We start from the raw sequence: 144,179 nt of genomic DNA, 5'->3' as shown, positions 1-144,179 counted from the left end.
TGACAATTATTATGAATAATCCAAGTATGTAATAAATACTCGTGGTAAATAATATAGGTGTAGGACGCTTTGAAATTTTAAAATTACAGCTATATTAGATTGTTGTTTTTTGTGTTTTTAATAAATCCATGAATTTTTAATACCAGTATTATTTTTAATACCTTCTCGTTACGAGCTGTCTTAATATGAGATGAAACAACGCTTAATGCCAGGCCTCTTGCCTGTTTTTCCTATGTCTTTAAATAATTTTTTTTTAAATATGTTCAATGAAAAATTTAAAGTATTTCTGGAGTATTGCTATCCCCAGTCTAACACTATCCTAGACAGAAAAGTTTATTCTGCGGTTGAAACCCCGTACTTAATTGTATCAGGATGGCAGATATAGCAAGTTCATTTCGGAGATACGTCTAAATGAGGACACAATTTATTGCATCTGTGTGACACAATGGCATCAAATTTACTAAAACTTTTTAAAGACAATAAGACAATTACTTATTCAGTTAGTAATCAAGGACCATGTAAGTCAAACGACGACTCTACCCCTAAAAGCCTATTATCTTTTCCAAATTGTTCTCGACTTCAGATTGAATCAAAAATATCACAAAGGGTTAACTTTTAATTTTACTTCAAAGGGAAAACTTTTTGAATTCGAGATATGTCTAAGGATGTTGTAATCAACATGTTTTAGCTTCTGATAAATCATTATCTATATTCAGTATTGTACGCAATCTACACTTCTATATAAAGGAGAAAGATATGTATTTGTTTTTAACGTTGTTATTCGTTTTTAAAAATATACTCAAAATTAATGGGCCGATTGCAATAATTTTTCATTATAGTACATTATTCTTGAGTGGCATAGGCTACTCGTATAATAATAATAATAATAATAATAAGCCTTTTTATTTCCTGTTTTACAATAGTTGGTAGTTGTTATATTAAAGTAACCAAAAATATTGATTTTGTTAGTAGGGGTAGGGTGTTCAATACCACCGCACTTTTTTGACGATACTAATTATTTAGGAGTCTCGGAGGACCTTCATTGGAATACCTCCAAGTGAGTTTTGCTACGGAAACGCGTCTAAATATTTTTACAAAAATATTTAGACGTTATAGTTATAAGAGATGTGACGTTCACTTTAAAAAATCGTGTTTTTAATTTATCGATTGTTAATAATCGTTTTTTTTATTTTTCGATTATTTCCTCATTTTTGAAATTTAAAGTTATAGAATAATCAACATTGAAATTAACCTAATTTCGTGTTGATAGATTATAGGGTTCCGAAATTTTTTGAAATAATCTATACCTACTCGTCTGTATTTCCTAATTAGTACTTGTATTTCATTGTTTGCAACTTTCTATATTATTAAATTTTTACTAGAATACAGTGTTTACTTTAATATCCAAAAAGTACCCAAAACCGAATCAGAGCACCCCACTATCCACGTGGTCTTGTCTGTCTTACCCCTAGAGTGTATATAAATAATCGGAGGCGCGGAGGAAGAGCAGCCTCCGCAACCTCGGCTTTTTGGTCGCCTTCGGCTTTCATAATGCCTGTGCTTTGTTACGCAAGGGTGGAGGGGCTGCATTTTCCGTAGCGCCGGAGCTGTCCAAAAAACAAATATTATTTAGATCGGTTAGGTTAGGTTAGTATATGAATATACCAAGAAGCCGGGTTGGGGAGGATTGAATTAACAATTATTATTTAGATCGGAGCTGTCTATCTGTCTGTCTGTGTCTGTCTGTCTGTAAGGGGGCCATCGCATTTTACGACCTTGATCCCCACACTTCCCGCGCCAATCACACTTGCCCAGGCGCGGGGGCCCGTAATCGGGTTTCCCCAGGTGAAAAAAAAAAATTTTTTTTAATATTTAGACGCGTTTCCGTAGCAAAACTCACTTGGAGGTGTTCCAATGAAGGTCCCCCGAGACTCCTAAATAATTAGTATCGTCAAAAAAGTGCGGTGGTATTCAACACTATTACCCTAAAACTAGTTTGTTTATTTATAAATATAAAATAAAGTGTACTTTTTCAATCGTTTAAAAATGGAATAGGTCAATCCAGCAATCCTCTGATGATCTCCTATGATGAAACTTAGCAGCAAGTAATCCGAACAACTTCACTGAACACCCTCCATGGTAAATGCGGTAGAAGATGCAAAGAGATCCCATATCTCTAGGCAACGCCAAGCCGCTTAAGCCGCTCGACAAGTGTGAATCGCTCTTCGTTGAACACGATCAAGTGGAAGGAGCTGGTACTGGGGAGGTTCCGCCCAGAGGTGAATATAGTATTCCTATGTGGAGCCGAATCTGGGCTTTTTAGAGTTACAAGCGGAGTGAAGTACCGTCTCGCCTTGCTGACCACACCAAGCTTCTTAGAGGCCTTCCAAATGACCGTAAAACCGAACGTCATTCGATATGTAAACAGACCGTATCGCGATGCTTGCTAAAGCTTTAAGGAGAATGTCTTTGACGAGAGGATGTGGTAGCTGAAGCGCGATGGAGCTTGTAGGTCTCTTTCTTACAAATATATATACAAGACTTGTTACATAATGAAAAAAAAAATATATTAGAATAATTGTTACAATATAATATATAAAAATTATAAGTCTTGTAGATAAAGACTTGTAGACTTGTAGACTTGTAGATGTAGACTTTCGACTGTGAATAAAAGGCGCCAATTATGAAAGGCCTTATACGGAATTCTTCAATCTCTTCAGTAAGCAATAAATGTGAAGACATTTCACAATTTCAATATATCTGAGAATTGATCACATGTCGATGTAGATTATTCATATATGGGATTCCATCCATCCAGAGATCAAAACTCATAAATTAATAGTAGAAGTTAAATTGAACTAGTTTTAGACTAGATGTGAATTGTTTCCTTAATTTCCGATGTTTCTGAGGCCTCAGATTTCTGTGTCTGTTTCATGATCATTTGTAAATCTAATAAACAAATAGGTGATCAGCTTCCTGTGCCTGACACAAGCCGATTTCCTTAAGGAAACCCTTCACCGTTTGAGTCAATGTTAAATGCGCACATAGAAAGAAAATCCAATGGTGCACAAACGGGGAATGAACCTACGACCTCAGGGATGAGAGGAGCACGCTGAAGCCACCAGGCCAACACTGCTCTATAAGTTTAAGTATATTATTCTAAAACATTTGTACTATTTAACTATTTATTTATTATGCCAACGCAATTTTTTTTTACTGACACATTTACTGCACAGACAGCATCTCAATCTGTAAATACACAGATATTATTTTATTATACTCGTCGTATTTTCAATATAGAAGTGTTACTGTCATATTGCAACGAAGTTAAATTTTTAACTAATTAGACTACTTAACACTGTTTAAACTAGCGCAAGATACCCGGCAATTCAAGTTGTTAACAGCCAAAGAATGGGTGACAGAATTAATTTAATTTAGTTTTTCAAATGAATAAATAAGGTCAATTTTCGTGTTTCACACAAGTTTCTCGAGTATAATTTTATTATAAAATGTTACCCCAACTACTAAGGACCGTCTTTGGTTCGAATTCGAAAATAGTCTAAGGAATCTTCTCAGTTTAGTTTATAGACCAGAGGTCCTTGCATAATTTATATGATTTTTAAACGATTGTGTATTATTTTATAAATGATTTGGAATATAATATCCCTAACGATAGGTAGGATAAGCAAATAAGAACAAAAAGTATACAGCATATACGTAGTATAATTGTCAATAATTTACTTTGACGTATAAATAGTTCAAATTTAAGCGTTTGCCTGGATCCAACTTGTGTAACGGGACACGAGTGCATTAACACCTGGGTATCTTGGGTGGGCGCACTCCATGTGACCCCAAGAGCAGACACCAACAACGGCGTTGTTATGGAGGAGGGGCCCACCAGAGTCACCACCACACTGGTCGCGGCCACCGACGTCCAAGATACCAACACATAACATGTTAGCGTTTACCACGTTGTTGATTTCTCTGTAGCGGTTGATGCAAGTCTGAAGATTCACGGTGTACAGTTGTACCTCTCGGAGTTGGATTGATGCGGGTCCGTTCGACTAAAAATACACAATAATAGATGAAACTTACCTTATAATAAGAGAATTATGCATCATACAATAAATTTATACCAATGCAAACACAGTAGTTGTAATAAACTTACGGAAGTCCATCCCCAGCCGATAGCCCATACAGGTGCGTTGTCAGGAAGCCAGTAGTTGGAGCTGGCAATAGATCCTCTAGCCACATTAGCATTGAAGTTGAAAGCTGAGTTGGTACGAATAACTGCTACGTCATTGTCAAGGATCCTACTATTGTATTGAGGATGGATTATGATGGCGTTGGTGTTGTGCACTACACCACCACTGTTACTGTTAGTTGAACCAACACGCATACGCCATTGCCGTATAGTATTTCCGCTGCAAAAAAGTTATTTTAATAATACTTCTGGAAGAGATCACTTGTAAGGGAATCTTGGACAGACCATGATTATTGGTTCATGAACGCCTCCTACATATGATGCTGATAAAGATGGACACTACTTACATGAAGCAATGGGCAGCGGATAACACAGATCGGTTGTTTATGATGGTTCCACCACAGTTCAGGTAGAATGTACCACTGCCGGATCGCGAATACAACATTGCGACTGCATATGGGTATTTGCTAATGGTTGTCACCGAGCCACCCACGATCCTTTGGAAACGCGGCTGCACGGCTGTAAAGGAATTAAAATATTTACTTCTGGTTCTGGTATTGCTGATACGTTGTACTTGATACAGTATATCTCAATACAAGTATGTATTATATGTGTTACTTTGATAGTCATTGGCGACTAAATCACGACTGACTAAATGCTAGTTTGCTCTTTTAACGTGACAACGTCTAATAAATCGATGAACGCCGGCTCCAAGCACGTAAACGCATGACTCATTGTCCCGTTACGCACACTGTCCCGTTACGCTCATTGCACGCTTGCGCCGCATCTATCTCTCTTCCACTCGATGCCTATGCGTCCGAGGATTCAGTCCTTTTAGTATTCATACAAAATAGTGATAATTCAATTTTATTCATAAAAGTATACAATAATTTCATCAGTGTTTTATTATGACGTTGTCCCGTAAACTATCATTAGAATTAAAGATGTTTACTATTTTAACGAAGTGTTTTTGAACTTGTTATGCACATTAAGGAGTGGTATAACCTAAAAGACAAATCCGAAGCAGTCGAAGTCCCCAAAAAATAATGTCCTGATTTCCTTGCAATATGGTAGAAGTGTTATATGGTAGAAGGTCACGTTTTGGTAAACGACTTTGGTCTAGAATCTTTGTATCCTGCCTTAGAATCAGGGTCTCGAAGCGTGTAAGCGCAAGTTGCCGTGTAGTTTTTTAAGGCGCCAAATTTTGATTTATTTATTAAAAAAACGGGAATGAGGCTCACCTGATCTTAAGTGATACCCGCCCTTAGACACTGAAATTGCCAGAAGGCTCGCAAGTGCGTTGTCTGCCTTATGTCTTACAATTAATAAAAATTACAATAATAATAATACTAAGGCAACTCAAATCTATTCAAACGCATGATCACCAATAACTTTGTAATATTATGGTTGTCTATATATAAAGCACGTAATATTAGTAAATTGAATACTATAACACAATTTATTAATTAATGAAAACTCAGAGAAAAGCAAAGAATGCAGAAACAAGTCTGCTTGTCAAGCCAGTAAGTAGTCATTTGATTCATAGATAGGTAGATTGTAGACCGTGAAGCCAACTTTAATTGAGGCCGATAATATTATACATTATACAATGATGATACTGAATCTATACACTAAAATATACTTCCACAAGTTGTCAAACCATTGTTTGATACGTAATTTTACATATATAAATAAGAATATAAGCTTTAAATTTGTGATTAAAATGCTTATATTACAAATATCTAATACAATTGTTAAAACTTTAATTTATAGTTGATTCATTGAAAGAAAATCTCTGATTATTTAACCCTGTTATCAGAGTAATTATAATTAAAATTTAATAGGAATAACTAATAACTTACCAGACACCGCGACCACGGCGAGGCTCAAAAGAATTAGAATCTTCATATTGTGTTACCAATTGTGTTAATAAAAATAACATTGGTCGCACTTTTATATAAAGATGGGCTTACTGATATCTAAAAGGAATTAGATCGGCTGGATTAATACAGATACGGGGTATACAAATTCCCAGAACTATTAAACGCGGTCAAGCGTGAGTTGTTTTAATTTAATTGTATTAGAGATTTTTAATTTTTCCGTGCTATGCACCACCACTTTGTGGAACTACCTGCCTAGAGGTATTTTCGAACCAATTCGACTTAAAACCCTCAATAAACAGCGTAACCTTCCTTTAAAGAGTAAATATAATAATTTGCGCACTGTCTTAAAAAATGTATCAAGTACAAATCAAATTTAAAACTCCTTAGAGTATAGTTCTTGTGTGCATTTGAAATATTTTTTGACATTGGCTTTCATCTATCGTCATTATAATTAAGGCCCATTTAGATGGAGAGAGTTTCTCGTCTCGAAGGGACGATTATCGAAAGAATATAAGAAGTTTCTTCGTCTAAACATTCACACCTCTTGCTCTTCCTCTTTGGCCACAATTGCCTCGCAAAGGAAAATTTATTATTTCCGTGTAAACAGAATTCCAAAAGCAATAATCGTATTTCGAGGTTTTGTGCCAGTTGCTACCATGAATGCAGTGCGATAGGGTATATTCATTATATCTGCTCTTCTAAGAAAATAATTAATGAAACGCAAACGGAAAAAAGATTAGAAGCTAGGTCAAAAAATGGATAGCTAGGAGAAACAATTTTGGAGCATCTTTTGGAGCATCATCATCATCACACATAGTGCTTGAATTGCAATTTAGGTACGTAAATATTTTCAGCCCCAGCTCCAAGTCCCCAAAGATGATTTTACTTTCTTTCTTGTAAATACTGACTTCTTATATTTTTAATTTTTGCACTAATTTCTTTGGGGCCAAATACCTCAACACACAATTCCCTCGTAAATGAATTAAGAGCTGCATTTCTCGCATCACGGTTTTTATAATTTTCATTTTCCGTGTTCCACAAACACGCATAACTTCTGTAAAGTTCAATGAACTTAATATTATCGGCAGCGCCAAAATTAAAGGATTTTTGTGTCCCCAATAACACCCTTGTAATCACCAAATTCGAATGAAAAATCTCGCACTCATTTAGTACGATACTCGTATGCCCATAAAAAAATGTCATACGAGGTCGTACTATACTAGCCGAGATTCTCGTAGTAAGAATCTTCTTACTAAAATTTCGATGTGTAGACACAGGAAATTATCGCCTAGTGATAAATCACTGGCAAATCTCGTATGACATAATCGTAGGTGAGAATTCTAGTCTAAAGATTTCTTGCCTGTATGGAAACATTTTGATACGATAATGCTTTGGCGATTATTGCTGGTGATAGTCGTGTACGATTTCTCGCACCAAAACGAAATCTCTCTCCATCGAAATGGGCCTTTAGGGTAATACATTATCAATTTAAATTGTGTCGTTGCAGCGTCACCACTGCGACGTTTCTCATACCTATTATTTTTTATACATGCCCAATTACCGGATGAAAGCAGGGGGGGAGGGTGATCACTTTTTCTTAATGCTATCAGCCTTGCGATTCTGTAACTCACTTTTCGAACTCACACAGCGGTTTTCGCATCGGCGGTCGCTCTCAAATCAGTCGTGAGGCAGTCATTTTATGATTTGGCATTCTGATAAACAATGAACTACAAGCTCCCACCTTTTCTCTCTTGCGTCGCGACGTCGTGCGTCGACGCAACGCAGATTTGTCGTTACGATGTCACGATGCGACGCAACGCAGTAGTAGGGCCTCGCCCTTTACTGTAACAGTGATTATTTTAATTAAAAAAAGGAGAGTTGCCTCCTTTATATGTAGTGAAAATTCTAATATGGTATAAACCTCTGAATTCAATACAATTATTATAAATTAAATGTAATTTTATTCCCTAAAAGGGTGACTAGGAAGTGTACTTAAGTTTTATGTTTACATTTACGAAGGATCATGTGTTATTTTTTTAATATCACTTTTTTTCATTTCAATAGAATTTCACAAAAATTGACCAACATGATAAGAATAATAACTCTATTATCTGTTTTAATGTAAGTGATAGCAATAGATAAAGGATCAACGCTTAGGGAAGTAATAAAATAAAGTATTTTCCTAGAAACGCTTTAACAGGAAAAAATTGTTACAAAATCCTTTAGACATAAATTTTATCTCATTGCAATAAATCGATAAACTACCAACGAATTGATAATTTAACTAAATGATTAAAGTATTAGTTTCTGCTCAAAGCGAAAATTATTTCTTGACACATCAGTTCAGTTTCCGTGATCAAGAAGAGTCGGGTAGGTGGTGTCCAAAATACATATATAAAAACACCAATAAATGAAAAAGGGTGTAAAATTTGATTGAAAAATCTTCTTAGTAACAATTTCTTTGATACTTGGAACACCTCCAAGCTTTATGATCACATTAAGCTGTCTCTACTACTTGCTTGCTTGCTTAACCCATAGATGGGGCAGAGGGCGTCCACAGTGAGTCGCGTTCGGTCAAACTGTCGATACTACGCCTGTTAGTAATCATCGTATTACTACCGGAGAGTAGCATCGGACTTCCGAACCATCTCTATCTCGTTGTCAGGCGAAGCAAACCCGGCGGGGATCGAACCTACGAACTCACAGAGTCGCACGCTGAAGCCACTAGGCCAACACTGCTCTTAGTGTGTTTTAAGGTTTTCATAATAACTAAGGGGATGCTGTCATCAATGCAAGAAGTGACGCTCTCCAAGGAACAGTTTAGTAAGTACATAATATATGTTTTATCGAACTTTTTATATAAAAACCATTTTAATTTCCCTTTCAAATACGCATTGTACAACTTTACAAAGCATTATACAACAAAACCCTTAAAATAGAAGTACAAAAAGTTAGAATAAAGATGATATTGTGTTTTTTTTCCTATGGAATTCTCATTCAGCATTCGCTGAAACAGGTCAGGACAAGCAATACGCCCAGCATGAGTTTTCAGCAACCCCATTAAAGAGACAGGCCGGCATACATGTTCCTATGAAAAACATTGAGTTGATTAAAAACAGTTATTTCAATGCTAACCTTTACAAATATTCAATTGAATTCATTACAAAAACTTAAAAATAATGGTGTAACTTCACGTACTAATACTTAATAGGAATAACTTTCCGCACTATACGATATATCCGACTGTTCTTATCTTTTAATATGTCGTGAACGAAAGTAATTAAAATATATAAAGCACATTGGTGTGTGTATATACCTAAAGATACATTAAAACCTCTAGTTCCAGAGTTGTTGTGTTAACTAGAAATAATTAAAACATTACCGTATCCATTAAACCTAATTAGAATAAGCTTGTTAGTACAAACTACGAACTATTATGTTCGCGCCGAGCGCCTAATTACTGTAGGAAAGGTTCTATATGAAACTCAAGATATGCCCCGACATCGCACGTTTCTTTATCTTCTTTAGAATCTAATTATATATTAATAATGCTATTAATATATAATTAAATCCTATACAATTGTAATTAATTTATAAGATAAAAGAAATATAAACATGTTTTAAGAATTTTTATTGTATAGATACGAATTTACGTTGATCATCCACCCGAAGTGGAATGGCTGAGCCTAAGTAGGAAATAGAATATAAAAAAGTGTGGCACATGCGCACAAACACAATGCACACGCGGCATTGCCAATTCAGACTCAAAATTGCTTTCACCGGGGAAGGTGAGGTCATTTGCCGCTCACTCCAGTGAGCTTCCTTACTGGCCTTCAGGCGATTAACCACCTCACCACCAACACACCACAGCCATGGTCCGAGTCTCGCAGGAAAACAGCGCGAGCTGAGCTGTCAAGGTCCTTAAGGCCAACTTAAATTCTATAACAAAAAAAGAGCACAGGCACTTTTATACCTATATTATTCATCTGACATAATTAATACACACAACTGACTTATATACCCAACGCACGACCCCAGGTTGGAAGTCTTACGGTTACACCACTGAGCCACTGGTCGTACGTGCAGTGTTTGTAAATATTTTTATTTTATAAATATTGTTCAACCAGCACGGTTTTTTAAAACGGGTGATTGCAAAATAATTGCATTACGTTTTGAACCACTTTGGTTTTGATATTAGCACTTGAAATTGTTTCGATATTTACTATTTTTTTAATAACGCCGTTAATAATTTACTCGTAAGTGTTTTGTAAACTATTTGTTTGTACTTTAATGCAAAGTATTTGTTTTATTATGAATCTTACCTCTCCCATTGTTCCTATATAAGAGAAAATATAATACATTATACCTACTTCAACGGTTACTCAAAGATTTGACGTTGGCTTAAATAATATCGACATAATTGATGCTCAAATTCCGACGAAATCCATACACGCCCGAATATCGACGCGGAATACATTACAACCTATTCAATAGAGGGTTCAAATTGATTGAAAGCGTGTTTGTTTTAAGTGAAAAATAGATTCTTATTTTAATATCATATAGACCCTTGTAGTAACTTAAAAACTAATTTAGGAAAAAGAGTTTCGTTTATCTTATCTCACTATAAACTTAATATTCAAAGTCAAAATATTTTTATTAATGGATTGCCCCTACTCTGCCAGTAGCGCTGTTGTCACAACCTTGGATTAACTGTCGCTGAATCAAGCAGATTTTAACATACACACACAAATACACACCTTACAAGCATCCATAAATGGATTTAAAAAATTATTTTGTATTATTTTTAGTAAGCTGTAACATTATCTAAATAAATCCTGCGGGAGATCAGAGACAAGGATCGGGATAATTGGTAAAGGGCTCGGTCACATATAAACTTATAAAAAAATTACATTTTATACTGGAGAGACAAATTTGCTTATATTTTGTTTATACCAGATTCTCGATTTATATTATATAAAATAAATTACTTTTAAAAGTGAAACGTTGTTTTATTTTTGGTTTAAGTAAAGGTAATTTTGTGAATTAAAAAATATGACATACGAATGTATCGATTTTTCCATATTTTTGAAGTTATACTTCTTTAGGCGCGTTATGAAAAATTGATTAGAGTGAAATTTTACGATGCGCGCGCACCGTGACTCAAAATTAACAGAATGAAGTTGCCCACGGATCATGCTACGGCATTGGACATAATTTAAAAACAACATTCGAATAATAATAGAATTTATGTTACACTTAATGTTTTAAATAAATAAATAATAAATATTTATTTATTTAATTTTTCAAATGTAAACTGAACTTTATTGACTATAATGACTCCTTTTCCAGTCTTTGATTATTTAATTGTAATTAATTATTTGCATGCAATCAAAAACTATTTTTAATAATGCCAGAAAAGTATTACTTCTTACGCGCGTACATATAAGTACACGCACCTTTTTTTTAGATCATTTGTAGGTTGCACTTGAAACAAAGAGAAGTTTTCTCCATGAACATAATGACCTACACGGATGCAACCACAGTTCTTAGCTGTATAACCTTAGTTCCTGTAGCCTAAGCAAGAAATGTGTGCGTCCTGTAACATAAATTATTCTACAAAATTTAAAACAGGAAACTTCATGAATATTTTTCAAGATTTACGACTTGTAAATGTACGGTTGCTTAAACTTATCTTTCAAACTTGGTACCTATTACGAAAGTAGGAAAAATAAATAGTTATGTAATAGTTGAGCATAGAACCACGCTCTATATGATTAAAAAGTCTCAACTTAATAAAACTTTGTGAGCAAAGGCAGCCTAGTGGCTTCAGCGTGCAAGTCTTATCCCTGAGGTCGTAAGTTTGAACCCAGGCTGTGCAATGGATTTTTTATGCCGCTCGTACGCTGAAGGAAACCATCTTGAGGTAATTGGCATGCCTAATTTAATTGCTCTAGAGCAGTCGGTCTCGACTGCAACATGCGGGTCCGTCTATGGCCAGCGTAACTCAAAAAGTCGACAGTGTGTGTCGCGCACGCGCACACCTGTTTAATCTCTTAAAAAAACAAATGATCATGAAACAGATACAGAAATCTGAGTTAGAGATATATTTATATACTAGCTGACCTGGCTAACTTCGTTCCGCCCTACAACCTTATAATATCGTTGTTACTTTAATTTAACTTATTTTAGGATTTCATTAATGTTAAGTATTACATTAATACAACTTTTTTGCAAATACAGAAATGTTTTATTGCTTGCCATTGCGAAAGAAGAATGGCAGTTTTACACATTAGGCATCTTCTCTCTAGCGTCAATATGGCGGTACTGCATGTTAAGCACTTTCTGATATCCAACATCTTTTGATCAGGATCAAAGCATGGTTATGCATCTCCTCATTCACCTCAAGATCGGAATTTCTTGAACTGACACGAATTCGACGTAAAATGATGCGTAGTTTTGTCAACAGATGGCACCATATAGTTTTTGCATTCGTAAAATTAATTAATTTATTTATTGTTATTCGATAACTTATCCGATATTTTATTCTTATTTTATGCTTATTCTGCTATTCGGGACGGAAACAAATCCAACAAATCAAAAACCATGGCAATCGGTCCAGCCGTTCTCGAGTTATAAGTGTTGTAACAAACACGACTTTCTTTTATATATATATAGATTTATAGCCTTATCAGAATACAAAATATACATATTATAGTTATTGTTTTTCTTAATAAAGCCTCCCCCATTGTCCTCCATTTTTCCTTATTGTATACCAATCTCGTCCGGGTCTTAGTCTTTCCAGCCATTTCCATGATTTCATCGGCCCACCTTTCACATTGCCCACCTCTGTTTCTTTTATGGCCTCTTGGTTGCAACAGTGTTACAATTTTGCTCCATTTATCTGCTCCTCTTATGGTATGTCCAGCCCATTTCCATTTTAGTTGTTTTTTTTTATATGTAACGTCACCCCCCCCTAATTTTTTATGGTTATTAAAAAACAGGTCTTATTTCTATTAACCTTCAAATATATTTATATCTAGACTATATTCGTTCTCAATTTTTTTTGTAGTGACACGGTCTACAATCTGCGCATACATATCATTGTGATAACGGAAAACCCTGAAACGCATTAACGAAGTTATTCCGGCCACTAAAGATGTACACCATTTCTCGACCCCAGCCACTTGGTCCTTCGGGCCAGTCAGTGGTTAGACCGATCGAGGATCCTCCCATTAGGTCGGATGAACTGTTTACCACCCTTCAACACTCCTCCATAGTTTATTTGAAACATAATAAACTCCTCTAGACTATACAGAGCATTTGTGGTAGCACTTACATTTTTTTAAGACATAATTTGAACGAAACACACACATAAAAACACACAAAATAATAATAAAAAATAACAATGCTTTTTTCTTTTAAATAACTAGGTACGTTTTAAATGTGTAATTTGTGTGTGTTGTGGTTGTAACTGGCCCTGGCTCAGCTTTATGCTAAGGAGCAGACTGTTTCACAGCGCTAGTCATTCTGCCAGAGACCACATATGCTAGTTAGCCTCAGTAGCAAAAAAGAAAAAGAGTGTAATAATAATAATACTTAGTAGAAAAAATAATTATAGTAAAAAATTGCAATGTGAGTAAAGAAGTCTTGTGTAAAAGTATATAGTAAATAAAAAAAATAAACATAAGAATTTTTACTACATATTTGTCAAAGTCTGTTTTTTATTGTTGAAGCGGTTTGACATCTACAAATCCCATATATAAAAAATATGAGCTCTTAAACATTTTGTTATTAGATAAATTAATGTAAGAGTTAATTCGACTTGTAATTTATTATTATTTTTTATATACTGCATAAACGTAGATGTAATATAGAGTAATTTATACATAATCCAATGTCTAAGTGTGACTAAAGTTAGGTGATATTTCCTAATATCGGATACAAGATATACAGAGGACAGACAAAAGGTTGTCTTCAAAGTAATAAAACACACGTTATGTAGCAATGTAATAAACGTGAAAACAACACTTTCCCGAAATTAACAGACTTCTGAAGGCTCATTTTATTTTGGGGATAAAACTTTTAGAATCTCAACTCTGATATATGACGTCATCTTGGATAACCATTCTACTGATTACATATCACAGGAAAATGCACTTTAAGCGATGGGCTCAGGGCGGATTTTTCAATAAGATAGATTTTATAATAGAATCAAAGTTTTAGTATTCGAGAGAGTTACGGTATAAAACTGTCTAGAAGATTTCATAACGTTTGTTATTGTTTCGAAACCGATATTAAAGACAAACAAAAAGTGAATTTCCCTAAGTATGTTAGTATAAATGGAATTATTAATATTATGTAACCTCGCTGTTCCAAATATATTTTCCGCGCTTCTGTTTACCTACAAACCTTTATTAACCTTAGATATTTTGTAACTTCATTTCTTATGAAAAATAAAGCTTTATAGGTACGCAGTGGGATTCGTACATAAGGAATTCATAGTTCACACTCAGTCTTGACTTTGTAGCGACATGTACATTGTACAAGCTACTGCTGTGACGTCATACCTTGAAAGGTAAGGAAGCCTTTCGATTCTGCTAAGGATATAAACAACTTCTCATCTTTAGCCCCTGGGAACTTCAGGCCAGTCAGTGGTGAGCCGAGGATCCTTCCTTTACTGTTCACAGCTTTGAACACATAGCTACTTGTTTCTTAATTTTAATTTTTAGAGACTCTTAGGCCGTGGGATTCAAGTGCACCGATAGATAATACCGGTGACGCCAGAGCTCCGACTCAACAAATAAGTATCGTAATATAGCGAAGAAGTGCTGCCAGCATTAAAGGGACACTGCCACGGGGACCAAACTTTTTAGATTTGTTTTAATTTACTATTTATTAATATTATTATTAAATAGGTGAATTTTGTAAATATAATCGAATTGTTAGAAGTTTTAGCTAATTAATATAAATTAATTAGTTAAGTATAATATATGTCGAAAAAACCTTTGCAGAACATCAAACAACGGAACGGGACACGTGTTGCGCCATGACCACTACAACCTCCTTCAATTAATTATAATGGGTAAAATCCAGGGTAAACGGCGTGTTGGTAGAAGGAAGAACTCATGGCTTCGCAACGTTGGAGAATGGACGGGTATTGCAACTGCGGAAGAGTTGCTGCATCTGGCACAGGACAAGACACGCTTCAAGATACTGACAGCCTCCAGTAATGGAGAGGCACTAAAAGAAGAAGAATATACACTTTTGTGAAGGCTAATTCATCATAGTAATGGTTATTAAAACCGTAACCCCGAGCGGTATTCTCTTAAGGAAAAGCATCAGATCGTCAGTGTAACTTTGTAAGTTTCAAGTTTTATTAATTTGACCCACTTTTCGTGGAATTTTCCTAATATTTCATTCAATAAAGGCTCACGTTTTGCTGAATATTTTAAATTCGATTTGCTCTCTTATTTTTGGGTTGTGAAGTATTAAAATGTAAATTGGGCCAGACAGAATTCTGGAAACTTTGCTTTGTTTCAAATAATATGTTTAACTAACTTAACTACTACCACTGCTGGTAATTAGTTGTACAGGTAGGGCTTTCAAGTCTGACAGCCAACATCCAGTAACAGAGAGATGGAGATACCAGAAGAAAACTAACGAAAACCCGTAAGTGATTTACTATTTGATTAGCACATGTTCTAATATTTTCTCTAAGCTATTGAGATGAAGGAGGGCTATAAAAACGAACAATGATGAGCTACTCCAGCTCCATACATGATACTTAAATGAGGCCTTAGGACACAATTTCAGACATTGTTTAGTACCAGGCAACCCTGCCTATGTTGGTTAAGACTTCAATATGTTCTCTGGGTTTTAAACATGATAGTTATATATTTTGTTGTACGAATATCAGAGCTTTCATACTAGCTGAAAGTAGATTTGTAATAGTTGTATCATAAGTAAATAAAGTTACTTCTTTCTTTTAAGAGATTTTGACCGATTTTTATTTCACCGTATTAAATATAGATCGTGATGAGACTATAAGAATGAATGGCATTTGATCACAGAGTTCTGACCTAAAAGATTGTAGCGCCTATATATATGGACTGTTGCAGTGTTGAAAAAATACATCTAATTAATATAACAAAAACAAAATCATTTACGTATTAATAAAACCTTTTCTGGAAAATGTCGTCTTTCGGCTATATCTTGTGTCTTGTACCACAGTTAATAGCTGCCATCATAGGTATTCGGGATCCAAGTTTACGGTGTATCTTAATAGGGTACTATGCTGTATCTAATGATATGGTTTGATTTAATAAGAAAGCTTCTTAGAATCATTTCCTTGAGCTAAATACACGATTTTCTTTGTTTTATATAGATAGATTGATAGATAGATATGATATGGAATTTAACAAAGTATTATACGCCAATGTTAGACGGAGGTTCTTGTATATTGTCATTTGTGTTACTTGTTATTGTTGAATTGCTAACATACTTTGACTGTTCGTTGGATATACTTACTATTCCTGCAGTTATCAGGCCAAGAAGGAGGGCTAAATACGGCCTTAATTCGGCGGCCAAGCCACATTTTAGGTAGCAGAGCCTGTGCAGTTTATTTATTTACACTTCGTTACATTTATTGAAAAACAAAATATAATACATACAAATTATAAGGGATGCAACGGTAGGCCTTATCGCTAACAAGCGATCTCTTCCAGGCAACCCTAGTAAGGAAAGAAAACTAAAAAAAAAAATATGATGGGTTAAGTGCAAGAAGTGCATAGCCAAATCTTATAAAAAATGTAGAATCACCAACCCTAACCTAAAATAATACAAATTTAATAAAATAAACTAAAATCTAAAAGGCTAATCTCACGGATTAATGAACCATGAATGATTTAGTGAGTCTGTGTGTAAGAGAGTGTGTCCCAGTCAGTAGTGGCAAGTTGAGAAAAATCCAAAGGTAATTCGAATGCACGCCCTCAAAGTGATTCACACGCTTAAGCCACCAGGTCAATACTGCTATTTCCTGCTAAGACTAGTTCGTTAATATAAGTAATTTTAATTATAATATTACTATAACAATGCGAATGCTCTGACAGAAATCTATACGTATAATCTGAATTTTTATTCCCGTAGTAAGTCTAGAACAGCTTTTGTGAGAGAGATAGAGATCTCTATGGTACTATTAAATACCAATAGCTTGAGACTAAGCTGCAGAGTTAGGGTGAGCATACATTAGATTTTATAAAACATTTCTTGTATACAAGAAATCTTATCTTTCTTTCTTTCAATTGTGTACATGAAATTCTTTGAAAACAATAATCGTAAAAGTAAAAATTATTACATTTCCATAATTATTTTAGTATTGGTAGCATTTTAAATTAAATATATCGATTTAACTTATTTGGAACAATTAATATTACATTATTTAAAAATTACAAGTCCAAACAACACTTGTACTGATGACTGAAGTTTTGCCAGTTCACTCAACGGAGAATGAAAGAGGTCCGTTAACCTATGCAGTTCATTAACTAAACCAATACACCTTAATTAGTCCACTCTTTTACTAATAGAAAGAAATAAATAAAAAAGAAATATTTTATTACAAAAAGGATGTACAGTAAAATGAGAAAGTTAGCTCCAACACTTGGAATCTCTGAGTCGTGGGCAGCTAATCTCTTCCAATAGACATACATGAGACATGATTTTAGGTACTTGACGTAATCAATCCTACATAACCTTTGCACAAGAAGCATAGTTCCTAAAGATTGTTAGTGAATGTATAATGATTTGAAGCGATAGTGAACATTTTGTTTATGGGAAAGTGGTTAAAAAAAATAATATTACTATATATATACTGTCTTTTGATAAAGCATATTTTATATATTATAACATTGAATAATTATTTAACAACAACAATCAAATGCTACTTGTGTGGACACGGGAGGAGGTCCCTCGGACGAGAAAAATGCTGGGGCGGCCGCAAAGCAGGCGGAAAATAATAAACGGCTCAAATATAAGAGTCTTTCCTCCAACTTCGATTTTGTTCCCGTTGGAGTAGAGACTCTTGGACCGTGGGGTACAAGTGCACAGGCGCTGATTAAAGATTTAAGTTCGCGCCTGGTAGATAGTATCGCTCAACGAATAAGTATCGCAATACAGCGAGAAAATGCTGCCAGCGTTAAAGGTACACTGCCACAGGGACCAAACTTTTAAAATTATGTTTTAATTTTCTTTTTATTCATTTTTAATTATTTTCATTATTACTATGTAGGTTGAGAAAATTGTAATTACTATACATTGAACAATTATATATTACTTTAACATTTACAATCCATTTAAAATCACCAATAGATTGTTTAAATAAATCATGGTGACATTACACTCGCTGTAATAAAGTGCGCATATTTGACTGAATTTGCATTTTCGTACATTTCACACCTAATGCACTTTTAATGGCCTTTTATTATTTATACCGGAATTGTATTTATTGCTGTTTATTCTTTATTACTAATTCTACTTGTTTGACAAGAAAACTAAGAGAAAAACTCGTGGAATTGAATTCTATCGAGATTAGGTATAGTCCAGCCCCATCTAGTGTATATGTCACCGTAAAATTGTAAATACCGTTAGATTGTAATCTATCTCGCGAGATTATAAACTGTCGAAAGATTGTGAACCTCAACGAACTGCTTACAATTTAACGTATTATTATTCGGTAGTTACATGAAATTATTGGAAAGTAAAATTAATCTGTAATTGACCAAAGAAGTTTGAATGATAACTAAGTTAGTGTAGTACAATCTACCGAATAATAATACGTTAAATTGTAAGCAGTAAGCTGAGGTTCACAATCTTTCGACAGTTTATAATCTCGCGAGATAGATTACAATCTAACGGTGTTTACAATTTTACGTTAACATATATAATATATATATAATATATTATATATGACATAGAAACAGATTGTATAAGCCAACTGAAAATCAGCATTGCCGATGTTAAATTAAACTGTTTGGTGTAAATATTTGTATGTTTAAAAGTGTGTGATAAATAACATAACAAGTTGTATAGTTATTTTAATTAAATTAATAGAACGGAATGGACGCTTGGCTGATTCACTTGAGTTCAAAGAGTAATATTGCGGTTTCAATTGTTTAAGTTTTGATTATCTTATTATACAACTGTCAGCTAAGTGGTTAAGGGTGCGATTCGTGAAAAGGAAACACGGTTTCTTATATACATATAGGCATTCGCTGGACTTTAACTTGTGAAAAATTATGTGTATCGACACCGCAGTGTAATCGGTGGTTTCACATCAGTTTGATGACGTCATACCCTGTGCTAATGGAGGTGCTTGTCACCTCAGCCTCTGGGGCCTTCGGACTAGTCAGTGGTTAGACTGGTCAGTTTAAGATCAGTGCACAGTATCCTTCGTTGAAAAGAGACAGTTATTTTGTTTGATTGGCAGAGTTGCTTTATACAGCCCCATCGTACCCTCCTCAGGCGGAAGAATAGACTCTCGGGCCGAGAAATACAAGTGCCCAGGCGCTAATCAAAGATTTCCATGGGAGCCTGGTAGATGGTATCGGTGACCCCAGAGATGGCTGGCACCTTCCTCGCTCTACGAATATATCCAGTAAAGATAAACAAGGATTAAAAAAACCGTTTTCTATTTCCATTTTTAATTATAATTACTATGAAGGTTAAAAATATAGTACATACATTTAGATATTAAAACATTGTTGTTTTTTGTAAAGAAGATAGCCGAAGCCGAAGACCGTGGGACACTTTAGCATGAGTTACTAAGAATTTAGATATAACTAGCAAACTCGGCGAACTCCGTTTCGCCATCAGATGGCTTCTTTCTGATGTAACATTTCCTTTAGAGATCCCGCTTTTCTGTTGAAATTTTTCCTGAATTTTCTTTGCTATAAACCTCACGGAGCCCGAGACCTTTCCAACGAATGCAAAACCGTGGAAATCGGTTTGTGTGTTCTGGAGTTATAGCGTCAGGAAGGAAAACCCGACTTATTTTTATATATGTAGTAGATTTAGACATGGAAGAAAGCAAACGTGTGCAGCATCGAGCTGCAACACTTTGTTATTAAATTATAAGTTTTATTTTAATTAAATTAGTTTATAGAACTTGATTTAATTACATTATATTACAAAGATTCATATATTATGGTTAATCCAATTTATATCACTATCTATTCCCTTTAAGCGCTCATAAAGGTGAATGAAGATATCCATTTAGTATGTCGATCGTGCCGACGCGTAATGCGGAAAAAATGAAATATGTCGGGTGTGAGATTAAATTAAGATCACGTCGGATTCCGAACTGTGAGAGGAATTTCTAATTCACTAAGGAATAATTGTACTGTGTGGATTGTGAACAGTTGAGCTGTCATGAAGCCAGTCTGGGGATTTGACGTCTATTATCTATAGTGGGATATAACTATGAACTTGTGTGTGTGTGTCTGAAATACTCTGTCTCTCTCTCTATAGTCGGTAGCTCATGTCTGTCGTGGTCAGCAAGGAAACATCTGGAGCTGACTATCTGCTTCCACCGGCTTCTATCCAACGTCTCTCTTATTACAGAGTACTGTTTTGATGACGAGTCTTTCAATTATCGCTACATCTGGTTGGTGATCTTTGACCTTCTGTAGTCTGTAACCACCATTACTCTCTCATGTCGCTCTGTCTTCTTTCAAAGAAGTATAACAATATTTACACGACAATTTCAGTAGCTTGCTTGCTTATTCATCTTTTCGAGTATTTTATGGTTTTTCTTTATTTATTAATTTAATTAACGATTTGATAGTAATTTAAACTATCGACGGTAAAATGATCGTAGAAAAAAAACATCGTAAGGAAATCGATTTACTTTAAGAGGTTTGATAGCAAGATATACAATAAAACAAAAGCCAATTTAACATATAAAAAACCACTGTATAATTTACGCGAGTTAACCGTGAAATGTACCTTGAATTTTAGATGCTCCCTAGTAGGGCCGGCGTGTTAATTTGCATTCATCTCTCTCTTGATGGTGATACGTGACAGAGAGAGTCATATATTAATCATGAGCTCCAAATGAAATGTCACCTGCATATCTCTCGATCTACAGTAGCCGATTCTCGACCGTGCGACACTTGTATTTTATTCAGACAATACAAGAATTCATAGGGTATTTTCCACCTATTAAAAAAATGGAAGCCTATTTCACAATAACTGCAAAAAGTTTCGAAGATATTAATGAGGCAATTTAAAGGCATAAAATTATTACTTTACCGATAATTACGAATTCTTAAAAAAAAATCAGTGGCGCTACAACTTCTTTCAGGTCTTGGCCTCAGATTTCTCAAGCTGTTCCATGATCATTTTTAAATCTAATAGGCAAGTAGGTGATCAGCCTCCAGTGCCTGACACACGCCATCGACTTTTTGGATCTAAGACATGTCGGTTTCCTCACGATGTTTTCCATCACCGTTCGAGCAAGTCTTAAATGCGCACATAGAAAGAAAGTCCATTGGTGCACAGCCGGGGATCGAACCTAGGACCTCAGGTATGAGAGTCGCACGCTGAAGCCACTAGGCAAACACTGCTCTTTCTCTACTTATTATTTAAACCTTACAAATATAATTATTACAAAAATATTTTTTATTCTCCGGAGTCGGTCTGGGTGACGCGATGAACCACAACTCACTAAAAAAAATGGTTTCCAATAAAACTGTCATGAAAAATTATTCAGTGGACATATTACATGGAGAATATATGCCGAAACGTTTTAGCAACCTCATACATAAATTATTTACTATTATTATTAGTTTTCTTTCACTTTGTTATATTCCTACTTGCTATTTATGAATTGTTTTTTGTATATTCGCGGAAGTAATCTTCGATACAAAATGTCTGCTCAGGATTTATGGACTACTCGATTGCGAGATAGTCTATCTAATTAGCGCTGTGCCAGATTATTATATTATGATTTATTACGTACAGTCAAAACCGTTTACGACGACATCGTTTAGAACAACATACCGGTTATATTGACCCAAAATCAAAGGTCCCGGCTGAATTCTATTGTATTAGGTTCTTAATAACGTCAACGTCAACGTCATCGGCTGTTACGACTACCGGTTTTTACGACCAAATATGAGTAGCCCCTCCGATGCCGTTATAACAGATTTTGACCGTCCTTGTTTAAACATGCGTCACTATAAAAATTTACATTGGCAGAAAAACATCATCACTATACAGAAACAGAAATCTGAGGTCAAGTACGAGTTGTACCTCCACCCTTTTCTTTTCGAAATTGTTTACCTAACGATTACAGATTCCCTCTTAACGGTTAACCATACGTTACCCGCGTACATGAAAAATATATCAAACCTCCATTGTTTGGGATAAAAGCTTTCACCGTCCAAATATTAAATTGTTACACGGAGAGAGCAAAAATTCATCAAAACACGAAAATAACAAAGGGGCCGCTATTAACATCTTTTACGTAATAAATTTAAGTAATTTTTCACAATAAATAGCCAACCATTATCTGGCGAAAAAATTATTTCTCGCGACACAATGGTGTTTTCGGAGCGCTTTCTACTCAATTTGCTCCAAACGAATATTGTCTATTATTCATTATTTACTTATGAATAGGGCTACCATGTTATAAAATATATTTGGGACTGGCTGTAGAATATCAATATGGGCTTGGGAATGCATATCTCATCCCTGAGCTTGTACGAACCCAGATTGTGCACTTGCTATGAAAAGAAACAATTGATCATGAAACAGCATCTGCGGCCTAGATCTAAAAAGTTGTAGCGCTACTCGTTTATTTTATATATATGCCAATGTTCAATTCATCAAATGATTAGCCGAGAACAAATATTTAAATACATTTATTTTATTTAATACATTTGTATTTACTAAGACTGGAAAATTACGATCTAGCCTAACTAAGACTAATAAGTAATCAAAGTCTAACTTAATTTCTTTATTCACTTACCGTTTAGCACTTAAGACTAACGCACACTAACACAAGTTGAAATGGTTTTCAGTCTTCTCACTAGGTCCGTGGTGTCAAGGAGTTGCAGTCTTTTTTATTTTTGTGGTGACGTCCTCTATATTAAGGTTCAGATGGAGGTCGTTATTGCGAATGTACCAGGGAGCATAGACTATTCCCCTGAGCACTTTGATTTGGAATCGTTTTATTATTTGGATGTGGCTATTACTGGTACAGCCATGTCATATGTCCATACATGTGTCAGGACTTGTTCATAGATCAATAATTTATTTTGTACTTCGGTCATGGTTATAAAAATATTACTTAACTATACAATTCCTAGTAAGTCCTTGCTTCTAATTATATCAACGCAGCTGTTTATCATATCATCCTACAAAATATAAAATATCACTTTATCGTGAGAAACTAAAATTATAAACTCTTTATAGTAAGTGACATGCATGTTGTAAGGTTGTTAAAAGACTCTTCATTAGGGTTTATTTATGTCCATTTATCACATATCATTTGAATACAAAAATATAAATAATCTAAACAATATAATATCAATGTTTTTACCGGAGATCTTTAATGCTTTGATACCATTTGTTTCTACTCCAAGCATGTGATTTAATATAATTCGTAGTTTAAAGTTATATTTGTTAAGTTAGATAAATTATTTCTCTGTTTCGATTACATACATCTGCTTTGTCTGGAAGAAACCGCTTTTAACAATAAGAATTAAGATAATTGTTTTCTGTTATTTTTTCTCTTATGTTGGCGATTTAAATCAAATTTAATTATCTATAGTATGAGATGGTTTGAAAAGACATCGCGGTAACAGCGGAAAATTCATAGTTCCAGTTTTAAAGCAACTTTTTTATCTGAAACAGTCTATCAATTTTATTTAAGTAATATATGGCAGTTAAAAACCATTTTCCAAATAATATTCCCAAAAAATTACGGGTGTAATAAATTAATCACGTCCCCGCTAATTTCCTAAGCCATTAACGTAAAGGTCATATTGTTAAATTTATCGCGTCATCGTCTTTATTATGGGAACGAGTCTATTATGGTTCTAAATTTTAGATTAATAATAACATTACGTGAACCCCGTGGTCACTTTGTTGCTATTCATTTTCACGGAAACTCATTTTGCCGGTCAAAACACAGTTTATTAATGATCACTTTAGTCTTAAATAGAAGAGCAGTGTTGGCCTAGTGGCTTTAGCATGCGACTCTGATCTGTGAGGTCGTAGGTTCGATCCCCGGCTTTGCAACAATGGACTTTCTTTTTATGTGCGCATTTAACATTTGCTCGAACGGTGAATGAAAACATCGCGAGGAAACCGGCTTGCCTTAGACACAAAAAATTCGGGGGCGTGTGTCAAGCGCAGGAGGCTAATCACAATTGCCTATAGTATTCATAAATGATCATGAAATTGTTGCGCCACTGATTTATTGAAGTTATACTTCTTTAGGCGCGTTATGAAAAATTGAAGAGAGTGAAATTTTACGATGCGCGCGCACCGTGACACAAAATTTACAGAATGAAGTTGCCCACGGAAGATGCTACGGCATTGGACATAATTTGAAATCAACATTCGAATAATAATAATAGTATTTATGTTACACTTAATGTAAGATAATAATAATAAATATTTATTTATTTAATTTTTCAAATGTAAACTGAATTTTATTGACTATAATGACTCCTTTCCAGTCTTTGATTATTTAATTGTAATTAATTATTTGCATGCAATCAAAACTATTTTTAATAATGCCAAAGTAGTATAACTTCTTACGCGCGTGCATCAGTACACGCACCCTTTTTTTATTTTATTTTTAAAAGCACAGTTTAACACCCCTGAATAACGTTACATTTTTGTTTTATTTAGTGAGCAGGTGAGTTACGGTGACCATAAAGTGTGAAGAGATGGATATTGGCCTTTAGGATCGAAACTGCACTACAGCCGTGCAAAATGGGAAAAGATTCAGCGGATTTGTAGTGTAGGATGTCTGTGAATTCATTTATATTCCGTATAAAATTAAAACAATCAAATATTATGCCAAACTATTTATAACTAACCAAAATGTATCATGAGTCTACTGTCTATTATATATTTCTTAACAGGAAAATATATACCTTTCTACCGATGTTCTATGTTCAAATGATTTTTTCTTGTGTAAACCCCGAACCAACACAATGCAATTAGCACAAATTCAAGACTTTCAATTCAGATCATTGGTTGTTTTATAATAACAACTTTTTATAACACTTATTCAATCATCAAATCTAACAGCTCGATAAATAAAATAATAATTATAATATATAATAAAATAGAAATTATAATAATAAGTGTATAGTAATCTATTTTATTTTTTTACTAATAACATTTCTATGATACTTACGAAAAGTGGCGACAAAAAAGCCTAGAATGAGTTCGTAAAACTTTCGGTATATTTCTGCGCATTCTTTGCACTTGTAAATGGCCAGTTTGAATATAAAAATCATACTAAAATTAAAAACGAGTATATTGTCAAAAAAATTGTCACCCACAAAATATCATCCGCGCATCGTGACAGAAAGATGGCGTGATTCTAAAACCTATTGCCTGAATATTCGCTGAATGCACGCTGAAATGTAGCCTGGTTGACGATGTGTTGCCGAAATTGAAAACAGGGGCCGATTTCAATTTAGAACGCGTTTTAGTTGTACCATATATGGACTTTTGTGCTTAAAAGCTAGGCTTTGACTGAATCTATCCCTCACAATATTGAAAAGGTATATACATCCAGCAGCGATAACTAACCCATTATATATGGGTACATAGGTAATATTCATAAATTTTACATATTTTAATTTAATTACGCCTTCATGTGTCATATGTCAAAAATGGGTTTTATGGCTCCGAGGATCCTCAAACAATATTAATTGTAATACATGTCTAAGTGACTACTTTAAAGGTAGCAGTCTAATATCAGTTGCCTATGTGAAGATCAAGGGTTCATTTATAAAAAAAAAAACAAAAAAAAATAGTATCTTTATCTTAAAGGAATGACATAGAAATGTTTCTCACTCGAAGAGTATTCACAATCGAATGATCATTAGTTAGCTAAATTCAATACAACAATAACATTGTTCTACCTCTGTGCCTAATGTTCTAACAATATATTTCTTCCCTATTATATTAAACCATTTTTTATTGGATTTATACCCTATATAGGTCTTTGTGATCATTTTTATTTCATAGACATAGATGAGTCGATTTTATATTTGAGTTTTCTAACGATGTTTTCCTTCACCATACAAGCGGGTGAAGGAAAACATATACATACACATACATAGACAGCCCATTGCTGGAAATCGAACCATGTCATGGATGAGAGTTATACGTTGAATCCGTTAACCAACGCTTATTTATTAGATTATTAAACGTATAATAAACTAAATTAATATAATATAAACACAATTTAAAATTAGAAAATATTAGTCCCTGTGGTAGGTAAAATACAGCGTAACAGTAATGTTTTATTTATTTTATAAAACACTTTATTTAAATAAAACAATATTTAAAATTTGTATTCAAAATTTCTTAGCCATTACGTGGATTTAAATGTTTATTTATGCAAAACTCGTTAAGTCAATTGTTTCGCCGACAACGGCGCTGACTGCAATAAAACGAGAACAAATAAAATCACGAGTCTAAAACACAACACTTGAACAGATTAAATTAAACAAATTTTATTTAAAAGGCTCACAAACAAACTGTTAACTTTACTTTTTTTTAAAGAACAGCAGGGAACAAGGGGTTCACCAGATGTTAAGTGTTAAGCCCACGGACAGTCATAATGCTAGAGGGCTCGCGAGTGCGTTGCCGGCCTTGTAAGAATTGGTACGCTCTTTTCTTGAAGGTGGTTCTACACTGGTGGTGCGCGGCAAAAACTGCCTTAAATAACGTTCAGTTGTGGAAGGACTGCCTCGACGTCGGATGATGAAACTTAGCTGCAGGTAATCCGAACAACCCCTCTGAACTATCTCCGTGGTAAATGCGGTAGAAGAGGTAGAGACCTCATCTCTACGCCACGCCAAGGGATCAAGCCGCACGGAAAGGGATTGGTATTTTATTTTATTTTATTCCTGTGTCATCTGGGTGCTTTAAATAATAGAGGATTTTATTTTTAATCTATATTAACCACTCTTGAACAACAATAGAATATAAGCGAAATAAAAAAATGTTAATTGCTATGTAACGTCTGAATGCAATGTAGTTGAAGAGAGTGCATACGTTCGTGCTATACTCTCGGGGCGTAACTCCGCTGATTTAGGAAATCGCTACTAAAACTAAGAAAGCCTGAATGAGCAAAATGAACGAGCCTTGGCTCGTACACATAAAATTGGGATGTTTGTTACCATGAGACAGACTTAAGTACAGTTGTATCTAACATTTAAATAATCCTTACCGTACTTTTTTTTTAAATTATTTGGATAAAATACATTTTACGATAACTCATATAAATGTCGCCGTCTTTACTACACCAATACAGCATGGCCAGAAGAGTGGACGGAAAGTAATTTTTGACATTGTTACCTATAAACATTACAAAAGGAACTTTTTTTAAAACAATTTTGTAAATTAATTGGTCATATGTTTGTATATTGGTTTCATATATATGTCAGGGAATGCTGGGATTATTAGGAAATGTTTACCTACTTACCGCTTGCGCATACCTCGTTAGTTTTTCGAAGGTCGTCATGTCAGGTAGAGAAGCCTTATCATGTACTTTCATATAAAGAAAAATAAGCAATGAGGCAAACCAAAAAAAAATAATATTTGTAGCGAAGTTTTCCTTAGATTATTAAGTACCATTTTGTATTACTTAATACTTCTTTTTCAAAGTATATGCCGCGCTGCATAACTTTAAGTTGATGTTCAGTTCAATCAAAGTTAATAACACGAAGTTATGAAGTTATCGTTTGCTAGTTACATTGACAAGTTAGAAAGTTTTCTAGCAAATAGGTAATGTTCCAATACTAGAAATAACAGGTGTATAGATTCTTAACAACTTTATTTCAAAAGCATTTTATTTCGTAATTTAATCAAAGTAGTCCATTATATTTTGTTAAATATGCGAACTGAAATATAATGATTTTATAGACCATTTAAGCTTTAGAGCCCAGTTCATTAGACCAATGAAACTGCTATATATCACTATTTGTTTTTAGCTCATTAGCTAAAACATCTGAGATTAGCGTATCAAATTCAAAATCATTTATTGATTTAGGTAAGACAAAGTACACTTATGAACGTCAATAAAGAAATACACATTAAACGCTTCTAATTTTACATTTACAAAAGGGCGTAGAACGGACGACAAGAACTGGCAATAAACTCTCCGCCACTCTTTTTAATCGCCAAGTTTTTTGTTGCACAATATGTTTGTAAGAAGCTGCAACTATTACACTATTCCACATGACATCTTAAGTAATTAATAATAAAAATAAAAATATGTGTCCTATATGAGCAGTAGACACGAAATAGCACGCACTTACATTCTCGTGGGAACAACACGCAAATTAGCAAATCTCTGTCTACTTCAACAAATATATATATATACAAATGAAATATTCACCTGTAGTTCATTCGTATATAGAATCATACATAACGTTTTCATAAACAGCGCATTTGGTTAAGGGGCCTTAGGGAGCTAAGGCGAGCTTTAGAAACGAGTGCTAGTGCGAATCACTTTTCGTATGTCGAAATCCAATACATTTTTGACGTGCAGATGTCAGAGCGCTGTCTGGTTTCTAAAACTTACCCTAATGCCCGGGATACACGAGGCTAGTTTTTCAAGCTAGGATAGCAAGCTAGTACTGTCCTGGCTTGGAACTTGCTAGTTCTGTCTAGGATTATTTTAAGGTACTATTGCAGTGACTGAGGTGACCACACGTCCAAAATGAGATGCATTCGAAAAAAAAACACTATGCGACTGAATGAGCTACTTCGAAAACTGTGACAATTCGCACTAGACGAACTAGATGAAGAGTTATAAAAACGGGTGTGGACAAGACCGTGCATTTTAAGAAGAGATACGGTACAGTTGTACAAACTGTAAATTATTATCCATACTTAGTTTGGGCATCTTATAATCTCAAAAACACGTCGCTGTGACAAAAATAAATAAAACGCGTGGTTCCTGCTTATTAGCCAACTGAAAACTAGCTTCGCCGACCACATGAAGCTAGTACACAAGCCAAGATAGTAAAATCAGTGGAGGGGGGCGCTACTATCCTACAAAAAAAAAACTCCATCCTATTAAAAACTATCCTGGCTTGTAAACTAGATTACTAGCTTACTAGGTCAGAAATGAAGCTAGTTTTGTCTACACGAAGCCAGAAGCTTGCTAGCTTACTGACACTAGCTTGCTATCCTAGCTTTAAAAACTAGCCTCGTGTAACTCGGGCATAAGTCTCGAATCTGAATCTGAGGGCGACACAAAAATACTTTGCGACAAGATCATTTATCGCAATTAGAAAAGCAGGGGAATATGATCAAAATGAAAGGAAAAATAAATTACGGTCGATCTGAGGTCGGGAAGGGGTGGGGGAAAACACGAAAAAACACCCTAATTTTCAATCGAAAATTCTGACGTCAAAATTTCAGCTTTTTTCAAAAAGTTGAATGAATCTTCTTTAAATTATAATTAGATGCCTATTTATTACTATTTTAAGATAACTTATATATACCTGAGTAACCTAAAAAAAAATTTTAGCCTTTAGATGGGCTAAAATTTTCGTATTTCATAGAGAAGTAGGGAAGGGGATGACACCCGTCATGGGCGTTACTGCATACGATTTTTTGCATTTTCTGAGAAGATTTACTATGGTAATATATATATATATTTTTACCATAAGAAAGTACGGATTTCAACGAACTGAAAGCACACCAACTTTTTGAAAAAAGCTGAAATTTTGACGTCAGAATTTTCGATTGAAAATTAGGGTGTTTTTTCGATATTAATTCAAAATAAGGTGAAAAAATAACTATTTTTAATCAAATAAATTACAGTATATTTGGGACATAATAAGGTAAGTTTTCACCAAATTTCATTTAAAAAAATAAATTTTTGTAAAAGATAAAAATAAAAAACCAAAAACTTGGTTTTTTTAATTTTTCACATAAATTTTGAGGTTATGTGAAAAATATGTGAATACAAAAGTTTTAGATCTTATTATTACCTACAACTTTGCCATTTAACTTTCTTCGATAGGACTTTTAGTTTAGCCGGAAATCGAGATAAACCGTTTTTTACCCTTAAAACTCCCCCCCCTACCCCTTCCCGACCTCAGATCGCCCGTAAATTATTTTTCCTTTAATTTTTATAATATTATCCACCCTTTCCAATAGGTTTCAATCCTACTATTATTTTTTTCACTTTTTATTTTTTTTAAAGGCTATCTGCACTGGTCTATTAGGGTAGGTTAGGTTTGGAATAAATTTCTTTTGGAAAAAATCCTTCTCCTCCACCCAAGTTTTTGCCAGAAAAACTATACCATAGACCATTGCATTAAGATTAAATAACATTAGAACTTATATAACATGAAAATGCATTAAATAGACTACTACAGAATTAGGTACGCCTCAGGTGGTGAACATCAGATGTGGGAAAGTTTACCTTCCTTGTTAGAAATAGTTTGAGCTAATATCTAAGTTTACAGCTTTTCCATTAGATAATAAACATTAGGAAGCACTATAGATCAAGGCACTAGTCTAATTATAAACAGAGCAATCATAATGAACAGAGAAACAATGTTATTGACGTAAAATTCTTATATGTCAAACCATATTGGATTTTGACTTTGACAGATGTCACTGAACCTATGTGTTCTAGTTAAATAAAACAAAATGCCTTTATTACAAAATGATAAGAGAGCAACAAATATACTTTAAGAAAAAAAAATACATCATTATATTTTTATATAAAACACGTATGACACATTTTTTATTCACAATTGAATACTTTCTATATAACGTCTTTTGTGGACCAAATCGAGTAATTTCCTTTTATTTATTCTTAGAAATCTGAGGAAGGTTTATATTGAGAAGAAATAATAAAAACATTTATATGTTATTATTCCGGAAAAGCGAACAGTCCCTTTGGAGTAGCATAGCCAAATGTTCCATAGTTATGTAGCTACTAAATAGGTAGGCTAAGTAAAAAATAATATTACGGCGAAACGAAATGGGGGCAGATATATTATTTTGTTTATTTGGAACGAGCTTTGGTGTGGGATGCTACTTAAGTGGATACATTAGCCCCGTCTCATCGGACAAGGCAAAAAAGCTGACGCGGCCGCAGAGCAGGCGAAAAATTATAAACGGCTCAAATATAAGAGTCTTTCCTCCAACTTTGATTTTGTACCCTTTGGAGTAGACTCTTGGGTTGTGGAGTTCAAGTTGTACCGTGTAGGTTAAGAAAATTGTAAGTACTGTCGTGTGTTGACAATTAATACTTTAATTTTTGTTTTTTTTTTCATATGAAAGCGGCTGCCCATAGATTTAAATAGGCCACAAAATCTATTCATTAATCTGATAAATGTACCAAGCAACCACGATTCATAACCGCCTATTTAAATTTTGTTGGTACAACAGCGTAGTGATATAATCTATTAAGCCTATATTTCGACCGCTGAAATGGTTTTAGCAAATATTACCGACCGCTGTGGACTGACGAATTGGTATAATGGATAGCACTTTGCTAAAAATATTGCCTTTGTTTTACGAGAAGTGTTTGTAGTTTTAGAACCAATATATCTCTATATATATTGACGACTCATTGGTCTAGTGGTTAGTACCCCTGACTGCGAATCCATGGGTCCCGGGTTCGATCCCCGGCTGAGACGAACATCGATGTGATGAGCATTTGGTGTTGTGCTTAGGTCTTGGGTGTTTAAATATATATTTATATGTCTATCTATCTATAATATGTATGTATATCCGTTGCCTAGTACCCATAACACAAGCTTCACCAGCTTAGCATGGGACTAGGTCAATTGGTGTCAATTGTCTTAAAAAAAAAAAATTTTTTCCTTCACCACACGAGAGAGTGTTAATTGAGCGCACATTGGTGCATAGGGGTTTGAACCTTCAGGGATGAGAGTCTTACTAGAAGTGCTCCTTCTAGAAGAAAAATATGGCTAAAAGTCAAAAATCATTTATTCATGTAGGTAATAATGTACACTTATGAACGTCAGAAAAGAAATAAACATTAAATGCTTATAATTTTACATTTACTGCCAGTTCTCAAATCAAGGGCGTAGAACTGAAGAGAAGAACTGGCAATAAACTCTCCGCCACTCTTTTTAATGTCCAAGTTTTTTGTTTTACACAACATTTGTAAGGAGCTGCAACCATTACACCATTCCACATGACATCTTAAGTTAAGCTAAATTGTCTAACCAAAAGGTATCACCTATAAATAAAAGAAAAAATACATATGATATAAGATTTGTAATACACATCCACACAGCGTAAATACGACCAAGCATAATGGATAATCAAATATTATTGGTGTATTGTAATGTTTGCAATGGTCCAGTTATATGGGAAATTATATGTAACGAGGAAGTAAACAATGAGATAACGATATGTATATTGTTTAATAATAAATGTATATTGCTGTTAATAAGCTTAATACAACGATGCGTTTTCGCTTTATGTGTATCACGAGTAATGTAGCTAGTAGATTTTTCCTACATTTTGTTTATGAACTAAATTGTCAATAAATACATGAACTTTCGTAGAGGACCAACTGTTCTTTATTTTTTAAGACCTTATAAATAGTGTTTGTAAAAGTTTCGTTATTTACATCATGCTACAATGTAGTTAGTTTGTTAAAACATCGTTCTTCTTGTCCGTTCTACGCCCTTGATTTGAGAATTGGCAGTAATTGTAAATTTAGAAACATTATTTTTATTTTACAACATACTATAGCCCCAAGTTTAATTAGTTAATTTTGTTCAAAAATAATCAAAACTGCCAGTTCTTCTTGTCCGTTCTACGCCCTTTATTTGAGAACTGGCAATAATTGTAAATTTAGAACCATTAATTTTTTTATTGACGTTCAAAAGTCTACATTTTAAATAATATTTTAATTTTGACATATTATATGTTGAAATAGGGCAAATATTTTTAAGGCATTTAATTCTTTTCACCAACTGCAACTGTTACTGACTTATTATTATATTTCTAATAGTATGATGGGGTTGGAATAAATGTACTTGGGCTCCAATAACTCTTACTGGACATCACTAGTAAGCTCACACAAGGCTACCTACAACAGTAGTCCCTAAAAACTACTAATTTAAATGTGTTTTAAAATTAAATTAATAATAAAGATACAACGTTTTAATAGCGTGTCCTTTACAGCCTACATAAGCGAGTGTTTATAACAACTATGAAATAATTATATAATTACAATTATTAAACGTTTTTTTTATAAGACAAAAATATTATTTAAACTCTACTAATAGCAATATGAAATGTACTTCAAACAAAATCCAAACCGTTCTACTCGAAATTATAGGGTGCTAAATTTACGTTTGCTAAAAACGCAAGAGTGTCGGTAGCTGATTGTCAAGCTCAAAGGAAGTTCGTACAGAGAAAGATATAATTGTATAAAGCACGAAAAAATTCAAATGGTCTTGACTGTTCAATTAATAAAACATAGTGAACAATAACAAATAATGTCAAATTAATTTGTAATACAAATAGGTTTTTTCGATTTTTTCTTGGTAGGACGCCCTTGATATAGTTACTTCATGTGCTCACAGCTACGACTAACCTTCTGAAAAGGGCACATGTGATTCCGTGTATAACTTTAGTTAACGAATTACATAGGTTAACGGACCTTTTTTATTGTCCGTTGAGTGAACTAAGTAATTTCTTATGCTTGTTTTTTGTTTCGTGTGTAAAGTTTTTTTTTAATTTGTTGTGCATTCTTGTTGATTTAGAGTCTCCTGTTAGAACAGGATTGTGTTTTTTATAAATAAATAAAATTTATATACGACTCCCTTATCTCAACAGCTCATTGGATTTTGACAAATATTGCTAGTTCGCGCTAAGTCGCGACTCTGAAGCCCCTAAGAAGTATTTATGTGAATTCGTAAGTTACTTTGCTTTTATATAGTACATAGTCAAAACATTAAACGTATTTGTAGACGTAGATAGATCGCTAAGTTTACTCTACTGTTATTACATCGGGTGACACAACCAGGCCAAGATAATGTGTATCCAGTGTCGCTGTCAATCGGTCTGTCATTGTGTTTGCATAGATCACAGTTAAGATTCGGTCATAGATTAATGTATTATTTTTATTGCACAGAACACTACCAGAACCTTTATTTAGGGGCTCGATACAATTACTTTTAGGAGTTTTATTACAAGTTCGCGTTTTTCACTAAGAATTTTTATTTGTATATTTATTTTGTAATCCTACAGCTAACAAAAATTATAAATATACAAACAATTACACTAAAAATGTACCCAGATGGAATACATAGTATTTACCTACAAAGAGGTTGAAAAATGTACAAAACGGAACGAACAATATAAAATATTCAATACATTTAACTAAGAGATACCTAATTTGGCTGTGTTGTGTGATGGTGTAAAAGTGAGGGTGTGTATGTGGGGTATGCTCATGCGCAGGTTTAGGTGATTTAATTTATTTTATTATTTTTTATTACTTAAGATGTCATGTGGAACATGGTGTAATGGTTGCAGCTCCTTACAAACGTTGTGTAAAACAAAAAACTTGGCGATTAAAAAGAGTGGCGGAGAGTCCTTCTCTTCCGTTCTACGCCCTTGATTTGAGAACTGGCAGTAAATGTAAAATTAGAAGCATTTAATGTGTATTTCTTTTTTGACGTTCATTACTGTATATTGTGTTACCTCCATGTTAATGATTTTTGACTTTATTATAGATATTCTATAAATGTATCCGTATCATAGTCTGTTAATATGTTTATATATAATTTTTTTAATATACACAATAATAAATTAGTTTAGCAAATTTAAATTAAACCAATTACACCTAAGGTTCTGATTTGTGTTAATCGTCGTTATAACGTCTAAAGCCGGTTCGCGGTTCAAGAATCGCGTAACTCCATTTACACGTCTTGTTACTAGCTCTTACTCAGTCTCTATATGTTTGCATTTTAAGTAAGGACAGCGCAATTGGTATGGAGATACTAATGTAAATAAGATTTATGCTTCAAAGGTCTATTTTATATTTAGATATCTCAGTAAGTAGGGTAAAAATGTCGCATTTATAGAATGTGGTGCGTATAGGATTTCTGATCTCTTTCTCGCGAATAGAAAATATCTGTTGAGAATAATAAAAAAACAACAATTTATTATTTAGCTTAACTTTAATATTATTTCAAGAATCTATAAGGGGGAGAAGGATGGGTATTTGTTTTTTTATTATTTTTTATACAATAATACATTAAATCATGAAATGTTATATTAGAAAACCACTGTTTGTATAAATGTAACCAGAAGTCTTGTTTACGAGCACATAAAAAAATTGTAATTAAAAAAAAAATACTGTGAATTAATTAAATTATTTTAGTTACAAGTGCTCTACGGCAAGCGTGATCAGCAATAGACTTCTAACTTGTTTGCTACAGACTCAAATACACAAGCTGTAACGGGATTTCAAATAAAACTAAATTAACGACATCTCCCTTTGTCGTTGTTTGCAAAGGTGCTAATTAAAAATACTATTTCTAACTTTTTTCAATATTCCGAGATAAAATCTTTTTTGCTTTTAAATTCATATCTCGAACTATATTTTATTCCGTTTTTTAATTAAAATCCGCGTGTATTATTAGTTGTACAATGCTTTGACAGAAGAACATCTAAATACGTATAGGTAATTTTAATACAAAAACATGTATGGGACTTATTAGACGTTAGAAGTTATACTTCTTTGGCGTAACAAGATAAAAATCTTTTTAAATGTGTTATTTATTACTTATATTTCGCCTTATTCTATGTTTATTTGTATGTAGAAAGAAGGTATTTAATACATTGAAAGTTTTATTATAACGCATTATCTAGTTAAACAAAATTTATTTCAATATCACAAAAAAATACATAATTAAAGAAATGGACATTTTTTTAAATGTGACTATGCTAACTTAAGGGTGTCGGTTTTTTGTGACGGTGTGCGCGCGCATCGTAAAAATTTAGTATCATCAGTTTTCCCTAACGCGCCAAAAGAAGTATAGCATCAATAATCGTATAAAATCAACACATTCCGCCTTCGTACTCGTAGCTTAGTTTGGGGGTTTTTGGTTACATTCTTGACAAACATTTGCTTTAGATTGAAATTATAACTAATTTTTATAGTATATATAGATTTATGCCACTTTGTAAGACTTGGCTTAAGTGACTTTAAAGTATATTTTATGTTATTTATGACCTCAAACATACCACATTTTGAAAGAAAGACAATCAAACAATTATGAAATATGTAAAAATTAAGATATACACGTGTAAAATCGGGGTCTTATCCCTGAACACAGTATATCTTTCCTGTCTTTTACGAATATATTTCGCCCTTTATATTTTGTATCCAATCCCATCTCGCTTTTTCACGCTCCTTCGAGCAACCGAATTAAAAAATCAATGTCACAATATACATTTATTTAAATGTCTTCCTAATATTCAACAGGATAAAGGTGATTTTTCTATATTGAAAACAACAGTAGGACTTAGATAATTGATTGATTCCCGTTTTGTGATAGACGTCTTGACCTGGTTTACAAAAATACCTGTAAATTCTGAAATACTGTTTTTTGGAACCTTTTAACTGTATAACAATTGTACAAAATATAATAATATTGAGGAAATAAAATAATAGAACTTAAAAATGTTGTGTCAATTTTGGAAGGCAAGGAATTTAATCGAGCTTTTGTATTCGTTTTAAGCCTTGTAAACTTTAAAGAATCTAAGTATTTTTTTCAGATCTTGCGCGGAAAATACAATAAATGCGCCATTTCGATGTTTCCATTCGTTTACAATGGTTGCCATCATTGAGTTATGAAGTTGGTAGTGTGAACACCCTCATGATAAGATTATGAGAAGAGCGTACTACTTACTTACTTACCTTAAGCCCGGCAACGCACTTGCAAACCTGCTGGTGTTGCTGCGGGTGTCCTTAGGGGGCGGTAACTAGTTAATTTTAAGTGACCCGCCTACACGTTTGCCTCCTATTATTATTAAGTAAGAATAGTTAATAGTTAAAAAAAAATCAGTGGCGCTACAAACTTATAGGTTTCGTCTCAGATTTCTGAATCTGTTTCATGATCATTTTTAACCCTAGATCACTAAACTTTTTTTTTTCAAACTCTGTCACTAAACATTAGTCCTACAAACTAACAAAATAAAACCGCAATATTTATCAAAACTAGAGTATTTATTTAGAAAAAGTCTACTTAAAATATGGAATGTCTTTTAAATTACCACATAATAAAACAAAAGGTTAAAAAAAATTATTCTTGGCAGTCGGCACACCCTGGAACCGTATGTTCCCCGCAAATCGCCGTCTTGCAGCGGCTGCAAACATATTTAGTCATCCTGTGTTTTTTGTAAGGACAAAAAGAACATATTTTACGCTTATTTTGTTGCGCTTGAGAGGTACTAGGAGTAGCATCTTCAATTTTTAAAATATCTTTAATACTAGCTTTTATATCCCTCCTCAAAGTGACAGTGTTATACCGCTCTCGTAACCATGGCTCTATGAGCTTATCGGCTAAACTTTGGACGAAACTCCTACGTCTCATTGGTTTTTGCCGTTCTCTGACCATGTTCGACACATAGATGACATATGAATTAATTAGGCACAGGTTCAAGACATTATAAAACACGCATTGAGGCCATCTATTGGTTTTGCGATTGACACATATAGCTGAGCACATTTGGTCGACAGTGTCGACAGCACCTTTGGTACTATTATAAAAATGTATAATTTCAGGCTTTTTCGAAGTGGAGTTAATGTCTGGCTGACTGTGTACTGTCGAAAGAAGAAATACTGTCTTGTTAGATTTTGGTTTATACGAGACCAGAGTCTTCTCACCATCAAATGCAAACATCGAAGTATGAATCTTTCTTGATTTTTTGTTTTTCATCTCAGGTGGAATCTCTCGCTTATTACTACGTATTGTCCCAACAAGTGTGAGTTTATACGGGTCCTGAAGTAATTCTGAAGCAAGTGGCACTGAAGTGAACCAGTTGTCCATCGTAATATTTCTGTTTGTCCCATAGACAGGCTCACAGAGTTGTTTCACAAAATGTGTGGCAAGAGGCATATTATCGCAATTGGTTCCTTTACCCAAATAAGGCGTAGCATTGTATACGTACTTTGAATTAGAATCTGCAACCATTACAATTTTTATGCCGTACTTGTTAGGCTTATTGGGTATATAAATTCGAAATGGGCAGCGCCCTCTGAACCCAACTAATTGCTCATCGATTGTCAGATAGGAACTTGGCTTGTACCATTGTTTGCAATGACCAATGAATTTCTCCCAGAATTCTCTTATAGGTGCAAATTTATCGGATGCTCTTCTGTCTTGTCTGGTAGCTTTGTCATCAAATCGAAGGCATTTAAGCAAGAAATCAAATCTCTCAGCGCTCATGCAGGCTTTGAAAATGTTACCACTCCTTCTGTCATCAAACAATATTCTCGTGGGTAAATGATTACTTTTTATAGCAGCTGATTGCATAAGAAGACCCAGTAAAGCTTTTAGTTCAATAGCTGAAGTTGGAGAAATAGTATGAGTGAGTTCCTTGTACTTCACCTTTTTTATTTCAATCTCTGCATTTGTGTAAATAACAAGTTGGTCAATCATTTCATCAGATAAATACAAATGAAATATTGGAAGTGGTTCTACCAAATCTCTTGCATCACTGTTAGGTCCGGGTACAAAATGAATAATGTTTCGAGCCGATGCACGAGTGTTTGAAGAGCGTGGAGTAGTTGCCCACTTATGTTTGTTTTTTCCATAAATGTATGGTCTCTCAGGTTGTATTACCAGATCCTGGTGAGAAGCTATGGGTGGACAAGGCTGCAAACACTCCAAAGAATCATCATCAGAATCTAGGATTCTGTTTCTGTTACGGCTTCTCCGGGAAACATTTAGATCTTCATCAGAAGAACTCGACGAATCATCTTCAATTTCGTCGGTATCCTCGACTAAGTCCTCCTCTAAGTTGTCATCAGGTTCGGAGTCCGAAGGCACACCAGATGGTCCAAAAAATGGTGAATCGTCATCGTCATTATCTGACTCGTTCAAAATCTGCAATATTTTATCTTGATCTCGTATCAAATCCATCTGTAACAGAAAATACTGCTAAAACAAAATGTTCAAAATCTCATAAAAAAATAAAAAATGATAATAAGTTCATAAAATAAATATTGCTCGTAGTATCACACATATTTATTATTCATTTACATTAATCAGTAATTAGTTATTATAGATAAAATCGTAAATAAAAAGAAATATTTCATAACTTACCTTTCTTCACTTTTGTGGCGCAATTACTAAACATTAGCCTGAGAGACTACTATTGCGTAATATCTCCGGAAGTAGGAAGCGTGCGTACGCAATGCGAGTTCACGGGTCACTGATTGGCCGAATTAGGAAGGTACTGAGCGGCTGAGGGGGGTGCGGTAACGGGAACATACATAAACAGCGAATGCGTCAGAGTCGTGTAGCCTGTGAGACTAATGTTTAGTGATCTAGGGTTAAATGTAATAGGCAAGTAGGTGATCAGCCTCCAGTGCCTGACACACGCCGTCGACTTTTTGTCCTGTGTTTCCTCACGATGTTTTCCTTCACCGTTCGAGCAAATGTTAAATGCGCACATAGAAAGAAAGTCCATTGGTGCACAGCCAGGGGTCATACCTACGACCTCAGGTATGAGAGTCGCACGCTGAAGCCACTAGGCAAACACTGCTCTGATAAAATAATAATAGTAATGGATAGAGAGAGGATAATAATAGTTAATTAGATTTAAAATCAGTGTAGTTCATTAAAAAGAAACCTTCACAAAACCTGAGTTGTCTAGGAAAAATCTATTCATCAAATAACAAAAAACAAAGGTTGGGGAAATTACATTATGTCGCAGTCCGCTTCCAGAGTTATTGGTATTCAATCAGAGAACGGAAAATAAAAATGAAAATGAAAACTGTTATTGTAAACTAAGGTTTTTACTCAAATAAACAGCTGCGACTTTTTATCAGTATAGCGTTTTGGCGACAAGGAAATTCAATTTGTATCTTCTGTCGCTTCCATTTGATTCATATTGTTGATTATTTATTTCGGAATGAATAGGAAAGCAATTAGATACACCTCTGCAAACGGAAAAATTGATTAAATAAGTTTTTAATTGAACCTAAAAAGTGTAACTGCCAAAAAGAAAGTTGCCATTTAATTAATGCTGGCCGATTTCCTTTGTTAATTTAAAATCGAGGCAAGAGGGTGTATTTCAAAGAAATTAATTGAATTAAAAAAAGAAATTAGTGTTCTAGTAATCAAATCTTAAAGTCAGTAATGAAATCAATACCCATTTTCTATGTTTAGGCTTCGCCACCGAAAGTAAAACAAACACAATAATATCAGTTTTTAATCAGTCTTTTAAACAGTGTTGGCCTAGTGGCTTCGGCATGCTACTCTGACCCCTGAGGTCGTAGGGTCGAACCCCGGCTGTGCACCAATGCACTTTCTATCTATGTGCATTTAACATTCACTCGAAAGGTGAAAGAAACATCGTGAGGAAACCGGCTTGCCTTAGACCCCAAAACGTCGATGGTGGCAGGAGGCTGATCAGTGATCACCTACTTGCCTATAAGATTGACAAGTGATCATGAAACAGATACAGAAATCTAAGGCCCAGACATAAAAAGGTTGTAGCGCCACTGATTTTTGAAGTTATACTTCTTTAGGCGCGTTATGAAAAATTGATGAGAGTGAAATTTTACGATGCGCGCGCACCGTGACACAAAATTAACAGAATGAAGTTAGTGGCGCATGTTGGCACGCACGCCGCCTCTGTTCACTGTGTATTTATATTTATAATATTTATCCACATGCTTTGAGTTTCTACATTTAAAACACGTGTTTTCATTATACAAGTGCGAATTTTATATGTGCGTCTGAATTATAATCAAAAGTGATTAAAATTGAATATTTAAAACAATACTAATTAGTATTATAAAATAATAATAAATATAAATAAAATATTAATAAATATTTATTTATTTAATTTTTCAAATGTAAACTGAACTTTATTGACTATAATGACTCCTTTTCCAGTCTTTGATTATTTATTTGTAATTAATTATTTGCAAGCAATCAAAAACTATTTTTAATAATGCCAAAGAAGTATAACTTCTTACGCGCGTACATAATACACGCACCCTTTTTTATTTATATATCTTTTGAATAATGAATTTACACGTAAAGGTGGGGTTTACTGATAATGTTTCATCAATATCGAACATATTAATGTTAGTGCGCTACTGTCGACTTCCGAATTAGTAAGCCAAATTTTGAATTCAGTTTTGACATTTATTTGAAAGACATCCCTAAAATTAAAGTAAAGACGTCATTAGTAATATATAATTTAAAGTAGTAATCCAATTCCCCTAAGAAACAATGTTTTATCGCAATAAAACTGTCTTCACAAAATGTTAACTATTCATAAGTTCATTATACATGAATTTGCAATCCAAGTTAGAGTTATCGCTATAATAAAATATTTTTATGTCGGTCCGTATGAAAAATTGTAGGTATTCCCTTATAGCGTAATAATATTATGAGATTGGGGATTTTATCGTGTAAGGATTTCTGTTTTGGTATTATATATGTTCATAATCACAGGAGAGTATTAATAAGCTTATAAGTACATATTATCGAATATAAAAGGTAAAATTGTTGTCACGTGTATTTTATACCAGTCTGAACTGATAACACTGATTATAAACTTTTCTTCTACTTTTTTCTTCATTATAGTTACGTAAGGTTAGCTTTCATATAAATAATCAGTATTAAGGATTTCATGCCCGATTGAGCTTCGTTAGGTACTACTAGAAGCACACTAATGATTTAAACATTCTTTATAAAGAATACAAGTGATATAGATGTAAAACCTTTTCGAAAGTCAACACAACAACCCAAATTCAAACAAAGGATTTCAGATTGCGTATCATTTTTTTAAAGAAAAGACAAAAAAATTCAGTCATACCGTTGTCCATGGGAACTTAGCTTAAACTAACTAAACCTAAGACCGAGCACACACTCCCAAAAAACTGATTTTTAAACCTCTCCGTTGTAACCCTCTAGCTGAACTATAAAAATAAAAAAAGCAATAAACGAAAACAGGATTGTGAAAGTTTCATTCCATTTGAACATTTTGAATTCATTAAGTTGGCCTTTTTAATTTGGTTGGCCTGTATTCCCCTGTTGTCTACCACTGGATTACAGCTCGATTGCCTTTTTTATGTATTATTTATTTATGGTTGCGTAGAAATACTGACATTATTGGTTTTAAAACATTGATATACAAAAAACCCAAGATGCACACTCAACGTCAAAAAAACGTCCTCAAAAAATGAGCGCAACATTCTAAATTGTGCGCTCATTTCAAATAGTCTCGCGTCTACAAGTGGAGTCGATGTTATTTATTTGTGTTTTTTTTTATAAATAAATTTATGTACTCTTGAACTTTTTTGTGTGTAGTTTTTAACAAATATATTTACGCTATATAAAGTGTGGGTCAGGAGGTAGCCAATTTAACATTTTTTTTTAATTTAAAGAAAAAACTTTTTAACCGGATTAAAGTTATGTATTATTATAAATTTACAACTATTTAACATCCAACACCTTTTGTCTTCAGTCACCGTGACCACTCACGCTGTAAAGCACCCGAAAAGTCGGATAAATTTAAAATTATGTTAAATAGTTGTAAATAAAAAAGTCATGTTCGACTCCACTCAATACCTTGTCCTACCGACCACGGTAGGTCGTAAAATTTTATTGCTTTAAGTACGTATACACTGCGGTGTAATAACAACTTTAAGCAATTCGCGTAAGGTTGATTTTGCAATAATATATGCTTGTAACATATACTGTTATGGACAGAAATAGTGTTTCGGGACACTTTCGAGCGTTACTTTTATATGAGACTGTGCATCTTGGGTTTTTTGTATATCAATGTTTTAAAATGATTTTTTCAGAAGAGTAAGTTAAACAAAATTGAATTCGTAAATTGAAAAATTCTGCTAATTTAAATTAATCCAGGCCATTATACACCTAATCCAGGGTAATTCCACATTCGCACTTTACTGTTTGGGTTTCGAATAAATTCTGAAATGACCTTATAGAAATATTGCGCCTGAAAAATAAGTTCGAGCAATATATTTTTATTCGCAAACTTAGGTATTAAATTTACGTAATTAAACAGTTGCAAGCTGAAGTTTTAATAACAATGTTTTTATCTTATATATTTAAAAAATAATTAAGCCTTCTATTTTTAACTAATAAACGCCAAATCAATCACCGATATACCGTACTTTGGCCCAGTTTCAAACATATTCAATTAGACCTTAAACTGGTAATAAAGTTGTATCTTTTCATTAAATTTGAGGCAAATACGTCCAACCAACAATTCTAATTTTCCCTTCATCCGATACAATTATTACTTGGCTGGAATTCGCCTTCCAGGTAATGTAGTCTAACTATACTATTTAAACTTACTTATATACTATTTTTTAAAGGCTTATGTTTAACTTACCACCAGGTATAGTAACATATAACAGACAAAAATAGTAAATGATTACCAAAATTAAACCCGCATTTTAATGTAAAATTACAACCTAAGTTTTAACATCTCGCTATCCTATTTAAGCAAACTGGCTCCAAAAAACTCATTGTTAGCCCAAAAATAGTTAATGAAAACCAAATTATTAACCATATTTTAATTTAAAATGAAATGCAAAAAAATAAAATCTCGTTATCCGATTAAAGTAAATTACCCTCGGCAAAAAAAATATTTTGCCAAACACAGTAAAGTAAATTTACTCCTAACCTTTTTGTCTCCAAATTGATTAACCACTACAAAAAAAAATGGGGTTAAATATAATGATCACCATAAAATGCTTTGATACCCTTAGTTCTTTTACCAAAAATATATACTTAACACCAGATAAATAACGTCTAAAATTACAATAGTACTAGCTATTTTAGTCACGACTGCACTTCAAATTGTATTCGAACACCAAATGTAGTAAATGATCACCAAATCTTAGCGAGCAAATTAATGCGCTATTTCTGCCTAAATAAACCACTATGATTGACATAAAATGTAGGCTTATTACCAAATGAAGCATTATGATGCCATATTAAGTTATGTCTGCGGCTTACGATCCTCTCCCACCACACTGGGACATCTCGTTGGATTGGCGATTCGGCTTAAGCACGTCCAGCCACCTTCAGAGGCCAGAGCTATTCCGATTGGCATGAAGCGCAAAAGAGGACGACCAGCCAAAGCTAAGAAAGCATTAATTGTGCAGTGAATTAATACAGAAGACTGATTCTTCTTAAGATTTTTTAAATGCTTATTATTAGTTTAGTTTTAAGATCTTTGAACTGTTTATTATTAGTTTTAAGAGGACTATCTTTTTAATGATTGTTTCAATAATTAAAAAAGGGATTATTGAAATTGTAAGAGTTTTATTTTTTATTTTAGGTATAGCATTTGGTTGTAAACGAAACGCTCAAGATAATTTTTTTTTGTAGTGGTTAATCAATTTGGAGACAAAAAGGTTAGGAGTAAATTTACTTTACTGTGTTTGGCAAAATATTTTTTTTGCCGAGGGTAATTTACTTTAATCGGATAACGAGATTTTATTTTTTTGCATTTCATTTTAAATTAAAATATGGTTAATAATTTGGTTTTCATTAACTATTTTTGGGCTAACAATGAGTTTTTTGGAGCCAGTTTGCTTAAATAGGATAGCGAGATGTTAAAACTTAGGTTGTAATTTTACATTAAAATGCGGGTTTAATTTTGGTAATCATTTACTATTTTTGTCTGTTATATGTTACTATACCTGGTGGTAAGTTAAACATAAGCCAAAAAAAATTATCTTGAGCGTTTCGTTTACAACCAAATGCTATACCTAAAATAAAAAATAAAACTCTTACAATTTCAATAATCCCTTTTTTAATTATTGAAACAATCATTAAAAAGATAGTCCTCTTAAAACTAATAATAAACAGTTCAAAGATCTTAAAACTAAACTAATAATAAGCATTTAAAAAATCTTAAGAAGAATCAGTCTTCTGTATTAATTCACTGCACAATTAATGCTTTCTTAGCTTTGGCTGGTCGTCCTCTTTTGCGCTTCATGCCAATCGGAATAGCTCTGGCCTCTGAAGGTGGCTGGACGTGCTTAAGCCGAATCGCCAATCCAACGAGATGTCCCAGTGTGGTGGGAGAGGATCGTAAGCCGCAGACATAACTTAATATGGCATCATAATGCTTCATTTGGTAATAAGCCTACATTTTATGTCAATCATAGTGGTTTATTTAGGCAGAAATAGCGCATTAATTTGCTCGCTAAGATTTGGTGATCATTTACTACATTTGGTGTTCGAATACAATTTGAAGTGCAGTCGTGACTAAAATAGCTAGTACTATTGTAATTTTAGACGTTATTTATCTGGTGTTAAGTATATATTTTTGGTAAAAGAACTAAGGGTATCAAAGCATTTTATGGTGATCATTATATTTAACCCCTTTTTTAAACTTAATTTTTTGTTAGTTATAAATGTTTGTCTTTTTCTAATTTAAAAAGAAGGAAATAATAAAATAATATTTCGTTCGTATACTTTTAATTTATTTAAAACTATTTACATACTACATCACAGTTTTCTACTAAATATGTTTACATTATTATGGTTATTTATTTACGATATAACTTATTGTTTGGTCTGTAAGGCTAGGTAGGTTTCTATCTGCAAGCCCCATTTTGTTGTCTAGCTACAGAGGCATGGGTACCCACTTTCCCGTTCGACCAGTCAACATTAGACATTCATAAGAGAATATTGTCTCGCCGTCAGCGATCAACCCCTGCGTTCTGTATCGCCCATGACAATTAAAGACGATGAAACGAATTGGATTGACCGTAGTAGTTCGCCAATGACTATGTTTGGCTAGACCCCAGGTTAGGGGTTATTTCTGGGTGAATTGGTTAAATATCTAATTTTAGCCAGAGCCGATATTTCCGTTTATTCAAAAACCAATTTCAATATGTGTTTCATACAGTCCACAAAGATCGATACGCATAATTAGATTCTATTAGCAAATAAATAAATAACGTGAATGAATGTTGATTGAAGTCTAATTACAATATTTAATTTATTTCCGACATTAAACAATCATCAAAAATACTATGTATACAGCTGTTATTACATAGTCTTAATAAAGCCATATTAACATTTTACTTTATGTTTCCACGGGGGGAGTCCTCGTACTCAGAGTTGTCAATCAATTATTTCTAAAAATATGATACATAATTAAGTCAAACGAATGATACCAACTCTCGGTCACTGGGATATTGTATTGTGGGTGACCAGACTCTTCCGAGGTACAATAATATATATGTCGTAGCCGATCAATTAACAGCCTAACCATTTAACTAAACATCGCTGTTTAACTAGTGGCCTGAAAGATATTCAGCCGTAGCGTTTGTAACAACATTTAATAAACTAACTAGCAAATGCTTAGGCCATTTGTACGATAGAGTGATCATGTGGCAGCAATAAAAGAGATGAGACATCTGACATTAAAAAGAATTATATTGCTTGAGTCAGCCGCAGCTAAAAAAAAACATCAATGGTTTGCCGACGCAATTTTGACAGTTTAAAGAGTTTCATTTCGACTTTAAGAGTGGCAGAAATTGGAACTGAATTTTAATTAATACTCAACAAAACGGCAAATGGCAAAACTCAATTAAAGGCAATAAAACGTCATCGATCCAAGTCAGTCTAGCTGTTTGATGAACTGGCTGAATGTCTTTCAGGCCTCTAGTTAAACGGCGCTGTTTAATTAAAAGGCTAGGTTGTTAATTGAACGGCTTATTAAGCTAGTTGGCTCCAATATATATACCATGTTAAAGCACTATATAATCAATGTGTTAATTAGACGGAGTTCTATCAGTGCTAAATGATTTCTTTAATAAGACAGCATGGTTACAAAGCAATGGTTGTCCAGCAACCAGTAAAAGTAATGATGTTGATTGCACAAATTACTACTTATCTATCCGTTCTTACGCCATAAAATCATCATCCGCATTGATATTCCTACTAACTGTTGTATATATCTCGTTTTCTTCTTTAAGACCTTTCTTTCCCATGTAGTATGGGAACTCATTATCGGTTGGTAAATAATAAATACCAGGCTTATCAAAGTCTGTTTCGAGACCTGCATAATTCAATTCTGTGTTATTGTAGCATTTCGCTGATCTTGCATCTTGAATGGAGTCACACTTCAAGGCTATAAATTTCTTTGGGTTGTCCAACGCTATCCACCAATAAAGCAAAGATCGTATGTGACTACATATAACCAGACATGGTACATATGGAATGTCTCCCGGTTGATACTCTCCTCCGTTTGCATAGAAGTCCACATGCCCTAGACGTTCTGCTATACCAAATCCATCTATGTTTGTATGAATTACGTCCACGTGTTCCGCATCAGTTGGGGCGACCTTTTCCTCAGCTGGTAAACCCCTGAAGCATGGCCCAGCAGGATCCAAGCCAGTGAGTCTGAACGGCTTCTTTCCTGTCACAGATTGGTAGTACTTAGCAGCGTGACTTACAATGTGGGCGCCGAGGCTGGTGCCGACCAGTTCCAAGTTCTCAGGACGGAGGCCTGCCTGGGTTAGTTTGACAAATAACTTGCCAAATTGTTGTCCGATTACGCGGCTAAGACGGACGGACCTGAAATATTTAATAAACTTAAAATACCTTGACAAAATTAATCATTCAGTGAACATTTAAAATTTAGTTTACTACGTACTGTTATAACTGAACTTGAATTAGGCTTTTTAAAAAAACAAATTTTGAATTCGGAGCAACCGTCTTGAATTAGGAGTAGGAAACAACTAACTGGGTTTGAGCGGGATGTTTATTATATAGGAAGCAAAGTGTTTACGTAGTTGGAAAGAGGGAATGAAGTCAGCTCTAAGGCTAACAGAATAAAGGTGTAACATCTCCTGGGGTAAGACTAAACTTCGGGGTTAAGATTCGAAGTTTAGGAAAAATATATTTTATAAGTGTCTTCTGATACTAGGTGCTGGGATTTGATTAATTTCAGGATTAGAGTGATGGGTTTTTATAGATTCCTGAGATGTGGAAGAGGTAACAGGGATACCTTGAGTAGTGGGGAGTTCAACAGGATTTGATTGAGAGGATCTGAATGGGAAACGGTTGCATTTCTTTATTATAATAAAAATTCTAAAGATACAGTACAAAAATATAATTCCTAATACTACATAGAATATAATTGAATAATGAGTCTCGTATTTTAAAACTGAATGTTGATTAATTATTTCATCAGCGGTAGCTGATATTATTTTTGATTTTGATCTTAGCTCATTAGCGTAAGTATCTAGATTTATACTTAATAATCTCGAAGGAGCCTCATTATTTAATTTCTTATTTAACTTATCTAAGTTACAACATGTATCGTTTATTATGTTAAAGTCAGATTGAATATGATAGGTTGTGGTATTAAGAGAATAGACTTTTAATTTGGGAATTAATTTTGTACTTTTACTATGTGCTTTACAATTATTAGGGATATTGACAATTCCAATGCCATGTAGGTTCTTTTCGATTACATTTTGATTTACGCATTCTATGAATAATTTATTAACATGTGATTGTATATAAAGCCAGTTGTTATTAGTAAGAGTTTTCCATATGTCAATTGTACCATGTATGAATTCTGATTTACATTGGTCTGGGAGTTTATTAATTAAGTTTAATAGTATTTCTGTTTCACAACTCGGGTTTTCAGTAGCTGAAAAGGTGTTCATAACATCACAAATATAGTTGTTAATATTGACAGGTTTACAATTATCAAGAGTATCTAAATGACAGTATTCGGACTTGTCTTTGGTCACTGCGATATATTTAAAACTTGGAACAATAAAACTAAAAGCGGTTGGATTTACATTGCTATAGGGCGTTGGTAATGCTATTGTTTCATATAAATTAAAACTATTTGTAGATATTAACGGAACTCTTAGAATAAACATAATTTTGTTATTAAAACTATAACATGTTACACCGGATACATTCATTAAAGGGTACATGTTGTTTAATTCTAATTCTACTGGGAACCTATAATCTACAGGTAAATGTTTATAATAGTCAACGAGTTCTAAGTACAATTGTTTCGGCGATAAGACGGCCGGATGAAGGATGTTTTGGTTACTAAGAATGATTGCGTATACAATGTCGGAGAGTTGAAATGACAATGTTAACATGGAAGCTTCTAAGCTGTTAAGTATAGAATTAATTTTAGATTTTACTAATATTTGATCGGAAATTACGCTTAAATTTTTTATATGTACTGAAAATTCGTTGATAGCATTATTAAGATTGGCTTCATTAATTTTAATTTTATATAAGGTTTCATTAACTTTAAACATAGTGGAACTAGTAACTAATATGTTTTCTTTTATTAAGGAGGCCAACCTTTTTTCATTATTTTCACTGTTACGTATTGCGTTATCATATTTGATAGCATCGTCTTCATCTAAGGTGCCAAAAACAATTTTAGCAAGGGATCCGATGCCACCAAGCCAAGGTGATCTCTTACGTCTGTTACTGTCCGTTAAATGGGAAATGGATGAAAACTCATTAACTAGGTCGTTGTATCTGACTGTTAAGGGTTCTAATATGTTTTGACACTCTAAGTTGTCTATTGTTTCTAATTGGAGTTGTCGACAGATGTATTTAACGGTCACTAGAATTGAATTTATATTTCCTAAGTGTGGTTCTATGTGTGATATATCGAAAGGTGAAACAATGTCTAAATAACCAGTGTTTATGTTTAGTTTCCCAATTGGATCAAAATACAGTCCAGGGCTATGAGTGATTGGGTGTATGAATTCTCCGTAGGCCAATACGCTGTAATGAAAATATTATCTTAATATATGTATTTTACATTGTTAAAGAAATAAGAATAATAAAATAAAATTAGTAATAGGTACTTAAGTTATTAATTAAAATTATAATAATATGTTACCTATGTTAGTCATGTGAAACATTAGCGAGTTTCACTTCGTCAAAATGATGTGTGACGTGACGCCTATTAATAAGTAGAGTGAGATTATTTCTACCATTTATTTTTATTATTTTATAGGGGCCTTTCCATATAGGAGAAAGTGCTTTCCTGAGTCGTAAATGATTTTTTATATAGACGTAGTCGCCTACTTTGTATGTTATTGGTCTTGTATGGGAATCGTAGTATTGTTTTGATTTTTCCTTTGCTTTAGTGATATTTTCGAGGGCTTTTTGTCTTGAATGTTTTAACCTATGCGTTAGCATTTTGAGATATTCAGGGTATGTGTTATCGGGTTCTGTATTATAAATTGAGTCAGGTATAAAAGGTTTCTGTCCGAACAAAAGTTCGTAAGGGGTGTAATTAGTTGTACAATGAACGGATGTGTTATAAGTCATTATGGCAGTGTACACATATCTAGGCCAATTATCTTGGTCTTGGTTGACGAATGATTTTAGGTATTCTTTTAAGGTGGAATGGCTACGTTCTAGGGCGCCTTGTGTCTGTGGGTGATAAGGACTTGACCAAAGTTGTTTGATTTTCATGAAATCACACGTTTTCTTGAAAAGGTTTGATGTAAAATTAGTACCTTGATCTGTAAGAATACTTTTAGGTATACCGAAGAGAGTAATGAAATGTATAAAACAGTCACTTGTTTCTTCGGCGGTTGTAGAACGGATTGGGTATGCAATGGAGAATTTTGTTAGGTCATCTTGTAGGGTTAATATAAATTTTACTTTTGCGGTTCCTGATTCAGGTAAGGGACCTACTATGTCCATTGCGATGCGTTGAAAAGGGATAGTAGAAGACGTAGTAATTTGCATCGGTGCTCTATTTAGTTTTCTCAAGGCTTTATTTTCTTGACATGACTTACAGGATTTTACATAGTTTTCTATGTCACTACGCATACCTTTCCAGTGATATTTTTCCTGGATGCGTTTGACCATGCGAATAGTGCCTAAATGGCCTGCAATGGGTATGTCATGGTTTTCCTTTAGGATTTTCTTTATTTCGGAAAGTGATGGAAAAATGAGGCTATCTTTGTGGATAGTGATGAAGATATTTGTATTATGAAATAGAATTAAAATTATATTATACAGTTTTGTGTATATATGGGATTCGAAAGGATCTTTAAAATTTGTAATACTAATTTGTTGGAAAGATTTAGAAATAATTTCATCACGTAAAGTTTTTAAACTAATATAAATATCTTCATATGACGAATTGTCAAAGTGATGAACTTTTGTAAATAGTAAATATATTATTTTATCGCGGAGATTTAATGGGATGAATGAATAAAGGGTTCTTTCTTTATTTAGGAATTCCTCTTTATTGGGTAATTCCGAAAGTAATTCTTCGACATAGGGATTGCTTTCGTCTAGGTCGATTGAGGTCGGGATGATAATAACTTTGTCGGAGCTTTTAAGTATAGACGTATTAGACTCTATGATTTTAGCGTTAGACTCAAAAGTTTTAGATTTTGTTAACTTAGAAAATTGCGAATAGTTTCCATTAAATAGTTCTTGAATTAAGGGTTCAGTTCGGTCTGAATCCTGTGTGATAGGAGAATCGATGTTAGGAATTTCAGGGAATTCAGGAATGGTTGGGATATCTGTATCTGGTGGAGATTCCAGATTCAGGAATTCGTCTAAGACTCTTTGAGGGTCAATAGGGGAATCAGGTACGTTTTCGCTTTGGATTTCAGGGTGTGATGTGGTTTCCACAGGAATAGGTGATATGAAAGCGTCATCTGGATTAAATGATGGTGGAGTAACGAGGAGATCCATCAGGCCTGAATCTAATGTGGCTTCTTGTGGATTTGGAATGCTAATAGGATTTTCTATTGGAAATATGGGATTTACAGGATATCGAGATAAGGCGTCGGCGGCGGAATTTAACTTTCCTTTTTTATATACGATCTCGTAGTCGTATTCCTCGAGCTTGAGGCGCCACCGTTGCAGCTTACTTGAAGGGTCTTTGTGGTTAAATAGCCACTTAAGTGGTCTATGGTCTGTGACTATCTGGAATCTTTGTCCATATAAATATGGTCTGAATGTTTTACAGCCAAATATTATAGCTAACAATTCTTTTTCAGTTGTGCTATAATTTGATTCGCTTTTGTTAAGTGTACGGGATGCGAAGGCGATAGGTCTTTCCTGACCTGTTGGGCCTTGTGAGAGGACTACTCCGAGAGCATGATTAGATGCATCCGTTGTAAGAATAAAAGGTTTTGTGAAATCAGGATAGCTTAAGACTGGTGCTGAAGTGAGTTTTTCTTTAAGGAGTTCGAAAGCTAGTTGTTGTTGATTTTCCCATGAAAAGATTTGATCTTTTTTGAGGAGAGAAGTAAGGGGTTTTGCAATGTTAGAAAAGTCTGGGATAAATCTTCGATAATATGAAACAAGGCCGAGAAAAGATTTTATATCTTTAGGATTTTTAGGAATCGGGAATTTAATTACGGCTTTGACCTTGTCTGGATTTGGTTTGACGCCGTCTTCGGAAATAATATGCCCTAAATAACCGGCTTCGCGACGTAGAAATTCGCATTTGTCGGGTTGTAGTTTAAGATTGAACTCGCGCATTCTCTGGAAGATAGATTCTAGGTTTTTTATATGTATGTTAAGATCAGGAGAGTAGCAGACTACGTCATCTAAATAAACAAAGCATCTGTCTCCTTGGAGTCCAGACAATACCGAATTCATCAACCTTTGGAAGGTTGCTGGGGCATTTTTCAATCCGAATGGCATTCTACAGAATTGGAAATGACCTTCAGGTACTGTGAAGGCTGTTTTGGGTTTATCTTCTTCTCTAAGCTGGAGTTGGTGAAATCCTGATGCTAGATCTAACGTGGAGAAGTATTTGCTACATCCGAGTTGGTCAAGGATTTCTGCAATCTGAGGAATAGGATACGTGTCGCCTATTGAGATATCATTCAACTTACGGTAGTCGATAACGACACGCCATTTTTGAACGTTAGATGCATCTAGTTTCTTGGGTACCACCCAAATTGGTGAGGACCAAGGTGAATTTGAAGGTTCAATTATGTTTTGTTTTAACATTTTGTCGATTTGATTACGAACTTCGACTTTATGGATCTCTGGAAAACGATATGTTTTAGTGTGAATTGGGACGTCAGTGGTCGTCCTTATCTCATGTCTTATAGCATTAGTATAAGTGAGATTTTCATTAGGAAGATGGAATATATCTGAATAACTAGAACATAATTGAAGTAGAGCTTCTTTTTCTTCGCTATTTAAATGTGAAATGCGTAGTTGATTTAAGACTTCTTTAGTCCTTTGAATAGTACACTTAGTTGTACTTATATGATTAATAAATACCGTAGGATTATCGGGTTTATAAGTGTCTATGGGAATTAAGTTAAGATTAAAGTTCGATTTCAGGTTTATAGGTTCTTCAGAAATGTTTAAGACTGATACATTTATTCTTTTATTTTCCTTTACAGTGACTATGCAGTTAGCCACCAATAGGTTAGGGGAAATCTTTTGATCTAGAATTAATCCTTCTTTTAATTCAGGATTGGAGATAGAACATTCGACTATGGTTTCAGATCTTGGCGGAATTAAATATACAGGCTCATTGAAGAATAATTTGGTCGTAATTTTACCTATGTGAAGTAAGTCTTTAGTGTAATCTATCTTACAACCAAGGGCGTTAAGCATGTCGGAACCTATAATACCATCGTAGGGTAAATTGATATTGTTTACAATATGAAATTTATGAATTAATGTGGAATTTAGAATTTTTAATTTTAATTGAAAATGACCGATTGTATTAATCGCTTCGTCTGAGGAATCAATTCCTTTTATTTGAATAGACTCTTTAATGATTCGAGGCCGTTTAAGAATTGATATGTTTTTCAGAAGGCTTATCGATGATCCCGAGTCTACTAAAAGGGATAATGGAATATCAGATATTGACGAGTCGATCAAGACATGGGGTAAGAGTGTTTTTGAAGGGTCACTGAGTATTTCATAGGATCTGGTAGGCTTTGACAGGTTAGTTATGCACTCCTGCGCGGATACAGAGGATTTAGAAGTCGGCAGGTCAGAGGTTTTACTCTGCTGCGCGGATACAGAGGATTTAGAAGTCGGCAGGTCAGAGGTTTTACTCTGCTGCACGGATACAGAGGATTTAGTAATTGGCAGGTCAGAGGTTTTACTCTGCTGCACGGATACAGAGGATTTAGTAATTGGCAGGTCAGAGGTTTTACTCTGCTGCACGGATATAGAGGATTTAGTAATTGGCAGGTCAGAGGTTTTACTCTGCTGCACGGATACAGAGGATTTAGTAATTGGCAGGTCAGAGGTTTTACTCTGCTGCACGGATACAGAGGATTTAGTAATTGGCAGGTCAGAGGTTTTACTCTGCTGCACGGATACAGAGGATTTAGTAATTGAAATTGAGGGTGTCGATTTTTGAATTGAATGTCCCGTACGACACTGGGACGAGACGGTTACTCGTTTTTTGAATCTGAATCGTAATCGACAGTGTCGTAACCCTCGTTTGAGTCTGAGTTTGAGTTGTCCTGTTGAATAAGATGATGGACACGCTGAGGTGTCCTAGAATTTTGAGATTTGAGTTTATTATTATGTTCTCTTTTTCTGCAGTTTTCTAGAGTGTGCCCTGAGTTTTTACAGTATCTGCAGAAGAGACTTGATTTAGAATTCGAAGAGGTAGGAGGATCGGATTTATGAGTTGAGACTTTTGTAAATTTTTCTTTATGAGGATTTGTTTTGAATAGGAATTGTTGAATTTTTTCTTCGGAAATAGCGATATTAATAGCTTCGTTGAGCGACTTCGGAGATTTACATCTAACGATGTTGGAGATTCTAGGGGATAATCCCAATTGGAAATGATGGAGGGCTAATTCCTCCATTGCCGCGGTTCTGCCATACATTTCCCTATTCTTGTGCCCATGGTTAATCGATATCTCGGTTAATAATTGTGATAGGTAAGTTTCTATCCTAAGTGCATATTGGCTGACGGGTTCATTAGTTAATTGTTTACATTCTTGTAAGTCTGTGAGTAAATGTGTATAGTGTTTTCTTTCACTAAATTGTGTTTTAAGAAATTCTTTAAGTTGGGGCCAGGTTGAAAATTCTTTAATAGAACACGCTGTTTCTGCTTTTCCCTCTAATTGACATAATATGAATTTAAATAAAATTTCTTTTTGGTTTTCTGACGCTAAATCGTAAGCATTATTGCAGTTTGATAAGAATGAATTTAATTTATTTCTAGAACCATCGAATGGTTTAATGAATTTAAGAAGAATTGATAACTCTAATTCGGGTTTATTTTGTAAAGTTGTAGGTTTCTTTTTTGATCTGGTGATAGGCCCAGAAGGAGGAAGAAGAGCGTTTTCGTCTTCTGTGTCAGTTATGCAGACTTCGGGTTTGGTACCACCCGGGCTTAGTGTTCGGCTTTCCATGTCTTACGTTATATATTACTACAGGTATACACAAAATATAATAAACACAGAACTTACAAAAAATAAAAATAGAAAAATAACAATTTAAAATAAATGTGACCAAAGACTTACAGAGTATTTAATAGCTTGAAGATGGATAATATAAACATCCCGTCGTGGTTGTTGCTGTAGCTAATTGTCGGCTCTCGATGTTGATGAGATGAGTTGATATCGATATAATATGGTTGTTGTAGATTTCAAGGGCACTTGAATACGGTTGAGTTGTTTGCAGATATATATTTATTATTTATATATTCCTTTTCTTAGGATTTAATTTTTTTGATACCTCCAGGGTTTGAGTATATAATACCTCTTCTTGCGTGTTTGAATGATGAAGTGGTGTTTGCTTTTTATAATACTGGGCACTTGCACTTTTTCCACTTTCTTTTAAAACTTTTCACACGCGTAACTTTAGAGACGAACCGAGGATTATTTAAAATCCCACCGCTGCCACCAATTGTTATAACTGAACTTGAATTAGGCTTTTTAAAAAAACAAATTTTGAATTCGGAGCAACCGTCTTGAATTAGGAGTAGGAAACAACTAACTGGGTTTGAGCGGGATGTTTATTATATAGGAAGCAAAGTGTTTACGTAGTTGGAAAGAGGGAATGAAGTCAGCTCTAAGGCTAACAGAATAAAGGTGTAACAGTACGAAAAGTCATACTAAATTTATATTAATACAAAGGGGAAAATGACTGAAGTGTATGAAGCAAGCTTGAAAATAGAAAATCTGTTAAATCAATATGTGAGAAGTGGTCATACAGTTAAATTCATTTAATTTATCGCTGTACTATGTGCATCACCGCACACTGGGAACTTAGATTGCTTAAACTATCGAGAATAACCACATATTTTTACAAGCAAGCATTTCAATGATATTGTTATTAACAATAAATAATTGTTATATACTTTCCCTTCCTGTATACAAATAATTTATATTTTCCACCTAACAATTTTGTAATAACTTACAATACAAATAGTTTTCAAAATTAAATTTAGCAAATTATAATAAAAATCAGTTGTGGTAAATTATTTTGCCGTGATTAAGAGGAGACCTTTGTATTTTAGAAAAAAATACAGTTGCACTACAACCTTCTAGCTCTTGGCCATACATTTCTGTATCTGATTTCATGATTTTTTTTTAATAGACAAGTAAGCCCCTACTTGCCCTCTGTGTCTGACACACCGACTTTTAGGTGAACAGAATGTTTCCTTCACTATTTATTATAAGCGAGTGTTAAATGCGTAGACAGGAAGTCTATTGCACAGCTGGGGATCAAACCTACAACCCCAGATATGAACTGCAAGCTGAAGCCACTAGGTCAACTACTAGGTATTTTAATTATTCATACAGTTAAAATACCTAGTGTACGGCGTCACATAAAACACCAGTTTAACTACTTTGCTAAATGGTCATAAAATACGATGTTGACAGCATTGGCCGTAATGTTCTATGACATATTTTGTTACTATAGTTGATTAAAATACATAATTTTATCGTGACTTCTTATATTCTCAAAAAGTCATGTTGAACAAAGCGAAGCAGATCCAAGGTCAAAATGGCAGTCCTTTTGAAAATGTTTAGGCTTTTGTTGGTTTAGCTTAACTTTCTACATTCTACATAACATTACACCCACCTTGTAATAAACCCAATAACGACAGTTAAAATTAATTTTTAAGTTGCCGAAATTAGTTAAAACTGCGGAACTGTGTACGTTCTTTAGTCGCTTTATCGTCTTAGCTCGTAATAAAGACGACTGTCGGCATCTTACGTCCCGAACTTTTGAAGAAATCTTTTGTTTACAAACTGGGATTGCTGGCACGTGCTTTATCAAAGATGCATCAGTATAGCAAGATATGAATAAACAAGTATAAAAATAAAACATAATTACTGGTGCAGCAAAAGACGTCTGGAGACAATAATACAGAATATACGCAATAACGTTCAAATAAGAATTGTTTTTTATGTAATTACTAACACTATAAATCGACTGAAATAAACTTTTTGTTTTTCTAATACACATTTTTCTTTTTTACACGTTTTATATTAGCTTCACCTGTATGTATGTATGTATGTAACCGACTCCTTCGGACTAGATTTTGACCCACTTTAAACGGACAGATTTTATTCAAATTTTGCGCACCTGTCAAAGATCGATGACAATGCAATAATCAGAAAAAAAATTAACTAAACAATAAATAATAGTTTAAAAAAACTAAAAATCACGCTTTTAAAGCACATCAAACTAAAAAGTGAAAAATAATTCCTAATTTAGGTAATGAACAAAAAATACTGGTATTATTGTGAAAAAGCGTGGGTTCTATAAAGCTCTATAGACGAAAAATATGGCACAGATTATATAGGAATTATTATTACTTTTTAGTTTGATGTGCTTTAAAAGCGTGTTTTTTAGTTTTTTTAAACTATTATTTATTCTATTTAACGACAAGTCTTTGTAACGTTAAAATATCCCGCATAGTCCCTAGAGTCACGAACGAAGAAGTTCTACGGCGCGCCAAACGATCCCGAGAACTCACGTTGAACATTAAAAAGAAGAAGATAAGTTACTTGGGACATATGTTTCGACACGAACGGTACCGACTTCTTCAAGTAATCATGATGGGCAAGGTCGAGGGGAAAAGACGCGCTGGCAGAAGGAGGAAGTCGTGGCTCCGCAATATTAGAGAATGGACGGGAGTAGCCAGCGTAGAGCAGCTGATGCGCTTGGCGAAACATAAGATGTATGACGAGCTGACCGCCAACCTCCAGTAGTGGAGAGGCACTTCAAGAAGAAGAACAGTCCCTTGAGAGTCATTATTATAGTTTACACAGTACAAAAAAAATCATATGTATATTTTGGTTTGTCTATACTCTATGTGTAAAAATGGAACGGGTCCTATGAATCTCGCTATTTATCAGAACCTACATACATTATGCAATGCCCATAACTGGTATACAACAGTGATCTGTTTATTGGTGATAAACAAGCAGTAACAATAAGCCTGTAACAATGGAACCCGTTCAATGGAATTTCCACCATTTGCGTTTTGTTTTTCCTTTCATTCCAATATTTATTCAACCGGTAAAAACAATTATTTTCTTAATAGATACTTGAAATATTCTAATAAAATGTATAGTGCACGCGTTCTAGCGAAAATATAGTTTTGGCGTTTCGAAACTGTGTGTTATAAATTCGTATACCAATATTTTTTTATAGAATTTGATTTAATTAATAATTCGTGAGCCTTACAACGATTATAGCGGTCATACAATTTTATCTCAAAATAGGCTTCAGTTTCGGCGTTTACCTCATCATCAGCGCAAAATTTCTGTCCAGCGAGCATTCTATTTATAAATACACAATGTAACAAATATTTAATTTTCTACGTTTAATTAACTTTCGATGTGTTTTGGGTGATTTTATTCCAAGTTTTAAATAAAATGATATTTCATTTACAATTGAGTGCTATCCAAACCCTACTACAACAAAATAATGGAGCTTTAAATGTTTATAAAAAAAGTTCTGTTTGGGAACACCTACTGACATTGATATATCTTAATGATTTATTTATTTATTTATTAACACTTCTTTGCATTCAGAAATATAATAAAATTGACACAGTTAAATGATAAGGAGGGCAACTGGCGGCCTTATCGCTTTCTAGCGATCTTTTCCAGGCAATCAATGTCAGAAAAAAATTGATTTATTTGCAAAGAAAGCATTCAGATTGATTAATTATAAAAATAACACAATCAGACCTATTAAAATAGATATGCACATGTAATTAATAATCATAATGTCACAAAAATTATAACTGTTATGATCTAAAAACTCTCTAACTTTACAAAGGCACCTTCTCTTTAAAAATCTAATCACTTTGAAGGCACTTGTTCAATTAAATTTTTGTTTACAATGTTTGGAATATAGCACCATTACAGCTTATATACCTCATATGGACATAAACAATTAGCGTTCACCTTAATTAGTACCAACAATGCATACTGCTAATATTTATTTCATTACCCTAGTGCATTATACGATTGTTTATTTACTGTACCCCAGCTCCCTAGGTATTCTAAGTTAAATATACAAAACGTCACTTGTATAAACTTTAAGCATTCTGTTTGTATTATTGTAAATGACCAGTTGTTTTCGAGATTATAACACAATAAGATTCGTAACAACACTTATATTTACGTTTTAACAACTCTATATTAGTGAAAGTATTAGTATATTATTTTTTATTTTTTTTTGACATTTCACACCAATTGACCTAGTCCCATGCTAAGCTGGTGAAGCTTGTGTTATGGGTACTAGGCAACGGATATACATACATATTATAGATAGATAAACATATAAATACATATTTAAACACCCAAGACCTAAGGACAACACCAAATGCTCATCACATAGATGTTTGTCTCAGCCGGGGATCGAACCCGGGACCCATGGATTCGCAGTCAGGGGTACTAACCACTAGACCAATGAGCCTTAATTATATTAGTATATATAGTCCTTCATTATTATAATTGTTATTAATTGTCTGTGTAAATGAATTTTTACGGAAGTAACCAATGGCAGAGCGAATGAATGTTAGCCAGGAAATAATACCGAGCACAGTGTCAATTAGTTTTCCCATGTAATTCTGACAGATTACGAGTAAGTTCACGCAATTCTGCGCGTTGTCTCTGGCCAGCTTATTCGATGGGAACGATACAAGATGAGAGAGATGAGATGGTTGAAAATGTAGGAATTGTTTGAAAACACTTTTGTATGGTATTCAAGATCTGTAATAATTTACAAAATACATTCAAAGATTTCCTGCTAGAGCTTTTAAAAATCGAATTAATACATGTATTTAGTACGTATGTATGTGTAGGAGATGGAAAAAAAATTAAATACTATTAACGATTATTTGAGTTATCATTAAACTGATAATGTATATATAACTAGTGGACCCGACAGACGTTGTCCTGCATGATATTTCAAGCGATTAGTAAAGCAAAGTATGAAAGTACCGACTGCAGCGCCATCTGGCGGGCTGATTTGTGAATCTAAACCATTCCCAGATCCCCTTGAACACACACAAAAAATTTCATCAAAATCGGTCCAGTCGTTTGAGAGAAGTTCAGTGACATACACACTCACAGAAGAATTATATATATAAAGATATATATTAATAATGTTATGACGTAATGGTAAACGACGTTCTGAAAAGGACCCCTATAATTCTCTGTATTACCAAATATTTTTTTATTATTACAGTCAACAAATTACCATTTCTAGTGTTTGTTGAGTGAACTGACAAAAGTTCTATTAAATAGTATAGTATAGTATAGTAGTTACTCCATTTTTTTTATTATGTACCTACTTATTTAGTTTTTCCTAATTAATTTATTATGTTTGTTTTTTGTTTCGTGTGTGATTTATTTATTGGTTATGCATTCTTCTCGATTAAAGGTCACTAGTTAGGACAGGACTGTGTTTTTTGTTAATATAAAAAAAATACTAATTGACTGATGTAATATATGATCTAAAATATACTTTGAAACTAAACGAATTTGCACGCCATTATGTGTGGCAGAATATGCGAAACTTAAATTGTACCTACACCATATTCTTGCAAATAAATTATTATTATTATAAATTATTAAAAGTAAAGCAATTGTCTCAGTATATCTCTGCTTATAAAACGGTATGCTTTTTAGTAAGAAAAATAATTTCGTTTCAACTAACGACTCTGGCGTAATTTGCTTGGAACTGCCTTGCGATTCTGTAACTCACACAGCGGTTTTCGCAGCCGCGGCGGTCGCGCTCAAGTCAGTCGTGAAGCAGTCATTTTACCATTTGGCATTCTGATCCCTACTAATATTATAAATGCGAAAGTAACTCTGTCTGTCTGTCTGTCTGTTACCTTTTCACGCCTAAACCGCTGAACCGATTTTGATGAATTTTGGTATAGAGATAGATGGAACCTTGGGAAAGGACATAGGGTACTTTTTATCCAGATCCCGATCCCGATCCCGGAATTATACGGGTGGAAACGCAGAGTGCAGTTGTGTATCGTATATCCCTACTAAATGAATTTTGGTATAGAGATAGATGGAACCTTGGAAAAGGACAAAGGCAACCTTTTATCCCGATCCCGATCCCGATCCCGTAATTATGCGAGTGATAGATAACGCAGGGTGCAGTTATGTATCGTATATGCCTACTAGATGAATTTTGGTATAGAGATAGATGGAACCTTGGGGAAAGACATAGACAGTCTGTCTGTTTCGTTTTCACGCCTAAACCGCTGAACCGATTTTGATGAATTTTGGTATAGAGATAGATGGAACCTTGGGAAAGGACATCTTTACTTTTTATCCCGATCCCGATCCCGGAATTATGCGGGTGAAAACGCGGGGTGCAGTTATGTATCGCATAATTCAAATACTCCTAGCCAGCTTTTAGAATACTTTCTGCCTGACATGTCCATCAGGCCCATCGGCCTATACACTATGAATGTGTGAGTGTGACGATGCATGGTGTGGTGTGGCGGGGCTGGCGGGCGCGGGCGCGCTGCGCGGCGCGGCGGCAAAGACGTGCGGGGGACGCGGATGGCTCGGTGGGAGGAGTGTAGATCACAAAGTATGCTTACCCGAACGGGCAGACACGTGAGGGCAGACGTCGTTGGCGGACGCATGCGATATCTACAATTTTGAGCTGCAACGTATTCGCTTTCTTTACGTTTTCATTGGTGTTTAGGGTTTCTTGGATAAGCATTTTGTGTTATTTACTTAGTTGTTTTGGTTGTTATTATTAGTTTAGCATAAGTTAGTAGTAGGTAGAATTATAGTTAATAGGTAAAATAAATACTTTAATTCATTTTTTAGGATAGGTATAAAATTGTAGTAGATTAGTAGGCAGGTTTTTTTAAGTTTTTTCACATTTAGTAAGTAGTTACGGTACCTAAGAAGGTCAGCATAGTTTTTATTGAGTATTAATAGGTAAGTAATGTTGTTTTGTGAATAAAATAGTTCCAGTAGTTTCGCATATAATTTTATCGATTCATTTTGTTTTTATTCCATGTGGATAGTATATTTTTTTTAACATTTAGTTTTAGTTTAGCAATTCGTTTTGTTTTTGTTTTATTTCATGTGTATAAGTACCTACCTTAAGTATAGTTTCGTACTCAGTACCTTTAACTAAATTTTTTTGTCAGCTAAAGAATTTTTTTTTGCATAAGTACTTACCTGTTTTTATTACTTTAGGTAGGTAACTGGTTAAGTAATATGCCTCGCAAGCGTAAATCTAATTTAGCGCGTAGCTCTAAAAGAGCTCGAACTGCGCAAGTAGCTAGATCCCAAGAATCTGAGGAGCAGACTCAGGCCCGGCAGATTTTAGATGCTGAGCGACACGCAACGCAAAGAGCTGCCGAGACCTATGAACAAACTCAGGCCCGGCATATTTTAGATGCTGAGCGACACGCAACGCAAAGAGCTGCCGAGACCTATGAACAAACTCAGGCCCGGCAGATTTTAGATGCTGAGCGACACGCAACGCAAAGAGCTGCCGAGACCTATGAACAGACTCAGGCCCGGCAGATTTTAGATGCTGAGCGACACGCAACGCAAAGAGCTGCCGAAACCTATGAACAGACTCAGGCCCGGCAGATTATAGATGCTGAGCGACACGCAACGCAAAGAGCTGCCGAGACCTATGAACAGACTCAGGCCCGGCAGATTTTAGATGCTGAGCGACACGCATCATTGATAGCTGCAGAGATGCCAGAAGAATCCCAAAGACGACGTGTGTTAAATGCTGAACGGCAGTCAGAAAGGAGAAATGCGTTTACAATGTATACATGGGGAGCATTCCACAATGCTGCTTTTGATTATGACCCATCGATTGAGTATAATAACCATCGATTACTTCTCATAGGTAGAATGGATAAAAAATGTATACATTGTGAAGCACTCAAGTGGAAAGAAGAAACTCCGGGTATGTGTTGTTCTGGTGGCAAGGATTCAATTCCAATACTTGGAGAACCAGAGGAACCATTGAAGTCTTTACTTTTAGGTGATAACAACGAATCGCGGCGTTTTTTAATCAAAATAAGGAAATATAATTCATGCTTTCAAATGACGTCATTTGGTGTAGAAAATGAGGTGGTTATGCCTGGGTTTTCATCTACTTTTACAATCCAAGGTCAAATCTATCATAGGATTGGTTCTTTGCTTCCTACAAATAATGAGCAACCAAAATTTTTACAGATTTATTTTATGGGAAATGAAAACGACGAGGTTGACCGCAGGTGTCAAAACATTTAATTAGTAGAAAAGGATATTGTCTTAAAGATTCAGAGAATGTTGCATGAACATAACCGCCTAATAAACACTTTCACAACAGCCTTAGAAAGAATGCCGGGAGATGATTATAAGTTGGTGATTCACCCAGATCGTACACCAAGTGGGGAACACGAAAGACGATATAATGCACCTTTAATAAATGAAGTCGCAGCCATGGTTTGTGGTGAACAGTTTGCTTCCCGTGATATAGTTTTACATGCCCGTGATAACACACTAACTAGGGTGCCGGATACACATAAATTTTACGATGCGTTACAATATCCGCTAATATTTAGCAAAGGGCAAGAAGGGTATCACTTTCAAATTCCACAAGTCGATCCTGTAACTGGCCTGCCCTTGCCTAACAAAAAGGTATCATGTATGGACTTTTATGCCTTTCATATCATGATTAGAGAAAATGATTTTAATATTATATCACGATGCAGGCAACTGGCCAATCAGTTTTATGTTGATATGTACGTTAAGGTAGAAAGTGAACGATTACGATACATAACATTAAATCAAACTAAATTAAGAGCAGAAAATTATATCCACCTTCAAGACGCAGTAGCGAATGACGCTAATCTAAATCCAAATGATATTGGTAGAATGATAATTTTACCGTCTTCATTTGTAAATAGTCCGAGGTACTTACACGAATATACTCAGGATGCGTTTGCTTATGTACGTACATATGGTCGCCCTGACTTATTCGTTACGTTTACTTGCAACCCAGCATGGCCGGAAATAGTAAATGAATTAATGCCGGGTCAAAGCGCGATTGATAGGCATGATGTAGTCGCAAGAGTTTTTAGGTTGAAAGTTAAAAAACTTATGTCTGTTATTTCCAAAGGCAGAATATTTGGAGAAGTGATCTGCTTTATGTACTCCATAGAGTGGCAGAAGCGTGGCCTACCACATGTCCACATATTATTGTGGTTAAAAGACAAGTTGAGACCCGATCAAATTGATAATATTATCAGCGCAGAAATACCCGATCCAAGCACTGACAAGACACTTCATGATATTATAGTTAAAAACATGATTCATGGTCCATGTGGACCTGAAAATCCTCAGTGCCCTTGCATGAAAGATGGAAAATGCACAAAGAAATTTCCTCGCAAATTACACAAAGACACTGTCCACAGTGAAAACGGATACCCACTCTATCGTAGAAGAGCACCAGCAGACGGAGGTCGAACGGCATCTGTGAAACTACGAAATGGGAGTTACGTCACTATTGATAATAGTTGGGTGGTCCCTTATTCCGCTATTCTATTAAAAATATTTAACGCCCATATAAATGTTGAGGCTTGCAGTTGAGTGCGCGCTATCAAATATATCTGCAAATATATTAACAAAGGCAGTGACCAAGCTATTTTCAATTTTAGGAGCACAGAGCTTGCAAATCGCGTAAATGAAGTACATACATATCAATCTGGTCGTTATGTTAGCAGCAACGAAGCCGTGTGGCGGTTATTAGGGTTCCCGTTGCACGAAAGGCACCCCACCGTTACACATCTAAGTGTACACTTAGAGAACGGTGAACGAGTTTATTTTACAGAAGATAATTTTCACGAGCGACTATCTACTCGACCAAAAACCACCCTTACAGCTTTTTTTGAACTTTGCATAAGAGATGAGTTTGCAAGAACTCTTATGTATGCTGAGGTACCGAGATATTACACATGGGACGCAACCAGAAAACCTTGGAAACGCCGAATTCAAGGAACTTCGGTTCAGAACTGGCCTGGTGTCAAATCTGGAGATGCCTTAGGACGGGTTTACACAGTCCATGTTACTAACATGGAATGTTTTTGTTTAAGGATGCTTCTACACCATGTGCGTGGGCCAACCTCTTTCAATGATCTCAAAAAATACAACAATCAAGAATTTTCAACATTTCGAGAGGCATGTGAGGCAAGAGGATTATTGGAGGATGACAATCATTGGAATATAACACTGGAAGAGGCTGCACAATGTAGATCAGCGGCCAAGGTGAGAATGCTTTTTGCTATACTAATAGCGACATGTGGGCTTTCAAACCCTCAACAACTGTGGGAAAGGTACAAAATTCAAATGGCCGACGATATTTTACACAGAGTACAACATCATAATCCAAACGTTACATACAATGATTTCATTTTTAATGAAGCCCTAACAAAGATAGAAGACCAAGTCATAACTATAACTGGGAAAGATTTGTCAGATTTTGGGTTGAGCAGGCCGCAAAGAACTGGGGAAGTTTGCAGTGATATAATAAGAGAATTGAGTTACGATGCTGCTTCTTTACAACAACAAATAACTGAGTCTGTTCCGCGTCTAAACCCAGAACAAAGATTAGTTTTTGAGAATGTTGTGCAAAAAATCGAAAGTGGCGAAGGTGGTTTATTCTTTTTGGATGCGCCAGGAGGCACGGGTAAAACATTTCTTTTAAATTTACTTTTAGCCCAAATTCGTAAAGATAAAGGAGTTGCTGTTGCTGTAGCTTCTTCTGGAATAGCAGCTACGTTACTTAATGGTGGCCGAACGGCACATTCAGTACTTAAACTGCCATTGAACTTAGCTCATGAGGAAATGCCAGTTTGTAACATTACTAAAAATAGTGACCGTGGACGAATGTTACAGCAATGTAAGCTGTTGGTTTGGGATGAATGTACCATGTCCCACAAAAGAGCGATAGAAGCACTAGATCGGACCATAAAAGATATTAAGAGTAACCAAAGTATCATGGGTGGTATGGTGGTACTTTTAGCTGGCGATTTTAGACAGACTCTGCCGGTAATTACTAGAGGCACGCCGGCAGATGAAATAAATGCATGTTTAAAAGCGTCTCCATTATGGGTGCATGTAAAAAATTTTTGTCTGACTACAAATATGCGAGTACAACTGCACAGTGATACACAATTGGTGCAATATGCGGATGCTCTTCTGAAAATCGGAGAAGACCGTATGGAAACAAATAGTGACGGAATGATTACATTGAATCGTGAATTTTGTAATGTTGTCTGTAACATGGATGACTTAAAGAACAACGTCTATCCCGATCTTGCAACCAATATGAAGAACAGACAATGGCTGTGCGAAAGGGCAATTTTAGCACCGACAAACGAAGTAGTGGGGCAGATCAACGAACAAATCATGTCAGATGTGGAAGGTGATTTTGTTGAGTATCTGTCCGTAGACAATGTCATGGACACTGAGCAAGTGACATCGTTCCCTGTAGAATTTCTTAACTCCTTAGAATTATCGGGGGTGCCTTCCCATAAGTTGAGGCTAAAAGTAGGTGTCCCGGTCCTGTTGATGCGAAATCTTGACGCACCAAGAATGTGTAATGGCACACGTCTACAAATTACACACCTGGGACGCAATATTGTGAGAGCAATAATTATGACAGGAACAGCAAAGGGAGAAGAAGTGTTAATTCCCCGTATTCCAATAATCCCTACCGATTTGCCATTCCAATTCAAAAGAGTACAATTTCCCCTGAAAGCAGCATTCGCTATGACGATAAACAAAGCTCAAGGACAGACACTCAAAGTAGCTGGTGTTCATTTAGAAAAAAACTGTTTCTCCCATGGGCAACTGTATGTGGCGTGCTCACGAGTATCGAGTCCACAAAACCTACATGTTTTGACCAAAGAAGGAAAAACAAAAAATGTCGTATACAAAAACGTATTAAACTAAGTTAAGTCAGGGATCAGGGTCAGGAAAAGTCTACCTATGTTAATCTCAATAATTCAATGTGCCGGCTTCATTAGAATCGTTTCATTATAGTTTCAGAGCCTATTCAGTCCAAACAAATTTACACGAAGTAGTAGTTCTACGCAGACGAAGTCGCGGGTAACAGCTAGTAAACAATAAACTACAAGCTCCCTCCTTATCTGTGAAAACCGCTGTGTGAGTTCGAAAAGTGAGTTCCAGAATCGCAAGGCTGTAGTGAAAATCCTTTACTTTTTAACTTACTTGGGATAAATATAAGTGAGGAAGTGAAATGTTTCCGACATTAGTACATTGTAGCCTCTCTTAGAATAACCATTAGCCATGGCCAGGCTGTGGGGAAATACTGAGCTGTCCCAAAAGCCCACAGCATAAAAAACCGTCTTCTTGCTGAGATCTGAAAGACAAATTTGAATTATATTTTTTCTAGATTATTCTTTAGTTGATAAACATGTTTTTATGTAAAACAAGCAATTAAATTTGATTACGATCAAAACATTTGAATATTGTTAATTTTGTCATGTCACGCATGAAATTGTTTTTAGCTTCCGCTTGACCACTTATCAAATGAAATAATCATAATGTTATTTCTGTATAGTAATAAATCAACACAACCTTTTTTAAAAGCGGGTATAAAATAGTACCTTTGTGAATACATGGCAAACGCACTTGGTGTTTAAACAGGAGGTACCTACTTTAGGCGTAATTGTTCTTCAAAATCTTACATTAACTGAAAGCTTTTTAATCTTATCTTATCTTAAATGTTTTGTATTGTTAGATGTATGTATGAACTACGGAATAGTAGCTGGTCATCCAAAACACAGTGATGTCCCAAGAGGACAGCGTCTGTATGATGAACTTGTGTAGTATGTATCATTTTGTGGCATATAAAACAATATATATGTAGAAAAACACTTTTTTAACGGATTTGAAGTTATGTTTTATTATAAATTGAGCCATTTCTGCCAAAACCCTCCATCTTTTAGTCGATACCAACTCCGGGGAAATAAATATATAACACAATTTTTTCTACAGCTGTGATACTTTTTGACATTCAACACCTTTTGTCTTCAGTCACCGTGACCACGCACGCTGTAAAGCACGCGAAACGTCGGTTAAATTTAAAATTATGTAAAATAATTGTAAATTTATAATAAAACATAACTTCAAAACCGTTAAAAAAGTTTTTTTCTATGTCTAAAAGTTATGTCAATAAAAGACAATACTATGTACAATATATAAATTTTTTCTAGCAACTATTAACCGTGAGTTCGTGCGTTTATGTGCGCAAAACACTTGCTCCTACGATGACAAAAAACATCGTGAGGCAAGTTTAAATCCCAAACATCATACATTAAAAATCACTAGTCTATGAAAGCATAAAATATTCAAAGAATTTAAGGCCAAGACATAGATTGTAGCGGCGGAACAATTTTTTATTGACTTCATATCTTACCAAATTTCTTATCGCTTAATATAGCTTTATATGCCGATTTGATAGGTATACTACGTCTGTAAACCCCTGTATCAGTCAAACGTTGTATAATCACTTGCAAAAGTGGCATTGATGAATCTGCAATTGTTGCATTCTTTGCTGCGCCGGGACCTGGAGATAAAAATATAATACGCTATTATTATTGTTTTATGTGAAGGGAGGAGTGATATCAGGTGAAGTCAGGGTCGATCGCCTACACGTTGGTCTTACCATATTAAGGCACGACCTTTATCAATGAAGACTATGCTGAAGAAGAAGAATGCGAACGAAGACAAAAGAGCAGATTCATTTAAAATTAAGGGCTAACATCAATAGGCTTGCAAGATGTCGGCGGTTAAGCGGCTTTTCTCTTAAAGGTCCCTAACCCATAACTGTATACTAGTCAACATTTATAACATCTGATTTTTAACTTTAAATACTCTTTGATGCTTTTAATTTTCCATAGAATTTACCAATTCGGTTTAGGGTTATTCAAGAAAATAACATGCCAGACTAGGAGTGAAAATAAGAAACGCGCAAATTATGAAATCCTCATGTCAAAATCCAATATATTTTGCAGTCTAAGGCCTAGTTAAGACATGGCGGGAACCACGCGGTTTGAAAATCACACGGGAACCGCGCGGATCTTATTTACTTAGGTGTTTATATAATCGTCCACGCATAATCGCGCGGTTACCGCCTCTCAACCGCCAGAAAATAGAATCATGCGGCACCCGCGCGGTTCAATTACTATGAACTCAGCGTTCATTAGCATTGCGGGCACCGCGCGATTAAGCACAAGAGCACGCGTGAGCTCGCTATCGCTTCGACACTGAGTTATTTATTGATGAAGTGGAGAGTCATTCTTCTGGTAATACGCTTGCTCTCATATGTGTTTCAGAGCTTGAAATATCTTCCCTGATTAGTTCAATGAGTTCATCAAAAGATTTTATTGACATTCTCAAATAGTCAAAAAAAATTATCTCAAACATTCTTAAATTGGGATATATACGTAGTGTTACAAATTTACCATGTGTCAGTCAATCCTCTCTGAATCTGCCTTTTCTTTATTTTCTGTATCAACCACAGACACGCTAGTTACTCTTTGACTTCCATCTTGAAACTGATCACTAACCGCCAATGTTTGAACAGTCGACATTTTTGCGGTTCAAACCGCACGATTTGACAATCGCGCGGTTTTCTCTGTGTCTGAAGGAGCACTAAAGGACGTATTTAAGAATGTCAATCAAACTTAAATCTAGTTTCAAGTTTGTATGAAATTTTATATATTTGACCGCGCTAAGACGGGTTTGTGACTCGAGATACGAATTAGAATGTGGACCTAAGTATGACTATGTAAGCATGGTTTTTGTCTATGGTTTGTAACACTCATAGTGTTATTGTTTTAAATTCTACGGTAATCCAAAACAGGGAATTCTTCTTGTAGACATCTTTATATTAAGCAACAAATTATCTTATCTATAACTATAATTAAGCTAATGTAAACAAAAAATTATTTAAAGGTCAGTTACTTTTTTGTATAAAATAATCTCAAAGCTGAAATAAAGTTAAATGTCATTGGAAGATATTTGTTTTAGTTTCCTTTTCGATGCTTTTTATACTTTAACCTTGTTTGAAACAAAATTATAGACAACAATGTTGATAGAGTAATTGCTTTAATCAATGTATAAAAGACAAACAATAATTATCCCGGAACATTATGAATGCAATAAGATTGTATGACAATTATAAGTATGAACCGGTTTTAAATACAAATATATACCTAACCATTAACATATAATTAAACATTACATTTATATTAAATTCTAGCGGAGAAAATAATATTGTTCTAATGAGTTGTCATATTCTGTTTTAACAATCAATACACAATCTGTGGCGGCATAATAAAATCAAGTTAATACTTGCCTTGTTTGTTACCATGGTTACCATGGTAACAAATAATAAAGTCCAATGATATTATAATATATACTAGCAAACTCGGCGAACTCCGTTTCGCCACCAGATGGCTTCGTTTTATGTAACATTTCGTTTGGTGATCCCGCTTTTCTGTTGAAATTTTTCTTTGCTATAAACCTCACGGAGCCCGAGACCTTTCCAACGAATGCAAAACCGTGGAAATCGGTTCGTGCGTTCTGGAGTTATAGCGTCAGGAAGGAAAACCCGACTTATTTTTATATAGTAGAAGATTAATAGTAAATTATTTAATTTTACTTCTCATTAACATTGCGACATTTATAAAACTATAAATACTTACGAAGACGACCTATGTTTTATTTATTTTGTTCAGAGATGAACAAAATAAATTACCATACAAATAATATGGAGTCTGCAATTAATATTAAGTGTATGCATTTAATGAATAATTAATCGTATGTGCAGAGTTTTATAAAATTTGTATCTTATGTTTATTCTATTTTCCGTGAAATAGATCTATTAATATATTTTGTCGATATCAAAAACAATACATACTATTATACCATATGTATTGTTTGAAATATAGCTAAAACTATATAATTTGTTGTAATAATAATGTCCTATTTATACTTATTTCAGTGAGTATCAAGCATTAAGTGCCGTTTTTAAAATAGTTTAAAAATACAATATTAAAATTATGTTTTTGAAGTGAAACTTCTTTATCGGGGTTGGAAAAAAATTTAGTGTAACATTTTTGCGTTACGCGTCACATTTTTCCGTTACGCGCCATCTTTTGAAGTGAAACTTCTTTATCGACGTATGGGAGAAATTTTGTAGCAGGTTACGCGCCATGTTGCTTTTTGAAGTCAAACTTCTTTATCGGCGTTGGAAAAAAATTTACACACATTTGTCACATTTTTCGGTTACGCGCCATCTTTTTCTTGTCCCTACCACGGTTGATCCGAAGAGATTCGAAGCCATTAGTAACAAAAATATATAATAACGATAACAATGATAGTAATACTAATAATTCTATTACAATTAATGAAATTCTGTAATAATCTTAGTACTACATAGTAGTACAGTAATAAGTTAAAATGAAATAATTGTATTTGTATTCATGTCAATGATAATAAAAGCCTTTTGTTAAACTTTATCTAATTTAACTTTATTTAACCAATTTCTGTAAAGTTGAATATAGTAGATCATTTTTCGAAAAATAAGGTCATAAAGAAGTTTCACTTCTTACGTGTGTACACGTAGTACACGCACACATTTTTTTTTCGTATTTTTTCAGGTATTCAGGTGTTTGCGTTTCAATTTTCAATTTTCTTTTGTTTGCTTCATGCTTTTGCACTTTATTTCTGTGGATTTAAAATGCCTTAACGATAATTGCCTTATCCACTATCAAATGACAATGTCGGTTAGATATTTAATTTGTAATATTCTTCTATCGTAACTAGTTACGAAACTCAGCTTAAATGACGGGATAATGCGCAATGGAAAAAAACTAGATATTATTTAGTAAATCATATTTACTACAATTCTAGCTCAGCTGCATTTTTATTTTGTGTAAATCTGGAATCTGAAAGGTCGATAAAAAGTCTCATAGTATATATAATATATATAGTACTAGCTGGCCTGGCGAACATCGTACCGCCTAACAGTCGATTCTTTATTTTTTTTAAATACTTATTCTGCTATTCGGGACACCGGTCTAGCTAAGATAAAAAAAGAAAGTTGATAAGACAACAAATACATTATGTCAAAAAATAAAAATTTACCTTCCCGGAACCCCTCCACTAACACTTGAACTTTATGCTATGGTATTAAAGTTCAAATTGACTTTTAAGTATTATTACGAATATTTTGTATGGGAATATAGAAAAGTGTTGTTTTTAGACTTTTTCACTCAATTTTTTTAAATTTTCTCTCTGTAAGAACCATCCTCGTACTTCAAAGAATATTATAAAAAAAGAACTGGCCAAATCGGTCAAGCCGTTTTCATGTCGTGACAACGGAAAACGGGTTTCATTTTTATATATATAGATGAGACTTAAGACTAATATAGTAGCAAAAACAATTATGTAGCATAATGCCCGAATATAATTAGTTATAAATGATCATATTATCAGCAATTACTCAGTGTGTCTGTTTCATATCTTCATAATAGTTCATTAAATCCAAGATCTTCCTCACTGTCTCGGGTTACACTTGTATTTGACGTTGATAGAGTATTATAAGAACTATATTCATCAATGGAAATCATTATAATATTTTGAGCATAGTTGTGAATCCAAAGACAATTTAATTATCTGTGTAAAAATTTGACGTTTGCTTGAATTTAATTATTTTCTTTTTTTTTGACGTGGGATTTTGACACTTGGAGAGGAAGCATACCGGAGTAGAGTAGTAGGTAGTAGCAATATCAAAAAATGTAAGAGTGTTACAATTTTCTTTTGTAATTAAAATTTTTAATATGTTTACATTTTTTGTTTCCGTGTGTACCATGATTTGATTTGCTAGTGTAATTTGATATCATAAAAGTATCACCCCAGAGACTGTTCGGTTATCAGGAATGAAATTTTTTTAAGTTTTTCTGTATAAACCTCAGAGTTCAAGTTATATGTTCTTAACTAACAAATAAAAAATAAGGCTTGATCGTAGGGGGTAGATGAAAATCAAGGGCTGCATGTATTTATGTATGCTGTATCATAAAAAAATAAAAACACAAAATTTTTTTGGGGTGGACATCCCTTATCACTTAGAGGTTTGTAATATAGATAGTAGCCGATTTTCAGACTTACTGAATATGCATAAAAAATTCATAAGAATCGGTCGAGGCGTTTCGGAGGAATATGGGAACGAACATTGTGACACGAGAATTTTAAATATATATAGATTAGATTATATTATACTTGTTAAAAAAATATGATGAGTGAATCAATTCATACTTATCAGATTCAAAAGTAATATTCGCAATAACTCAAGAAAGATTTCGTTATATTGCCAAGCGTTGACAAAGAATGTTAAGAGTAAAATTTCAACATTAGATGACGGTGCACAAAATTTAAAAACATAATCGTGCGTATTATAAAGCGTGGTTAGTACCGCGGTTTCAATAATATCCTTGTGAAAATAATAATAATCTTTATTAATTATCAGTTATATACTATTATAAATAAATAATTGTCTTACTTCTGTTTATGGAAAATGCTATTTTGTGTGAGACTGATGCCTGCTAATGGTAAGAGTACCTGTGTTACAGGTCATCAGGCCTCCACCACTTCGGATCGACAGAAGGTCTTATATAGTAGATAAAAATCTAGTGAGATTTGTGAGTGAATAATGGAACCCATGATAAAAAGCTTAATACTAACATTAAGGCCAAAAGTTTTCATGAAGCACTATGGGTAAATTAAATTTAATACGATTGAAAAAAGGGCAATCAAAACAGTTTACTAAAAAAGGTACTCACAGTGGGGCAGGAGTCCTGAGGGAACACCAATGTCGGGTTTAGGCTCGAAGCAGTTGACCGAAGCCAATGAGAGAGTCAGGATTAGCCACAGCATGTTAAACCTAAAAAAATATATTAAAGTAATATTTCAAATGACACAAACTCTTTGTCTACTTTTAAACGACAAGTCGTTCCATCAATTTATCGTGTATTTTATTATTACAGTTTTCGAGATAATTTTGGTGATGATAATTAAATATACCTACACTTTTATTATGCACAGTATGTAGGATTGAAGATGATACGAACAATTACCATTAAAATTCTGACTTCTGAATAAAGTGGTAGTAAAAATTAATTAAAATAAACCGAAAGTCATCCGTACATTCGCGGAAATTATTAAATATTTGTCTATTAATTGCCTAAATTGAAATTGACGATATAAAATTTGCATAAAATTTAATTTTTAAGTACAATATCCAAAAAATGTATTCAACTTAAACCTGGACATAATATGGTTAACATACGCACGTGTTACTATTGTGAATATCACTCAAAAACTAAATTATCTTATAAAAATCGATTCGTACTTTAGTACGTAGTAATAACGAATGCTGTCAAATTACATACAGTAATTGAATGCTTTGATTTTCTTCCTAGGCTTTCACGTAATTACGCAATTACACATTGACTATATATTCTGAAATCGAATTTAATTTCCAACACAAATATACAGTATTTAAAATATTCTTAACCGACATAGCAATAATAATAATTTATAATTGATAAACAGAAAATAAGATTTTAATTAAAACGTTCGTATATTATTTATATTAATAATGTGAGTAACTCCGTAATGATGATTAATATTGTAATTGTGTTAAGAGAAGTGGCTTGTGACTAGCATGTGACTCTCATCCCTGAGGTCGTAGGTTCGAAGCGTTGTACACCAATGGACTTTTCTATGTGCGTATATAACACTCGCTCGTACGGTGAAAAATATATCATGAGGTATCCGGCAAGTATTAGAAGTCCCAAAAAGGCGAATGTGTCAGGCACAGAAGGCTAATTACCTTCTTTAAGTCGTGTAGTTGGTGGTTTATAAATAAAGTATATGACCGCAAACGCATTTCTGCCTTTATTGATCAATCAAAATGGGGTAGACTATGCCTTCCAACTCTAAATAATATGGAGCGCCATTTAAGCCGAAAACAAGGGTTTTACGCTTCATGCGTTACTTCCAAAGGTTCTTAACCGCTGTCAAACTATATTTTCGTTGGACAATTTTAATAGTTCTCAAAAAAAATTCTTGAGATTTGAAGTTGAATACGGAAGTGTATATAATTTTGGTTATAATATATAAGGTATAAACTGAGGCGAATAAAAACAATTGAATGCTTCCCACACTTCATCTTTGAAAATGACGAGGTTCACAGTTTCTTGCTTTCGTATCTATGCATTAACTGTCGGCGCTTGAATAGCCATTGTTTAGGCGATATAATTATGAACTAGTAATATTTGATATAAATATGTAGATAACTATATAAGCTAACTAAGTGTTCTTACACCGGAAATAAGCGTTGTTCATTATACGTTAATACTTTGACCTTTGGTGAAACGAAATTGATTAATTTAATATAATAATAATGCTTTATTAAATTTAAATACATAAAATTTTGTTGGAGGTTTTGTGGTTTTTTAACTTTGTGCGTATGGAATGTGATTTGTATTTTTTGTGGAATAAGTCATGATGATAATTTTTTTAAAGTAATTTTATTTTATTGTAGAAGTTGGAACGGAACTCTAAGTATTTTTTGCGAACAGAGATAAACTTATCGTAAAAAAAGCCTAAATAATTTCAGATAATAAGTAAATTGAAGATTAAGTTGGCGAACCTAAAATAAATTTAAAAAAACGTGTATGTACTTATGTGTCTACACTCGTTAGAAGTTATAATTCTTTGGCGTTAGAAGATAAAAAATCTTTCAAAAATGTTATTCTACGTTTGTAGAAAAAACGTCACTACCAATAGAAAAAACTAAAATGTTGACTATAGCTAACTTCTGGATGTCGGTTTTTATGCCGGTGTGCCGGTGTGCCGCGCGCATTGTAAAAATTTACTCTCATCATTTTTCCCTAACGCACCAAAAGAAGTATAACTTCTTTTGAACATATGAATAAAGTTTTGTGTCTATTATATTGTTCATGGTTTATCATAGTGCGTTCATCATTACGATATGCGATAGACATTAGACATCTTCAGTTGGCCTTTGAAACCAAAATACTGTATTATAATATTCTGCATTATAATTTAAAACATACCAGAGGCCAGAAGGATGATTTGTATGTAAAACGAACCTTGGCTGTAATCTTCACATCCTGACGCGATAACTCTACATAATTTAAGTTCTTCGTGCAAAGTTTATTCGAATGACCGATGACGACGATACTTCGAAATTTCATCCATCTTTTTGTATGTATACGTATAATTATTATGACTGGTGGGACTTGAATTCGTGTAGGCTGTGATGTTTGTTATTTCGACTATTTTATTGTTCCCACGAGAACGTAAGTTCGTGCTCCTATTTCACCAAGCCTCCTGCTGATAGAGGACAATTTTTTTTTTAATTTAATGGTGCAGCTCCTTACAAACATTGTGTAAAAAAAAAAAACATGGCGAATAAAAAGAGTGGCGGAGAGTTTATTGCCAGTTCTTCTTTTCCGTTCTACGCCCTTGATTTCAGAACTGGCAGTAAATGTAAAATTAGAAGCATTTAAGGTTTATTTCTTTTTTGACGTTTATAAGTGTACATTGTGTTACCTATATGAATAAATGATTTTGATTTGATTACTAAAGTAACATACGATGTATTTATAAATAAATTAGTTAAGTCACGCGGTCGCTGTTTTAACTTAATCTAGAATCTAGATAACCGTGAATCACGTTTTAGTACCATTTTTACAGCAAATTAAAATCGCAAGGTGAATTAGTTTCCGTAATATTTTTCTCGCATGCAACTTTTATTAAAGAGCGCATAGTCGCGAACTCTAATAATGATTTTAAATTTTAGTAGAATAATGCGTGCGTACTTGTATGCTTATTACACATTCCTTTGGAGGATATTGTGACAAATTGACGTTTCGTTTGATTTTTACTTTCTTAGTGACTGCAATTGCTGTATAGCACTCGAAAGTCGAAACTATAAAAAAATACACCTATATTCTTCAGAAAGACCCTGGCACATCTCTTTCTACCTGTCCACTCTCACGCTTATTGAAGTAGACCTACCAACCCCAAGCACTGACACTGGCCTTATATATTCAACTAGATTATAATATTTTATTATATGAAAACACCTTGTTTTGTTTCATACCACTAAATTATCAAGGACACTAATTCGGCAGTGTGCTTTAGCTCGAATGTGCCGGCGAAATCCTCCGCCGTCTCTTGTAGTGCCTTTTGAAAACGGCACATATGATTCGCTGTATTACATTAGTTAACGAATATGAATCTTTTTATTGTCCGTTGAGTGAACTGACAAGAGTTCTATTATTTATTAGTGATTATAGTAGTTAGTATTTTTTTTTGTTATGTTATTCTTTAACTTTTTTTTCCCCAATTAATTTCTTGTTGTAGGTAGTTTTGTTTCGTGTGTGATGACAGAATTTTGTTTTTTGTAAATAAATTTATAATTTTTCTACCTAAAATGAATCTAAGGTATTTTTTATCCTACCTAGTTAGACCTACTTTATTTCAATATCAAACTAATTACACAGGTCATGCGATGTGTTTAATGACTTTATTTCTACACGATTGTAGATTTAAAAATATATATTTTTACAATAAGATTCAGTGTCAATGAATTAATAAGAGTGACGAGAAACAAAAAACATTATTCAATGATTTTTTACTGCTAATTTGTTACGGGGGATTGCAACTTTTTTAGGCACAACTTATAAACTAATTATTGTATACAGATTCCACAAAACCGTCAAATCACTGTTTAAGCTTAATAAAGAGCTTTGAAAAAGCATAGAAATTATACAACTAGTTAGTATCTATACCTTGTTAATGGCAGATTTATACACAGATTAAAAAATAAAATCTCTTCTCATTAATAATAGCCAAAAAATACGTTATTAAGGATATTTTTTTGACTGTGAAAATATAAAAATTGTTTTTCAAAATCCTAATCTCCTAATCCATTGTAATCCACAATTAATTGAATTACATAATTCAAATTAAAATATCTAGTAAATTTGGAGTGTAGCCTTTTATCAAAATAATGCTCAACATACTTTACTATAAAACTTACCTATGTATAATAATTCCAATTAAAACGTCACACTTAATTATTTATAATATATCTTACGATTACATCACAATTATTAAAAAAAAAATATACAGCATTAGATACGAGTGTTGTAACGAAAAGACGACGCAAGTTTAAGGACAAGGATACAGCAACGGTATGCGTATGCGCAGGTTGGCAGTATGCAACACAAAGATATATTTGTTATTATTATTTTTTTTAGTTAAGATGTACTGAATCGTTAATTAAAACATTAAAATAAAATATACAGTGTTCTTATTCGTTGAGCGAGAAAACCACCAGCTCTGGGGTCACCAATACTATCTACCAGGCGCCAATTTTAATTTTTAATAAGCGCCTGTGCACTTGAACCCCACGGCTCAAGAGTCTCCAAAGGGAACAAAATCGAAGTTGAAGGAAAGACTTATATTTGAGCCGTTTATTATTTTCCGCCGGCTCTGCAGCCGCCAGATTTTTTGCTTGACCGAGGGAGGTGAGACGGGACTAACAAGTAGCATTCCATCTTCCAATGGATCAACGACATCCCATCGGGCCGCTATACTATAGTCTCTAGTGATGCCAAATAACATTAATTACTATTAATGTTTTTTTTTTTCTGTTTTTTTTATCTATAAAAGATTAAATATAAAAAAATACATATTTAATGTATAGTAATTATTATACGCAATACGTGTTTGTGTGTCTATCTGCAATAGAGGAATAGATATTGTTTACGACACGTTTAAGTGTCTATTTAAAAAAAAACATTGTTTTACCTTTAATTACGCATCCTATTTATAGGATATACCGTAAATTATTTTAAAAACCGAGATCAATATTTCAATGGTTAAACGTCCTTTACTTTTGAATACTCATTTAATTTACTTACTATGACCGTTTACAATAATATCACAGGATATATCAAAACAATATTTAAATGAGCCTAATGTTTGGGATTGATTTGTTCCAGTTCAAACAATTTGTATGACTCAAAACTTAGCGATTGAAAAGATTCTTGCCAGTTCTTCTTGCCCGCTCTACGCCCTTGACTTGCGAACTGGTAGTATATGTAAATTTAGTATTAATTTAACTTCTTTTCTGACGGTCATAAGTGTACTTGTTTACCTATTTGAATAAAGTTATTTTGAGTTTGAATAAGTAAGTAGTACTAATTAAGATCTTTGAAGTCGGACCTGTCAAATTCCTTATACACAATCAATAACATTTGGTAAAATGTTTTGAAATCAATGTAACACACAAGCGAATGCTTTTAAAACCGATTATCATTGACCCAGGCATTTTACAAGGTTAAATATACGATTGATTATAAATTTTAACCGATTGAATATATAATAATTCCTTTTAGGCATTTGAATAAAAAAGGCTACTAATGATAACTGTAACACTAAATGATATTGTATACCTTATAGTTCATATTTATCACTGAAAGCACTATCTTGTACGACCTTAAATAAATATATTTAAAAAAAAGGCCACAAACTTTAAATTCAGAAATAAATATTATAAAATATTGTAATAATAATAATGTACGATCATAGTTTTAACCAAATTTCTTATTATACAACAACCAAACTACAGAATATAAAAGTAATACTTAATAACCTTAAAAATATTATTAAAAGGAGTCCCTTTAGGCAAGATAAAATATTATATTAACTTTTATTTATATTTAATTTCTTAATAAATTTAAATAAAAGTTACATAGCAAGGTCGTTGGTTATGTTATTTAATTAAATATGATTAAGAGACCATTTCAATTTTAATAATAAACATCTCATGAAGTTTATTATGAGAAAAAGTTGTGAATATTTAAAACTATTGTTGTCATGGATACCTACAGTTGCAAGCTCTGTTGATTTTCTCTTGCTTTGTCAGATATATTCGATTTCTTTGATAAAAATTTATGTGCTCTTAAATTATTGATTATTACTTAATACAGTATATATAAAATATTATCTTTTATTACTATTGCATACCGCTGTCCATCGCAATAATTCCCATAAATCCTTGATATGCTACGCTCTATGAATTACACATTTATATGAAACGTGAGTGCAGATGTATTATATAACTTCGATAATGATATTTTGAACATAATTTCATCTGTTCCGTCAAAATGTGAAATGTTTTAATTAAAAATACTATTTGAAAAAACTTTTCAATGCATGTTTTATTCTTAAATACTCTATGAAATTATTGAAAGTATCCATTTGGTACCGAATATAAGCTGTTAATTGAAGTTCAAATTAATAATTAATGATTCAAATTAAAAAAAAACTCATAATTAAATTATCAGCTGATGTTATTGTGCATTTTATTTCTAGTTTCTTGTGATTTCTGTACACAAATAAATCAAAATTATTCAGAGAACTAGACATTACAAAAAATATGATTATTCTCTATATATATCTCATGAAGTTCTTGCGACTTACTTAATTATTTTATTCCTTTTTTCTAATCAACAAGTCTTCTGCTAACCTAGGTGTTTGACACCCCACGAACAAACAGTTACATCCATTTTTAATTCACTAAAACTGTCACACTCGTAATATAATTTTGGACTTATGTATTACACAAGTGCAAAGCCGGCCCAGGGCTGTATAACTGGCTGAATTCACGTTTTTTGCGTTCAATTTTAAGATTGCGGATTTATACGATACTGAGAGTTTTTATGTACTCTTACTCTTAATATTTAACACGCTATTATTTCATCAATTGGCTTTGAAGTGTTAATTATGAGTCTCAAGAAAAGTAAAGCCTAACGTTTAGATTTTGTACTATTATTGTGTAAATGTAAGTAATTTTTTTTTAATATTTATGCAGATATTTTAAATATTAAACCACTATTATAGTAAAACTTACGAAGCCATACAGGACAAAGTACATTTCCCCTACCTTATACGGCATTACTACTTTTTAAAATAAATGTACATTTGATTTAAAAATTAACTTAAATTTAACTTAATGAAAAAGGCAGGCCCTTAATGCTGGCAGAATTTTTATTCTGTAACAAAAATATTGCACTTAGATCCTTCGTTCTAAGGGATCAAATTAAACTAGCTTAATATAAAATAAAAAACCTAAAACTTGTTTAGCCACTAAAATGCATCTAAGAATTTAAGGGCTAAGGCACACTGATTTTGAAAATCATGGCCTGGATCAGAAACGCATTTCAAACACTTTAAGTAGCATCTATTTCATATTTCGAGTTACACATTAAAAAATCATTTGGCAGATTTTTTCATTCCCGTCTTATCCAAACGGCTATAATGAATTCAAATATAGTCTTTGTGTTTGTCAAAACTTGCGATTTGAGAGTTGACAGTATCAAATAACAATATGTCAATGTCACACGCGTTCAAGTATGCTTTGGTTGGTAGCGATCAAGATAAATAATTACGTAAAAACAGAAAACCCGCTCTCGCTTGGCTCTACGCTCCCGCTATCAAAGAGGTCCCTTACTAAAGCGAAGGTCCTGTTTTGGATGCAGTATTTACTTTAAGGTCATTTACTCAAGCTGGTTTTGAGCGACCTTATAAAGTTTGCATTTTTTACAACTTAAATATTCTACGACATTAATGTTTGGTATTCACGTAGAAATAGGTGAACAGCCTTCTGTCCCTGACACCCGATCTTTAAGTTTCACTTCATTATCATGTCAGTCACAACCAAAAACAATCAAAATGAATGAAGAGTCTTATTTTTGTCAAATACCTTTTAAGGAAAAAATTACAGTATGTTATTGCAAGGAAAACTATTCATTGTTCTCACATAGAATTATGTTCTACAATTTTAAGTATGGCTATTCCAATTAATTAAACCTCGTGTCTTGTACTTGAAAAACTTGTATTGACAAGTAATATGTAATAATGTTATACCTCTGTAATTATATAAAATGATTAGGATGGAATATCAAGGTAAACAAGTGTGATCACCTCTGGCAAATTGTGACCACTTTTTCACCTCGTGTATGAAGGACTCCAATGGATACAATCCTTTGAGTTTCAAACGCATTTATATATTCATTTTATAATATAATATATCGAACCCTTTTGGAACTCTTACGCAAAGGCGTGATAAAAAAATCTGTTCATTATTATTTACAAATAAATCAAACATTTCCATAATATTCAACCCTAATCAGAACTATTTGGGCATATATTTACCTGTTGCATACATACAGCCATAAAAACTATATTGAACCAATCTATATACTGCATCCATTTTATATCTAGAATTAAAAACCTTATCATTATATAAGGCTCACAATTTAATAAGAATAACCTACACTGTCACCTTGGATATGATTCCATAACAACACAAGATCAATAGTCGCAGAAACTTGTCATATCCAATTGCAATTAAATAACATTAACATACAAAACGCCTCGATGCCCGTAAAATAAACAATGATATAATTTTAATACCATTTTCGTTGAGGAAAATTCTCTCCATCTTTACCGCGATATAAATACGTGATGTTACTTAAGAATCAGATATTAAAACATGGTACAACTGTGAACGAATTGACTAGAAATATTATAACTGAAAATCAAATATCATACTGTTTTGGAATTTATTTAAAATTCGCAACACGTATAACGTTGCCCAGAATGCGAATGGCGGGAAAATAAGTTAACGAAGAGAAGCTTCGTACATCAATCAATAGGTACACAGTTTTCTTATTATCTTTATCGTTCAGATAACATGTGTATATTCATTAATGGTATGTAGTTCTATTTATTTATTTAACAATTTTAATTAAATCATAACTTCAAAGTAAAGGAATAATTTACGAAAATTTTCAACATCAAATTCAAAATTCAAAATCATTTGTTAATTTAGGTAACACAATGTACACTTATGAACGTCAATAAATAAATACATATTAAATGCTTATAATGTTACATTCACTGCCAGTTCTCCAATCAAGGTCGTATAACGGAAGAGAAGAACTGGCAATAAACTCTTACTGTTTTTAATCGCCAAGTTTTTTGTTTGACAAAATGTTTGTAAGGAGCTGCAACCATTACACCACATTCCACATGACATGTTTATATAATTAACTATAATAATTTTAAAATAATATCTGTATCTAAACGAGAACAAAAAAAATATTTGTCCTCTATCAGCAGTAGGCATGGTGAAATTACTACGCAATTACATTCTCGTGGGAACAACACGCAAATGTTTAGATAGTAATAGATTTTGTGCTTTTGGCAACTTAAAGTATACCTGAAAAATAAACATCCCTGATTTTCTTTTTCCATATATGATTAAAAAAAATAATTCCGTACACGTCCAAGCATACCTTTTTAGATTAAATTAAGGTTCATAAATATGTAACTTTTAAGGTTGTTTACCCGATCAATGAAATATTACAATACTAAGTAGAGAGGGCAGGGCTGCTTACAAATACCTCTTAAAAGAGTTTCTTGGATTTTTACTTTATTTTATCTATAAAAATAAATAAAAAATCCAATGAAAAATTCTATATAACTAGTGAACTTTTAAGTAAGGTCGGTATAATTAACACTGTATCGAAAAACTTGAAGACGGCTGGACCAATTCGAGTAATTTTTATTTATTCCTTGAACTCTCAAAAAAATGATAAGCTTAGTTTTATTTAGTACTTAGGTTTTTATTCCGGAAACAGTCTCCACTGGGTAACAAAGCAAAATGTTCCATATGTAGCTTCTAAAAAGGAAAGTAAAGAAATCATATTAAGGCGAAAGGAAGTTCGCAGGTATATTAATAGATTTGTATTTCTATAATTGCAATTAGATCTGGCTGGCGCGATGAAGAATAACAATGTGATGAAACTGTCTTGCGGTAAAACGATAAGATACAGAGTCGACACCTATACTAAATTTAATGGTGATATTCGGACAGTCAAACAGCCCTGCGATTCTGTAACTCACTTTTCGAACTCACACAGCGGTTTTCGCATCGGCAGTCGCTCTCAAATCAGTCGTGAAGCAGTCATTTTATGATTTGGCATTCTGAAAAGGTGGGAGCTTGTAGTTTATTGTTTATCACGTATATACGTTAATAATATTATCTTACGTTTGGAAAATCTTTTTCTTTAAATCGTATAAAATGCAAGCAATTGAGTCACACTAAATAATTTCATTATCACTAGTACTATAGATTCTTATTACGTTATACGACACTAATCCGTGAGAAACAAATAATATTATTCATTTGATCAATCCTGCTTATAAAATGTATATAGTGTAATTCTATGCTTATACATGTAAGGCTTTAGTTTTGTGTAAATGCGCTTACTTTTTACTGGTTTTGTTTACAAATATATGCAGATAACACATTATGTTATATTCAACAGTAGATAAGCAATTATACATAAACAATAGGTATTATTAGCGAGTTGCATGATAATTGAAACAGTTAAAAGAACATCGTTTTACAATCAAGACGTGTTCTCGAATCGTGAAATAAATTTAAAATGTCGGAAAAAGTTGCTATAGTGACTGGAGCGAACAAAGGTATAGGCCTCGCTGTTGTAAAAGGCCTTTGTAAACGATTCAGGGGTGCAGTTTACTTAACGTCTAGAGATGAGGAAAGAGGTTTAAAAGCTGTTCAAACTCTTCAAGAATTAGGATTAACGCCCACATTCCACAAACTTGACGTAAGCGACGAATACAGTGTTAAAGAATTCTCAGATTTTATTAAAAATAAACATGGCGGCTTTGATGTTCTTATCAATAATGCGGCTATTCTTGAGTGGGAACAAGTATATCCATCGTACGAGGCCGCGAAACGTAATATTGATGTAAATTATCGCAGCTTACTGTTAATTGAGCAATACTTATATCCTCTGCTAAGAGATGGCGCTAGAGTCGTTAACGTTTCAAGTGCTTGTGGACATCTATCAAATTTAAAAAATAAAAAATGGTTGGATATCTTCACTCGTCAGGATTTCACTACAGAAGACATTAATAGATTTGTTGACGAATATTTAATAAGTGTGCGAAACGGAACGTTCAACCGAGACGATTTTGCTGATGGCGGAAAACATGCTGAACATCGTGTATCAAAGATCGCTGTTACTGCATTAACTATGGTACAACAGAGAAAATATCCTAACGTTTCTATTAATGCCGTACATCCAGGTCACGTGAAAACCGACATGGCCTTTGGTAAAGGCGACATCGAACCGGATGATGCAGCCAAAACAATTCTGTATCTTATTTTTGATGCTTCACCCAATCTTAAAGGAACCTTTATGTGGTATAATAGAAAGCTAGTTGATTGGTTTGACATTGAAGGGGATTATTATTACCAACACAGCGAATAGGATCTATATATTGTATAAATAATATATAAACACTTAATAATATAATGAATAATCAATATAATTTTCTATTATAAGGTTCATACATTGGTTGGTTTTTTTATTAGACTATTTATTATTAAGACAATAAAAATGGGTACCGAGCATACCTCATAGCATGCTCATTAATAATAAGTATGTATAGACATTATGCAGGACTCATATGGTCCTCCAACACAATAGTATAACTTAATTAAGTTAAATTATGTGCTTTTATGTAATTAATATGAGGGCTTAGATGAGAATTCAGATGGTAGATCGAAAATAATTTCTATAGCATTACAATTATATTTAATAATAAAATATATAGATAGACATTTTCATATAGCGTGAATTGGAAAAGACGTTTTTCTCAGCACACTGTCAATTATCAAACTATCAGCTGTCGCAGCCCTGACAGTGACTTTAATATAACATGGCAGTGACAGCAGACAGGCGACAGTTGCCTTTCGAGTTTCGGTTCATTCCAATCCGTTTGTGAATTTTGGGTGTGCTTTAAAATTTAAATAAATCCAAAAATTTCAAATAAATAAATTAAACAAGATTTGAAAATCCTGACACAAAGTTGGTTAATTAAAGCACAGAAAAGTATACGATCTGAGACATTTACCATCCTGTTGGGTAAGTTTTAAATATTTTTATTAATTACTTTAAATAAGATATATAATGGTATACGCGAAATGAAGCTAACAAAAACAAACATTATTATCAGCTGTCAGTCTGTGCGAAATTTGTTTCGTTTATGTACGTACTACTTTCTTAAACGTATTAATAAATAAGATTTTGTGCCAAAAGTATAGCCTTAAGCTGTGTTCGACCCCGAAAAACATATTAGCATTCTATTCACGAAAGTGCAAGTTATACAATGTGTAATAAACTGTAATAATCGGTGTCTTGTGATGGAATAGTGTGCCCCAAAAACACGACCTTGCGAGTTATCAAAAACCTATTGCAATGGAATTTGAATAATAATGAACCAGTTATTCTTGATTTTTGGTTAACCATGAACTAAATGTGTGTTAATCGATAAGAATGTATAAAAATATTAGATATTTATATCCAAAAAATTAAATTTCTAAATAACCTTGAATAAATAAATTAAATTGGACTACTAATATTATTTATTGTAATTGTAAAAAATAATAAACGCGAAAATAAAAATTTCTAAAAAACACATTAAAAGGCCATAACAGCACTTTCTAAAATAAAATAGCTCTTATTATGAAGTATGCAAAGAACTTCAAACATGAAAAAGCAGCCTTGAAATTGATTATATTTTATAATTGATATTGTAGCCACAAAAAAATATCCAACATTACATGTATTTCTTACAAATCTTGAAATAAATTAAAATCACAACGATTTTAAAAATTAAGAATGTTCACTGCAATGAGAACCAAATGTGGACATAAAACTAAACAATAGAGTACATAGCTACAAAAATGGTTCTAGTGAGATTTATCCAAAATATGGCGTCGTTCGCGGCGCAAGCAGCTCTGCGGTCACGTTGGAGTTCACTAATAGAGTCTACTAGCGTTGATGTACCTGGAGAAGTCACAGATGGAGTCCGTTCCGTTGTTGGATGGCTTAAACAGGCACGAACTTTTCTGAAACTTAACTAAGCCGGACTTCATAAATCAATCATAATAATTAATCATGAGCCGGCTTAGTTAAGATATTAGTACAAATAAACTCAATTTAATAGTTGCATGTCTGCCTATATCTTACCTTTTTTCTTGTATTTTTCATACTACAGTGAAATTTTATTTATTTAAATTTAGATGCATGATGCATGACTATAAGAATTAATAGAAGAATAATAAATTATTTAAATAAGAAGAAATATAATGTAATTATTTTTAGCTGCCTACATTTTAAATATATATATCGGCCTTCTTATCGGATTGCTAAATATAACTACTTTTTACTGTGTATAAATACTTTTTACCCAAATTCATATGGCCTTGAAAATTATAATATTCTGTTGAAATAATTGAAAGATGTTTCACTTATAAATGATGAATATTAATAACTATTTGTTCAGTTATAATAGGCAAATAATACTTTTATTATATACATATATGGAATGCTTGGGTGTAAATTCAAATGTTAACATATATCTGGGCTGTAATTTTTTCACTTTATTACACAGTTATTATAAACAAATAAATGAAGATTATAAATGCAAAACTTTGATCATATATAGAAATAATAACTGTGTACATAAATAGTACAGTATAGTCAAATATAAGATTGACTCAGGTAACAATAGGTATAGTTAACAGCTTCTGGGAGAGATTCCTGAAGACTGCATAGTCAAAAGTCAGAAGTCATTTATTCATGTAGGTAACACAATGTACACTTATGAATGTCAACAAAGAAATATACATTAAATGCTTCTAATTTTACATTTACTGCCAGTTCTCAAATCAAGGGCGTAAATCGGAAGAGAAGAACTGGCAATAAACTCTCCGCCACTCTTAATCGCCAAGTTTTTTGTTTTACACAACGTTTGTAAGGAGCTGCAACCATTACACCATGTTCCACATAACATCTTAAGTAATAAATAATAATAAAATAAATTAAAAACAAAAATTTGTCCTCTATCAGCAGGATGCATGGTGAAATAGGAGCACGCACTTACATTCTCGTGGGACAATACGCAAATACATAGTCGAAACAACAAACATCACCGTATACACGAATTTAAGTACGACCAGTCACCACAAGCATATGTACTTAACTCCCTTATTCATAAACACTAAATCACTTTAATCACACAAATAAAGTGTTTACTTTGTGTTGTATATAATTCAGTCATTTAGTTTAGCAGTGCATTTAATTTGCAGATAATTTGATATTTTCTTTCTGTACGGTATATAGTGCCAAACCATTTTCGTTTGTGAAAGTACCTTTTCTATTTCGGTCTAATAAAATTACCTTGACAGTGAACTAAATCGAATTGACCTTGCGACGATCCGGCTATTGTCCGTCGACCGTCATTTGTAATGGATGGTGTGGAAACTCTCATCAATATACAGGGTGGTGCTAGCATGTAAAATATATATGGGGGTGGAGTAGATTTTTAAAGTGATAAATCTATAATATAAAAATGAATCGAAAAATGTGTTGGTAAGCGCATAACTCAACAACGCCTGGACCAATTTGGCCAATTCTTTTTTTATAATATTCCTTGAAGTACGAGGATGGTTCTTACGCAGAGAAAAATTTAAAAAAAAATAGTGAAAAAGTCTAAAAACAACACTTTTCTATATTCCCATACAAAATAGAAGTAAGTGAATAAAGTTCAAGTGTTAGTGGAGGTGTTCCGGGAAGGTAAATTTTTATTTTTTGACATAATATATTTGTTGTCTTATCAACTTTCTTTTTTTTATCTTACTAGCTAGACCGGTGTCCCGAATAGCAGAATAAGTATTTAAAAAAAATAAAGAATCGACTGTTAGGCGGTACGATGTTCGCCAGGCCAGCTAGTTTATAATAAAACTTCATAGTAATAAATTACTTTGACAATTTGCAATCGAAGTATAAAATCACATTGTTTCAATGTTATGAATTAACTTTAAAGTAACTGTTCCTAGAGAAAAATCTTAGTACATTTTTGAATGTAGGTCCACAAAAAACATCGATGCTACGCTGTCTTTACGCCTACTGATTTTAATACATATTTTATCAATAGTATAATAATTTCTACATAGTAACAAACAAAGTCGCTTTCCGTGTATAATAAATGACATTCCTTAAGTTAACTTCTAAACTAGTTTTAAAGCCATTAGATATGCATTGGAAACACAATATACATATTTTTAAAATTAAATAGGTTACTTTTATCTATATTATACATATTAATGAGGCTTGTACGTAATTTTAAACGTATCATTGTTATACAAAATGTTGTAAATTAAATGGAAATGAAAATTGGAATTTAAATACGTGAAGTAATATCTACTAAGAAATGCCAGATGAAAAATTAATCGGTAATATAACGCGATCACTATTAGTATAGTTTCATTATTACTTTAAATTTAGGAATGACAGTGCCATTCTTGTTTGTATTACATCGTTTCAATATCTTGCATTGATAGACTTATAGACCAGTGCCGATAATTTTTGAAACCAAAAAAAATTACAGTAGGATGAAACCCATTAGAAAAGCAGGGGAATATGATCAAAATGAAAGGAAAAATAAATTACGATCGATCTGAGGTCGGGAAGGGGTAGGGGGGGAGGTTTAAGGGTAAAAAACGGTTTATCTCGATTTCCAGCAAAACTAAAAGTCCTAACGAAGAAAACTAAATGGCTAAGTTGTAGGTTATAAAAAGATCTACAACTTTTGTATTCACACATTTTTCACGTAACCTCAAAATTTATGTGAAAAATTCAAAAAACTAACTTTTTGGTTTTTTATTTCTGTTTTACAAAAATTTATTTTTTTAAACGAAATTTGGTGAAAACTTACCTTATTATATCCCAAATATACTGTAATTTATTTGATTAAAAATATTTATTTTTTCACCTTATTTTGAATTAATATCGAAAAAACATCCTAATTTTCAATCGAAAATTCTGACGTCAAAATTTCAGCTTTTTTCAAAAAGTTGGTGTGCTTTCAGTTCGTTGAAATCTCTTCTTTCCTATGGTAAAAAAAAATATATATATTACCATAGTAAATCTTCTCAGAAAATGCAAAAAATCGTATGCAGTAACGCCCAGACCCGTCACCCCCTTTCCTACTTCTCTATGAATCTTCTTTTAATTATAATTAGATGCCTATTTATTACTATTTTAAGATAACTTATATATACCTGAGTGACCTTAAAAAAAAATTTTAGCCTTTAGATGGGCTAAAATTTTCGTATTTCATAGAGAAGTAGGGAAGGGGATGACGGGTCTGGGCGTTACTGCATACGATTTTTTGCATTTTCTGAGAAGATTTACTATGGTAATATACATATATTTTTTTACCATAGGAAAGTAGAGATTTCAACGCACTGAAAGCACATCAATTTTTTGAAAAAAGCTGAAATTTTGACGTCAGAATTTTCGATTGAAAATTAGCGTGTTTTTTCGATATTAATTCAAAATAAGGTGAAAAAATAAATATTTTTAATCAAATAAATTACAGTATATTTGGGACATAATAAGGTAAGTTTTCACCAAATTTCGTTTAAAAAAATAAATTTTTGTAAAAGATAGAAATAAAAAACCAAAAAGTTGGTTTTTTGAATTTTTCACATAAATTTTGAGGTTATGTGAAAAATGTGTGAATCCAAAGTTGTAGATCTTTTTATAACCTACAACTTTGCCATTAAGTTTTCTTCGTTAGGACTTTTAGTTTTGCCGGAAATCGAGATAAACCGTTTTTTACCCTTAAACCTCCCCCCCCCCCCCTACCCCTTCCCGACCTCAGATCGACCGTAATTTATTTTTCCTTTCATTTTGATCATATTCCCCTGCTTTTCTAATGGGTTTCATCCTACTGTAATTTTTTTCACTTTTTATTATTTTTAAAGGCTATCTGCACTGGTCTATTAGTTCTCAGGACATGTAAAAGTAATAATAATTTTATCCGCCATCATCTGTTTTGCATGATCTGTAAGGTTATTAGATTTTTTAATTAAAATATTATATGTTGTAGTAATTTGCCGTTTATTATTTTATAACAGGGCACGCATCCTATAGAAATTGCTTTACACACGAATAAGCTGACGCCAACTTAAAGATTGTTCCTTCTTATCAACAAAGACATTAGAGTAATAAAAAGTAAATAGGTATTTGGTGTTTATAAAAGAGGCTAAAGCAGTCCGGACTTACTCAAGCGTATATAACGTCAACAGGCATCTTTGGAGGTGCGTCAAGTGGGCAGACGGGCAGTGAATCAACTCTCTGGCCGAGGGATGGGGGATGACGTGGTCATCATACACTTCAACGATGTCTACAATATCGAGCAGGTTACTAGTAAGTATATTACAGCTTCAAGAAAGCAATATGAGTAGTGTGAGTGGGTTAGGTGTGGGCTTCTCTACGTATGTCGTACGTTCGAACCTTGGCCTTGCACCAATGCATTTTATTTTCGTACAATTGTGGTACATTCCGAGCGAAACTTAGGGAGCGTTCAAGTATTACGTAACGAATTTGGGGGGGGGGGGGGGGGGGGGGTCCTGTTATAAAACGTTACGATGCGGGGCGGGGATTGAATTACGCGTTAGTGTTAATATTATTTTCGACTTTCCAGTACTGTACACAACATAATGGTAACTTTTAGGTATAAAGAGTCACTAGGTGGTCATGGAACGTTTTACTATAGTTGGGTACAGAAAAACGTTACGGCGCGTTACATGGGGGGGGTCAATAATCTCCAAAAATTGCGTGACATAATACTTGAACGCTCCCTTAGCGCTAAGAAGAACTCCCTGATGTGTAAACATAAACGTATTAGATTTGGCATACGAGACTTAGCACTGAGTCCTAGCTCTGAATGTTTGGTTGAGATTCAAAATCAACACTTAGCGCGGACTATGACTCATATGTCAAAAAACAATACATTTTTGAAGTATGGCCCGCGAATTATATATAAGCGATAATTCTTTTCTGAATCTTACCATAAGAGTTAGACCCAACATCGACGTGTCAGGCACAATACACCTACTTGCCTATAAAGTAAAAAAGTTGTTCATATTTATACAAATCTAAAGGATGATTCACGGTACACCGTGTCGCGACCGGGCCGGGCCCCGGCCGGGACACGGCCACCGTGCGCCGGCCGGGACAGTGGTTCATGTTACACCGGGCTGTTTGGGTGTACGCACGTACGTGTTTGGACGACTATATCTGTTTTTGTCAAAAAAAAAACAAAAAAAAATTTAACCTCACTAAGATTTGACGTTGACTGCTCTGCGGGTGCCCGGGCGCCTACGTTCATGTTACGACGTGCCGGGGCCGGACCGTGCCGGAGCCGGGAAACAATACCCACCGACATTACAACGCCGTGCCCCGGCCGGGGCACGGCCTAACATTTCTCGTCTCTCTCGATTTCCGAGACTTAGAGGGACGGAAAAAGGAAGATATGTTAGGAATTTAATGTCATTAAAATATTAAGTGTCGAAAATAATACAAATAATAAACGTAATTTTTGTAAGTGACACTTCAGGGAAACTGAAGGGAGGAAAAAGGAAGATATGTTAGGAATTTAATGAATTTTTTTTTAAATTTATTTCTTCGATGATAAAAACACGTGGCATTTTAATTTACAATTCGTTATTTGATATTTCAATAAATTATTTTGCATAAAATACTAATATTTCATAAATTCCCTTTACTAATTTTGATTTTAATAATAGAATTTCTATATGGTAAGTCGCCCTTCTCACTCTGAGAAATGGTTACTACTTGGCTGAAGACGTTGAGTTATGATGAAACAGAAGATTTAATAACTGTTATTCTGTAACACACCCATTCCCCCACATATACACACGCCCACGAACGCACACACACACATTTAGAGAGAGAGTGACACACACATACACACACACAAACACACACCAAATTTATTTATACGACTCCGTTTGCAATGTTTTGTTTTAGCACTTAATACTTATTTTCTTCTATTGTATCTTATGACAATGACCTGATTGTACGTGTTCCGGTCCGGTGGTGGAGAGGCTGGTTATCTGTCACTCAGGTCTCCTGTTACAGAGACCAGTCTCTCACATACACTTCCCAATGTTATCATCTTAGTTCAATCATAATAACCTTGTATGTATATGTGAGAGAAGAAAATAAAGATTATTATTATTATTACTCTCTCTCAATCGGTTTCAATAGCTCTCTTTCTTTTTCTTCGACAAAAACGCTGCACATCTTCGTGACGTTCCGTAAAAATTTTACCCTCATGCGCCTAAAGAATATTCACTTCAAAAATATTATCAGTCGTAAAAACGTGTCTGCATCGTCCCATTGGAAGTGTTCTGGGTTAAGTTCACTCTAAACCAATGTGGTAGTAGCAAGTCGAGATATCGTGTAACACGCGAGTGTTATTCTTACCCCGAAACTCTACCCGAAGACCATTGTAAGTGCGTGGAACACATTTGATCATAGGAGATTATTTGTTTATTTCGTAATCCTACAGCTAACAAAAATTATAACAAACAATTATACCAAACATATAGCCAGAGATGGAATACATAATAGTAACAAAAAGGTTCAATAATTACAAAAGGAAACAAACAATAAAAATTATTCAATACATTTAACTAAGTGGTACCTTAGCTGTTTTGTGTGATAGTGTAAAAGTGAGGGTAAGTACGTGAAGGTGTATGTGGGGTATGCTCATGATACAGGTTTTGCGCTATGGATAATCTTGTCCTTTTAACCATATTCCGCGATAGCTTAAACAAGTCAAGGTTTAAATATTGGTCCGGGCTGCGCGATACAAAACTGAGTCTTTTATTAGTGTTATTGTGAGGAACATGAAACAAAGCACGATTACGAGTCTTGTTATGCTATTCCTTTGGCAATAAATAGGTAGATGAAGGTCGCCCAGCTGTTCTGAACAAAAATAACCTCGAAACCTTACAATAGTTTGGTTTAGACAAGTGTGGCATGCAATTGATCACTTCATGAAAAAATTTTGATGGATCGTTTTAATTAACTTTGGAGAGATCAATCATACATGTCAAAATACTCTTTACTCTATTAAAATGCCATGGTCCGTAAATATAACATTTGGATAGTCACGCAACTTTTTCGTTTACGTTGCATTAATATTAATGCTTTCATACAGTAATGATTAAAGCGCGGTTTTGAATGCCAATGGAGTAATAATTCAGGTACTCACTTTTCGAACTCTCACAGCGGTTTAATAAGGAGGGAGCATGTAGTTTATCAGAATGCCAAATCGTAAAATGACTGCTTCACGACTGATTTGAGCGCGACCGCCGCTGTGAAAACAGCTGTAAGCGTTCGAAAAGTGAGTTACAGAATCGCAAGGCTGAACACAACTCGCGTTATAAACACACACACACGCAATGTGTTAGACCTTTTGGGGGATAAGGCGATTATTTTCTTTGCTAATATGAACGTATCGCATTGAATAATCACATATAAGTACACTTAAACCCTTTAATGTGGTCAATATACTACATATCCTGGTTTCTTGTATAATATGTTAAAACATATAGAGTTACATAGACTCCATGTCATAGAGTTAAGTACGATCCCTTTTTATAAAATAATTTACAAAAGCATCAAACATTATGGCTATTTTCCAATCATTATTTGTGATATATTTCAGGTACAGAACCAGTGGGAGGTGCCCTAAGGTTCAGTACGGCTGTAAAGTCATTGCAGCATCTCAATCCTTTAGTTTTGTTCAGCGGGGACGTCTTTTCGCCTAGCATGTGTGAGTGTTTTAGTTTTTAATATTTCTGGGCGTGTTAGTTACGAGGCGTGTATTTAAAGTAAGGTCTCCATTTATTTTTTTCACATTAAATAACATGTATTTACAAAGTTTAATACATTGCTGTAAAGCTTGAGATCTAAGCTATTTTTCTATATAATCGTCATTCACTTCGATGAGTTTCTTTATTCGTACGACAAACTTTTGTATCCCCTCCTCGAACCATGATCCCGCCGCCTCGCGCAGGAACGAAATGTAACCCCGGAGCACAAAGTGAAACGTGTCCAATGTGCCCAAGACTTTCTCGCCAGTTTTGAAGAGGAAGGGGAAGAATTTCTCGATTCAATCGTTACAGGAGATGAAACATGGGCTCATTATTACACACCGGAAACGAAGGAGCAGTCGAAACAATGGAGACACACGCATTCGCCTAAAGTCAAAAAGAGCTCGAAGAGCTATTCAAAATAAACGAAGAGGGATGCTGACCAAGGGAGTACGACTCCACGACAACGCGCGTCCTCATGTGGCCAACAAAACAACGTCACTCATTACGGAATTTGGTTGGGATGTGTTGGACCACCCTCCTTACAGTCCCGACGTCGCCCCTAGTGACTTCCACATATTTCCTGCCCTGAAAAAACATCTAGGAGGAATGAAAGTTGCGAGAAATTCTTCCCCTTCCTCTTCAAAACTGGCGAGAAAGTCTTGGGCACATTGGACACGTTTCACTTTGTGCTCCGGGGTTTCATTTCGTTCCTGCGCGAGGCGGCGGGATCATGGTTCGAGGAGGGGTTACAAAAGTTTGTCGTACGAATGAAGAAACTCATCGAAGTGAATGGCGATTATATAGAAAAATAGCTTAGATTTCAAGCTTTACAGCAATGTATTAAACTTTGTAAATACATGTTATTTAATGTGAAAAAAATAAATGGAGACCTTACTTTAAATACACGCCTCGTATTATTATTATTAAAGCTTTATTAATGCATACAACAATTGGTTCGTTTACATTCCTTAATATTAGTATTAGATTTATTAATTACTTTTATTTTTCAGTGGACTAGTTCTTGTGTAGGTCTAAGGTCGATTTCAGTTAATTGTCTAACGTAATCTGTATATTTTTAACCTTTCTACATGAAAAAGCTGACTTCCTGACTTCGAGCATTTGCTTTTTTTTCGGCCTTATCTGGTATCCGAGACTTAATGTTCCACAGCCGATTTATTATAGAGAACTCAGAAGAAATTATGTTAAACACCAATGTTTTTTTAAATTTATTTATAGTAAAATTATTTTCAGTGAGCACATTCACGAAGGGAGAACAGATGGTGCCTGTGTTGAATGAAGTTGGTACACATTGTGCAGTTTTTGGCAACCATGACTTTGGTAATTTTTTTATGTAAAATCTCAATTATATGGGAAAATGTATTGTCTGACTTACACGTCCTAGGAATGTCAGTGTTAGGACATAGAACGGCTGTCTTCGATTCCAAAAGGCTTATTTGAAAACGAGACAATGATTATTTAATCATATCTGCATACTTATGGCTCTTTCTTTATGCCCCACGTACGATAATAATATTTGTAACTAGCATCCCGTCCTTCGCACGGGCAAGACTATATAAAGAATTATAACCTTATTAAATATATATTAAATAAACCTTACTCGAAGCAAGAAACGAAGATGGTATCAAATAACCACTTCTTTCTTGTGTCTTTATCCTTCTGTGTAATATAATTTATTGTTTAGCTCATAAGCTTATCCAAAACACAAACTCCACTTAGAATAAAAAAATTAAAAACCCTTAAGTTATTGGTAAAACCTGCGATAAAAAACTATTTTTTAAGTTTAATTTTATATATTAAATTATAAAAATGAGATACTTGTTGTTGCAAACATTTTTATGGACATTATCATGCTATACAACTTTCTTTAGCACTCAATATATCTCTCATCGTTAAGGCAGCTTTCGTAAGAAACGCTTTAGTTTGACCGTAAATAGTCGGACTATCACTAAAAACCTTTTCGGGCTAATTTGTTTAGTAAATATAAAGTTATTTTTACGCCATTAAACAAATCTCTACATATAATTAAGTACTTAACAATTAAATGGATTGACCAAATAATTTTAATCCGACTATCTATATCTATCAAAGATATATGGCCTACGACACAAATATCGGACTTTCTATTAGTATTTCTTTTTTAGATCGGTTAAATAGATCCAGAAATTACCCCTACAACCTCACAGACTACCTCTTTATAACATTAGCATACCTAGATACATATTATTTATGACAATAATTGTATTTTTAGATTTTGGTCTCGAGGTCTTGTCCGGTTTAGTGGCTAAATGCAATTTTCCGTGGTTAATGTCAAATGTAATTGATAACGAGACGGGAAGGCCGCTGGGTGATGGCAAAATAACACACGCACTTATATGTAATGGACACAAGATTGGACTTATCGGATTGGTCGAACAGGTACGTCAAAACGTCGATGTTGCAAAAATAAAAAATTATAATAAGATAATGTTAACCTCAATTATTCCTAAGCAAAGTATTTATCTAAGTAGTATTAGTGGCATACAAATTAAGAAATCTTTTTTTAAATAATAATTATATATATACGATCTTTTTATTACGTAGATTAAAGTTAGTACCGTCTTCATTAACGTGGTTACGATGTTATTTCTACATAAAAGGTGTTGCATGTTGTTATTATAATAAAGCTTATATTAAAATTATTATGTAAAAACGAAGCATGCATCCATACATGATACACCCTAAAGTTACGTATATGTTTGTTAGGTTTTGATTTTGAATCATTATTTATTTCACATTTTACATAAATTATCCTCCGTATCCTTAAGTTATAATAAAATATGCATTAGACACGTAATTATAATGTGCAATTCAATGTTATCAAACATTCAAAATGACCTGTTGCTTACAAAAAAGACACTAGTTTGCAAGTGCTATTCTGAACTAATTCCAAAAGAATTAGGCGGAGTCAGAAAAATTATTCATGCAAATTAATTTATTCAGGAATGGCTGGACACATTAGCAACTATAAATCCAGAAGAGGTGACCTTTATTGACTTCTTACAAGCAGGTTCCAAGTTGGCTTCTCAGCTCAAAGAAGAGGTTTGTGTATTTTCTTTTAAAAGTCTTGTCAAGAACTGTCGCCTATGAAGTTTTGATAGCGGTTATAATTTCTATAATAATTAAACGATAATATTAACAATTAACTTAAAAAAAAAACATGGTGCAAACGGGCGGCCTTATCGCTACTAAGCGATCTCTTCCAGGCAACCCTAATTAACGAAAGCAATTGTGAAAATTTGCAAAAGCGCGAAACTTAATTTATAAAAATAATAATATTACTAATACAACTAAAACAAAGAAATCCTAATATTAATAATGACAACTAATAACTTACCAAAACTCAGAAAATAAAGCAAATGTAAAGAAAAAACATGATTACTAAAAATAACTGGTTTGATTTCCAATATTACAGTATTGTAGCTACACTTATATTAAAATTTATTAGATAAAAGCCAAAAACAGACTATAATACATAGTGCAATTCACGAAGACGCGCCCCACCAATTTTTGGTTGAGGGGATCGCGGGGTGCGGGGAGTTTACGCCGAGCGTCAGTTGCGAACCGTCAGCTATTCATTGTAGTGTGCGTGTGTACCGACATTGACGAAAGCTTGCACACATATACTATAAACGGTTAGTAGGAATAGTGGGGCGCGTCTTCGTGGATTGCATTATCTGTACATATGTAAACAATAATGCAGTTTCTGAAGTTATACTTCTTTAGGCGCGTTATGAAAAATTGATGAGAGTGAAATTTTACGATGCGCGCGCACCGTGACACAAAATTATCAGTATGAATTATCGGCATTGGGCATAATTTAAAAACAACATTCGAATAATAATAGAATTTACGTTACACTTAATGTGAGAGAATAATAATAAATATTTATTTATTTAATTTTTCAAATGTAAACTGAAATTTATTGACTATAATGACTCCTTTTCCAGTCTTTGATTATTTTATTGTAATTAATTATTTGCATGCAATCAAAAACTATTTTTAATAATGCCAAAGAAGTATAACTTCTTACGCGCGTACATAAGTACACGCACCCTTTTTTTGTACTATGACACGTACGTCCAAATAATAAGATGGATTGCTCATTAAAAAAGTTCAGTATTCATGAGGGCTAACAAAACAAGATTTTCTAGAGTAAAATTTTTGTTTTTTTTTTCAGGGCTGCGAATATGTTATAGCCCTAACGCATATGAGATCACCAAATGACATAAAACTTGCAGAGGGCGACAATAAAATAGATCTAATATTGGGAGGACACGATCATGTCTACGAAGTTCTAGAGGTAATATTTGACGGACCAGGGGCTTGAGACAAAAACAGTGGGTCCGGCCTGTCGAAAAGTGCAAGCAACTCATTCACTTGAATTTGTATGGAAATGAAAAATCCCATACAAATTCGTTTGGTGATGATGTGTCAAAAAAATAAAATAAATCAGTAGCGCTACAACCCCTTTAAGTTTTCGCCTCAGATTTCTGAATCTGTTTCATAATCATTTTTAAATCTAATAGGCAAGTAGGTGATCAGCTTCCAGTGCCTGACACACGCCGTCGAATTTTTGTGTCTAAGATATGTCGGTTTCCTCACGATGTTTTCCTTCACCGTTCGAGCAAATATCAAATGCGCACAATAGAAAGAAAGTGGATCGGGGATCGAACCTATGACCTGAGGTATGAGAGTCGCACTCTGAATCCACTAGGCCAACACTGCTGCTCTGCTGATGGTTGATCGGTCAAGCCTGTCGAAATGTTACATTAATGTTAATGTTGTGCACTAATAGAACGTTAAATAATAATATAAACGTTAAATAAATAAAACTTATAAACAACTTCAGAAAAAGGAGGTGAGTACGTGGTACGTAAAGTACGATCTATTTAAATATTATATCACATGTCTTAATTTTAAAATTTCCCGAAAAATGGATTTATTTGCATTTTCAATTGTACATATAGTTTCTACGGTATGAATGTATCGAATATCAACTTTCTGTATAGTTATCTACTACTCGATATACTTGACCGTTCATCTTACAGTATAAAACAAAATATCCTCCAATCTTAGCTTTGTTTTTGAACACGTTTTCATATTTCCAAAATTCCAGATTTTTTTTATACACTTGTCTTTACTAAGACATCATGGCACATTACGATCTAGCATAACTTAAGACTAATAAATAATTTAAGTCTAACCTAATTTACTAATAAGGATGTATACATAAGAAAGTGTCCAATAACACTACTTACAGTCTCTATTAAAGGGAAGACACTCTGTTCTTGTGTTCTATTTTTTTTCTTTCACTCACTGTGTATTTCGAAAATTCCAGATAAACAACAAATACATAGTGAAGAGCGGCACAGACTTCCGTCAGTTTAGTAAGATTAATATAAACTTTGCCGAAGACTGCGCACGCGTCGATATTTCAGAAGTGGGTGTCACCAGTTCCTTTGAAGAGGATCCGATTTTGAAGTCTAAGGTTGAGCAGTATTCAGGTAATTTTAATAATTTCTAACTATACGGGCTGTATAAATAGAAATTTAATTTTTATAGAAGTTTAATCCCAGATATTGTATCAAAAAAACGTCTGGCATTCGGGGACTGCCGCGGTAAAGCATTTTTTATCAACTAATGCAATTATAATTATTTTTTATTTATGCAGTATTTTCTTTTTGTTTGATATGATTTCTACTTTTTTCTTTGATATTAATTCAATTTACCACTCTACCAAACTCAGACTAACACGCCTATATAGTCTATCTCACTGTAACGCACCTGCGCTATGTCACCGATCTTGTCACATGTGAACACGCAGTATGCGTTCTATCCCGCTCTAACGCGTATTGGCCGCACCTATATTACGTCATCGTGTGTTAGGTTTGTATTTTCGTTACGGAATTTCTTGATTCGGTCGCCGCGCTCAAAACCCGCGATAAAATCTGTGCAATAGCTTCAAAGTTTTTATTGTTTGTTCTCATAACAAATTGCCTAAATTTCAATGTATTATACCACTTTGGGATTCGGGCTAAATGCGCCATATTTTTATGTCTCTTGCTAATACTACAAAGTATGTACTTTTTCAACATGGTCGCCTATTGAATGTTTGTGTTATAAATCTACCTAAATAGAGAAATATTCTATGTCTTATTGAGGCGTCGATTCGAAGAGTTTACTATATTATTCTTATCTTCAAAAATCGTAAAAACTCTCTTGTTATTACTCTATTTTTAAATGAAACTCCTTTTCATTATATATTAACTTTTTTTAAATGAAACTTCTTCATTATTTAATTGTATTTTTAGCGATGATTGACGGCAAAATGGATGAAATACTGGGCAAGTTCTATGTGCCTTTGGAAGGTCGGTTCTCATGCATTCGTCGTCAGGAGTGTAATCTTGGCAACTGGGTGTGTGATGTATTACTGGCAGCGACAGGAGCTGACCTGCTCTTACTCAATTCTGGGACTTTCCGATCTGACCAGGTATGATTCTTTAAAGACAATGTCTAAAGGTTTTTGTGAATGTTTTGAACTTATTTCAGAAGTTCCTATGCAGGATTTCTTGGGTTTTTTTATTTAAAGTTGCAATCACAACATTATACATATCAAACTAACACTTCCTGTTTGTTAAGAAGTTTTTTTTTTTAATGTTGGTCACACTTATTTATGACGTTTACTTTTCCTTATGGTTTATGCAAAATAATTGTCGTTGACACTTAGGTTTTTTTTTGTAGGTTAGTTATAACCAAATATATATTAGGTACTTAGTAGAAAAGGCTTAATTTAAGATCGTATTGTCTCAAACACATTGTACATACCCTTGATTTTTTTAGTTCTAAAATTAATTCTCCATTTCCAGGTCCATCCAGCAGGTGATTTTACTCTTCGAGACCTGTGTACTATAATTCCGATGCGAGAGCCTCTGGTAGTAGTGGAAGCAAGTGGTGAAACGGTTCTGAAAGTGCTGGAAAACTCTGTGAGCAAGTATCCAAGTCTGGAAGGACGGTTTCCACAGGTAAAAATGGGGGTTGAAAATGTTGTTTTCAAAAATGCATACTATTAAAATTTTTAATGTGTTGTACAAAATAACATACAAGTCCTTTTATTGGACTTTCTGAATACTCCAAAGTGTCTTAAAGATAACAAGACATAAACTAAAAACTTCTTAATATTACTAAATCTAAACACATTTTACGCCAATATAAAAATCTTCTCATATAATCAAGCTTACTTCTCCCCGGCTATGCACCAATGGCTTTTATTTCTATGTGCATTTAACATTCGCTCGAACGGTGAAGGAAAACATCGCGAGAAATCGGCTTGCCTTAGATCCAAAAAGTCGACGGCGTGTGTCAGGCGCTGGAGGCTGATCACCTACTTGCCTATTAGATTGACAAATGATCATGAAACAGATACATAATTCTGAGGCCCACGCCTAAAAAGGTTCTTGTCTATGTCTATCGCAAACCTCTCTCATAGAAATCCTAAAGTATATGCAATTAATTGAAAGAAAGTTGTAATTAAAATAAAAAGCAAGTATGAAATACTGGAATTCTCACTACGTCTTTACATAGCATTATCATTTATATCAGGTTGCGGGAGTTTCGTTTGCCTTCAATCCATCGAAGCCTGCAGGTGAAAGGGTACCGGAAGAAGTTGTCAAAATCGGCGATGAATACCTACAAAAGGATCAGAAGTATAGACTTGCGATTAAACAGTATTTACATTCGGGTAACGACGGGTTTACAATGCTACCTCAGTGTCCGGTATTGGTGAGTTTTGATTTTATTATCTTCTATATATGTATAAGAAAAATGGTCTTCGTTTGAGGGTCCTTCACGCCTAAACCACTGATCGTATCGACATGAAACTACTGCCATTCGATGCTTCCTAGCTGGTTTATGGCTATTTATTTTTTAAATTCCAACGTTCCTTCATTTTTTTATTGCTGTTTTACTTTTATGAAAATTTATACATACGGACTTCACCGCGGAAACATTCGGGGAGGCTTCCTAGAACCTCAAAACGTCAACATCTGTTAAAAACTCGATTTTCGAAAATTTTCAATTTTCTTAGCGGGAAGTTAAAAAGAAGAATAATAAAATATGAAAAAAAAATGCAAGTCAAACTTTTGCGAAGGTGATTATTTGAAACTGAAAATAACGAATTAAATGTGACAGTCTTCAACATAGAGTTAAGGAAATTAAAACCATAGTTTATTTTAAATGTATTATATTATAGCGCATATATTCACTTATAATACCACAAGAATGGTGCAATTCTATTGGCCGATATTTGGGTCGGAAAAATAATCACTAATATATTTTAATATTAATTTGTGTTTGTTCCAAAATTTCACATATTTCTATAAATATTTTAGGTGTCAGATGACATGTGCCCAGAAATAGGTATGGCGATACAAAACCACTTTGCTGCGATCAACGTACGAACGGGACGTTCTCGTCCTTCTAAGCATCGACAATCGCTCGTTACGCTGAGCCGTCGGTATGAATTATAACTATTTCAATATTGTTATATAATGTACATTTTCAGTTTATTCAAAGTCTCGATTCAAAAGAGTTTATATAACTATTGAAGTTCCTCCGAAACTTACGATTTCACTCGCGTCTATCCAGTTGTAACCTGAAGACAGAATGTTTCAATCCGAAACAAAAGTTGACGTTCACCAAACAAACAAACATACTTCTCAGCTTTATTATATCGATTAAAATAATTAAATATAACTATTTTGAAATTTACTTTAAATTTCTATGTATTATTACTGTTCTCTAAGAATATTTTTTTTGGACAAAACAAATAGGTTCATTTTCACTGATTTTAAACCAAATTGTTCCAGCCACAGTCTTGTGAAGATGTTGGACAACAGTGAGCTGGATGGTCCACCTCCGTTGAGGAGAGCATCATCAGCCGCTGAGTCACCACACACGCACCATAGGTATTATCTTATCTTCTTAATATATATAAATTACGTGTCACGTTGTTTGTCCGCGATGGACTCCTAAACTACCGAACCGATATCAATCAAATTTGCACACCGAGTGCAGTTTGATCTAACTTAAAAGAAGGATACCTAACATCTCAATTTATACCCGCAATATTATTTTATTGCAAATACTTGTTTATTATTTGATACATTTCTAACAGATGCCGCTGTGTTAAAAGTACCAACGTTTCACATAAGCTATCTACCTTTCACATAAGTTCTCCTACCGTTTCCCTTGAATAGTTTACTACTATGTAAAAAACAAAAACCTTAGCCACAGCAACGCTTGGCCGGTCTGCCGGTATATTCTTAAAGGCGTTTTGAACTCATTATTTTTCTCTCTCTCTCTATCTTTCTATCTCAATACATGTCATTGTTATACGTGCAAAACTGTCCTTAACTTTTATAAATTTGTGTTAGCTGTCATGACATGAAATAATTTACAGTTTTTATTAGCAGTACGGCTTATTGAAGGTACGCATAGCAAGCATTATATATATTATTTGCAGATTGACGCGACGCGCATCGCTGGATGATTTGGAGCAAAACGCTTGTGAACTGGCCCCAAAAGTCGAAAATAGGATAATTGTACTAGACAAGCCAGATGTAAGTAATTAAAAATACATTGTTACGAGGAATATCGGATAGTAAACGCCATAGATCTCTCTTCAAGGGTTTATTTTTGAATAAATCTACGAGGAATTTACACTAAAAAGCCACAAATTACGCACAGATATACACTAATACAAAAAATACGGTCGCTAGTTACTTTAATTACTAACAATTATCGCACTCGAAACTAAATTAATTTGTCGTACGGTTCGCTCATATATCCCTGGGAATAATATTGAACGACGTTCGAGAACTCTCTAGGCACAATTCTAGAACGTCCGTACTCTTTTTCTCTTTCGCACATAGCTCCGTCCTTGTCGTACGGCGTTCTAGAGTGTTCCGTCTGGCTTCATAAACATAAAAACCAATAATATCATTAAATTCAATTCAATTTATCCGTTAATTAAAGACCCGTGCGTAATTATTTTAAAATTAGGTCAAGGTCAAGTTTGTTCAAAATATTATAACGTGATAAATAGCATGTTTATTTGGAATAGATAAGTAAAATTATTTGTTATTAATTTTGAAAAATACAAATTTATGTAGCGATGCTACAATAGGTTACTATTCCAAGAGTAGACTTTCATTAGAAAAACAATAAAATTAACTACTAAAACTTAAAAAACTGAACATTAAAAAGAAAGATGTGTGGGTACCCACATAACCATAAATTAGGTACAAAGTGGGTCTAGGAACCTGTTATTAACGCCTGTGCCTAGTGAAGCTGTACCTCTTCTTCGAGTCTTTAAAAGTTTGCTTTTATAATCTTAATTTACATCATTTGTAGCAATTAAATATGTACTAGGTAATTAATGATAATTTAATTTCAGAAATTACAAGAACTATTGGGTGAGCGGGCGAGATGGGAGTCGGACTCGGTGATCAAAGAGGTTGATGATGAAAGCTCACCTTAAACAATGTAAGGTTCACATTACGCAATGTCTTTGATGCATTAATTTTTCCTTTGTAATTGAACAATTGCAATGCTAGTAACAATTTAAACCTTATGCATATGGTGATAAAGTGACAAATTGTTTGGCCACTGTCAAAAGTAATTTTTAAGTTCTTTCTTTCTAAAAGTCTAGTGCAGGTCGAAAAAACTGTAAAAAGTGAATAGTTTCAGGAATCCAATAGAAAATTTTAATCACAGTTAACACTTGGGCACAAGTCACTAACATAAAGATATTTATTTATTTAAAGCAACATTTTTTCACTTACCACTTCATCAAATGAAGTCTTCAGGAAATAATATTATTATGGGTTATTGATGTAAAATAAAAAAAGGGTGCGTGTACTTATGTACGCGCGTAAGAAGTTATACTTCTTTGGCATTATTAAAAATAGTTTTTGATTGCATACAATTAATTAATTACAATCAAAGACTGGAAAAGGAGTCATTATAGTCAATAAAGTTCAGTTTACATTTGAAAAATTATTATTCTCTTACATTCAGTGTAACATAAATTCTATTATTATTCGAATGTTGTTTTTAAATTATGTCCAATGCCGTAGCATCTTCCGTGGGCAACTTCATTCTGTTAATTTTGTGTCACGGTGCGCGCGCATCGTAAAATTTCACTATCATCAATTTTTCATAACGCGCCTAAAGAAGTATAACTTCAACAAATGAGTAAAGAATATTTAAAAAAAGCATATTTAAACAACAAGCAAGTAAAACTAAATCTTATTATGTTAAATTAATGAAATATGGGCGCCGGTTTTTCTATTAAATTGGTATTCTATTACCATTTAAATTGTACACCTTATGCACATTTTCCAAAGCCTTACAAAGTTACAAAAATTTCCAATATTTGATATGATTTTTTGAAACAATTTATAAATCAAGAACGTCAAATACACGATCACCGATCATCTTTTCCATATAAATAAAAATCCAAACATTGATTGTATCAAAGGACATTGTGGAATGTAGGTTATATTTAAGTATTAATATTGTTTTAGGTTGTGTAAAGACAACGATATTATTTTAGCGACAATTGAATCATAGTTATAATTTATTTATGTAATCAGCGGTCTAAGTAAAATAATAATCTAAAGTTAAATATTATATTTCTTTTTAATTTATAATTCATTCATTATTCAACGTCTAAAAAATTGAACCTTTTATACGTAAAAGACAATCTAATCTTATAAGAATCTCAATGCTTTTAGAAAAGGCTTTACGTATTTTTTATTGCGTATAATAAGCATAGTATTTAGCGATAATACTAAAATCTAATTATGTTTGTATAGATGTAAAATATTATATCAATATTGCTGGACATCGCTACTGTTACTGAATGAAAAGCGTTTTTAAACAAAATACCAGTCGTAATACTAGTCATTTTTATACAAAGCGTATTACAGCGGTACAATATTCATACCAATAGTAGACAAATTCTTCGCTTCCATTAAAATATTAGTGCAATATATATGAACTTACGCAACCACTCCGGAGTGTGTGTGTGTAAGTTCCTATGTATCAACGGACTCTTTCTATGTGTGCAATAATTAATACGGGATTATTAATAACGTTATAAATAATGAGAAAGCTGTGTGTGACATGTGTTAGTGTTACTTTTAAAAGAAAAGTCATCAAGGATACATGCAATCTGAGGCTTTATATATGTAATAGAAAAACGACACCTAGTCTACAATCTGTACCTACATATCACTACTATGACGTCACATTCTGAAACGCGCTAACGTTATTCCGACCGCTATGGATACATCTCGATGTTAGGGAGCGTTCAAGTATTACGTAACGTTAGGGGAGGGTGGGGGGCGGGGGTTCTTTTGTAAAACGTTACGATGCGGGGCGGGGATTAAATTACGCGTTATTGTTAATATTTTTTTCGACTTACACGGTGTGGTTTACACCACATAATAGTAACTAAAGAGTCACTAGGTGGTCAAAAAACTAATACTTGAACGCTCCCTTAGCCACTGGGGCTTCCGGGCCAGTAAGGGGATAGACTGGAGGATCCTCTTTTAGTTTGGAGGAACATTTTTGTATGGAAAAATACAAATTTTATGGAAATTCGATAGTTTCCAGCTGTCAATGAGAAACTATCGTATTTACATCTACGTGAAAACATTATGTTTCAAGGCAGGATCGGTCTAGGGTTGAAGCGCCAATGAAATATTATTATACCTATACGATTGGTATTTTGATGGATGCTGATAATAGAACTTCGCCGGTTTTGTAACTTAGGTATACATTAGGTACCAGTACTAGAAAATATCGATCTTGCAGAGGTAGCAACTAGATTCACTCGGCTCCGCCCATAGCTATTATAACACTGAACAGTGCCTTTATTTATTTTAAAGATATGTTAGCTTTTTATTACAAATTTTAAAATAGGTTAGTAAAGTTCGCTCATATTAAGAACAAAGTAGGAAAGCATAAGCCACCAATAAAAACGAATACGGATTAACAAAGCATTATTTCGTTTTAAAAATATGTTTGGCGTTTTAAATTGTGCAAAGATTATTATAGTATCCGACTTTTGGGTGTAAACTCGAAACCTCAACAATGCGTATCATACTTTTCATGTCATTTCCTGGCCTTTGTTCTTTATTCTGAGCGAATACCGTAGTGATTATGGCACTACTGCAATAAATCTTCCAAACTCGATAGATTTAAATTTAATTAATAGAATTTTAATCGCTAAAAATAGTTTTAGTAGCAATTTTACTCTTTGTACCTCATTATCAAGGAATATATTATTGCTAGTATGGAAGTCTTTTTGCGTTTGGTAGGTATATAATATGTAGTGTCTTTAAACTAATTTCTGAATCTGAATACAGATAATTAAACGAAAACTGCCACAAATATATCATAATAAAGTAAATATTATTAAATAAAAGGATATTCAAATGGTTTTGAATTATGTGATTTATAATTCTACTTAAAAAATTCCTTTACCCTTTATGCTAATATAAATAAATACAAGAATTTTACAATTACTTATTTTGAATTTAATGTAAAATATGTGTGTCAACCGTAGCACTTGAAACTACAATTCAAAATAAATATTTATAGAATTGTGATAGACAAATTTAAATCGGGTTATTTATTACTACATGCCTGATGCTAACTGCAATAATCCTTTATACAAATACAAAGTTACTATATTCTCTGGGAACCTTATAGTGATAAGCCCCACAAAAGACGCTAGTGCACCAAACATATATGCATGTAGTATTTGTTGACCCTAACATAAGTCAAAATAGAGAGTATTAAAGTATTAAAAAAAGAAATCATTATTTACATAATAAGCTATACCCAGTTAGTACATGTTCTATTCAGTGGTATTCTATAAATTAAAGCCTCAAAGATCTACTAGGAGAAAGAGACAAATAGAGCTAGTTTTGTCTCTCTCTAACATACCATTAGTTTTAATTGGTAACATTGTTACTAGACTATTTTTTGTAATATGAAATGATCATTATTCTGTTGCAGTATTTATGTTATTTTGATGTGTCCGGCAAATAATTTTGCCAGTCTATGCCCAGCCCAGATGGGCAGATTTTTTTTTCTGCCCACTAGAAGAATATGCCCACACTGGCCAAGTTATGTGCTGAAACAGTAGTTAATCATTTATTATGAAAAAGATTGCACTTTTATACAACCAAAGATCAATATTAATCACTGCTGGAAACTAGAATTATTATAGTACCTTATTTACTTCCATTAATTTAGTATTTGTGATAATTTAACAATGTTGTGATATTTGATGTTTATTTAAAATGTTGCCATGTTTTTACTACAAAAATAAATTGATTTTGAAAATATATTTTTTTATTTATTTATCTGGTATGATTGATTAATAATAATCAGTCTGTTAATAAAAGATCAAAATATTAAACACCTATTTGGGGTGTACAAATGTTTCTGCTTGCAGTTTGCTGGTACAACTGTAAGTTACCGTATATTTTCAAATATGTTTTACTGGTTATATATATATATAATATGATACATTTACAAAGTCAGTGAGTAATCACTCAGATTAAGCAATTAATAAAAAAAAACACATTCACAGTCAATTGTTTTATTTACATCATAAATTATTCAATATATCTAAAGCATTTCTGCACACTTATAAAAATAAATTTTAACAGTTAATTTCCTAATGTCTATATAGGTATTTTTGCTCTTAATTCAATTATTGGAAGCTTTTTGAAAATTTGTTCTATACAATATAACTTGACATGAATCACGGTCTATGGTAAAAAGCCATCAGTGGAAATTTACCAACAGATAAGGATATTATATAATTGATATATGTATCAATTATAATACCATAGTATGACTGCAAAGATACACAATTCAGATTCAATTCACTTCTGATCATCAGGTAAGGGAGAGTTCAAGTATTACGTCACGCAATTTTGGAGATTATTGACACCCCCCTCCATGTAAGGCACCGTAACGTTTTTCTGTACCCAAGTATAATAAAAGTGATTCTTTATACCACTTACTTTAAAGTTACCACTATGGGGTGTAAAGTATTGGAAAGTCGAAAATAATATTAACAATAATGCATAATGCAATCCCCACCCCGCATTGTATCATTTAACAAAAGGAAACCCCCCCCCCCAAATTTGGTACGTAATACTTGACTGCTCCCTAACTGCATCGACTAGTAACAAAAATAAGTTAAAGAAGATATAGAGTCAAATTTGGTTCACATTAATTAGCATGACATTCTTATCTCATAAATCAACTTTAGCTCCAATGTTACTGAGTGGTATGGCTTGTAACTCTGTCCTGAGGCAGAGAAACTCACCTGCTACACACATGATTGCAGCACAAGATATGTTCAACGCCCACCATGAGAAAGTCGTAGGAAATAATCCATTATAGAACCAACACACAATAAGGTGGATTCCATAATATGTGCAACTGTAATGCAAAAATATTATAATGTTTAAATTATTCATATAATCTCATAACATTTTAATTAGGAAATAAACAATTATATAATTGCATTAATTATAAACAGGGTATTATACTTTTATGATGCTATTAAATACCCACCTAGTCAACTTAGTTGTCCAAAACATTTATTTTAATGCTATATTTTGTATAGTTACATATACTTATTTAATTGCAGAAATTTAGATTAAAACTAATAAAAAGTAACCTGAGTACATTTTCCAAATCCATCATTACCTGAAATCCAAGCACAGCTTTGTTCGTCCTACCAGCAACCATAATAAATATGCACCAACAACTGCATTTAGGACAAATGCAAATATCATTGATCGTCCTTCACTATCTTTAACATGAATTTCCTGAAATACAGAACATAACATACAAGTAATCAAAACATTTTAAAGCACTTCTAAAAGACATCTTCTTACTAAATTGTTAGTAATTAAAACTTTTATAAAACTCACATGATATTCAAATATGTGGTCTAAAGTCCTCGTAGATCCGGTTAGGTCCTGCATAATCGCGACCAGAAGACTAAGGGTAACGTAGAGCATGAACTGCATTGCTAAAATCTGGGATATTATAAGGCATGGGTCCCATTGTGTGTATCGAAATGACCCCGTCAATTTCTTTATTTTCGACATTTTCGACATGTATAATCGATCGTGAGCATTACAAATACATCAAATTATGTCTTAAAGACGACGAATCTGATTTTTTAAAAATCTAATAATGAATCCGCGATAACTTTTTAGAAGTATAATGGAAACTGCTGTCTATGCACATTCGTATCACCATGTCAATTAGAAAATACAATAGTTTTAAGATATTTGTATGATATTATATTAAGATCTATCTTTGATTAAATAAAACATATGGAGCTATGTTTACAAAATTGTACAATTTCGTTTTTAACTTTCGTCACTTCGTGATTCGTCGTTCAAACAGTGACAACAGACAAACATACTTGCATTTTTGATTTCGAAAATTTCATATTTGACACTAACTGTCAGTGACAATTACATGTTTTGAGGAACATCGTCAAGATAGAACTTTTTTTTGGTTTAAACTTTAATGAATGCGTGTCAAATTTCTTCTAAGGGCGCTTTTAGTGTCACGCGGATTTGCTCACGCACGCGGGATTGGACCGCATGCGTAAAATTTCACGCTGCGGATCATACGCAGCATGAGTTTCAGTTTTCTACGGGCTGCGTAACGGTATAGACGTGTTCAAAAATGATCAATGTCAGAAGAATATGTGTCGCTTACATACTTTACAAACGACGAAACAAGAAGACAAGAGTACATGTTGATCCCTTTCTTGAAAATAGGCTTCTTGCTGGGGCGTTTGTTACACGCTTTGGAAAACTACAAAATAATGAACGTAAATTTAAAAATTACTTTCGAATGTCCATTCGTTCTTTTGATGAACTGTTGTGTAAAATTTTTTGTATAATTCATTGCGTTTATCCCACAAAACGGGCCGCAGATGAACTTCAATGATTACTCGTTCTGTATCGATTTTCATTTCGGTAGTACAATACGGCGCGTGCGCCCCGCTCGACTCTAAAATGGGCACTGAAGTTGTAGGCAGCGCTTACGCATGCGGATACCCCGCACCGGGGTGACGCCCCGCACAGCGCCCCGCGTCCCGCGTGCGTTTATCACGCTTTACAATAGATACCTATATGAAATTGTTCTTTGCGGATGCTACGCATGCGGTCCAATCCCGCGTGCGTGAGCAAATCCGCGTGACACTAAAAGCGCCCTTACTAAGGACTGTAGTACAAGTATATGTATATGCCCGAATTTATAAAGGTAATTGTGTATGAGACTGTTTTAATAGCCTCGTCGATGGATGATCTACAAATGCTTGTTAATAAAGTTCATGAAACTAGCGAAAGAGACGGTCTGACTATTAATGCAGTAAAGACGAAGGTGATGGTCATTTCTCGAAACGACACTTTAGATCCTAATTTATCCGTAGCTGGTAGAACGTTGGAACGGGTGCGGCAATACAAGTATTTGGGAACTTGGGTTACAAACGAGTGGAACCCTGATCAGGAAATTAGGTCTCGAATCGAAATTGCCCGAGGATCTTTCAACAAAATGAAGAAAGTTTTGTGCTGCCGTCACTTGACCATTAAACTCCGAGTCCGACTTCTCCTTTGTTACATATGGCCAATTGTTATGTACGGCTGTGAAGCTTGGACAATCAAAGAAGATACCCGCCGGCGCTTAGAAGCATTTGAGATGTGGTGCTATAGCGGGTAGGAGAGGTAGCAAATATCAGCCGAGGTTATCTGGGTCTCTAAATGATAGTGGACAGCGTGGATGTTAGAATTGAACCCCTAAAATTCGTGAAGTCCACGGCGAGTGTGGAAGGGAGTGACTTTGTTAGTTTGCCCTGAGATTGATACAGTCTTATGTTTAATTTGATAGTCATAAAGCGCAGAGTTGAAGAATACGAAGGGCCTGTGCGTCCACCACCGGGTGCTGAGCGTCCCGGTGGAGGACGCCCAGAGGGGGATCCTCCACCGCGCGCGACTCTCTGAGTTAGTCTCCTGTTTCTTCTGCACCTTCATATTTCTTAGGGAGGGAAGGGGTTATGGGCTCCTGGAATCTCGCTCACCGCATGAAACGCGAGTACATTTTGGTAAACCTATTTCATCACTAGGTGCTCTGCTATTTTGGAAGTTTAAGTTTATTTTTTATAAATATTAAGTTTAGTTTTCTTGGGGTACAATTTCCTTAATTAGAGAACTTCTATCCCTTGTTATGTTAGATAATTTACAGGTACTTACGACTTTTTCGGTTTAAACTACTATACAAGTCGTGTAGTTCGGAAAGCTACCAAGGATGACAAATTGGATTGGCTCTTCACAGGCTCTCATGAATTAGGATCTTTTTTGACGGTTGACGCTACATGGAGGAATGCAGATATTGTACCTTGGTTATACGTAAGTTAAGAATTAAAAGTAACGGGTGCTATTAAAATTCTCACGTTTTTAAAGTTTAATTTAAACAGGAATATCCAATCGGGCTCCGTCGAATATTGGAGTGGGTTAAGAAGGAATTCGGTGACATTGAAATTATAGTAACGGAAATAGGCTATGGTGATGGTGGTGAAGATGAAAATGACTATAACAAAATACGATATCACAAGGAGCATTTGGAGCAGGTAACTAATTAGAATTGAGTACCTAATAATACCTAATATCTGTTTAAGAGACCTATAAGTCTCTTCGAATCATAGGGTAAACTCTAAATGAAAATATTACGTCGTCAAAGCCGATATCTATTGAGAATATAGCCAGTACGCAAGAGATATTTTATTGCGCCGACACTCCTCTATATGATTTCTCCGATGAGACCGACGAAACTTCAGCCCAGTCAAAAGGGAGTTTCAACACCACCTTGACTTTGTGAAGATTAGAGATATTTATTTATTGGAGAAATCAAAATGCCCATTTTCCGAGGAGTTTATAATGATATAACAATTATAGGTCGAACTCGCGATTAAGGCAGGGATAAATGTAACTGGATACACAGTTTGGGAGTCTAATTGATACGTTTGAGTGGGAGTCTGGAAATACGTGAGTATAGAGAATATATATACACATATGTTCCTATCTATAGTAGTCATGTAGAAAAGGGTTAAGAAAAAATATTGGTTGTTTGTAAAGTAGGTTTACGATCGAGATGTTTACGTGATAACGTCTTATTGGTGATATAAGTTTTTGGGAAGTAAGGAATTAATGAAGATAACAATTTTTTCAAATTTTAAATTACATCTATCGTTTTATTCACACTTTTGATGATAAATTTCGGGTGTAAAATGACAAGTTTACTTATTCGACTATGATATACATTTTTCTTCATACATTCACGGAATGACTGGCAGCGCTCGAGTTGAGACGGGAGATCGGTCCGTCTCTCTCTCGTTATACCTGCGATCGCGCTCGTGAGGTTTTGGTGTGACACAAGTTTCTGAACATGTCACCCGACTAAAACGATTTTAAAGACGTTATCACGTCAAAACGAATGTAAATTAGCGAGACTATTATTGGCAATACTTATTTCAGAGTGAAATTCGGTCTCTACAAAGTGGATTACGATGATGCCAAGCGCGCACGCATTCCTCGCCCATCCGCCAAGTTCTACGCATCCGTCATACAAGCTAGATCTCTTGATGTTTTACATAAATATATTTACGATGAACTTTAAAGGACTTTTTATTTCTGTTTATTGTAACGCTTATAAGTAATTTTAACAGTAAAACATCTGTTTATATGTGTTAAATGTTTAATAAAAGTATAAAAAATATATCTCTTAACCTACATACAGTTAAATTTTCTTATGTGATAAAAGTTTTGTTAGAAATATAAATTCTTGTAAAATTTAATCGCAGTAAAACTTGTGCATATTTTTCTTTGGTACCAAATGCTTATCACGCATGACAGTATGTATAACAATATATTCTATAGACTATAAAACAATGATAATGTCATTACAAAAAATACAATATTTCATTAAAAATATAATTAATACACGATTTATATATTTATTACATTGTCATCAGTATCGTCTCCTAGTGCATTTAAACCAAAGCTTTCAAAATCAGAAAGAAGGTCATCCATATCACCTTTAAATTTAATCCTTTCATCTGATTTCTCAATTTGCATGGCTTCAATATCTTTATAAGTGTCACCATTTACGTCTTTCTGTACCATAGCACCAGATTTCAACAAAAAATCCACTGCAACGCTATTTCCCTTCATTGCTGCATAATGTAGGGCAGTGCGATTATTATCCTTTTGGTTTGTTATATCGATGTCTGCCTTATGTTCCTTTAATAATGTTAATACTTCAATATTATTCTGAATTACTGCATGGTGGATGGCGGCTTTACCATTTTGATCTTTTGCATCCAAATCGACAATATTTATTAATTCCTTGATCTTATCATTTGCATTATCCTTTATAGCGGTTATTAATTCAGGTTGAGGTGCGTGGGGTTTCTTTTTTTGCTTTTTCTTTGTTTTAGGCTTTTTATAGACTATGTTTTCGGGTAAAAGTGAAAGATATTGTTCCCAGTTTTTGGACTTCTTCAAACAATTTAAAAGGTTCCGAATGTCTGTATCAAAATGGTCAACGCTTTCATATATTAAGTTAAAATCGAATTTGGATTCTTTCAACGTGTACAACGCTTGCACAGATTCTAGATCTTTGATAAATTCTAAGGCTTTCGAAATCAGTTCGAAAGGTACATCATTGGCATCTAAAAAATCACCAACGACCTCCAATAAAGGACTACCATGAGTTAGAACATGCCTTAGATTTATTTCTGCTAATAACCTATTGACCTTACGTAGATTATCATCTTGATTACACATTTTTAGAATATTAAAAATGTCAATTAAAATCATTTGTAACCAAATTCTAAATTGGCCAATATATTTATAACGTAAAATCAACAAATCTTTCGGCTGACCATTTAAAAGTGAGCTTAGTGATTTTAAGCGGTTCAAGTAACACTTTAATAGATTACTATCCCGACTTTTAACATTGCGGATAATTTCTTCGGATTTAGGATCATATGGTTGCAATCTTCCAATTGCATCAACGTAATGTTTCATTTCTTCAATGAATTTGCTTTTGTCAAAGGTTAACTTTAGACTTTCCCTTCGGCTTACAGGCGTGTTTTTGGATATGTACAAAATTTCTTCTTCAGTTACAAAATTATTTATTAGAAGCATTTCTTCCAGCTCTTGTAAACCCTCGTAATTATAATTATTTCTTACTACGGATTTTGCTTCTCTGAGGCCTGCTTGTTCCATAAAATGAAATAACCTTTCAACATTTCGAGACATATCGTCAGTCGTGTATGTGGTCCGACAAACAATTGCATAAAATTCTGAAATAATGCCCCACTTAGTTTCAACTACAGAATCATTTAACGCTTTACACTTGTTGATAATGAAATCAAGTATATTTTCAATGATATCCCATAACGATTTTATTTCAATAACATTAGTTAACAAATCAGTTAATTTTTTGTTACTGCAGTTGTTTAATTTTAAGTTTGTTCTAATTTTGTTTACATCTATTTCATTTGGATATTCTGAAATTAAATCAAATTGTATTTCCACGTTGTTTAGACATTCCAACTTAATGTTTTTCCAATTCTCTTTCTGAAACATTATTTTGTCTAAAATCGTAACTATGACGTCTTTGTAATATGAATAGTTTTTATCAATGAATGTTTTAATACTTTGTTGAACTTGACAGTGTTTATTATGAAGCATTCTTAAGTCATGTTGGAGATGTGCAACTTCCATCATGAGATCCACGCTAAGTCCTGTGGGTTTCCAGTGTGATTTATAAAAGTTTTCCAGAAGCATATTACCTGTATATTCTGTAGGATTTTGCAGAAATACTCCCAGACCCTCCGATACAGCGTCAAAATGATGAGGTAAAATGTTCTCTATATTTTCTCTAATGCAGTCCCTGCGTTTTAGCAGAGTTCCTCGACAACCATTTATGAGAGATCTATTGACAAGATACCGGTTTATACCAATTTGTCTTTTAATAACGTCTTTGATGTGTTTTAAATCATTTAAAACCTTTGCTAGCACAGTTTGTCCGTGTTTTGATAACTCGATCCTCCACAGTATTTGGCAATTATCAGCTTTACTTAAAAATTGCCGAATAGTTTTGAGAGATTTTACAATATGTAATGGTATTTCAGCTAGCATCAGAGCTTGGGTTGTAGCCTCTAAGTGTTTGCTTTCCTTGGTACTTTTAATGAATTCACCAACTACTTGTAGAACTCTTTCGATAATCAATTGGGCCCATTCCGTTTTCAGCTTTACATCTTCAGCACTTGGCAGTTCTTCGAGAGTTCTATACATCTTTCTTAAAGAGAAATCGTCTCTCATTTCTGGTATAGGGATTAAAGACTGCTGCTCTTCTTGCGACATTTCTGATCTGTTTAGTTTAATGTTTTCTGATAAGATAGGTACTTTTAACTCTTCTTTAAAATTATCAAGTTTATCCAGAAAAGCTTGCCTCTCTAAATAAATAATCAAAAATGTCCATAATGCTCCCATATCCATATTAAAAGGCGTATTTAAAATATGCATTACACCATTATTCTCTGCAATAAGATTTTCAACTTCTATCGTTTGGGTTTTAGATAAATAGAAGGACCATTTACTTTTACAATTATAAATAAAGTAGTAAAGGTGTGATTCTAATTCCTGATAAATGGTTCCAGACATTTTTAGTCTTTCTTTCAACAGATACAAATTATCCAATATAAGAAGACACACATTGTAATCAGTTTTCCACAAAAATTTCCTAAACATAAAAACTTTTTGTGCTATCCGATACACTGTAAATTTATCATCGTCTTCAAGCAATAAAAGAGCAGGAAAACTTTCATTAATTTTATTCCTCGAGTAGTCGGCATGTAAGCTTATTGTTATATCTATAATGTCTATTAGGACTTTAATCTCTCGGATAGCATTGTCTGTGTCAATGACAGGTTGCCACTGCTCCATTTCAAGTTTTACTTTATTTAATTTTCCATACAACTCTATTTGAAATTCATTAAAAGATATTATACACAAAACATCTACAACCATTTGTGGGTTGACCCCCTGTTGATGATAATTGCTATTTAAAATTTCACGGTATTCAGTGTATGCTTCTTTTAACAAACTTAAAATATTTTTCAAATTCTCAAAATCATTTTTACTACTGGTCTTATTTATAACCCAGTGAAGATCTCCAGCTAAATAGTCATAATACCTTTCAAGCATTGCTGAATTACGGTTGCACATACAGTTCAAAAAGGTAGTTTTTATACTTATTTCTTCCTTTTTTTTATCTAATGGAATAAGGAATGGCAAAATTTCCCTTTGCTCTACGAGATATTCTAACATCTCTAACTGAGAGTGTTTACTAAGTAATGAGAATAAATCTATGTTCTTGGAACTTAAATGTTCCTCTATTAATGCTTTGTCCATTACATGTAAAAAGTTAAGGTTTTTTTTGAATACCTTTTTATTTGATTTACTAATAGCACTTATTATATTCTCAAAAATTTCATTAACTTCAGGCACTTTAATTGATGCATTTTGTTGCTGATTGATGATAAAATCTTGGTCTGTCGTTGGTGTCTCAGGAATTTTTGTAACTGTAAATCAGAATTTTGAAATCATTATTACTTAAATAGGTGCCAGATATTTTTATCTATTTAGTCCTTAGGTATACTGCCAATAAGTTTTAATAAGTCAGAACACAAAACATGTGTAATCTTAAATATTATGTGAATACAACTTTGTTTTTAATTAAATTTTTGCAATTAAAAGATTTAGCCAAGTACCCAAAGAATGTAAATTATTCTTATCTTACTTGCATAAACAAATTAAAATAAAATACATATAAAAGTTTTAAAACATTTAAATAATAAAAATAAAACAATTGAATACAGAAATTTATTATAAATATTAAGGATTTACTCACTTTTTAGTTGAGCTATAAGTGAAGTTATCAAACCTTCAGGCTCCACACTTCCTGAAGCCTCTGACATGGTAGTATGCATGAATATATTTTATAGCTGCAATATATAGTTAAATTCATTAAAGTTCTAAATAGTATATGAAATAAAATATTGTCAAAAAAGTATACAAGGATTACACATGAGTCACTGTTCCAAAGAACTGCATAAAATGATAATAAATATAAAGTTTGCATTCACGTCTATACCTATAATCGTAGTTATGTAGGGATATCGGACTTATCAGTCAGCACACAATATTACCATGGACAACAATTATTATTTTTATTCACCGCTCTCACCGCCCAATCCCTAGTGATTACATTAACAGTATTCAGCAATTTAACAGTTATCCTGGTATTGGATAGGCGTTATAAATATGTTACTACATAGTTAAAAGTTTTTCACAGTTCCCGCCGTTTAGGGCGTTCCCACTTCACATTCACAATATAGTATTGACATTTTACAATTTACATTCGAAGCATAGAGCAATAATACAAGATATACTCTCATAGACTACGAATATTTGCAGAAAGAAATTCAAAATAAGTAATTGCTATTTATGTATTTACATTGAATATTCGCAGACGCTTGGCGCCTCATGCGACTTCTTCGATACAAAAATGCCCCTCGCGAGTTGTGTGCTATGATATTGCGGGCTACTCGATTGTAAAGAAGTTGCATGGATATAGTTAGCGCCGCGCCTTCTTAAGTTCTCATTTTATTTTTACATGAGTATAGGCATTTTCTAACATATTTTCATAAGTGATAGTCCTTTTTCCTTTTTGAAAAACAAATAAATAAATATCTAAATCCTTTATTTGCCTTGAATATGGTATGTACCATATTCAAGGCAGTCTAATGGATGAATTGAATCCCCATTAAAGGATACCAGAGGGCAGAACTGAGGTGAATAGCCGTGATAAGCTTTCAAGCTAATCTTTTTTTCTTTCGTCTTACTGTATCATAGTCGTTTTCCATTATCAAAAAAGAAATAGATGCTTCAAAAGGATACTTACATTAAAGTTACTTCTGCAATTCTAAAGACCACGTCCTTCAAACGAGGCGCCTCGTCGAGGCACTTGCCACGAATATTGGCAAGTCGACGCTATACGAGTGACAGCCATACACACAATTTATTTAGTTTCTCCGTTCTCGCTACATGTAGGACAAGATGGACGTGATTGGAGTGACTGCGTTGGCTATTTTATGTGCCTACCATGATAAAATTATGTCGTGCATTTATATCACAAATATAAATAAAAAATGTCATATCATGCCGGTACAAATAAATATAATTTTATTTATGCTTTTTTTCTTATATGGATTCTAAATGATATAAAAGCCAACTCATTACTCCACTCCGTCATGATAAGAAATAGCTCGAGCCCTAACGCTATCGCCTCGACCCGTCGCGTGCTTTGATTCGCGGCCTAAAAATCTGCAAAAAGCAGAGTTGAGAGTGGTATCGAAGCGAGGCCACGCACGAGGCGGGACACGAGGGCACGGTCCACACTCCCGCGCTTGCGTCCTCTCGTGTCGCGGAGAGTGTGGATCGAGGTTAAACTTAGTACGACAGCGTAAAGAGTATAATATTATAACTCAATTTTCCAATACATTTGTGTAGGTTGCATAAATACGTAATTTAAGTTTAGTTTACCTACTATTACTGTTTATCATTTATTCATTAATTGAAACTAGTAAAACAAACTAGCAAATCGCAGGCGCCCATTTTCAGAGCCACTTTTGGTTGTTTTTGACGATTACAATTTACGACATTTATTTACAATTCTTATCATTATGTAGTTAGTTTCTCGGAGAGTTTGTTACATAAATACACGTAAATACGAGTAGATAACTATTGTAATCACTGTTTGGGATCGACACTTTGTCACGTGATTATTTCCTTAGAAATACGATATAAAAATATTCAGGTAATCTATTACCATTACCATTAACACCAATTATGTTTCTATGGTAATAATAACATCAGTTTTAAGCTAAATTTTTCAACAAATTAATTGTAACGCTATTTATTAAACCGTTTATTATGAGTTCTCTAGTTATTACCCATAAGTGACAACATTTTTCCGAATAAACCCATAACTTTAGCTATACAGCGTCTGTTATCATACACTTCTTTCATAAAGTCAACCCCATTGGCCACTTCACCCGGCTTTGGAAGGAATGGGATGTTCGGTAGATTTATTTGCCTCTTCGACCGCACTTCAGTTTGATTAAAGCTCATATCAAAGCATTCCTTTGGCACATCAAACGAGTTGTTCTTAATAACACATTTGTAATACTTGGATGACAATCTCGGTTTCCTCTTGCGTTCTGGATCGTTGAAATCGATTTGGTAAATGCCGAATCGAATGCTACAAACATATACGTATAATGTTATTGAGTATATATGGAAAGTGATAACGCGGCTATGCACTAATCTATAGAGACTTCCTTTATAGAAAGCTGGTGCATTCCTCGCGAAACGAATAAATATCGTAATACAGGGAGGAAATACTGCCAGTTTAATACTGCCATAGAGAACTTTGTAAATATGTTTTAATTTTCTATATATAAGAATAAGAATAATTTTTATTATCTCCCATATAACATATAACATTTACAACAAACAATAAGATAACAGTTGAAAAGGCATTGGGAGACTGGTTTCCAAACTAGGCAAGAACCTGTGATATGGATAACCAGGCTTCCATTCCACAGCAAAGTCATATTGAGTGGTAACAAAAGGTACATACATACATATATGGGTAGGCAAACAAATTAACGTATTAATTAAAGAGAGAAAAACAAAACAGTCAACTAATTAGAAGTTAGTACAAAATAGCACAAATAAATTTGTGTGGGCGTATGTCAGTGTGTGTGTATGTGTGAGTGTGTGTAATCAATTTTTAATTAATACTATCTAGGTTAAGAATATTGTAAATACTGTATATTTGTATGTTGGAAATAAATATAAATATTACATTTTATATATATCTTATTTGGGAACTGATTAATGATTGTAAACTAATGGAAAATGTGAACTAAAGGCGTAGCAATTGTAACAAACAAGGATAGAAGATGATGTTGCGACATCTAATCCCACCACGGCTTATTTTCCGCACAGACTTATAGTTCTACATGCAGTAAAACAGTATTAATTATATAAAATAAATTAGATATTTTATATGTTAAGTTGACTGTTAATTTAAAATTGTATTTCCAACCAATAGTTTCAAAGTATTTATATTATTACTAGCTGACCTGGCAAACGTCGTTTTGCCATGTATATCATTTATAATAAAAATATATAGGGGTTGATCGTAGAGGGGTGAAAGTTATGGGTTGTATGTATTTTGTAATGCTGTATCATAAAAAAAACAGAAAAAAATATCTAAAAATAAAAAATTTAGGGGGATGAAAAATAGATTTTGTCCGATTCTCAGACATACCTAATATGCACACAAAATTTCAAGAGAATCGGTCGAGCCGTTTCGGAGGAGTTTAACCACAAACACCGCGACACGAGAATTTAATAAATTAGATTACTCAGAAGTTAAGACATATTAAATAAAAAAAATACCTGTAGCCAGCTATCCATTCAAAATTGTCAATTAATGCCCAGGTTGTATAGCCAACAACATTAACGCCATCTTCATATATTGAAAGATGTATCTAAAAAGATAAAACCCCTAAAATACTTTATCTATACTTTAAAGGCCGGCAACGAACTTGCGAGCCTTTGGCATTGTGAGTGTCCATGGGTGGCGGGGCATTACTTAACATCAGATGAGCCTCCTGCCCGTTTGTCTCCATAAAAAAAACTTCTAAAATCTGTAATAAAATGGTAAACCGAGCGAGGATGGTGGGGGTATGTACTACACAAGTCTGCGTCAGTCGTTTCGCAAAGTTTACCTTTGGTGAAGATCGAGTTCACATTTCAATAGCACTGCTCATCTATTTAAAGTAGTATATTAGTGCACTTTTAATAACTAAACAATCTTAGTAAAAAAATTAAGAGCTAGTATAAAATACCTGTTCCAAATGGTCCTTCAATCCAACAACTCGATCGTAATCTTCCAACTCTAATCCGGCGGTTGGGTAACCATTTTCTGTTATAAATATTTCCCAATTTCCGTAAGATTTCTTAACCCATGACAGTGAACGTCGAAGTCCTACGGGGTAGACCTGTGAAATAATTTTAAAAATACAGTAAATAGATGCTATGCCGCGTGCTACGGTTCGTTTTTCAAGTAACCGTCCAGCCGTGCGATTCTGTTAATCCGTGAGTTCACCTCGCACTGACAACGCTCCCTTCGTCACTCACGTCATTTTTGGAATCTCGTGGTATTGTGTTAAGCAATTTCACATTACGTCTTGACAAGCGGAGGGAGCTTGTAGTTTATTGTTTATCAGAATGCCAAATCGTAAAATGACTGCTTCACGACTGATTTGAGCGCGACCGCCGCTGCGAAAACCGCTGTGAGAGTTCGAAAAGTGATTTACAGAATCGCAAGGCAGGTATATAAAAAAAACAGTAGCGCTACAACCTTTTGAAGGTCTGGGCTTCAGATTTCTTTATATGTTTCATGATCATTTGTCTAATAGGCAAGTAGGTGGTCAGCCTCCTGACAGACGCCATCGACTTTTTAGGTCTAAGGCAAGTTTCCTCACGATGTTTTCCTTCACCGTTCGAGCAATATTAAGCAAGATGGAATAGAAAGAAAGTACATTGGTGCACAGCCGGGGATCGAACGACCCCAGAGATTAACATAATTTAAATTAAACATACATATATCTATCTATCATTCTATAAAAATAGGTAGAGTTTTTTCATAAAACTATGGCTTCCAAACCATACTTGGAAGCATAAGAATACAGCGTGCTGTGATACCTCAGACAATTTGAAGTGTACCTAATTAAATTACCGGGACCGGGCACCTGACGAAAGATAGCAGGTTGAAATAGACAAAAATTATTATAGAATGGCAACCACGCGATGGAAAACGGAAAAGAGGAGGACAGAGTAAGAGATAGGCAGACGATATAATGAGAATAGGAGACACAACTTGGACAAGAAGAGTTAACACCAGAAAAGAATGGAAACAGCTGAAAGCAGCCTATGTGTCACAGGACACGCTGATTACCTAAAACGAGTCATATGATGTATAGATTAAGTTTTATTTATGTATTAGAATTAAGTTTTATTATGTAAGTTAAATAAGTGTTAATATATTATAATGGGTGTGAGCAATAAGGCTTAATAATAATAATAATGAGATTACTCGAATCAAGTTCAAACTGGTTGTACAGTTTCAACATCTACCAAAGACTCTTTAATTCTAGAGCTTACCACCCGAGTAGCACTTATATAAGCATCACGAGGAACTTGCATCACAGCATTTAGTTCATTCGATCCCGTCATGATCGAATTCACAATTTTCTCGCCCGGTTTTGCTTGTCTCACAGATAGACCCATGTAGTAGTTCATGCCGAAGAAGTCTGCCGTACCTGTAAATAATATCAGGGATTATTTACAATTGTTTTATTAATATTAAGTGATTTTGTATTTGTTTGTGAGGCAAGAGCTTAAGCTTAATAAATATAGTTAAAAAAAAGAAAAGCGTGGGGCGCTCTGTGCCATATTTTTCGTCTATCGAGCTAATCGTCTAATTTCGCCCCACGCTTTTTCACAATAATACCAGTATTTTTTGTTCATTACCATTTTCAGCCTAAATTAGGAATTATTTTTCACTTTTTAGTTTGATGTGCTTTAAAAGCGTGTTATATAGTTTTTTTAAACTATATTTATTTTCCACTTTTTAGTCCTAGCAGCAATACGTGTTGTCTCAATTTAATCGTATTGCTTTGTGGACTTAAAAAAAATTTCATTGTTTTTTCGAGATAAACCTATGAAATTATTATATTGTCGCTGATTCTTTATAAGTGTACAAAGTTTGAATTAAATCTATCCGTTAAAAGTGGGTCAAAATCGAGTCCGAAGGCGTCGGTTAGATACATACATACATACATACATACATACATACATACAAACATACAGGTGAAGCTAATATAAAGCGTGTAAAAATTGCGATATTTATACATACGCGTTCATGAAGAGACTCTCTATGGTACCTCGTGAGTCTTCGATCGTGTCTTCCTGAGAGCTATGAAATAAAGATATTCTGGAGAACTTTTATTCTTACCTCTGACAAACCTTCTCTCCGCAGCAGTGAAGGCAGGTAAGCGAGACCTGCTATAACCCTGCTTCTCACTGTAATCCTTCATCAGCTTCTCAACCCTCGGAGGCCAGCCACCTTGTTTCGAAAATATTGGGTGACAGTAACGTCCCATCTGGAAAATTTTCCAAAGTTATATTTACTCTAGGAAGCTGACGGTAAATGTTGTTTTTAATGTTCATTAGTGTAAATGTACAAGTTCCAATAATGTTTTTATTTTAGTTTAATAACAATGAATTTAACTCTTGCATCTCTTTCACTATTTTTATGACTTCAAACCCAGAACTTACGTTTCTGAGCCACGGTGATGGCAAATAATTAAAACACGAAAAATACGAAAATCTATTCATCTTATTGATTTTCCTAATTACCTTAGTGGCAGAGATAAGTTTTTAATAGTATTTGCAATAAAAATATTACGATAGGATTTTTTTTTAAATAGCTCGCAGAATATAGTTAGGATGCATTCCGTACTTCTAAAGGATTCCGTAGTTTCTTGGAAACTACTTCCTCGAAGAATTTAAGTTTCATTCAAAAACAAAAGGCCATAATACCATGAACTCCATAGTAAGTTGTGCTAATTTCTCGTTTTCTGGAGACTCGGCCCCATACCACAGCAAATGATTGGCTATCGATATACGACCTAAAGCAAAACAAAACAATAATACAATCTTTCATTATGGTTGTTTGAGGTGTAACCCTAAGGAGGCAGGGCTGTGACTATTTCATTGGGCTTAAAAATGCCAACCCAATCTAAAATAATTACGGAGAATGCGGGAATCGAATCATGGTCAGGTCAATCAGGTCATCCATCCGGTCGTCAGGTGCTGGAAATATTATTTTCTTACCACGTACAAAATTTATTCAATTAAATTACCAACACAGTATAATTTCAGTCACTTTAAAAATATTACGATTTTACAAACTTATTTTCATACGTTAGCAGTCTTTTATTTTAAAGTGTTCAGTGATGTTCGATTAGACTAACTCCATGCATTTCTTTCAAATAAATTAACTAATAACATCATAGTTAAGTTATTTTAAAAATATAATATTTTTTACTAAACAATTATTGTAGTAATATATTATTTAAATACACAGAACAATTTACATTTTATGTTAGAGATCTCTCTAGAGATCTCATATATCTTTAATCAATTTTAAAAGAAAAGTAACTTGGCGATTAAAAAGAGTGGCGGAAAGTTTCTTGCCAGTTCTTCTTACGCGCTCTACGCCCTTGTCTTGCGAACTGGTAGTAAATGTAAATTTACAACTAATTTAACTTGACAATTCATAAGTGTACTTGTTTACCTACATGAATAAAGATATTTGGAGTTTGAGTTTGAATAGACTCGTGTCAAAGATTTTTACCTCCATACAAACTTCTGAAGGTTCGATCAAAAAGCCGGTATGCCTTCGCGTGGGCCATTAACAAATTCTTATTGCAGATGTAGGGGCCAAATTGATCCTCCTTTATCCCTGGAGCAAAGGTACCGTCTACGTATCCAACGTCGCAGATTAACCACGGCTCGTTTATTGTTAACCATATTTTCACTCTATCAGCGTATAGTGAAAACACCTGTTTGGCGTAGTCCGCGAACCAGTCTGATATGTAAGGATTTGCCCATCCTCCTGTAACGTAATAGACCCAAGTTCAGTTGTTGTTATCTTCTTTTTAAATTAGGTATTAGGATATTTATAGGACAAAGTATTATAAATTAAACCAACAAATTTGTGTCCGCGACGGAGTATGATACCAAACCGCCTTAGTATTTTATTATAGTCTAACCCAGTGATTCCCAAAGTGGTCTATATCGACCCCTAGGGGTCTATGACAACCTGCAAAGGGTCTACGTCAGCGGAAAAAAATTTGGGGGTCCATGAAATGAAAATGGGGGTCCACGATAGTGGATCTCAACACATACACTGATAGTACCTATTTACTTACATCATACTATCTTATAATATCAAAACATATACAATATAATATTGACTTATTGCTTATGATATTTTATGTTTATTTAATGCTACGTATATTTTACATAACAGATACAAAATTTTATTTTGAGTAGTTTTAATTTAAATTCAATTAATAAATGTATAAATTAACATGTGTTTTTACTTTAAATTTTTAACAATAAACTTCACTACAGTTAGAAATTTACAGGAAATCAATATCAGGTAAGTAGGGTCTACCCAACATGGAAAAACATGGCAAGGGGTCTACGACACAAAAAAGTTTGGGGAACTCTGGTCTAACCGCTTGATGGGAAATGCTGACTTAGCCGAAAGTAATAGAGTGTCAGCCAGATAGGATACAGGGCTGTATTATAATAGACTGTCCCAATAACGAAAACTCTGATGGAGTTTTTGTGTCATGCACAATTATTTATACACATTTCATTAACAAGCGAATGCGTGCGGTGTTTAAATGCACCATTGCATGTGAGGAAACCATGCCTTAAACCCAAAACTCGACAGCATGCATCATCCTTGCATATTTGTGCTTGCCCTTAATAGGCAAACACCTATTTGCCTATTAAGGGCAAGCACAAATATGCAAGGATGATGCATGCTGTCGATGATTGCTTAGGTTTTTTGCCTATTAAGGGCAAGCACAAATAAGAAAGTGAGTTCCGAGTTGTACTGGTAATCTGTCAAATTATTTACATAAAGAATACTATGAATGTTATGAATTCTAAAGTACGTTCAAACTTACGACAAAGTTTGTTTTAATCGGTTTTTTTTCTTCTTTTTCTTTATATTTAATGTTACAAAGAACATTTAATTAATAACTAATGGTTTCAAAACGGGTAACATGGGTAATTTGTTTATTATTATGTAGCAGCTGGTAATACTCTACCGAACGACGATTAATTTGTTTAAATTGCAAAATAATTACCCAGATCTTGTATGGCAACTGGTAGTTCCCAATGGTATAGGGTGACAACTGGCTCTATACCAACATCTAATAATGCATCAATCAAATCACTATAATGCTTGATCCCAGCTTCGTTAGGTTTGTTTGTGAAACCCGTGGGGAATATGCGAGGCCAACTAATTGAAAACCTATTAAAAAGGGTTATAAAATATATATAGTATATACTATTACATTTAAATATTTATTTATTTCCTATTTTTACAGTAACTTAATACAATAGAAAGCTAACGTAAAACATAATATAAACATAACAAGTAAAAACTTAAACCATTTTATAACTAATTATAAATAATGAAATTCTTGTGAATTCAGCCAGTGTGCAACTAAATATATCCGTCTCACAAGCAATAGTGTTTAGGGTGCGCAAAACACGCGTAAATGGTGCTTCTCTAAGTAAGTTCGTCCGCGCCCGAGGCACTGCCAGCAATTGCGACCGCTTACTTAATATATATTGAAGTATCCATCATTAATAATCTTTGGAAGGCTTCGCTAAAGTAAATACAGTACTATGCCTTCTGGCATGAGGGGTTGGGTACCACGTAGGTATGATGGCGTAATTTGCTTGTCTTTGACTTCTCTTACAAAATGACATATTGACGTGATGAGAAATGAAGTGTCACTTACAGATTCGACCAGAGACACTGTGGACCAATGATAATAATCAAGCCAAGCAAATTCAAATACCCCAGAATGGTTTATGCTGATGAATATAGAGATTTTGCATATAGATGGTTTTTCTGTCTATCTATAAAAACTGCCTGAACTAACAATATTAAAAACAAGAGCCTTTACCTATAAAAATGCAATCCCAGCTCCGAAGCTATTCTGATGTCTTCTTTCCATTTCTTATAGGAGTCTGCAGCTTCGTCCCCCGTCGAGTTGTCAACTATAGCTTCAGGAAATTTGTGGACGAAGCGATCCCAAATACTTTCGCCTTTGCCTATGGTAAATACATATCTTCTATCTTATTATCTTAGTTTAGCATACACGGCCAGGAATTGTTTAAATGTATGGTCTACTTTATAGAAAAGTGGTTAGAAGACGGCTGAAAGGCTGTATTTTGCTTTAAGTTAGGTTGGGGGAGATCTAACAGCCATTCGATACTTATATCTTATTAAATAAATAAATTACCATCGGAATCCCATGCACCCTCGACTTGGTAAGAAGCAGTAGCGGCTCCAAACTTAAACCCTGGTGGAAAATTCTTTACTCCATCACACACACAGCTGAGCAACGTTAAACTAAAACAGAGCCAAATTCGAATTTGAATAATTTAAATTAATTTTGCACAATTTAATAACCATTAAACGAGTGGAATTTGTCTTAAGTATATAATAACTATACTTAATTCCTCTTGCACTCGAGCTCTTGGTTCCGAACCACCAACGCGAGATGAATTTGGCCAAATAAGGTAAACATCTTACAGGTTCTTTAAAAAGTACCCATATAGAACTGGTTGCACCTACAGGTTCACTGGCAACTTCTCCGTCACTCTATAACTCTTATTTTTCGCCGTATCATACCACCTACTATATCACTGTCTTATCCCCACTGGATTCGTTTGTTTCTGAATCTGCCGGAAATCAATGTAGCTTCATCATTTAAAGCGGCAAAATCGAATTCGTCCAAACTCCAGCTGAACTGCCCTGCGATTCTGTAACTCACTTCACGAACTCACACAGCGGTTTTCGCATCGGCGGTCTCTCTCAAATCAGTCGTGAAGCAGTCCTTTTATGATTTGGCATTCTGATAAACAATAAAGTACAAGCTCCCACCTTTTCAGAATGCCAAATCATAAAAGGACTGCTTCACGACTGATTTGAGAGAGACCGCCGATGCGAAAACCGCTGTGTGAGTTCGTGAAGTGAGTTACAGAATCGCAGGGCTGATCCTTCTCCATGTTTGGCCTTCAAACACTTTTTATTATTATGACTATTTTAAATTACGCTGCTGGTGCGCACACTTCGAATAGACCGAGTGCCGCTCGAGTGCAAAGAGTTAAATTAAAATTGTATAGAAAATATCACATATGTGCAAAAAAAAACGAACCATAGTATGACAGCTGGCACTGTAGTCATATTGCAGAATGTGCGAGTAAACTCCAAAAGTAAAGTAAATAGTTGAATAAAATCGAATTAAACGGTACATTCAACGTGGAAGTAATGGCAGTGAAGATAGCTAAAATCACCGGAAACAAGAATTAACCTAAAATAAATGTATGCAACTGTCGTTAGACTGGGTTATTTTACATACATTAAAGAATTTTATGATAAACCGATATCATGAGAACGATCAAGGATAGAATAGGTACTTATTTCCATACTTAGCTTTCTGTGTCACATATACACGAATAATTAAATATTTAACTATGACTGCTGTCGAGATAATGCCTTATCAGGCGCTTGCAGCAAATATAGCCCTAATCTACCGTTTTGCGACCCCGATATTTTCGCAAGAACAACAGAAACTAAAACTTAATTAAACTTCGAGGTATTCACCATTTAAATCCGTTAAATCACACAATCACAGAGCATCTTCATGTTTTATCAGATACACCATCGAAAGCGAAGATGTATAGAAAGGAATGGAGACATGAAAAACAATAAAATGAAAGGGAACTTTATACGATTACGGTTTAACCGTTTTCAACATTTAAAAGTGATGAAGCGTATTGATAGTCAACAATTTCAAACACCATGATGAGTTATTGGACTATGGAAGATGGAAGAAGGAATAGTTGTAATTAATACCAGCGACCCGCCTTGCTTCGCACACCAAACTTGACCTGTAAACCTTGAAATACTATATACCTACCGTCCTCGTGAATCATTATTGATTTTGATAACCACAATAAATGCCGTGCCGTCTTTGAGTTTATTGCGAATAGACAGCCAAATAGACGTGACGAAAGGCTTGTTTTTATATTTATTCTTGAACTATTATCTCTTTATGTATGAGTATATTCAGTCATGAGAGCAGTGTTGGCTTAGTGGCTTCAGCGTGCGACTCTCATCCCTGAGGCCGTAGGTTCGATCCCCGGCTGTGCGCCAATGGACTTTCTGTCTATGTGCGCATTTAACATTCGTTCGAACGGTGAAGGAAAACATCGTGAGGAAGCCGGCTTGCCTTAGACCCAACAAGTCGTCGACGTGCGTCAGGCACAGGGGACTGATCGCCTACTTGCCTATTAGAATAACAAATGATCATGAAACAGATACAGACATCTGGGCCCAGACCTAAAAAGGTTGTAGCGCCACTGATTATTATGATAATCAGTCATGTAATTCATTAATCAGTCAGGGAGTTTTCACTCCTGAAAATCCTGGAAATGGGCCGCACTGAAGCCACTAGGCCAACACTACACGGGTTAATATATAGGCTTTGACAAATAACGTGATAATTCTATTGATAAAATAATTTTCAAAATCGATCCAGAATATCTAGGAGATCGCCCTACAACTTTAACCACTTTATAATATTTTGCTGGCATTTATATATGGATGAGAAATATCAAATATTAACTTGCTAGTCTAATTAAAAATAAAAACATATCAGGAAAACTCTGAAGATAATTTGGATAACGTTTAATGCAAACATTTTCAATTAAATTGAAACATATCTTAAACACGCGTCCAAGTCCCGCCTCCGTGTTAAACACGCGAAGTACTTGGCCGATAAACGCGCTGTTCTTGTGCGGTTTGGATCCTTAAAGTCCACGTCGAAAAAGCCGAACTTCTCTCTGTAAATAATACATATTAGATACTCCATAATTGTAGGTAAATAAAGTAATGTAAATGCTTAGTACTAATTGATTTCTAGGAACATGGTACGCAAACGCTAACGCTAAAGAAACAAATTTGTCCATACTAAGACGGTAAAAAAATCGTCATTGGCATTAACACTTTGTTACCAACGCACCCTGAGTTTTTGGACATTTAACAGGCAGAGATCCTCGAGGCCGATCCGCTACTCACTGGACCGATCAAGTAAAGGCCCTTACAGGTCATACCATCACCCAGGCACAGAGGCTTGCCGAAGACAGTAGAGTGTGGAGTAAATTAACGCGACATTCAGAAATTAAGAGACAGAAGAAGAAGATGGTATGCAAAAATGCGATTTTGTTTTATTAAAAATAAAATGTATCTCACTTATATCCAGACCACCATTCAAAGTTGTCCATCAAACTCCAACAAATGTATCCAATTATTTTATGACCGTCTTCTTTCATTGATAGTAAGACCTACAAATAAACATACATTTAAATAGTACCTACAGCATAAGTGTGCATTACCGTGGGACTGAAGTTACATGACAGTAGGTGCAACATCTTATCTTACCAAATCAAACGTCCAACATCTCAGATTTAAATATGTTTTTAAATATCAAAGTATCTTAATTAAAAGGCTATTACTATTATTTATTATAATGAGTCAAATCTAATGCGTTTTTGACAAACGCCACTTTTCTTTAGGTTTAACCTCACCTGTTTCAATAAGTCTCTAATATACGACACCCTCTTTAAATCTTTAAGGTCTCTGATATTACCCCCCCTATATCCATTCTCTGTGATCAGTATATCCCATTCTCCGTAGTTCTCTCTGATCCAATTTATAACGTGGCGTATTCCTGGTGAGTAGTTCTATAAGCAAGAAAAAGAATGAGTTTTGTACTATGTAATTTTATACAGATATAAAAAAACATTTAAATAGCGTCAAAAAAGAAATATAGGTACATTAAATGCTTCTAAGTTTACATTTACTGCCAGTTCTCAAATCAAGGGCGTAGAATGGAAGAGAAGAACTGCCAATAAAAGACGTAAAATGAACGTTTCACATCTAAGCGTTTTTAAGAAATTTTTAGCCGCGCATCACCGCTATGAGAAACCAGCTGTTCGTCAACACACAAACTGTTTCGTGCCGCCCGTTAGCCTCCTGCTTTGCGATTCTGTAACTCACATTTCGAACTCTCGCTGTGAAAACCGCTGTGTGAGTTCGAAAAGTGAGTTACGGTTAGTGAAAAAAACTGACATCATTATTTTCTTTGATAATGTCTATTGAAAAGTTACTGAGAAACTCCGTGTAATCATACGAAGTATAACTATGGTGTCATCTTTTATTGAATCCATTTTCTTTATCTTTTTCTTTTAACGTCGGAAGATATTTCAAGATTTTTTTATTTTTGTTTGCCTATACTTCCCATTTTTTTTTTTAAACTAAACAAATAACTTACATATTTTCTATATTCTTTTGTTTTGTTTTCTCCAATAGCTGGAATAGGAGTTTTTGGCCAATCCTCACGCCAGCTAATTTCATCGGTGTTATAAAACATATCAGATTTTTCGATAATGACTTTTTTAGATATAAATGTGAAATATTGATTTACGCCTATGTAATCTGCGGAACCTGCGAAAAGAGTAGAAGTGCCATCAAACACATAACTCAGTTCTTCTACCGTAAAAAGTTGTGAGATCCATGTAATACCAAGTAGTTAAATTTATTCAGTCTCTACTTATGGGAGCTTCTGTATTAATTTATTACGTAATTAGCTAACAACATCTTATACTGACCATATCAATATTACAAATCTTTACATTAAATACCCATATGATCATCGGACGTCGAGGCAGAATACGAAAATCCACCCGTATCACCTCGACGTCCGCCGTTCCACAACTGATCGTTTTTGGAACCACTTATGGAATCAGCTGCCCACTGAAGTATTTCCGAACCAATTCGACTTAGGGTCCTTCAAGAAAAGAGCGTACCAATTCTTAAACGGCCGGCAACGCACTCGCGAGCCCTCTGGCATTGAGTGTCCAAGCGGCGGTATCACTTAACATCAGGTGATCCTCCTGCCCGTTTGCCCCCTATTCTATTAAAAAAAATCTGATCGTCAAGAATTTTACCTTTTATAAGCTGCTTCTCCTCTTCACTAAATGGTGGTAAAAGCGACGTGTTGTAACCCTTACTTTTGCTATATTCTTCCATATATTCTATTAGTAAAGACGGCCAGCCACCCTCATTTGAAAATATTGGGTGATTGAATCTCCCATTCTAAAATGTTAAAAGTTATAAAACAAGTGGCGGTACTCAGTAAATACAACATATTTAATAAATAAAATCGCTATCGCTGTTGGAAGTTACAGAGTTCCCGTGCAGGGCTCTTACTCTGCAATATCCAATAGGGAAATGGACAGCGATCTTAATATTGAGTTTTTATTCAAGGCACTCAGAGTGCGCCGAGAATTTGCGGTTACCATGTATCATATAAAGTTGTTACGAGAAAAGGAAAACAATGTAGCAGAGCTCCAGTGCCTAGGATTTAGGCCGTTTCTCCACTGCTCCGGTCCGGCAAACGTTAATTACCGATCCGATTTAGAAACTCACAACAGTACTTACGTGCTTCTCCACTACTCCGGCATCCGGTTTTTAACGATCCGATAACTTGCTAGATCGGAACGCGGTGTTTTATCGGTCCAAGTATATCCAAGAGGTTATAAATTATTATACATAGGTATATTTATTTATAGTTATATTATATCATAAAGTATTAGTGAACTATTTATTAAGTAGATTATAATATTTCAAGATAGACAATATAAAAAAAGTAATAAACTAGCCAGGCAATAAAATATTCAGAATTTAGAACGTTTTATTAATAAAATAAAGTATATGGGTTTTAGTTAATATCAGTGTTGCATGATAAATATACAAGTATCGGTTATTGTCGGATCGGATATAGTGGAGAAGCGCAATCCGGCTTTCCGATATTTTTTTAATGACTCATTCCGGCTTCCGACGCCGGACCGGAGCAGTGCAGAAAGGGCCTTAGGGTGCCTGATGGTCACCTTAGGAGGCGACATCGACTACCTCTACTATTCAGTACTATTATCGTGTCTGTTATGATAACAGACACGATAATAGTACTATAATTAATCCTCTGTCCAATTAGTATTTCTACACTCCTTTATATTGTCAAAATATAAAAGTAAATCTTAATATATATAAATCTCGTGTCACAATGTTTGTCCTCAATGGACTCCTAAACTACCGAACCGATATCAATCAAATTTGCACACCGTGTGTAGTTTGATCCAACTTAAAAGATAGGGTAGTTTAAATCTCAAATTATAGTCGCAATATTATTTTATTGCAAATTATTTGTTTATTATTTGACACAATTCTAACAGATGGCGCTATGTTGAAAGTACTCTAATGTATAATTTAATGGCATAACCACCAAAAAGCATGGTGGTCCTCATGACTGGTGTTCTCCTACAGTTTCCCTTGAATAGTTTGCTACTATGTAAGATAACAAAAACCTTAGCCACAGCAACGCTTGGCCGGTCTGCTAGTTTATTATATATTTCTATGGCTGTGTTTATCGATAACACGATATTACAGAGAATGTAACATTCTATACACTAATAAGTTTAGGTACAACTTACATAATATTGCATCAAAAACTCAGTAGACTTTTTCTCTTCTTCGTCGCCCATTGCCGTCTCGTACCACGCAAAAAGATTTGCTAGTGACATAACCCCTTAAAAAATAAAACCATTTATCTATACTGCAACTAACATTATTCCAATTAGCTAAATTCGCTTAAACAAGCAAACAAAATGGTTCTCTTTACTATAAGCATGGTGTCTGTCTTCTACAATATCACATCATTCCACTTACTATAATAGAATATACTTTCTATAAATAATAACTAATAACTTTAATCCGGTTAAAAAGTTTTTGAAGTGAAACTTCTTTATCGGGGTTGGAAAAAAATTTACCGTCACATTATTTATTATTCGACACTTAATATTTTAATGACAATTAAATTCATTAAATTCCTAACATATCTTCCTTTTTCCGTCCCTCTAAGTATCGGAAATCTAAACTTTTAGATTTGTATAAAATAATATGAACAACACTTCAAGATTAGTTTGCCACTGAAGTTTCACTTCTGACATGTGTACTTTGTACACACACACTTTTTTTTTCTTTAAATAATCGTTCTTCTAGACTTAATAAAAATGAACATAAATTAACATCTATATAAATTTACTGAAGACAATATTACTGACCATTATTTAAAGAACGATATTTCTTATTAAATATATGGTACACCTTCGCGTGTGCCAATAATAAATTTCTTGTGCAGTCGTAAGGCGCTCTTTCTGGGTCTATTAGTCCGTCCGGTATTAATATATTTGTATTTTTATCACAATATATTCTGACCTCGTTCATTGTCAACCAATATTTTACACGATCCGCATATTGCGACATTACGAAGTCTGCGTAATCAACGAACATACTTATAGATTCTGGAACGTTCCAGCCACCTGCAAATTAGAGATGTATTTTCAGTTGGAGATAAATAATTAACGCAAACAAAAATATGTAAAGAATAATAACTTAGCATGCACTTAGACGCGTATTTAAATATTATTAAATATAATATATAATACATAGCATTGATCCATAATGTTAAATAATAGTGGAAAATAATTCAGTCTATTGTTATGTTAATATTAGTATTAATATAAAAACTTTGCTTAAGAAATTTCATTATTACGTTTAACATATTTTTTCAGCCTTGAAATTTTCGCAGCCTTTAATTAAAATTCCGCCATTACCCGCCGTTTCCAATGTTCGTACAAATGGAAACACCCAAAAATCGAAGATTGCGTGCCTGGTCACGAAATCATGGTTTTTGAAAAGCCAATAGTGAAACAGATTCAAAACATAAGCCTAAATAGGGTTGTCGTATGAAGCGCAAATATATATAAGAGCGTCATCACACTTACCTCTCAGTTGTAAATCTATGGGTAGGTCCCAATGAAACAAGGTGACCATTGGCTCGATTCCAGCTTCAAGGAGACCATCAATTAGCCTATTGTAGTACTCGATGCCGGCTCTGTTGGTCACATTGGTGTAGCCAGTTGGTAAAATACGTGGCCACGATATGGAGAACCTGCCGATTTTGAGATAAATTGGTTATGTTTATATATTATAAGCAGTAGCGTAAGAATAAGGTGGCAGTGCTGGCAAAATGCCACGGGCCCCCGACCCAAGAGGGCCCCTAATGCCTAAGAGATATTATGTTCTAAGATGAATGTGACGTCTCCAATACGAATTGGGCTAGTGGGGACTCCAGACCATTCCCTCTAGCCTAAGAGAGGAGGCCTATAGCCATTAGTGGGACATACACAACGCTGAAAATCTCGAAGTTTATTAAAAGTAAACCAAATACAACGTGACGATTTTGACTGATAGGGTCCAATCATAGAATTTTCCATGGGCCCCAAATCGTATAGTTACGCCACTGATTCTAAGCATATATGAAATTATTATAATATTTTCATATTAATTTTAATTATTTAAAACTTTGACATTGTTCCCTGTGGCGTAGAGATTCTTAGGCGGTGGGGTCCAAGTGCACAGGCTAATTAAAGACAGTAGATTAGTTCTCTTTCGAGTATTATACTGGTGAAAGCCTCCATTCATTTTAAAATCGTTAATATTTTTTATACATACAACAAGTCTTCAAGAATATATTGTCCATTTATTCTTAAGAATTCCTTTTAATCTAACTTATTGTTTCTATTTATAAGTAAAAAGTTCTGGTAAAAAAATACCTATAAATCTTTACTCCGAGCCATTTAAGCATTTTAATGTCAGTTTCCCAAAGGTGGTAGGAATCGCAAGCTATATCGGCAGTCGATTTGTCAGCGATTTTATCTCTGTTCGTGTGTGTTAGCATATCCCAAACATTCTCACCCTTTCCTAAACAAAATAAAGAAAAACTATTTCTGTAGAATTTTAATGTATGTTATAAATTCGCCTTTAGAGCAGTGTTGGCCTAGTAGCTTCAGCGTGTCCTGCCTGTATACCTGCGGTCGTAGGTTCGAATTCGGCTCATCAAATGTATGGCGGACATTTGCTCGAACGGTGAAGGAAAACATCGTGAGGAAACCGACATGTCTTAGACCCAAAAAGTCGACGGCGTGTGTCAGGCACTGGAGGCTGATCACCTACTTGCCTATTAGGTTTAAAAATGATCATGAAATCGATTCAGAAATCTGAGGCCAAGACTTACAGAGGTTGTAGCGCCACTGTTTTTTTTTTATAAATTTGCCTTTACGTTGGAGCAAGATGATAGTACGACTAAATTATTGAGACAACAATATTGCGAGATACATATGTACAATACGAATAGTAAAAAAAATATTAGCAATAAAAGAAACAACTAGAAAAACCAGTAAGGTACTTTGGGAAATAAAAAATAATTTTGTCGGAATTAAAAAGTCTGAAAGATAAATAGACTAATTAACAATTCAAATTACTATTTCACTTGAATAGATAACATTGCTTTTAGCAAATTAATTAATGTATTTTATATCACACTCATGCGCCTCTTAATTGATATTTTATGTTGCCACAAAAGAACTTACCATCTTCGTTCCATGCACCTTCAATCTGGTAAGAAGAAGTTGCGACTCCAAACATAAAATCAGTAGGTAAAATTCCAGGATCGGTAGTGCAAGATGACAGTGTACTGTTAAATTAAAAGGTACATTTTGTACCGTAAAAATATATATCATTAATAGTCCAGTCAGTCAAGACAATTAATTCATTATAATTCCAAAAGTTTTCAAATTTTGATGTAAGGTCGGGAGTGGTATTAAAACAAACTATAAAATTTTGCAACCTGCTCTGCGGTCCGGAACATTGTTATAAATAAGTTTTGGTCGTGAAAAAAATTCCAAAAGTTCTGCAAACTTGGGGAAGTTTTCGATATAATATTTCATATCACGTATAAAATTTGCAACCAACCTAAGTGTACGGAACATTTTTTGTTATTAAAAATTAATGTTTTTCTTTATTAAACTGAAGGAAAACGTTCCAAAAGTTCTGCAAATTTGACAGATATATCGAAAATAAAATAAATAACAAAAAATGTTCCGTACACTTAGGTTGGTTGCAAATTTTATACGTGATATGAAATATTATATCGAAAACTTCCCCAAGTTTGCAGAACTTTTGGAATTTTTTTCACGACCATACAGCAAAAATTAATTTAATTGCAATTTTAACAATGTTCCGGACTGCGGACAAGGTTGCAAAATGAGATTTATTGTCGTCCCAATGTACCATTCACTTGACCGAAGTTTGAAAACTTTTGGAATTATTATCAAATTTTCGATTTCGAATGTCTATAATGACTGGTCTATAAACTATAGGTAAGTTTCAAACTCCGTAACAACTTATAACTATTGACGTAATTGTTCTGAACATTCAAAAAAGTTATCTCACCTCCATTATCACTTACATACCTAATTATTTCCTTTGTTGTAAACAATTATTTTTCATTTATATTATTATATGAAAAAAAAATTGATTTTATTTTTTACTATGTGTAGAGTTTTAATTTGTCAACATTCGGATTTGCAATTGATCTAAAAAACTAAAATCTACAATTTATTTTTTATTTATAACTTTTTTGTATTAAGTTATAAGTTTATGTAACTGGCCGCTTTACTGTTTACATCATAGACAAGTAGAACAGGACCTGCCCTCATTTAATTGTTAAAAGCTAGGAAGGTTATTCCTTTATTGCAAATTTGTGCAAATTTATGACATGTTCAGTATCTGTAGCGTTTCCCGATTATCGATATTTCGCATCGCAGTATTAGCCAGGTACAACAGATCATCATCATTCATTTTTCAAATTATAACAAACAAAACCCGTGTATCTATTTTATCTGCTATAATATCAAAATACATCTCTTTGAATAATGTTTAAGAATTAATATAGTGATTTAAAATTATTAATTATGCTCAGTTTATAATTGTAGTTCAGTTGAAAACTTTAAACGATAAAACTCACCATAAAAATAAAAATATAATTAACATTTTAGACACGTTACTTTATCAAAATCAATTACTAATGTCATGTAATTCAAATTCACTTTTTTGTATTTATGTAAATTTTTCTTACATTTATAGACATCTCGCACACGAGTGTGTACAAAACGGTGGATCACGTGACCGAAGAAATTCCTTAAATGTATAACAATATTTTGTTTATTACGGCTACCTGTATTTTTAGGTATAAATGTATTTTTATTTATTTATTTTTTGCAGAGCAGGCAGAAAATAATAAACGGCACAAATATAAGAGTCTTTCCTCCAACTTCGATTTTCTTCCCTTTGAAGTAGAGACTCTTGGGCCGTGGGTTCAAGTGCACAGGCGCTTATTAAAGATTTAATTTAGCGCCTAGTAGATAGTACCAGTGACCCCAAGCTGGCACAACGAATAAGTATCACAATACAGCGAGGAAATGCTGCCAGCGTTAAAGGTACACTGCCACAGGGACCACACTTTTTTAATTTGTTTTGATTTTCTTTTTAATAATTTTTATTATAACTTTATAGGTTAAAAAAAATTGTAAATACTGTATACTTGATTGTAAATAAAAACACATTTTGACATGTTACAAAATATCTATCAAACAAATAAAATTCAAATTTTCTTTGGAAAAATGCAACCATTCCATCAGTATTTTCTTATGACGTTGTCACGTTCAACTATCGGCAGTAAACCGACTTTACAGACAACCGATATTTTTATTAGTAACATAAATCATATATAGCAAACAATAATTACACTAAATATTCATTTACAACTGGAAACAATTATATATATAACCGCGATTAAACTTAAGCAAGTCGAGGCTTTAAACTATAGGGACACATACATAACTGAATTAAAGTCCCTTTGTAGGAAAGAATATGAATGAGAAAAAAGGTTTAACCAACTCTACACATTCTACTACCTCACCGTAAAAATCATAGCCCCAAACATTATATTATGAGTTGGCGAATAATTATGAAGTCTTGTGAATGTTCTAGACGCAACTGTATAGAGCTACTAAGTCAAACAGTATTTTACCTTCGTTAAGTGGCTTGCCGGTGTTACGTTATAAACGCTCATGTTCGCCAAGGCTTACGGACTTTATTAGCCTGCGAATAATTTTGAAGTCTTGTGAATGTTCTAGACGCAACTGAGCTACTACGTCAAACACTATTTCACCTACGTTAAGTGGCACCCAGGTGTTACGTAATAAATGCTCGTGTTACGGCTTACGGATGTGACGACACACAAAAACACTCATCAATACGGGAATTAGCTTTCCCGAGAAACATTTGATATATAAGACGATTTTATTTAGGGGTCTTTGATTGTTTGTGTAGATCTTATAGAAACCTCTCACATGTGCTATAATTATGTTTAGTCCCAACGTTTTTATGTGTGTACTTTCCTATATTCTAATTAAGCTATAGTAAAAAGCTTAAATTACTTTAACTACTTCTAAAAATTTATATATATGATAGGTAGTAGACATAAAGAAAGTAGAAGTCTCTCTTCAGCCTGGACAGTAGGACAAGTAAGAGCGCGTGCGGCGTAAATCAATTTTTAGGTATGTACCTATCGGTCAAAATCCTGTGAAGTCTTAGGGTCATGCGTAGGTATATATTGTTTTTCAATACGTAGTTGAATGGTCTCACTCTCTCTTTGTAGAGCTGTATATACAGTGGAATCTCGATAACTCGAACCAAGTTCAGACGAAATCCTCAGTAAGTCGAAAAAATTGCTATTCCCTTCCGATGAACCGATAAATACTTATAATCTCGAATTATTTAGTCTTTGTAACTCGAACAAAATTTCCTACGAAGTATTGATAATACATATTTATACTCTATAACTCGAATTTCAAAAAGGAGACTAACTCGTAGTTAGTAAAATATTCCCCAAAATAATAGCAATAAAATCCAAAATAAATGTTCGGGTTCGGGGCTTCTAATATATTGTTTTTGTCTTGTACACGTGCAATTAACTCGATTTTTATGCCGTTCCCTTGACATTCGAGTTATTGAGATTCCACTGTAGCTATATATTCCTAGATAGATATAGGTATATACATAGGTTAAGCCCGTTTTACTAAATATGTTCTGCAAGAATCTCCTCCTCAGCGTGATTCTGAAGCTCGTCCTTCAAGTGTCGTATTGGTATTCCCCTGTTATTGACAAATTTTATAATATCGTAATTTTTAACAATCATGGTTTTATTTTTATTTCATGATACTTTTATTTTATTCTTTCTCTTTTCTTAAGTCTATTATTTATTTACGTTTGGTAAATATAAAAATATTGGGAGAGTACGAAACTTGGAAAGTATTTTTATTGCTGTTTTCTTCTCGGATTGCCCAAAAGGGATCGTTTAGACGTGATATGGCCGCTCGTTGCACAAATAATTTTGTAATGTTCTTTATCAGCGCACATAGTAGACCTGCTGAAAATCGATATATACCTATTTTAATTAAAACACTAAAAGTAATGATGGACTATTTAATATTTATTAGATGAATATTAAACATAGATGTCTAGATTTAACTTAATTGAGGCCTAGGTGGCTAATACAAGAAGGAAGTAAAGTAAGAAAGAATCATACAAATTATTCTTAAATTTTACATTCATGAAGATTTTTATAGAAAATATTTAACTGAAGTTTATTTTACGTTTCATTTCGTTCTTTTTAGCAATTGTTTTCAGTGCACAATTGTGCACGTTAATCCCTTAAATAAGTCATTATATTTTATTAAAAAATCATTTTTAAAGCATTTATAGAACTAACAAGGCCATAGACAAGTGATT

At 33.8% G+C, this 144,179-nt stretch overlaps 10 protein-coding genes and 1 long non-coding RNA gene across 16 annotated transcripts in view; 4 read left to right on the top strand and 7 right to left on the bottom strand.

Moving 5' to 3' along the window:
• The window catches only part of LOC125050116, a 152,698-nt gene extending 152,612 nt beyond the window's left edge, over positions 1-86 (top strand). The window contains exon 15 of the mRNA XM_047649729.1: positions 1-86. This exon is cut by the window's left edge and continues 703 nt beyond it. The gene's annotated coding sequence lies outside the window, so the exon portion shown is untranslated.
• A 3,619-nt stretch (positions 87-3,705) lies between these two features.
• LOC125050350 (trypsin, alkaline C-like) lies at positions 3,706-6,167 on the bottom strand. Its single transcript, XM_047650120.1, has 4 exons — positions 6,067-6,167; positions 4,552-4,723; positions 4,169-4,424; positions 3,706-4,064 (listed from the first exon to the last, which is right to left on the bottom strand). Exons 1-4 carry the CDS (start codon positions 6,110-6,112, stop codon positions 3,765-3,767), a joined length of 774 nt encoding a protein of 257 aa, XP_047506076.1. The 5' UTR covers positions 6,113-6,167; the 3' UTR covers positions 3,706-3,764.
• A 31,405-nt stretch (positions 6,168-37,572) lies between these two features.
• LOC125050403 (piggyBac transposable element-derived protein 4-like) lies at positions 37,573-39,927 on the bottom strand. The gene is made up of 2 exons (XM_047650246.1): positions 39,693-39,927; positions 37,573-39,509 (listed from the first exon to the last, which is right to left on the bottom strand). Exon 2 carries the CDS (start codon positions 39,507-39,509, stop codon positions 37,668-37,670), a length of 1,842 nt encoding a protein of 613 aa, XP_047506202.1. The 5' UTR covers positions 39,693-39,927; the 3' UTR covers positions 37,573-37,667.
• A 6,129-nt stretch (positions 39,928-46,056) lies between these two features.
• On the bottom strand, positions 46,057-81,877 carry LOC125050133 (phospholipase A1-like). 3 transcript variants are annotated; one of them, XM_047649756.1, is made up of 5 exons: positions 81,713-81,877; positions 74,968-75,068; positions 69,537-69,686; positions 68,327-68,477; positions 46,057-48,182 (listed from the first exon to the last, which is right to left on the bottom strand). In XM_047649756.1, exons 2-5 carry the CDS (start codon positions 75,059-75,061, stop codon positions 47,510-47,512), a joined length of 1,068 nt encoding a protein of 355 aa, XP_047505712.1. In that variant the 5' UTR covers positions 75,062-75,068; positions 81,713-81,877; the 3' UTR covers positions 46,057-47,509. The 3 variants fall into 3 exon arrangements, with proteins under 3 accessions (XP_047505712.1, XP_047505711.1, XP_047505713.1); XM_047649755.1 differs by lacking the exon at positions 81,713-81,877 and adding an exon at positions 79,263-79,399; XM_047649757.1 differs by lacking the exon at positions 81,713-81,877 and adding an exon at positions 77,305-77,338.
• Positions 81,878-85,672: 3,795 nt separating this feature from the next.
• Positions 85,673-86,685, top strand: LOC125050134 (carbonyl reductase [NADPH] 1-like). Its single transcript, XM_047649759.1, has one exon. The coding sequence runs from the start codon at positions 85,747-85,749 to the stop codon at positions 86,596-86,598; it is 852 nt and encodes a 283-aa protein (XP_047505715.1). The 5' UTR covers positions 85,673-85,746; the 3' UTR covers positions 86,599-86,685.
• A 390-nt stretch (positions 86,686-87,075) lies between these two features.
• LOC125050132 (snake venom 5'-nucleotidase) lies at positions 87,076-107,121 on the top strand. Of its 2 annotated transcripts, XM_047649753.1 has the most exons (16): positions 87,076-87,255; positions 88,087-88,229; positions 92,490-92,610; positions 95,945-96,052; positions 97,347-97,433; positions 98,365-98,531; positions 99,096-99,194; positions 100,333-100,455; positions 101,494-101,659; positions 102,467-102,645; positions 103,022-103,177; positions 103,755-103,934; positions 104,543-104,667; positions 105,020-105,118; positions 105,676-105,772; positions 106,609-107,121. In XM_047649753.1, the coding sequence occupies exons 2-16, from the start codon at positions 88,104-88,106 to the stop codon at positions 106,690-106,692; spliced, it is 1,917 nt and encodes a 638-aa protein (XP_047505709.1). In that variant the 5' UTR covers positions 87,076-87,255; positions 88,087-88,103; the 3' UTR covers positions 106,693-107,121. The 2 variants fall into 2 exon arrangements, with proteins under 2 accessions (XP_047505709.1, XP_047505710.1); XM_047649754.1 differs by lacking the exon at positions 88,087-88,229.
• A 3,695-nt stretch (positions 107,122-110,816) lies between these two features.
• Positions 110,817-112,689, bottom strand: LOC125050569 (protein SYS1 homolog). Its single transcript, XM_047650496.1, has 3 exons — positions 112,184-112,689; positions 111,957-112,078; positions 110,817-111,686 (listed from the first exon to the last, which is right to left on the bottom strand). Exons 1-3 carry the CDS (start codon positions 112,370-112,372, stop codon positions 111,497-111,499), a joined length of 501 nt encoding a protein of 166 aa, XP_047506452.1. The 5' UTR covers positions 112,373-112,689; the 3' UTR covers positions 110,817-111,496.
• Positions 112,690-113,490: 801 nt separating this feature from the next.
• On the top strand, positions 113,491-115,977 carry LOC125050303. Of its 2 annotated transcripts, XR_007117126.1 has the most exons (5): positions 113,491-113,503; positions 114,516-114,679; positions 114,748-114,900; positions 115,226-115,315; positions 115,805-115,976. It is a non-coding gene; the product is annotated as an uncharacterized LOC125050303 (long non-coding RNA). The 2 variants fall into 2 exon arrangements; XR_007117125.1 differs by lacking the exon at positions 113,491-113,503 and having other exon boundaries at positions 113,516-114,679; positions 115,805-115,977.
• Positions 115,978-116,107: 130 nt separating this feature from the next.
• LOC125050300 lies at positions 116,108-120,738 on the bottom strand. 2 transcript variants are annotated; one of them, XM_047650043.1, is made up of 3 exons: positions 120,495-120,738; positions 120,252-120,345; positions 116,108-119,922 (listed from the first exon to the last, which is right to left on the bottom strand). In XM_047650043.1, the coding sequence occupies exons 2-3, from the start codon at positions 120,328-120,330 to the stop codon at positions 116,276-116,278; spliced, it is 3,726 nt and encodes a 1,241-aa protein (XP_047505999.1). In that variant the 5' UTR covers positions 120,331-120,345; positions 120,495-120,738; the 3' UTR covers positions 116,108-116,275. The 2 variants fall into 2 exon arrangements, with proteins under 2 accessions (XP_047505999.1, XP_047505998.1); XM_047650042.1 differs by lacking the exon at positions 120,495-120,738 and having other exon boundaries at positions 120,252-120,473.
• A 1,577-nt stretch (positions 120,739-122,315) lies between these two features.
• LOC125050302 (myrosinase 1-like) lies at positions 122,316-131,773 on the bottom strand. The gene is made up of 11 exons (XM_047650044.1): positions 131,518-131,773; positions 130,600-130,709; positions 130,261-130,408; positions 129,430-129,596; positions 127,899-128,159; positions 127,082-127,170; positions 126,495-126,642; positions 125,642-125,799; positions 124,324-124,476; positions 123,872-123,963; positions 122,316-122,663 (listed from the first exon to the last, which is right to left on the bottom strand). Exons 1-11 carry the CDS (start codon positions 131,544-131,546, stop codon positions 122,345-122,347), a joined length of 1,674 nt encoding a protein of 557 aa, XP_047506000.1. The 5' UTR covers positions 131,547-131,773; the 3' UTR covers positions 122,316-122,344.
• A 1,267-nt stretch (positions 131,774-133,040) lies between these two features.
• Positions 133,041-141,406, bottom strand: LOC125050322 (myrosinase 1-like). Its single transcript, XM_047650075.1, has 11 exons — positions 141,352-141,406; positions 139,916-140,019; positions 139,100-139,247; positions 138,269-138,435; positions 137,546-137,803; positions 136,916-137,010; positions 135,374-135,521; positions 134,698-134,870; positions 133,952-134,107; positions 133,617-133,708; positions 133,041-133,207 (listed from the first exon to the last, which is right to left on the bottom strand). The coding sequence occupies exons 1-11, from the start codon at positions 141,375-141,377 to the stop codon at positions 133,072-133,074; spliced, it is 1,503 nt and encodes a 500-aa protein (XP_047506031.1). The 5' UTR covers positions 141,378-141,406; the 3' UTR covers positions 133,041-133,071.
• Between the last annotated feature and the right edge of the window lie 2,773 nt (positions 141,407-144,179).

Source organism: Pieris napi, chromosome 6 (genome assembly GCF_905475465.1).
Source record: "Pieris napi chromosome 6, ilPieNapi1.2, whole genome shotgun sequence".
Classification (NCBI taxonomy): Eukaryota; Metazoa; Arthropoda; class Insecta; order Lepidoptera; family Pieridae; genus Pieris; species Pieris napi.
This window is presented reverse-complemented; position numbering and strand designations above follow the sequence as displayed.

Excerpts from the sequence above, each read along its gene's own strand:
- LOC125050350 (XM_047650120.1), bottom strand. The coding sequence starts at position 6,112 with ATGAAGATTCTAATTCTTTTGAGCCTCGCCGTGGTCGCGGTGTCTG. Across the intron at positions 4,724-6,066 it reads CGCCGTGGTCGCGGTGTCTG|CCGTGCAGCCGCGTTTCCAA; the intron begins GTAAGTTATTAG and ends ATTCCTTTACAG. Across the intron at positions 4,425-4,551 it reads TCCGCTGCCCATTGCTTCAT|CGGAAATACTATACGGCAAT; the intron begins GTAAGTAGTGTC and ends ACTTTTTTGCAG.
- LOC125050403 (XM_047650246.1), bottom strand. The coding sequence starts at position 39,509 with ATGGATTTGATACGAGATCAAGATAAAATATTGCAGATTTTGAACGAG.
- LOC125050133 (XM_047649756.1), bottom strand. The coding sequence starts at position 75,061 with ATGCTGTGGCTAATCCTGACTCTCTCATTGGCTTCGGTCAACTGCTTC. Across the intron at positions 68,478-69,536 it reads ATTAAGCGATAAGAAATTTG|ATCTCAGCAAGAAGACGGTT; the intron begins GTAAGATATGAA and ends TTTGTCTTTCAG. Across the intron at positions 48,183-68,326 it reads CTCACTTATATTTATCCCAA|GTCCGTCCGTCTTAGCCGCG; the intron begins GTAAGTTAAAAA and ends TAAATATTTCAG.
- LOC125050134 (XM_047649759.1), top strand. The coding sequence starts at position 85,747 with ATGTCGGAAAAAGTTGCTATAGTGACTGGAGCGAACAAAGGTATAGGC.
- LOC125050132 (XM_047649753.1), top strand. The coding sequence starts at position 88,104 with ATGGCGTCGTTCGCGGCGCAAGCAGCTCTGCGGTCACGTTGGAGTTCA. Across the intron at positions 103,178-103,754 it reads TGGAAGGACGGTTTCCACAG|GTTGCGGGAGTTTCGTTTGC; the intron begins GTAAAAATGGGG and ends CATTTATATCAG. Across the intron at positions 103,935-104,542 it reads TACCTCAGTGTCCGGTATTG|GTGTCAGATGACATGTGCCC; the intron begins GTGAGTTTTGAT and ends TAAATATTTTAG.
- LOC125050569 (XM_047650496.1), bottom strand. The coding sequence starts at position 112,372 with ATGTCGAAAATGTCGAAAATAAAGAAATTGACGGGGTCATTTCGATAC. Across the intron at positions 112,079-112,183 it reads ACCACATATTTGAATATCAT|GAAATTCATGTTAAAGATAG; the intron begins GTGAGTTTTATA and ends TCTGTATTTCAG. Across the intron at positions 111,687-111,956 it reads AAGCTGTGCTTGGATTTCAG|TTGCACATATTATGGAATCC; the intron begins GTAATGATGGAT and ends TTTGCATTACAG.
- LOC125050300 (XM_047650043.1), bottom strand. The coding sequence starts at position 120,330 with ATGCATACTACCATGTCAGAGGCTTCAGGAAGTGTGGAGCCTGAAGGT. Across the intron at positions 119,923-120,251 it reads ACTTATAGCTCAACTAAAAA|TTACAAAAATTCCTGAGACA; the intron begins GTGAGTAAATCC and ends TCTGATTTACAG.
- LOC125050302 (XM_047650044.1), bottom strand. The coding sequence starts at position 131,546 with ATGACTACAGTGCCAGCTGTCATACTATG. Across the intron at positions 128,160-129,429 it reads AGTTGCCATACAAGATCTGG|GAGGATGGGCAAATCCTTAC; the intron begins GTAATTATTTTG and ends ATTACGTTACAG. Across the intron at positions 123,964-124,323 it reads TGAAGGACCATTTGGAACAG|ATACATCTTTCAATATATGA; the intron begins GTATTTTATACT and ends TTATCTTTTTAG.
- LOC125050322 (XM_047650075.1), bottom strand. The coding sequence starts at position 141,377 with ATGTTAATTATATTTTTATTTTTATG. Across the intron at positions 135,522-136,915 it reads AGTTTTTGATGCAATATTAT|AATGGGAGATTCAATCACCC; the intron begins GTAAGTTGTACC and ends TTAACATTTTAG. Across the intron at positions 133,208-133,616 it reads GAATGGTGGTCTGGATATAA|AGAGAAGTTCGGCTTTTTCG; the intron begins GTGAGATACATT and ends TATTATTTACAG.